The 121,799-nt window shown below is 38.0% G+C and overlaps 9 protein-coding genes, 1 long non-coding RNA gene and 1 other non-coding gene across 21 annotated transcripts; 4 read left to right on the top strand and 7 right to left on the bottom strand.

The window, feature by feature from the left end:
* The first annotated feature begins 39,593 nt into the window (after positions 1–39,593).
* Positions 39,594–42,812, top strand: LOC116147010. Its single transcript, XR_004130612.1, has 2 exons — positions 39,594–39,853; positions 42,525–42,812. It is a non-coding gene; the product is annotated as an uncharacterized LOC116147010 (long non-coding RNA).
* A 1,758-nt stretch (positions 42,813–44,570) lies between these two features.
* On the bottom strand, positions 44,571–46,706 carry LOC116147002 (trihelix transcription factor GT-3b-like). 2 transcript variants are annotated; one of them, XR_004130601.1, is made up of 3 exons: positions 46,435–46,706; positions 45,546–46,162; positions 44,571–44,830 (listed from the first exon to the last, which is right to left on the bottom strand). XR_004130601.1 is itself a non-coding variant. In XM_031432427.1 (2 exons), the coding sequence occupies exons 1-2, from the start codon at positions 46,627–46,629 to the stop codon at positions 45,599–45,601; spliced, it is 759 nt and encodes a 252-aa protein (XP_031288287.1). In that variant the 5' UTR covers positions 46,630–46,706; the 3' UTR covers positions 45,058–45,598. The 2 variants fall into 2 exon arrangements, 1 of the variants encoding a protein (XP_031288287.1); XM_031432427.1 differs by lacking the exon at positions 44,571–44,830 and having other exon boundaries at positions 45,058–46,162.
* Positions 46,707–66,989: 20,283 nt separating this feature from the next.
* Positions 66,990–68,258, top strand: LOC116104888 (F-box/kelch-repeat protein SKIP25-like). Its single transcript, XM_031391329.1, has one exon. The coding sequence runs from the start codon at positions 67,054–67,056 to the stop codon at positions 68,197–68,199; it is 1,146 nt and encodes a 381-aa protein (XP_031247189.1). The 5' UTR covers positions 66,990–67,053; the 3' UTR covers positions 68,200–68,258.
* Positions 68,259–69,656: 1,398 nt separating this feature from the next.
* LOC116104836 (zinc finger protein CONSTANS-LIKE 10-like) lies at positions 69,657–70,777 on the bottom strand. Its single transcript, XM_031391263.1, has 3 exons — positions 70,703–70,777; positions 69,827–70,131; positions 69,657–69,720 (listed from the first exon to the last, which is right to left on the bottom strand). The coding sequence occupies exons 1-3, from the start codon at positions 70,745–70,747 to the stop codon at positions 69,657–69,659; spliced, it is 414 nt and encodes a 137-aa protein (XP_031247123.1). The 5' UTR covers positions 70,748–70,777.
* A 932-nt stretch (positions 70,778–71,709) lies between these two features.
* On the bottom strand, positions 71,710–73,478 carry LOC116104880 (phytochrome-interacting ankyrin-repeat protein 2-like). The gene is made up of 3 exons (XM_031391316.1): positions 73,098–73,478; positions 72,063–72,234; positions 71,710–71,939 (listed from the first exon to the last, which is right to left on the bottom strand). Exons 1-3 carry the CDS (start codon positions 73,245–73,247, stop codon positions 71,725–71,727), a joined length of 537 nt encoding a protein of 178 aa, XP_031247176.1. The 5' UTR covers positions 73,248–73,478; the 3' UTR covers positions 71,710–71,724.
* A 1,609-nt stretch (positions 73,479–75,087) lies between these two features.
* LOC116104837 (mediator of RNA polymerase II transcription subunit 34-like) lies at positions 75,088–77,800 on the top strand. The gene is made up of 7 exons (XM_031391264.1): positions 75,088–75,151; positions 75,229–75,449; positions 75,782–75,928; positions 76,017–76,232; positions 76,968–77,049; positions 77,499–77,619; positions 77,725–77,800. The coding sequence occupies exons 1-7, from the start codon at positions 75,088–75,090 to the stop codon at positions 77,798–77,800; spliced, it is 927 nt and encodes a 308-aa protein (XP_031247124.1).
* A 4,152-nt stretch (positions 77,801–81,952) lies between these two features.
* Positions 81,953–88,874, bottom strand: LOC116147005 (callose synthase 11-like). 3 transcript variants are annotated; one of them, XM_031432433.1, is made up of 3 exons: positions 88,143–88,874; positions 83,325–87,665; positions 81,953–82,295 (listed from the first exon to the last, which is right to left on the bottom strand). In XM_031432433.1, exons 1-2 carry the CDS (start codon positions 88,690–88,692, stop codon positions 83,332–83,334), a joined length of 4,884 nt encoding a protein of 1,627 aa, XP_031288293.1. In that variant the 5' UTR covers positions 88,693–88,874; the 3' UTR covers positions 81,953–82,295; positions 83,325–83,331. The 3 variants fall into 3 exon arrangements, with proteins under 3 accessions (XP_031288293.1, XP_031288292.1, XP_031288291.1); XM_031432432.1 differs by having other exon boundaries at positions 83,342–88,874; XM_031432431.1 differs by having other exon boundaries at positions 83,325–88,874.
* Positions 85,598–85,676, bottom strand: LOC116104903. Its single transcript, XR_004123975.1, has one exon. It is a non-coding gene; the product is annotated as a small nucleolar RNA J33 (small nucleolar RNA).
* A 1,663-nt stretch (positions 88,875–90,537) lies between the features above and the next one.
* On the top strand, positions 90,538–92,952 carry LOC116104838 (zinc finger BED domain-containing protein RICESLEEPER 1-like). Its single transcript, XM_031391265.1, has 2 exons — positions 90,538–90,840; positions 92,050–92,952. Exons 1-2 carry the CDS (start codon positions 90,538–90,540, stop codon positions 92,950–92,952), a joined length of 1,206 nt encoding a protein of 401 aa, XP_031247125.1.
* Positions 92,953–96,967: 4,015 nt separating this feature from the next.
* On the bottom strand, positions 96,968–98,778 carry LOC116104890 (pentatricopeptide repeat-containing protein At2g33760-like). The gene has a single exon (XM_031391331.1). It carries the CDS (start codon positions 98,722–98,724, stop codon positions 96,982–96,984), a length of 1,743 nt encoding a protein of 580 aa, XP_031247191.1. The 5' UTR covers positions 98,725–98,778; the 3' UTR covers positions 96,968–96,981.
* Positions 98,779–106,892: 8,114 nt separating this feature from the next.
* Positions 106,893–110,730, bottom strand: LOC116147008 (probable 2-carboxy-D-arabinitol-1-phosphatase). Of its 8 annotated transcripts, none has more exons than XR_004130608.1 (7): positions 110,480–110,730; positions 108,740–109,498; positions 108,563–108,662; positions 108,208–108,347; positions 108,053–108,132; positions 107,281–107,847; positions 106,893–107,074 (listed from the first exon to the last, which is right to left on the bottom strand). XR_004130608.1 is itself a non-coding variant. In XM_031432434.1 (6 exons), the coding sequence occupies exons 2-6, from the start codon at positions 108,890–108,892 to the stop codon at positions 106,999–107,001; spliced, it is 549 nt and encodes a 182-aa protein (XP_031288294.1). In that variant the 5' UTR covers positions 108,893–109,498; positions 110,480–110,730; the 3' UTR covers positions 106,893–106,998. The 8 variants fall into 8 exon arrangements, 4 of the variants coding, with proteins under 4 accessions (XP_031288294.1, XP_031288295.1, XP_031288297.1 ...); XR_004130609.1 differs by lacking the exon at positions 106,893–107,074 and having other exon boundaries at positions 107,669–107,684; positions 107,768–107,847; XM_031432434.1 differs by lacking the exon at positions 107,281–107,847.
* Between the last annotated feature and the right edge of the window lie 11,069 nt (positions 110,731–121,799).

Consider the following 121,799-nt stretch of genomic DNA (forward strand, 5'->3'; position numbering starts at 1 on the left):
CCACAACTGTTGGAGTTGGTGCCACCTTTTGAGTGGGTGGAGACGTATAGCTTGGACTCGCATCAACTGTTGTCGAGGAAGTTCCACCCAGCTCCATTCTTTTTCACTTCCTAGCCTACTCAGCTCGGCGCCTCTCTTTGATCTCCTTGACAGTCAAAACTTTGAACTCGCTCGTCATCCTCTCCTCTGCAAGGTACTGAAAGATTGATGAATAACACATGGTGGAAACAAGAAAAACATAAAAAGGAACATGCATGTTGGTTATGGAACATTCAAACATAAAAGAACTTAAAAATGAATTAAGTTTGGTGTATTATACCTTCTCCAAGTGCCTTATTTGATGAAGCCAAAACCCAAAGGAATGAGTTCTCTACACTTTAACACCGCCTTGAGAGAAAGAAAGGGTGGCTGAACCTAAGAGAGAGCTTCTATTTTTATTTTTTGAGTGAACAATGAACCACTTGACCTAAAATGCAACTATTTGTATTTATATATACATGGGTCATTTCGTAATTCCTTCTTTTCACTTGTATGCCCTAATAAAATCTTATTCTAAAAAGAGCCCAATCATTTATTAATTTGGCCTTTGAATAATCAATATTATGCAAGGGCCCATGTAAACTACACTAGTTTACATTAACAACCCATAAGTTTACCCTTTTGCCCTTTAACTATTAAAAATTTATTTTAGTTCATCTCATTTATCTTAACACTTTAAGATATAAAAATTAAATACAATTAATTATTGCTTAACAATTTTAACCTTTAAAATGTCACGAATAATTTTATATGTAACAATTATCATTGAAATTCCGTCATTACCCTCAAAAGGTGCTAGCCCTCTTCGGATATTCATTTCTCTCTCTTATCCTTCTCTAACTTCTCAAGGCTATTGGTGTGACCATGTAGGTTCACCGTGGATTAGCCGTGAGCCGATTTCTGTTAGAGTAGATACCCTAGAGCCAATCAATTATTGTAGAATTGACTCTTTGTAATAATGTTCATTAATCAATAAAAGACATTTTATTCTATATCGTGTAAATCATTATTATTGCAATATGTATTGATATATGTCCTTAGAATGGTAGAACCGTGATGAGGGTATCAAGTGTTACAAATCTTGATAGTGAGAACCCTATGAGCAAATATGGTGGCCATTGTAGAAACGTCTGTAGCCCCAGTATTATTATGAAGTAAGGGCACAGATAATACGATAAGGCTATCATAGTGTTGAACGACCCTGTCGAAAGGCAGTGACTGATCTCACTTGTCAAGGTTGTTTGGTGACAACCTGGTGCAACACATGGGTGCTTACTATAGGCGAATACACCGCAGCAAGTTCACTAGACTGACCTACCAGAGGATTCCATATGTATGGTAACCCCAGTGTCTATGGAATAAATCCTCTAACGAATGGTGGTGCATGTGATCCTTAGACTTGAGATCATCGGAGTGCCTTGTGCACCGATTGGTGTAGTTTGACACTAGCCTAACGCAGTTCTTTTCAGAGCTGTCAATACGGTGGTGATTGGCTACATCGAGGAGTGTATCAAGACTATGGTGGATTGACGGAGGATTCATCACTCCCAGGTACGGGAGAAGTTATCTCACGGTGCAATTCAGTATATGGCAATAACACTAAAACTGTGGCCACAGTGGGATTGAGTTGTTGCTCTATCCGGATTACAATACAGGTCATTGGTCCAGAAATTGAATACATAATATCGAGAGTAACCGAAGGTTGACACTATTGCTATGCCTTCGTCTCGTCGAGATAACGTATGATGAAATGATCGAATTGTACGGTAACCATATCGTTGACAGGTAGCTGTTTTGCTTAATCCGAATCTATTGGGTGGCCATGATGTCTTGCTAGGGGCCAATCTTGGTCTATGTCCAGTGAGACGATTAATTGGTATTAATCGCGATACTATACACTGCCGGTATGATGAGGAGCTTATGAGTCACACACATAGAAGATAATTTAAGATCCAAGAAGAAGGAAGGGCGTTTTCGTCTTTTTAAGGCGAAAGGGTATTTTGGTAATTTCACAGTGCAATTAAATTTGCTGAAAGTCGTACCCTTTATTTAATTAGAAAAATTAAATAAGTGAAATTACGTTTAAATATGTGTTCACATATATTTAATTAAATCATCATTATTGTTAAATGTTAATATATAGATTAAATATATATTAATTGAGTTTAATTGAGATAATGATGAAATAAATAAAATATCTAATTAGGGAGTGTTTGGTAACATGGGGTGTTTGGGTTGGAGCCCAAGCCTATTCCATATGGGAATAGGGCATTAAAGGTTTACTATAAAAAGAAAATGTTTATTTGTAAAATGAACAATTAATTGATTAGCTCATTTTTCATTGTAAAACCAAATACACAGCAGCCCCATTTCTCTCCCACGGTAGAAACCCATTTTGCCTAAAATCAATTCATTTTGATTTCATTCTTCTTTAATCTTAAAGCCAAAGAGGATCTAGCAAATCCTTATTTGGTTCTTTGTGATTGTCTTCGTGTGGACTACGTCGGTTTGATCCTATGCTTGGGTCGGTAGCAAAAACGTTCAAAGACAAACGTGGTGGAGCCTCCAAATGTGCGTATGATTCTCTTAACTCATGATTAAACTTTTGTGCAGATTTTACTTTAATATAAATTGTAAAATTATACCCTTAATCTTGGCTCATGTAAACAATCCTTGTATTATATTTTTTTTGTTTCCGTTGCGTGTATGGATCACTTATTAACAGTTTCTGATGAATCCAAAAACCTGTTCGGAGGCCCAACGACTATGGTAAACATCTAGCAATGCGTCATAGTCCCTAAACCACGATGAAGAGATACTTCATCGAACCTTTTTCAGATCATATGTACCATGCAGGTAATGTCCCTCCATTGATATATCCTGATCGTGTACGAATTCATGGAACGTCAAAATCCTGAACTCAATCTTCTACCAAATCGTCGATCAAAATGTCCAGAACTTGTTATCACGAACTTACTTTCATATGATTAATAATAGACTCTGCCCAGAGATTTTGATTTTCAACATTTATCGACGTTCATCCAGGAACCCGAACCTGGATGGAGTTAGTGGTCCTCCTGATCTTATATTTCCGAGTCAATGAATCCTGTCTTGATCATCGTTCATTTTCACATATGAACAATGCATGACCAAATAGGCTTTATCATACGAAACATGACTAGTCTCGTACTTATATACTGTATGAACCATACGTATCTATATCGGATCTGACCACAATATCTCAAGTCAAAGGACTACATCGTGCATTAATATAACCAAATGATAAATCAATGACTACATGTTTTTCCAAGTGATTTGTTGTTATTCGGTCACGTTCAAAAAAATAGTTCACCAATCGCTAATCCATACCAATGCCCCAATGACATGACTATCATCGTCAACTGTACTTATATCAACTCATGATATCTTTCAGAAGCATCTAGTACGCCTACTATGCAATATAGTTGCCCAAATTATATTGCTTCCGTAAGGAACCTTTTGATAAATTCATTTACCGATTAAATGAATCATCTGGACAATTCATATACATGTTTTATTTTAAATGCATGACTAAATAAAGGAAGCAATTTATATATATGAATTGAAGAACTTTTTCTTCTATTATTTATGATATATTGATACAAAACAAAATACTTTGAAACCGACAACACGAATGGTTGCTGTACCAGACCAATAAGACATACAACAATAGGTTTCCAAGCGGAAGCAAGGTATCTTGCTGCACCTCGGAGATGTGCCCCACAAATGGCCCTTTCTCAAATTCGCCTCGTCTAACACTTATTGGTAATTTCTCTCTTCTTATGGTAGTGTAAGAATGACTCGGCTCTTCTCCTCAACACAAAGTCTCGGCAATGCCCTGTTGTAGTTCATGTCTGCAAAAGAAAAAACAATGAGATTCAGTACACCAATGCTTTAGCGAAAATAAAGTTATCTCACCTGTCATCTGCCAAAAGAACGAAATGTCATCGGCTCCACCTTCCCCGAAAACCAAGTCACCCTCACAAAGAAGTAGATGTCCTTCCACTTGTTGTCATACGTCTTCAACCCTGTCCCCAAATGCTTCCAGTCGTGTCATAGCATAAAGAGGTATATACCTCTGTCCTTGTATGCTCCTTTAAATAATATGAGTAGAGCAGATCCATAGCTTTGAATTCCATGTGGAGCCGCATGCATAGACACTCAATAGACATGAGTAGTCACCACATGTTCGACATCAATTGGCTCGGGGCAACGCCATAATGGCTCAATACCTCACATACCAATCGTGGGATGGGAAAACGCATCCTCTCTACCAGGGTCTGCTCGTATATACTAATCCAACCGGACATGGACCAATCCACTCTCTCGTGTCTGGTCGGCACCCTCATCTCTATAGAATTGGGTATCTTTTGAGCTTCGTCATCTCCACCAGCTCAAGCCTAGACGACGAATTGTCAGCTAACATCTTGACTCCGGGACGACTCTGTGCCATGGTTGTTAGTATCCTACGATACCCGATACGTATCATACGATACGATTCGATACAGGTCGCCAACGATATGTATCAGAGTGTATCCTAAACCATTCGATACGTTAATATATATCCTACGATACGATACGTATCCGTTCGTATCCTTAAAAATATCGATTGTTAAATGTAAATATAGATAAATATTATATTAATTTATTTTTAATTGAGATAAATAGACATAATAGTAGATGCCCTAGAGCCAATCAATTATTGTAGAATTGATTCTTTGTAATAATGTTCATTAATCAATAAAAAGACATTTTATTCTATATCGCGTAAATCATTATTATTGCAATATGTATTGATATATGTCCTTAGAATGGTAGAATCGTGATGAGGGTATCAAGTGTTTCAAATCTTGATAGTGAGAACCCTATAAGCACATATGGTGGCCATTCTAGAAACGTCTGTAGCCGCAGTATTATTCTGAAGTAAGGGCACAGATAATACGGTAAGACTATCATAATGTCGAACGACCCTGTCGAAAGGCAATGGTTGATCTCACTTGTCAAGGTTGTTTGGTGACAACCCGGTGCAACACATGGGTGCTTGCTGTAGGCGATTATACCGTAGCAAGTTCACTAGACTCACCCATCAGAGGATTCCATATGGATGGTAACCCCAGTGTCTATGGAACAAATCCTCTAACGAATGGTGGTGCATGTGATCCTTAGACTTGAGATCACTGGAGCGCCTTGTGCACCGATTGGTGTAGTTTGACACTAACCTAACGCAGTTCTTTTCAAAGCTGTTAATACGGTGGTGATTGGCTGCATCAAGGAGTGTATCAAGACTATGGTGGATTGACAGAGGATTCATCACTCCCGGGTATGGGAGAAAGTTATCTCACAACGTAATTCAGTATATGGCAATGACACTGAAACTGTGGCCACAGTGGGATTGATTGTTGCTCTATCCAGTTTATAATACGGGTCATTGGTCCAGAAACTGAATAAATAATATCAGGAGTAACCGAAGGTTGATACTATTTCTATGCCTTCGTCTCGTCGAGATAACGTATGATGAAAAGATCGAATTGTACGGTAACCATATTGTTGACATGTAGCTACTTTGTTGAATCCGAATCTATCGGGTCGCCATGATGCCTTGCTAGGGGCCAATCTTGGTCTGTGTATTAGTAAGATGATTAATTGGTGTTAATCGCGATACTATACACTGCCGATATGATGAGGAGCCTATAGGTCACACACATAGATGACAATTTAAGATCCAAGAAGAAAGAAGGGCGTTTTCGTCTTTTAAGGCGAAAGGGTATTTTGGTAATTTCACAGTGTAATTAAATTTGCTGAGGTCGTAGCTAATATTATCAAACTAATTGAAACAAAATTATTCATACATTTTTATCAAGTAAAAAGCAAAAAAAGAATTACTTTCTTAGTTAACTTAAGTGGCGTTTGATAATTTATTTGATGACTAAATAGTTTAACTACTGGATAGGTCTAAGACTTAAGTGCAAAACATTAAATAATATATTTGGTTATATTTACTTGATGCTTGATATAAGTATTTAATTGTGTTAGAGTAGATGCCATAGAGTCAATCAATTATTGTAGAATTGACTTTTGTAATAATGTTCATTAATCAATAAAAAAGTATTTATTATATCGCGTAAATCATTATTATTGCAATATGTATTGATATATGTCCTTAGAATGGTAGAACCGTGACTGAGGGTATCAAGTGTTTCAAATCTTGATAGTGAGAACCTATGAGCACATATGGGGTCATTCATGAAACGTCGTAGCCCCAGTATTATTCTGAAATAAGGACACAGAATACGGTAAGACTATCATAGTGTTGAACGACCCTGTCAAAGGAAGTGACTGATCTCACTTGTCAAGGTTGTTTGGTGACAACCTGGTGCAACACATGGGTGCTTGTTGTAGCGATTATACCACAGCAAGTTCACTAGACTGACCTACCAGAGGATTCCATATGGATGGTAACCCAGTGTCTATAGAACAAATCCTCTAACGAATGGTGGTGCATGTGATCCTTAGACTTGAGATCATCGGAGCGCTGTGCAACGATTGGTTAGTTTGACACTACCTAACGCAGTTCTTTTTAGAGCTGTCAATACGGTGGGTGATGTCTGCATCAAGGAGTGTATCAAGACTATGGTGGATTGACAGAGGATTCATCATCCGGGTATGGGAGAAAGTTATCTTACGCATAATTCAGTTATGGCAATGACACTAAACTGTGGCCACAGTGGGATGAGTTGTTGCTCTATCCAGTTTATTAATACGGGTCATTGGTCTAGAAACTGAATAAATAATATCGAGAGTAACTGAAGGTTGACACTATTTCTATGCCTTCGTTCGTCGAGATAACGTATGATGAAAGATCGAATTTGCACGGTAACAATATCATTGACATGTAGCTACTTGTTGATCTAAATCTATCGGGTGGCCATGATGCCTTGCTAGGGGCCAATCTGGTCTGTGTATTAGTAAGAGATTAATTGGTGTTAATCGCGTACTATACACTGCCGATATGATGAGGAGCCTATGGGTCACACACATAGATGACAATTTAAGATCCAAGAAGAAAGAAGGGCGTTTTTCATCTTTTAAGGTGAAAGGGTATTTTGGTAATTTCACAGTGCAATTAAATTTGCGAGGTTGTAGCCTTTATTTAATTTGTTAGAAAAATTAAATAAGTGGAATTACGTTTAAATGTGTGTTCGCACATATTTAAAATATTATCATATTGTTAAAGTTAATATATATTTAAATAATATATAATTGATTTTAATTGAGATAATGAGGAAAAAAATAAATCAAATTGGGAGTGTTTGCAACATGGGGGTTTGTGTTGGAGCCCAAGCCTATTCCGTATGGGATTGGGAAATGGATTACCTATAAAAGAAAAGGTGGTGTGTTAATTAATTAATGAATTGATTTCTTTTTAAAAAAAAAAAACCACACCCAGCAGCCCTTTTGAATACACCTACAGCAGAAAAAATTTGTTTGCCTAAAATCAATTCAATGATTTTACTTTCTTTTAATCTTGAAGCCAAAGAGGATCTAGCAAATCTATTTGGTTTTTTGAGATTGTTTTGTGTACTATGCAGGTTCGATCCTACGCTTGGATCGGTAGCAAAACGTCAATGACAATCATGGTGGAGCCTTCAAACGTGCGTATGGTTTCTAAACACAGATTATTAATTTCTGCAGATTCTTGCTTTAATATGAATTGTAAAATTATAACCTTGATCTTGGCTCATAATATGTAAACGATCCTTGTATTTTATTTTATTTGTTTCCGCTGCATATATAGGACCGTTTACTAACAGTGGTATCAGAGCCTCGCGTACTGAATTTTACAATTTTTATGTGTGTTTGATACATGTATTTGATGATAATAGTTGCCATATGAATCTGCTCAATGTAAATCTGTCTTAAAAATTGTTTAAGAAATTGATTAATCAATTAATTTTTTAATTTGTTGATGATCTACTGGTTTGGTATAATGGTTGATGGATTTTGTTGAGATCAATGTGTTTGATTGATTGCAAAATCGTTTAGAGTTTTTTTGGTTGCTGTATGAAAGGTCTGGAGTACAGATCTATGTACGCTCGCGCGGCGATATAACTCATTGCTGCAGCGAGCGTGTGTCATGCTGGTGCTGGTGATGAAACGAGTGCTCGCCGCGGTGATATAACACATAGCCACGGCGATCGTCCTCTGGACGAGCGCTGTATGAAAAACAGCGCTCGCCCACGGCGATATAACACATCGCCGCGGCGATAGTCCTTAGGACTGGCGCTGTACCAAATCGTTGAGCATGTACGTAAAGCGTGGACGTCAAGTAACCAACACACGCTGCGACGATCTAACTCATCGCGGCAACGAGCGCACTTCTAAGAGCATAGAGGCTAAAATGTAAAGTTTAAAACTTTTGGACCAAAGTAGATCTGCAAATTGGCAGGGGGAAATTATAATTAACCCACTAATTTCAAAAATTGATTGTTTTTGAAATGTATGCTTTGTACTTGTTTGTATATTGCATGGTGCCTGGCACTGAGCCTTAGACCTAAGGGTGAATGTTTTAAAATATTTTTGGGTAGTATTGTATGTATAATTTATTAAATGGTTTGTGTGTCTTGCCTTTCTCCTATTCTCGATGTACATTCTCTCTATCTAATTCCCCGAATGTAAATCGAGGTTTCTAAATTTATTTATGTAAGAATTTTTGTAATTATTTATTGTAAATTTGTAGAACGATATTTTTGTAATGTATTGAAGATGGAGCAAGAACGAGGCAACCATACTTGAAGACTCGAGATGTTTATTACAGGACCCCTAGGTGACCCAACGATTCCTCTAGGCTGCGAGAAAGCGTTTTAGTTGGGCCATGTACCCGGCACGTTTATTTTTGTTTAGATGCATGCTAAGGTTGAATGTTTGATAACATGCCAAACAATGTCATTTTAACAAAAAGATAATAATCTGATGAGACATTAATAACAAACCCCTCAACTGGATTATATAAGTCACGTAAGCCTTCCATCAACTATGGTTTTATTCAAACCACTATTCGTCGAAACCTTGTTCGCCAAAGCGAAGGTACACTTCTACCAGGGGGAGGTTAAATACATGGAGTTTTCAAATGGTGATGGGTCGACTTAAAATGACGGTTTTGCTGTTCGTCAAAGCAAAGGTTGATAAACCGCGTCATAGGCATAGTAGAGCAGTACACATATTATGTGTACGTGGTGACATGTAGTGTCTACTCTACTGATACTGAGAATCAAACTGAGGACAATGGTTGGAGCCATTGGATTGTGTGTTAGGCTTGTTGGCTTTCTCACATTTGAGGTGATAGTGGGGCGATCAATGGTGTGGATTAAGTTGTTGGCCTACCTAATCAACTCATTTTGGCTTGTTCGCCACAGCGAAGGTTTTGAAATGGGAAGGATGGGATCTCGGTCCAGGAAAGTCAACGGGCTTTCCCAAGTTAATAGTGAGGGCTATTGGCTTTAGTAAAATAGTGGGAGCATCGTTTAATAAAGAAATATTAATAATAAATGACTTTATAATAACTTTATATCTTTTCTGCAATTATAGATTCACCAAGATGAGCATTATGAACCGCGACCGATAATCGAGAAAGAAAACAGGTTGGATGGATCCAATTTCTCAGACTGATATCGTAATCTTGGATTATACTCAAGTCAGAAAAGAAATTGTATATCCTTGAAAAAGCCATACATGGTTGAGCCTGATCCTGATGCCACTCGAAGAAGTTAAGGATACTTATCAAAAGTTCCTTGATGATGCCGATAGCGTTCAATGCTTGATGTTAGCATTGATGACACCTATGCCTGCAAAAACAAGCATGAGAATATGGATGCTTCTTCCATCATTCTACACCTCAAGGAGCTTTACGAAACAAATGCTCGACAAAGAGGTACAAGGTGTCGAAAGCACTATTTGGGAGGTAGTCTGACTGAGGAGCCGAAGTTGTCCTAAGTGCTCAAGATGATCGAGCACATAGAGAGGCTTGAGATTTGGGATGTGGCTTGGATGCAGAATTACAAATGGATTTAATTCTGCAATCCTTGCCTAACTTTATGCTCCGTTCATAATGAATTTCAATATGAACACGATGGAGAAACCCTGTCAGAACTTTTGAACAATGCTTAGGACTGCAGGCAGGACTTGAAAAAGTCCAAGCCGTTTTACTGGTGTGTGCTGGTAAACCAAAGGGTTACGACAAGGGTAAGGCCAAGGCCAAACCAAGCCCAAGCCCAAAGGACAGGTTGTGCTGGGCCTGAGTGGGCATAGGGAAGGGCAAGGTAGTCTGCTTCTTTTGTGGCAAGCCTGGCCACTGGAGGAAACACTGCAAGGCTTTTCCTCGCAAGCAAGAAGAAGTCGAAGCTATGACTTCAGGTATCTTTATGATGAGATTAATTTTTCTCCTCAAAAATTGGGTCATGACACAGGATGTGGTACTCTATTTGTATTGATGTGCAGGGACTAAGGCAGAGTAGAGTGCTCGCCAAGGGAGAGGTGGACTACGAGTTGGAAATGGAGCACATGTGGCTGCATTGGCTGTAGGGATATTTGTATCTTTGCTACAAGCTTATATTGGAAATACATAACTATATCACGTACCTTCTATTTTAGAAATATTATTTCAGTATCGCTTTGGATAATATGGGTATTATTTTGACATATCTAATGGTGTTGTCCTTTAGTTTGAAAGTATTTATTTGGAATTGCAAGGTTATATAATGGATTATATGTTCTTGATTTAAATAATAAAGATATTCTTAATTTGAAACCAAGAGAGCTAAACATAGCGTTTAAAACCAGACATATCTCTGGCACTTAGATTGTGTCCTGTTAATAAGACCCGCATTGCAAAACTTCAAAGGGACGGAGTTTGGACCCTTTTGACTTTCAGTCATTTGAGGTATGCGAGTCATGCCTGTTAGGCAGATGACCAAGTCTCCTTTCACAGGACAAGGTGAAAGGGCTACTAGCTGTTAAGCATCATCCATAGTGATGTATGTGGTCCACTAACAGTTGAAGCCAGAGGTGGATATTCATACTTCATCATATTTATTGATGATTCAGTAGATATGGTTATGTCTACCTTATGAGAAATAATCTGAAGCCTTTGATAAATTCAAGGAATTTAGAAATGAAGTACGGAATAGTTGGGACAAAAGTATTAAAGCTCTTCGGTCGGATCGAGGGAGGTGAATACTAAGCTCAGGGTTTTCAGGAGTACTGAAGGATGTGGGTAGTATCACAACTCACCCTTCCTTATAACTCCAACACAATGGAGTTCAGAAAGGAGGAATAGGACCTTACTTGACATGGTTAGGTCTATGATGAGTTTAGTGATTTACTGCATCGTTTTGGGTTATGCCCTAAAGACTGCGACTCACGTTTGAACCATATGGTCAAAGTTAGTAGATAAGACTCCATATGAGCTATGAAGTGGGCGAAAGCCCAACTGTCTTATCTAAGGATTTGGGGTTGCGAAGCTTATGTTAAGAAATTGACTTCGAATAAGCTGGGCCCAAAATCTGTAAATGTATATTTGGGGGTATCCAAAGAAGACCAAGGATACTATTTCTACACCTAGAAGAGTGCAAGATTTTTGTTGCTCCGATCTGGTGTCTTCCTAGAAAATGAATATTTTCTAAGAAGTACTAGTGGGAGAAAAGTAGAACTCGATGAAGTTCAGAACCACAAGATATACTAGACGAAGGACGGGATGATGTACCAAGGAAGTGGTTGAGCATCATGAGGAGGGTACTTCATTTGTGGATCAAATGGAACCACCTCAAGTGGCACAAGAGCTATGTAGATCTGGGAGAGTACACCATGAGCGCAAGAGATACGGTTATCTCGTGACTCAACATGGGGAAGTACTGGTCTACCAAGACGATGAACCCAAAACCTATGAAGACGCTATACGGATCCACATTCCGTCAAATGCTTGAAGCCATGAAATCTGAGATGGACTCCATGTACAGAACCAAGTGTGGTTCTTGGTGGAACCACCCGAAGGGGTAAAACCCATAGGGTGTAAATGGGTCTTCAAGAAGAAGACGACATGGATGGCAATGTGCATAATAAAGCACAGCTGGGCCAAAGGTTTCAAACAAATTCATGGCATTGACTATGAAGAAACCTTTACGCGGTTGCCATGATTAAATCCATTCGGATGATGCTTGCAATTGTTGCATATCATGACTATGAGATTGGCAAATGGATGTCAAAACTGGTTCTGAGCGGAAACCTTGAGGAGGATGTGTACATGACACAACCAGATGGTTTCATTCTTGATAGTCAAGCCAATAAGGTATGCAAGTTGAAGAGATCCATTTATGGACTCAAGTAAGCTTCAAGGAGCTGGAACATCGTTTTGATGAAGCCATAAAAGAATTCGGTTTTATCCAGAACGAAGATGAGCCCTGTGTTTACAAGAAAGTGAGTGGGAGCACAGTAGCAATCTAGTGTTGTATGTTGATGACATACTTTGATAGGGAATGATATACTGAACTTGCAGTCAGTAAAGACTTGGTTATCCAGTGCTTCTCCATGAAGGACTTAGTGGAAGTAGCTACATCTGGTATAAAGATCTATCGTGATAGATCGCGTAGGTTGCTTGGCCTAAGTCAAAGTACATATATTGACAAAGTACTGAAAAGATTCAGTATGGAAGAATCTAAGAAGGGATTTCTTCCGATGTCACATGGTGTTTATCTCTCTAAGGAATTGGTCCTAAAACACAAGATGAGAGAGATAGGATGAAGAGGATCCCATATGCGTCGCAATTGGATCCATCATTTATGTCATGTTAGTACTCGGATTGATGTCTCATGTGCTTTGAGCAATTATAGTAGATATCAATCGAATCCAGGTGAGCTTCACTGGATAGCTGTCAAGAACATTCTTAAGTACCTGAAGAGGACTAAGGATAGTTCTTGGTTTACGGAGGGGAAGATGAGCTCACAGTAAAAGGATACAGTGATGCTAGTTTCCAAAGGACAAAGATGATTATCGATCGCAATCAGGGTTTATATTTGTCTCAATGGGGGTGCAGTGAGTTGGAAAAGCTCTAAGCAAAGCACTATATCGGATTCTACAATGGAGGCTGAGTATATGCAATGTCGAATGCGGCCAAGGAGGCAGTCTGGATTAAGAAGTTCATTCCTGAACTTGGTGTGGTTCCACAATTGTGACTTTAGAGACATCTATTGTGACAACAATGGAGCAATTGCTCAAGCCAGGAACCACGGTCTCATCAGAAATCAGACACATACTCAGACGATTCCATCTCATCAGAGAGATAGTGTGAGAGGAAAGACGTGCAGATTAGTAAAGGCATAACTGACAACAATCGCAGATCCACTAACAAAGCCTCTGTCATAGCAGAAGCATGACAGGCAATTGAGATCATTTGGTATTAAATACATGAATGATTGGCTATAGTGCAAGTGGGTGAGAGGAGGGGTCTTCTTCGTTTTATATCAAATTGAAGCGTGTAATCATCATTAAATCCATGGGTTGGTGTGATTGTCAGGATGTAATCCGGCTTTACGTCCCATTTTCCTTTTTCCAAGCTGATTTCGCACAACTTGCTACAGAGGAATGGACGCGTGTGAGCTCCATATTACTTTGCAGGTCTGACGTGTGCATGTTGCCCTGACGGGAGCAGGTCACCCGTAACGTGACTTTTCCCACGTCAGCCCTTTATTTTCCTGGGTATAACAGGATGTTTAAGGTATGCAACAAAAAAGAGTTGTAATTCCTACTTGTATGGTGCCAAAAATCATGTTGGGTCTGACGAGGCCCAACATACAAGATATACAGATGACGGCCCAAGGCCTTTGCCTAATTCCAGTTAGGCCTATGCTTAAATTCATCTTGTGAACTGTTCTCTTTATGAGTTGGGCTATCATGCAAGCTAAATTAAGCTACGTCAAGCCCACTAGCCTACGGTAGTCCAAAATAGGAAGCAAAATCCTATTTTGTTTTCACTTTTATTAGAATCCTAGATTATAATCATTAATGTTAAGCTTAATCCAGTAAGGCAAATGAGATCCTATCTCTAACCCAATAAGAAAAGGGGATCTGCTCCCTTTCCTAAGAACGGCTCATTTACTAAGTCTTACTAGAATTCGAACGTCGAACCTCTTGGGTTCACTATATAAACATGAGAAAAGCTCCTAAGTTCTTGCTCCCATGAACAGCCATAGTACCCTGGTATTCTCCCTTTAAACCCTCACTAAATAGTCTCTTTCAGTCTCGTTGACTTGAACGTCAAAATGTCTACAGCTAAGGGTGGACAGGTCCAGGTACCCACCCAAAATCAAAGGAACTAAAACCGGAACCGTCGGTTTCGGTTCCTAAAAACACAGAATTAGAACCTATGTTATAGGTTTCGGTTCCGATTCCGATTCCAGTACTCGTGAAAATATCAATTACCCCCTAATTTTTTTTTTAAAAAATGACAAATAAACCCTTATAAAATTACATGACACCCCCTAATAGTTTTCTAAAATGACAAATACACCTTACAAACTTTACAAAAATTACAACTACTCCAATATCCATTTCAACCTCCCAAAATTAAAATTACAAAACGCATTAAATTACACAATAATATAACATAATAAGTTAATAACATATCAAGTTTCATCCTCCCAAAATTATATTTTGATATATATGCTCACATGATGTTAACTATATTATTCTAAATAATTTTTATGTAATACAATTTAAACGATGTTTTAAGTTTTAAACTTAAATATAAATACCAAGTTGAATTAAAATGTTCAATCGAAGAATATAATATGCTAAAATTAGAGATTTTAAGTGAAAAGTATTGGCACAAGATATAAGTATAAAAAGAGTTATTTAATTGGACATATGTGTAATTGTTGCTACCAAATAATGTATAATTATTATCAAACTAATTTAAACAAATTTTCATACATTTTTTATCAGTAAAAAGCAAAAAAGAATTACTTTCTTAGTTAACTTAAGTGGCGTTTGATAATTTATTTGATACTAATATGTTTAACTACTGATAGGTCTAAGACTTAAGTGCAAAACATAAATAATATTTTGTTATATTTACTATGCTTATTATAAGTATTTAATTGTGTTAGAGGAGATGCCATAGAGCAATCAATTATTGTAGAATTGACTCTTTGTAATAATGTTCATTAATCAATAAAAAAGTATTTTATTCTATATCGCGTAAATCATTATTATTCAATATGTATTGATATATGTCCTATAATGGTAGAACGCGTGACGAGTTATCAAGTGTTTCAAATCTGATAGTGAGAACCCTATGAGCACATATGGCGTCATTCTAGAACGTCCTAGCCCCAGTATTATTCTGAAATAAGGACACAGATAATACGGTAAGACTATCATAGTGTTGAACGACCCTGTCGAAAGGCGTGACTGATCTCACTGTCAGGTTGTTTGGTGACAACCTGGTGCAACACAGGGTGCTTGTTGTAGCGATTATACCACAGCAAGTTCACTAACGACCTACCAGAGGATTCCATATGGATGGTAACCACCGTGTCTATAGAACAAATCCTCTAACGAATGGTGGTCATGTGATCCTAGACTTGAGATCATCGGAGCGCCTTGTGCACCGATTGGTATAGTTTGACACTAGACCTAACGCAGTTCTTTTTAGAGCTGTCATACGGTGGTGATTGTCGCATCAAGGAGTGTATCAACTATGGTGGATTGACAGGATTCATCACTCCCGGGTATGGGAGAAAGTTATCTTACGGCATAATTCAGTATATGGCAATGACACTAAAACTGTGGCCACAGTGGGATTGAGTTGTTGCTCTATCCAGTTTATAATACGGGTCATTGGTCTAGAAACTGAATAAATAATATCGAGAGTAACTGAAGGTTGACACTATTTCTATGCCTTCGTCTCGTCGAGATAACGATGATGAAAGGTCGAATTGCACGGTAACCATATCATTGACATGTAGCTACTTTGTTGAATCTAAATCTATCGGGTGGCCATGATGCCTTGCTAGGGGCCAATCTTGGTCTGTGTTAGTAAGAACGATTAATTGGGTGTAATCGCGATACTATACACTGCCGATATGATGAGGACCTATGGGTCACACACATAGATGACAATTTAAGATCCAAGAAGAAAGAAGGGCGTTTTCATCTTTTAAGGTGAAAGGGTATTTTGTAATTTCACAGTGCAATTAAATTTGCTGAGGTTGTAGCCTTTATTTAATTTGTTAGAAAATTAAATAATGAAATTACGTTTAAATGTGTGTTCGCACATATTTAAATATATTATCATTATTGTTAAATGTTAATATATATTTAAATATATATTAATTGATTTTAATTGAGATAATGATGGAAAATAAATAAATCAAATTGGGAGTGTTTGCAACATGGGGCGTTTGTGTTGGAGCCCAAGCCTATTCCGTATGGGATTAGGGAAAATGATTACCTATAAAAAGAAAAATTGTGTGTGTTAATTAATTAATGAATGATTTCTTTTTTAAAAAAAAACCACACACAGCAGCCCTTTTGAATACACCCCACAGCAGAAAAATTTTTTGGCCTAAAATCAATTCAATTGATTTTACTTTCTTCTAATCTTGAAGCCAAGAGGATCTAGCAAATCTCTATTGGTTCTTTTTGAGATTGTCTTCTGTGTACTATGCAGGTTCGATCCTACGCTTGGATCGGTAGCAAAACGTTCAATGACAATCATGGTGGAGCCTTCAAACGTGCGTATGGTTTCTAAACACAGATTATTAATTCTGCAGATTCTTGCTTTAATATGAATTGTAAAATTAAACCTTGATCTTGGCTCATGTAATTATGTAAACGATCCTTGTATTTTATTTTATTGTTTCCGCTGCATATATAGGACCGTTTACTAACAGTGGTATCAGAGCCTCGCGTACTGAATTTTACAATTTTTATGTGTATGTTTGATAACATGTATTTGATGATAATATGTTGCCATATTGAATCTCGCGTAAATCTGTCTTAAAACAGTTTTTAAGAAATTGATTAATCAATTAATTTTTTAATTTGTTGATGATCTACTGGTTTGGTATAATGGTTGATGGATTTTTGTGAGATCAATGTTTTGATTGATTGCAAAATCCGTTTAGAGTTTTTTTGGTTGCTGTATGAACAGGTCTGGAGCTACAGATCTATGTACGCTCGCCGCGGCGATATAACTCATTGCTGCAGCGAGCGTTGTTCATGCTGGTGCTGGTGATGAAACGAGTGCTCCGCCGCGGTGATATAACACATAGCCACGGCGATCGTCCTCTGGACGAGCGCTGTATGAAAAACACGCTCGCCACGGCGATATACACATCGCCGCGATAGTCCTTAGGACTGGCGCTGTACCAAATCGTTGCGATGTACGTAAAGCGTGGACGTCAAGTAACCAACACACGCTGCGACGATCTAACTCATCGCGCAACGAGCGCACTTCTAAGAGCATAGAGGCTAAAATGTAAAGTTTTAAACTTTTGGACCAAAGTAGATCTGCAAATTGTCAGGGGGTAAATTATAATTAACCCACTAATTTCAAAAATTGATTGTTTTTGAAATGTATGCTTTGTACTTGTTTGTATATTGGCATGGTGCCTGGCACATGAGCCTTAGACCTAAGGGTATGTTTTAAAATATTTTTGGTATGTATGTAGTATAATTTATTAAATAGGGTTTGGTGTGTCTTGCCTTTCTCCTATTCTCGATGTACATTCTCTTCTCATCTAATTCCCCTCGAATGTAAATCGAGGTTTCTAAATTTATTTATGTAAAGAATTTTTGTAATTATTATTGTAAATTTAGAACGATTTTTTGTAATGTACTTGAAGATGGAGCAAAGAACGAGGCAACCATACTTGAAGACTCGAGATGTTTATTACAGGACCCCTAGGTGACCCACCGATTCCTCTAGGCTCGAGAGAAACGGTTTTAGTTGGGCCATGTACCGGCACGTTTATTTTTGTTTAGAATGCATGCTAAGGTTGAATGTTTGATAACATGCCAAACAATGTCATTTTACAAAGATAATAATCGATGAGACATTAAATAACAAACCCCTCAACTGGATTATATAAGTCACCGTAAGCCTTCCACTCACTATGGTTTTATTCAAACCACTATTCGTCGAAACCTTGTTCGCCAAAGCGAAGGTACACTTCTACCAGTGGGAGGTTAAAATCATTGGAGTTTTCCTTAATGGTGATGGGTCGACTTAAAATGACGGTTTGTGCTTGTTCGTCAAAGCAAAGGTTGATAAACGCGTCATAGGCATAGTAGAGCAGTACACATATTATGTGTACGTGGTGACATGTAGTGTCTACTCTACTGATACTGAGAATCAAACTTGAGGACAATGGTTGAGCCATGGGATTGTGTGATTGGCTTGTTGGCTTTCTCACATTTGAGGTTGATAGTGGGAGCGATCAATGGTGTGGATTAAGTTTTTGGCCTACCTAATCAACTCATTTTGGCTTGTTCGCCACAGCGAAGGTTTGAAATGGAAGGAGGGATCTCGGTCCACTAGGAAAGTCAACGGGCTTTCCCAGTTAATAGTGAGGGCTATTGGCTTTAGTAAAATAGTGGGAGCATCGTTTAATAAAAGACCATATTAAATATAATGAACTTATAATAACTTTATCTTTTCTGCAATTATAGATTCACCAAGATGAGCATTATGAACCCGCGACCGATAATCGAGAAAGAAAACAGGTTGGATGGATCCAATTTCTCAGACTGATATCGTAATCTTCGGATTATCTCAAGTCAGAAAGAAATTGTATATCCTTGAAAAGCCATACATGGTTAGCCTGATCCGATGCCACTCAAGAAGTTAAGGATACTTATCAAAAGTTCCTTGATGATGCCGATAGCGTTCAATGCTTGATGTTAGCATTGATGACACCTATGCCTGCAAAAACAGCATGAGAATATGGATGCTTCTTCCATCATTCTACACCTCAAGGAGCTTTACGAAACAAATGCTCGACATAAGAGGGACAAGGTGTCGAAAGCACTATTTGGGAGTCGTCTGACTGAGGGAGCCGAAGTTGGTCCTCATGTGCTCAAGATGATCGAGCACATAGAGAGGCTTGAGACTTTGGGATGTGGCTTGGATGCAGAATTACAAAATGGATTTAATTCTGCAATCCTTGCCTAACTCTTATGCTCCGTTCATAATGAATTTCAATATGAACACGAGTGGAAAACCCTGTCAGAACTTTTAACATGCTAGGACTGCAGAGCAGGACTGAAAAATCCAAGCCTTTTACTGGTTGCTGCTGGTAAACAAAGGGTTACGACAAGGGTAAGGCCAAGGCCAAACCAAGCCCAAGCCCAAGGACAGGTTTGCTCTTGGCCTGAGTGTGGCATAGGGAAGGGCAAGTAGTCTGCTTCTTTTGTGGCAAGCCTGGCCACTGGAGGAAACACTGCAAGGCTTTCCTCGCAAGCAAGAAGAAGTCAGAAGCTATACTTCAGGTACTTTATGATGAGATTAATTTTTCTCCCTCAAAATCTTGGGTCATTGACACAGGATGTGGTACTCATATTTGTATTGATGTGCAGGGACTAAGCAGAGTAGAGTGTCTCGCCAAGGGAGAGGTGGACCTACGAGTTGGAAATGGGACACATGTGGCGCATGGCTGTAGGGACTTATTGTTTATCTTTGCCTACAAGCTTATTATGGAACTACATAACTATTATCACGTACCTTCTATTCTAGAAATATTATTCAGTATCCGCTTTGGATAATATGGGGTATTATTTTGACATATCTAATGGATGTTGTCCTTTAGTTTGAATGATATTCTATTTGGAATTGCAAGGTTATATAATGGATTATATGTTTCTTGATTTAAATAATAAAGATATTCTTAATATTGAACCAAGAGAGCTAAACATGCGATTAAAACCAGACATATCTCTGGCACTAAGATTGTGTCATGTTAATAAGACCCGCATTGCAAAACTTCAAAGGGACGGAGTTTTGGACCCTTTTGACTTTCAGTCATTTGAGGTATGCGAGTCATGCCTGTTAGCAAGTGACCAAGTCTCCTTTCAGGACAAGGTGAAAGGCTCTGAGCTGTTAAGCATCATCCATAGTGATGTATGTGGTCCACTAACAGTTGAAGCCAGAGGTGGATATTCATACTTCATCATATTTTTGATGATTTCAGTAGATATGTTATGTCTACCTTATGAACTAAATCTGAAGCCTTTGATAAATTCAAGTTTAGAAATGAAGTACGAATATGTGGACAAAAGTATTAAAGCTCTTCGGTCGGATCGAGGAGGTGAATACTTAAGCTCAGGGTTTTCAGAGTACTGAAGAGATGTTGGATAGTATCACCATCACCCTTCCTATACACTCCAACACAATGGAGTGTCAGAAAGGAGGAATAGGACCTTACTGACATGGTTAGGTCTATGATGAGTTTTAGTGATTTCCTGCATCGTTTGGGTTATGCCCTAAAGACTGCGACTCACGTTTGAACCATATGCCGTCAAAGTTAGTAATAAGACTCCATATGAGCTATGAGGGAAAGCCCAACTTGTCTTATCTAAGGATTTGGGGTTGCGAAGCTTATGTTAAGAAATTGACTTCGAATAAGCTGGGCCCAAAATCCTGTAAATGTATATTTGTGGGGTATCCAAAGAAGACCAAAGGATACTATTTCTACCACCTAGAAGAGTGCAAGATTTTTGTTGCTCGATCGGGTTCTTCCTAGAAAATGAATATTTTCTAAGAAGTACTAGTGGAGAAAGTAGAACTCGATGAAGTTCTAGAACCACAAGATATACTAGACGAAGGACGGGATGATGTACCATAGGAAGTGGTTGAGCATCATGAGGAGGTTACTTCATATTTGTGGATCAATTGAACCACCCTCAAGTGGCACAAGAGCTATGTAGTCTGGGAGAGTACACCATGAGCGCAAAGATACGGTTATCTCGTGACTCAACATGGTGACGTACTGGTCTACCAAGACTGAACCCAAAACCTATGAAGACGCTATATCGGATCCACCATTCCGTCAAATGGCTTGAACCATGAAATCTGAGATGGACTCCATGTACCAGAACCAAGTGTGGTCTCTGGTGGAACCACCCGAAGGGGTAAACCCTAGGGTGTAAATGGGCTTCAAGAAGAAGACTGACATGGATGCAATGTGCATACTTATAAGCACTGGGCCAAAGGTTTCAAACAAATTCATGGCATTGACTATGAAGAAACCTTTACGCCGGTTGCCATGATTAATCCATTCGGATGATGCTTGCAATTGTTGCATATCATGACTATGAGATTTGGCAAATGGATGTCAAAACTGGTTTCCTGAGCGGAAACCTTGAGGAGGTGTGTACATGACACAACCATGGTTTCATTCTTGATAGTCAAGCCAATAAGGTATGCAAGTTGAAGAGATCCATTTATGGACTCAAGTAAGCTTCAAGGAGCTGGAACATTCGTTTTGATGAAGCCATAAAAGATTCGGTTTTATCCAGAACGAAGATGAGCCCTGTGTTTACAAGAAATGAGTGGGAGCACAAGTAGCATTCCTAGTGTTGTATGTTGATGACATACTTCTGATAGGGATGATATACTGAACTTGCAGTCAGTAAAGACTTGGTTATCCAAGTGCTTCTCCATGAAGGACTTAGTGGAAGTAGCCTACATCCTTGTTATAAAGATCTATCGTGATAGATCGCGTAGGTTGCTTGGCCTAATCAAAGTACATATATGACAAAGTACTGAAAAGATTCAGTATGGAAGAATCTAAGAAGGGATTTCTTCCGATGTCACATGGTGTTTATCTCTCAAGGAATTGTCCTAAAACACAAGATGAGAGAGATAGATGAAAGGATCCCATCGTCAGCAATTGGATCCATCATTTATTCATGTTATGTACTCGGATTGATGTCTCATGTGCTTTGAGCACTTATGTAGATATCATCGAATCCAGTGAGCTTCACTGGATAGCTTCAAAACATTCTTAAGTACCTGAAGAGGACTAAGATATGTTCTTGGTTTACGGAGGGGAAGATGAGCTCACCAGTAAAGGATACAGTGATGCTAGTTTCCAAACGGACAAAGATGATTATCGATCGCAATCAGGGTTTATATTTTTGTCTCAATGGGGGTGCAGTGAGTTGGAAAAGCTCTAAGCAAAGCACTATATCGGATTCTACAATGGAGGCTGAGTATATTGCAATGTCGAATGCGGCCAAGGAGCAGTCTGGATTAAGAAGTTCATTCCTGAACTTGGTGTGGTTCCTACAATTGTTGACTTTATAGACATCTATTGTGACAACAATGGAGCAATTGCTCAAGCCAGGGAACCACGGTCTCATCAGAAATCCAGACACATACTCAGACGATTCCATCTCATCAGAGAGATAGTTGGAGGAAAGACGTGCAGATTAGTAAAGTGCATACTGACAACATCTCGCAATCCACTAACAAAGCCTCTGTCATAGCAGAAGCATGACAGGCACTTGAGATCATTTGGTATTAAATACATGAATGATTGGCTATAGTTGCAAGTGGAGATTGTTAAAGTAGATGCCCTAAGCCAATCAATTATTGTAGAATTGATTCTTTGTAATAATGTTCATTAATCAATAAAAAGACTTTTATTCTATATCGCGTAAATCATTATTATTGCAATATGTATTGATATATGTCCTTAGAATGGTAGAATCGTGATGAGGGTATCAAGTGTTTCAAATCTTGATAGTGAGAACCCTATAAGCACATATGGTGGCCATTCTAGAAACGTCTGTAGCCGCAGTATTATTCTGAAGTAAGGGCACAGATAATACGGTAAGACTATCATAATGTCGAACGCCCTGTCGAAAGGCAATGGTTGATCTCACTTGTCAAGGTGTTTGTTGACAACCCGGTGCAACACATGGGTGCTTGCTGTAGGCGATTATACCGTAGCAAGTTCACTAGACTCACCCATCAGAGGATTCCATATGGATGGTAACCCCAGTGTCTATGGAACAAATCCTCTAACGAATGGTGTGCATGTGATCCTTAGACTTGAGATCACTGGAGCGCCTTGTGCACCGATTGGTGTAGTTGACACTAACCTAACGCAGTTCTTTTCAAAGCTGTTAATACGGTGGTGATTGGCTGCATCAAGGAGTGTATCAAGACTATGGTGGATTGACAGAGGATTCATCACTCCCGGGTATGGGAGAAAGTTATCTCACAACGTAATTCAGTATATGGCAATGACACTAAACTGTGGCCACAGTGGGATTGATTGTTGCTCTATCCTCAGTTTATATACGGTTCATTGGTCCAGAAACTGAATAAATAATATCAGGAGTACCGAAGGTTGATCCTATTTCTATGCCTTCGTCTCGTCGAGATAACGTATGATGAAAAGACGAATTGTACGGTAACCATATTGTTGACTGTAGCTACTTTGTTGAATCCGAATCTATCGGGTCGCCATGATCCTTGCTAGGGGCCATCTTGGTCTGGTATTAGTAAGATTAATTGGTGTTAATCGCGATACTATACACTGCCGATATGATGAGGAGCCTATAGGTCACACACATGATGACAATTTAAGATCCAAGAAGAAAGAAGCGTTTTCCGTCTTTTAAGGCGAAAGGGTATTTTGGTAATTTCACAGTGTAATTAAATTTGCTGAGGTCGTAGCCTTATTTTATTATTAGAAAAATTAAATAAGTGAAATTACGTTTAAATGTGTGTTCGCACATATTTAATATATTCTCATTATTGTTAAATGTTATATTATTTAATATATATTAATTGATTTTAATGAGATAATGATGGAAATAATAATCAAATTGGGAGTGTTTGGCAACATGGCGTTTGGGTTGGAGCCCAAGCCTATTCCGTATGGGATAGGGCAAATTGATTACCTATAAAAGAAAAGTGTGTGTGTTAATTAATTAATGAATTGATTTCTTTTTAAAAAAAAAAAACCACACACAGCACCCTTTTGAATACACTCCCACGCAGAAATTTTTTTTTTGGCCTAAAATCAATTCAATTGATTTTACTTTCTTCTTAATCTTGAAGCCAAAGAGGATCTAGCGATCCCTCTTTGGTTCTTTTTGAGATTGTCTTTGTGTGGACTACGCAGGTTCGATCCTATGCTTGGATCAGTAGTAAAACATTCAAAGACAATCGGTGGTGGAGCCTCCAAACGTGCGTATGGTTTCTAAATATAGATTATTAATTTCTGCAGATTCTTGCTTTAATATGAATTGTAAAATTATACCCTTGATCTTGGCTCATGTAAACGATCCTTGTATTTTATTTTATTTGTTTCCGCTACGTATACGAGACCGCTTACTAACAAATTATTTGTTTTCACCAATAATAAACATTTAAAAGTTATTATTTAACGTAAATGTCTTAATGTATATTAGTTTTTTAATTAAGTAATAAGTGAAATTTAAATATTAATAAGAATATTTTGAAGAACCGATCTTTTAATGAAAATTAATAAGACTTTTGATACTAAGATAAAAAACCAAAATTTTGTTATATATTAATATGATATGCAAAATATCAAATAACCCCTCACATGCAAACTATCAAAAAAACCCTATTCTTTAATATTATCTCAATTTAGTCCCGATTCTCGGTTCCGGTTCCTTTGATTTGGAATCGGAATCGGAACCGCATAGTATCGATTCAAATTTTTTGGAACTAGAATCGACACCCAGGTACCCATCGGTTCCAGTTCTACCCTAAAATTTTGCCCACCCCTATCTACAGCAGACACCACACCAGTGTCTATCTAGCCTTCACATTCCCCTTTTTATATTCTTTGCACATGTCCACCAGATTGTCAGTGGCTCATCTCGTACAGGATTAATCCCCCCTCGATTTTACTGTAGATTTTACCGTCTACAGTTTGGCACCCACCGTGGGGCCCTAACAATCAACCAATTCAAAACGACCTGTTATCTTTGTTCCTTCCTCTATTTAGCCACGATGACAGATAACACAGAGGCCCCTACACCCGACGTTGCGACTCAGATTGCGACTCTCAGCACACTACTGCAAGAAAGCAACGAAAAGTATTAGACCCTGGAAGCTTAGAACGCTGCCATCCACGCGGAGAATCAGGCTCTCCAAGAAAAGGTAACCCAATTCTATTATTTAGATTGGTCTCTGAATCATCAGCATCCATCCTCTTCTCGACTACCCATCCATCCTCGACAGCTATTCTTCACCCCAGATCATGGCACCCTTCTAGAACTCGCTTGTCACAGTATGGCTCCAACCACCACAGCATCCATAACTGATTCGAGCCATGTTGGTAGCATCCAACCCACCAGCCTCTCAACCATTGAAACACACACACAAGCTACCTAATTCCAACAACTAAACAACCATTTTACCCTCCCACAAACATACCCAATACAATCAATGACCGATATCAAACCGCCCTGCTCGGCTCTATTATACATGTCAACGCTAATGTCTTCCCTCAATTCCTCAGTAACCTCTATAACCATATGCCAACCCCCCTCGAACAAACACTAACCATGAGGCTTATCGATATGGAAGCCATGATCTAATGCATTCTTGGCATACCTACACCCCTTAAGAAAAGCCAACCCCAAAGTTATGTTGATTCCCCATTAGAGGTGGAACAAATGGGCCGGGTTAGGCAGGTCAACCCTAACCCAGCCCGAAATGTAGAGGGTTGAACCCGAACCGCCAATAACGCGGGCTGGGTTCAACCCAACCCAGCAGCAACCCCGGGCGGGCCAGGTTGCAAAATGGCAACCCGTTGACCCGCGGGTTGCTATTTTGTCCTTTCTAAAGAAAGGACCGCCAACCTGCGAGTTGGCTGTTGTCAACCCGGCAGGTTGGCCGAAAAAAATAAAATAAAAAATTTAATTTGTTTTTTCAAATTACCCATTTACCCTTGAAATATAGTCGTTTGAGGGGTCTTTTTCATCATTTTTCTTTCCCATTTTTTTCTAAAATTGGCCCTAAACTCTCACATTTTTCTCACAACTCAAATTCTCTCATTCTCTCATATTCTCTAATCTCTAATCTCTCAATTATTCATTTATTCTCTTAATCTCTTTGTTATCAATTTGCTCGTATTTTAATTTTTATTAGTTTTTGGAATTTTTAATTCATATTTCCAATTTTCTAAATTCCAATTCTCTTTCTTTAATTTTTATTTCTTCTACATCATTTTTTTTTTTCAACTACAATGGATAGATATTTCTCTGCCATCAATTACAATGATCAAGGAAACTACTATCCTAGTCCTAGTCCTGCTGATTTTACTAACATAAATGCAGGAGGAGATTCAAATAGTCTCGCTTTCCCATTCTCAGAATCCGATACACCTCACAATATGTCCCCGATTCCAATAGCTCCCGGTGGTTCTAGAATTCATCCTCGTAATTGTCGTGCTCGTCCAACTTCATCTCAAGCTGAGGCGGGATCATCAACTACCGTCGAAACCGAAGACAGACACACATTAGACATTTGGGCTCATTTCGACAAGTTTTACGAGACAGAAAATGGCGTTCAAGTCAAGAAAGTGAATTGCAAATACTGTGGAAATATTTATAAAGCTGATTCAGATAATGGTACTAGTACTTTGAAAAGGCATGCTAATAAACATATTAATCAACAAGGAAATAGAGAAAGCAATCAAACTCAAATAACTAATATGGGTACTACTTGGCGTTAATAATTCTGATGTACATAGGGAACAGTTAGCTTTATATATTGATACAACTGATCAACATATTAATATGGCTGAAGATAAATATTTTGAAAGATTTATTCAAAATTCATTTTTTCCAGGATTTAAAAGTTATTCTAAAACTGCAACTAGAAATGATTTAATAAAATTGTTTAGAAAAATGAAATTAGAATTAAAAAATAAAATACATACTTGTCATGTTAGTGTGGTTCTAACTGCTGATATTTGGAGTGGTAGAGCTAAACAAGATTATATTTGTGTGACTAGTCATTATTTTGATAATGAATGTAAATTAAATAAATCTTTATTAGGATTTAGATTAATGGATGTTGATCATCATAGTCAACAAATTTATAATAAAATTGGTTGAAGTTTTAGAAGATTTGATATTGTTAGTAAAGTGATAAGTTTAACTTTAGATAATGCAAGTTCTAATAGTAAAGCTATAGATTATTTTTAAAGTAATTATCCTTTATAACAGTTTGAAGTTTTTTCACCAACGTTGTGATGCCATGTTATTATTTAATTGTGAAAAGTGGTATGAAAACAATTAAAGAAAATATTAATAGAATTAGAGATTGTTTAGCTTGGATTACTAGTAGTAATAAGAAATGTTGAATTTCAAGACGCTTGTATAAAATCAAATATGTCTCTTAGAACTTTTGCATTAGACATGCCTGTTAGATGAAATAATATTTATTATGCTTGATTCATGTTTACCTTATGCTAATAAATTAGTTATTTTGTAGCAAATAATAGAGGTCCTCATTATTTGGTAGAAAATGATTGGCAAATAGCTAAAGTATTTCATTCTTTTCTTAAAATTTTTTACCATCCTTTACAACTTTCGGTGTGTATTATCCTACTAATTCATTGGTAATACATACAATTATAAAAATTTCTGAGTTCTTTATAAAAAAACAAAGACAATGAAATTTTAAATGCACCAATAAAGGCAATGGAAATTTTTTTTTTAAATATTGGAACCCATTCCTTTTCTTTTTTTGTTTAGGTGCTATATTTGATCCTAGAATTAAATTAGTAGGTTTAGAAAATGGTTTTGAACATTTATGTGAAAATTTACAAACCGAAGTATATGCCAATCAATAGTAGAGGTAAAAATACCCTTTTCAAAGTATCTTTCCCAAAAATAAAATGAAAATAGGTATGGGAACCCGCAAAGACACGAAATACACAGGGAAGTTGCATCAGAAGAAACAAATGAAGACTTCTACACCTGGAGTGCATTTAATAGGTCGAAGAGGACCCGAAACCGAAGCATAGGCACAACCTCCTCTTCAGAAGCATTAACGGCAACAACGAATATACTGTCCGCCATGCAATCACAGAGTAATGAGCTTCAACAATATTTGGGAACTCCCGAAATATTACCAACATATCCACAAAAAAGAGCCAACTTTGATGTCTTAGAATATTGGAAAACCAGAAAATGTATTTTTCCAGTATTATCAAGACTTGTCTTGGATGTTTTTGCTGTTCCTATCTTAACCGTCTCATCCGAACAAACATTTAGTACAAGTGGAAGAATTTTAAATGAAAGGAGGACTAAACTTTCACAAAAAATGATTGAAGTCCTCACATGTCTTCGAGATTGGGAACGGTCACGTCATCAAGATCAAGACGAGGTTTTCGACGATACTTTAATAAAATTATTTCAATTTTGTAATATAGATGATACGGATGAGGGAGGTCCTAATCAACCCCAAAATTGGTTGTCTTGTAAATTGTAACTTGTAAATTAATTGTCAATTATTACACTCTTTTTTCCTTACCAAGTTTTTGTCCCATTGGGTTTTTCTTGGTGAGGTTTTTAACGAGGCAATAATTATTGTAATTTCTTATTTTATTTTTTAATAAATGAATAAATTTAATTTTTTTATATTACAATTTTAATGTATTAAAATTGAATTAATATTTGGAATGTTAACAAAAAAAAAAAAATTAATTTAATTTAATTATTGATATTTGAAAAGAAGTTAACACTTAACTAAAAACAATTACATTTATAAATTGTTAATTATTCATTTGAAAAGTTAATTAAACATTTAAGCTTAAACAAAATAAAACAAAAAAAAATCAAAAAAAGGTTTAGCCCGGCCCAACCCACGGCCTAACCCGGCAGGTTAGGGTTGGCGGTCTGGGTTGGGGCAGCCAATTCCCCAAAATTGGCGAGCCTAACCCGGCCTACCAATGTTGGCAGGCGGGTCAGGACCGAGCCGCCACTCTGCGCAACCCGCCACGAGTCGGGTCAGGTCGGGCTGTTTTTCCACCTCTATTCCCCATTCATAGACACCATAGTTGCTACAGAGATGCCACAAAAATTCACCTTCCCCAACATAAGGCTCTACGACAGAACCACCGACCCGGATGACCATATAGCATCCTATAAGCAACGCATGTTTGCCGCAGCCATACCCCGATATCTCCACGAAGCATGCATATGCAAGAGCTTCGACTCTAGCCTCGTGGGACTAGCACTTTAGTGATACACCAACCTCCCTAACAGCTTCATCGCATCCTTCACCAAACTCACGGACACCTACATGGAATAGTTCACCAACAGTAAAAAGTTGGAAAAGCTATCCGTTGACCTCTATCAAATTTGCAAACATCGCAAATAACCCATTCGATAATATGTGGCACTTCAACCGCGAGGACTTTCATCCCTTACTGCAATCAAAAGATCACAATGGATGCATTCAAGAAGGGACTCCTCCCTAACGGTGAGTTATACAAGGAACTCACCAAGTTTAATTACAACACTATAGAGGATATGTTTGCCCGCACCTGGGTAGAAATAAGATAGGAGGAAGATGAGGCCCATTGTGTAAAGGCAAGCAACACAAACAGCCATCTTCCCCGACAATCTAAAATGCTCCATGACTCCAGACAAGTCGAGTTGTATCAAGTCAAAAGGGGACCGGCCCGCGCCAATAGACACCATCATTAGCATCAATCGGCTTGGCACACCGAAAAAGCACTCGTCCAACCTAACATGTATAAAATATCGGACTTCAATTTGAATATAAAGCCCGCCAAAGTAGTGGTGTTGATGAAGGAAATGGGGAAGGTAGTCAGGTAGCCAACAAAGTTGCCACACTCTGGAGCCAAGCGAGATACCACCAAGTAGTGTGAATTCCATGAAGATCACAGGCATGTCACCTCTGATTGCATCGCCGTCCGCTAGGAAGTTGTGGAACTATTGAAGAGAGGTCACTTCTAGGATTTTCTAACAGAGAAAGGGAAGACCATCTATGCAAGTAAAAGCTGTCAAGTAATACTGCCACCGAAAACACCACCTATTGACGAGATGTGCAGCATGATATCCGAAGGATCAGAGATAAGCGGTGTAAGTTACTCTTCGACCAAGCGCCATGCAAGAGTTGCAGCAAAGCCTGAACACCACCCTCCACAATCATGCGTTCAAAGGCCAACAAATCTGACTATTGAATTTGTTGATGACAAAACGGCACTGCTCCTGAACCCTCTTCATGACGCACTCGTCATCACATTACAAATTGCCAACATCTTAGTGAAAAGAATCCTCGTGGACCTCGGCTCCTCAGTAAACATTCTGTTCCTCGATGCCTTCAAAGTCATGGAACTAGAGGAATCCAGCATAAACAAACGATCCTCTCTACTCATTGGTTTCAGTTCAAAGCAAAAGTATACTATAAGGGAGATAGCTTTGTCAATCTATGCCGAGGGGATTAATCTCTAGACCACCTTCATGACAATGGATGCACCTTCTCTGTATAATGTGATATTGGGCTAACCTTGGATCCACGACATGCAGTCCATTCCATCCACTTTCTACCAGACCATCTAGTTCCCCACCAAGTGGGGCATTAAGGAGACAAAAGGAGATCAAAAAGCCTCAAGAGATTGTTATCAAAACGCCTTCAAAACTAGGTAGGGGAATATGTAGCAATTACAAACCCACATGATTGGAAGAGGCAAGCGGGATTGGCCAATAGTTGAAGAGTTGGACGAAGTGTAGTTACACCCAGATCACCCAAACCGCAAGACTCAAATAGGGGCACAACTTCGACCTGATATCCAAGAGAAGTTGGTGGACTTCCTCAAATAGAACTAGGATTGTTTCACCTGGTCCTACGCCGACATGACAGGAATCAATCCCAAGGCTATCGTCCATCAGCTAAACGCCGACCCAGATCATCCCTTTGTGAAGCAAAAGAGATGTTGTGGTCCCAAGATGTGTGGTCGAATCCGATACGGATGTGTATGGTTCATACAGTGTATAAGTACGAGACTAGTCATGTTTCGTATGATAAAGCCTATTTGGTCATGCGTTGTTCATATGCGGAAATGAACGATGGTCAAGAAAGGATCCATTGACTCGGAAATATAGGATCAGGAGTACCACTGACTCCATCCAGATTTGAGTTCTTGGACGAACATCGATAAATGTCAGAAATCAGAATCTCTTGCTAGAGTCTATTATTAGTCATATGAAAGCAAGTTCATGATGACAAGTTCCGGACATATTGATTGATGATTCAGTAGAAGATCGAGTTTAGGATTCTGACATTCCATGAATCCATACTCGATCAAGATATATCAATGGAGGGACTTTACCTGCATGGTACATATGATCTGAAAAGGGTTTGATGAAATATTTCTTCATCGTGGTTTAGGGACTATGGCACGTTGCTAAATGTTTACCATAGTCGTTGGGCCTTCGGATAAGTTTCTGGATTCATCCAGAACTAGCTTACGGCTAATCCACGGTGGACTTACATGGTCACACCAATATTCTTGAGAAGTTAGAGAAGGATAAGAGAGAGAAATGATTATCCAAAGAGTGCTAGCACCTTTCGAGGGTAATGACAGGATTTATATGGTAATATTTACATAGAAAATTATTTGTGACATTTTAAAGGTTAAAATGGTCAATCAATAATTAATTGTATTTAATTATTATATCTTAAAGTGTTAAGAGAAATGAGATGAACTAAAATAATCTTTTAATAGTTAAAGGGCAAAAGGGTAAACTTATGGGTTGTTAATGTTAGTTTAGTTTACATGGGCCCTTGAATAATATTGATTATTCAAAGGCCAAATTAATAATGCTTGGGCTCTTTTTAGAATAAGATTTTATTGAGACAAGCAAGTGAAAAAAAAAAGTAATTACAAAATGACCCATGTATATATAAATGCAAATGGTTGCATTTTAGGTTAAGTGTTCATTGTTCACTCAAAAGAAAAACACACAAACTCTCTCTTAGGTTGAGCCACTCTCTCTTTCTCTCAAGGTGGTGTTAAAGTGTGGAGGGTTCATAGCTTTGAATCTTGGCTTCATCAAACCTAAGCTTTAAGGAGAAGGTATAACTTCAATTTCTATTTTATTTAAAGTTATTTTTGCCTCCTGTAATCCATATCTTAGCTTGCATGTCTTGTTTGCATGCTTTCCATCAATTTTTCCGCCACCTCTTCATGGTTTTTCTTTTAGATAGGCACCCCCAAAAAGAGTCTGCAACCAAAGAAAGAGCAACAAATTAAATCAAGTACAAAAGCAAGAAACGAAGGAGTAGAGCAAACTCTCGGATACCTGGAAAAGGTGAGTCATGGTCCATTCAGCTGCCTGCACTACATCTATCCTCTCAAGCTTATGCTTATCTTCAGGCAGTAGAAAGGATTCCAACACAACTCCGATAAAAGAGGTGTCGGAATAGGCCGAAGCATCAGACGAGATGACGATCTTCACACTATTGTCATCTGACACCACAACTGTTGGAATTGGTGCCACCTTTTGAGTGGGTGGAGATGTATAGCTTGGACTCGCATCAACTGTTGTCGAGGAAGTTCCACCCGGCTCCATTCTTTTTCTCTTCCTAGCCCACTAGGCTCAGCGCCTCTCTTTGATCTCCTTGACAGTCAAAACTTTGAACTCGCTCGTCATTCTCTCCTCTGCAAGGTACTGAAAGATTGATGAATAACACATGGTGGAAATAAGAAAAACATAAAAGGAACATGCATGTTGGTTATGGAACATTCAAACATCAAAGAACTTAAAAATGAATTAAGTTTGGTGTATTTTACCTTCTCCAAGTGCCTTATTTGATGAAGCCAAAACCCAAAGGAATGAGTTCTCTACACTTTAACACCACCTTGAGAGAAAGAGAGGGTGGCCGAACCTAAGAGAGAGATTGTGTTTTTCTTTTTTGAGTGAACAATGAACCACTTGACCTAAAATGCAACTATTTGTATTTATATATACATGGGTCATTTTGTAATTCCTTCTTTTCACGTGTATGCCCTAATAAAATCTTATTCTAAAAAGAGCCCAAGCATTTATTAATTTGGCCTTTGAATAATCAATATTATTCAAGGGCCCATGTAAACTACACTAGTTTACATTAACAACCCATAAGTTTACCCTTTTGCCCTTTAACTATTAAAATGTTATTTTAGTTCATCTCATTTATCTTAACAGTTTAAGATATAAAAATTAAATACAATTAATTATTGCTTGACCATTTTAACCTTTAAAATGTCACGAATAATTTTCTATGTAACAATTATCATTGAAATTTTGTCATTACCCTCAAAAGGTGCTAGCCCTCTTCAGATAATCATTTCTCTCTCTTATCCTTTTCTAACTTCTCAAGGCTATTGGTGTGACCATGTAGGTTCACCGTGGATTAGCCGTGAGCCGGTTTCTGATGAATCCAAAAACCTGTTCGAAGGCCAACGACTATGGTAAACATCTAACAATGTGTCATAGTCCCTAAACCACGATGAAAAAATACTTCATCGAACCTTTTTCAGAAGATATGTACTATGCAGGTAATGTCCCTCCATTGGTATATCCTGATCGTATACGAATTCATGGAACGTCAAAATCCTAAACTCAATCTTCTACCAAATCGTCAATCAATATGTCCAGAACTTGTTATCACAAACTTACTTTCATATGATTAATAATAGAGTCTGCCCAAAGATTTTGATTTTCAAAATTTATCAACGTTCATCCAGGAACCCAAACCTGGATAGAGTTAGTGGTACTCATGATCTTATATTTCTGAGTCAATGGATCCCGTCTTGACCATCGTTCATTTTCACATATGAACAACGCATGACCAAATAGGCTTTATCATACGAAACATGACTAGCCTCATACTTATACACTTTATGAACCATACGTATCCGTATCGGATCTGACCACAATGTCTCAGGTCAAAGGACTACATCGTGCATTGATATAACCAAACGATAAATCAATGACTACATGCTTTTCCAAGTGATTTGTTGTTATTCGGTCACGTTCAAAAAAATAGTTCACCAACTGCTAATCCATACCAATGCCCTAGTGACATGACTATCATCATCAACTGTACTTATATCAACTCATGATATCTTTCAAAAGCATCTAGTACGCCTACTATGCAATATAGTTGCCCAAATTATATTGCTTCCATAAGGAACCTTTTGATAAATTCATATACCGATTAAATGAATCATCTAGACAATTCATATACATGTTTTATTTTAAATGCATGACTAAATAAATGAAGCAATTTATATATATGAATTGAAGAACTTTTTCTTCTATTATTTATGATATATTGATACAAAACAAAATGTTTTGAAACCGACAACACGAATGGTTTCTAGGGCATACACTAACATTCACTAAGAGGTACAATTCTTCGATGGTTAATGGGTGACGAATAGACCTACCAAAAACGATGAGGTTGTTGTACCAGACCAATAAGACATACAACAATAGGTTTTCAAGCGAAAGTAAGCTACATTGCTGCACCTCGGAGATGTGCCCCCACAAATGGCCCTTTCTCAAATTCGCCTCGTCTAACATTTAGTGGTAATTTCTCTCTTCTTCTGGTAGTGTAAGAATGGCTCGGCTCTTCTCCTCAACACGAAGTCTCGGCAATGCCCTGTTGTAGTTCATGTCTACAAAAGAAAAAACAATGAGATTCAGTACACCAATACTTTAGCAAAAATAAAGTTATCTCACCTGTCATCTGCCAAAAGAACGAAATGTCCTCGGCTCCACCTTCCCCGAAAACCAAGTCACCCCTCACAAAGAAGTAGCTGTCCTTCCACTTGTTGTCATACGTCTTCAACCCCGTCACCAAATGCTCCCAATCGTGTCGTAGCATAAAGAGGTATATATCTCTCTCCTTGTCATGCTCCTTTAAATAATATGAGTAGAGTAGAGCAGATCCATAGCTCTGAATTCCATGTGGAGCCGCATGCATAGACACTCAATGGACATGAGCAGTCGTCACACGTTCGACATCAATTGGCTCGGGCCAACGCCATAGTGGCTCAATACCTCACGCACCAATCGTGGGATGGGAAAACACATCCTCTCTACCAGGGTCTACTCGTATATACTAATCCAACCGGACATGGACCAATCCACTCTCTTGTGTCTGGTCGGCACCCTCATCTCTATAGAATCAGGTATCTTTTGAGCTTCGTCATCTCCACCAACTCAAGCCTAGACGACAGATTTTCAACTAACATCTTGACTCCGAGACGACTCTGCTCATCCCTGTGACCACCACTGGTCAAAGGAGCTTCACTCCCATCTGCACGATCCAAGTCGGCAACACTCCCCGATTCGGATTCAGTACTGTCTGAACTATTGCTGCTGAAGTCGTCTTTGCTTGACTCTACAATGCAACCGCTTGGCACGTGCCCGATATGGAAAGCAACATTAACTCCACCAGTTGGAGTCGCCTCACCATCGTCCAAAAGCACCACCATGGTATGCACGTTTTCATATTCGTGACCTCCAAACATCTTCACTTGGCTTGGACACTATACCCCTTTCAATGCTATCAAGAAAAAAATCGACTCCTTGCTCAGCTCGGTGTTGTTGCAACGATAAACCCAAACTCCAAATATCAATACACCCCTCTTTTTCTTACCTTAGATCAAAACCAGAAACCACCCTTCTTCTCAAAAACCATTGAAAATTTCCAAAAAACCACCTTTTTTGTAAAACCTCAACCAACGCAAACCAAAACACCTCTGAGACAATGTATTAACACCCAAAACTCGTCGAAAAGCACAAATGAAACAAGGAATAAACAAAAATAGAAGAAGAAAAGCATTTACAGTGAAAATTGACTGGAAAAAACTCAAAACGTCTCAAAGACTAAGAGTTTCTCGGCTTTCTCTCTCTTGAACGTGACATAAATTGGAATAGGGTGCGAAATGAAAAGACACCACCTTAAATGCTAGTCATTCCATAGGGATATAGGTGGCAAGTCCTGATTGGAAGGCAAAAGGCAGAAACTTTTCATTTCCCACCTCTTGCACCTGCACGTATAACTCCTAAGATGAAACACGTGACACATTTTTTGCCCCACCTTGTGAAACTCATGGTCTTTCACCACACGACACGACTCGGCCAATTGTCACTTTTGGTACCATCTAAGATCTGAAACCCCTACTGTCATTTCTTTGGGACACAAACAATGTATATGCATGGTCCGTAGGGCACTATCGATCATCTAACTTGCAACTCCCATAGCTTTCTGACTTCTCCATTCGACTCTGCCATGATCAAGCAGAGAGTTGCACCGTACTATTCTAGCCTTCTAGGAGATGCTAGCAATAATCTAGTAAGATTGATGTGTTGGAAAACGAAGTCGTCCATTTTGTTTTAGCCAAATTGTTACCATGCCGGTTAGCTCTCTCCTTTTTCTCCTTCCGCGCAGCCAATTCTCTTGACCCGGTGGATGTTGCAGCATCGTACGTCTTTACCTTCAGGCATCCGAGTCAGTCGTCTCACGCTTCAAACAATCCAACAGACAAAATTCCTCCGGGAAAAGTTGTTGAGTCGAATGACCACCTGAATAAGTCGTATCTGGTCCAACATCGGAATATACGTATGATCTTCGTTCGACTCCACTTGGCCGCCATGGCCGAACTGAACCGCCTATGTCCTAGGGTCATTAGCAAACATTTCGAGTCTAATCCTTCACACAAGAATATCGGCTCATTCGTATCCTGTATGAGACTAATTGAATCTACTCTCCAAAGTTAAGTACCCCTTAACTTGGAGAGTGGGGAACAAACTGTATGGGCAAAAAATCGTGTAGGGTCTGACGAGGCCCAACATACAAGATATACAGATGACGACCCAAGGCCTTAGCCCAATTCCTATTGGGATTCATGCATTTTGGACATAGAAATGGTATAACGTGGATGAACAAGATGATGGATGTAAGGTAGAACACAAACATAACACATAAGCCCAAAAAATTTAAAGGTAAGGATGAAATATTACTACTCCTTTGCTATTCAACACTTGAATCTTCTTTCTTGGAATCTTAGTTCTTCAAGTGAAGTTAAAGAACCTCAAAATGTGATCCACACAAGTCAAGGAAGAGAGAGTCGTGAGAGTGAGAGAGAAAATGAGAGGGTGATTTTGCTTTAATTGATTCAATTCAATTAAAATGGCATAAAACTTAATTTATATACCATAAGCACAAAGTATAATTTTAAATTGTTTTGGGAAGGCCTCAAACAATTCCCAAACAATTTAAAATTAACTTGAGAATAAACATTTATGTCAAGTCCTACTTTTTTATGTTTTAATTCATAATTAGACCAAATTTTAGTTCTATTAAATATTCTAACCCTTTAGAATAAAACCAATGCACTTTTGCCCCCATCATTAAATCCAATTCAATAATAATATTTAATAAATCCTTATTACCCTTGGTTAGTGCTAGCTATTCATGGATAATCATTTCTCACCAATACATTAATTCAGATGTAACCGTTTACGTCCGAACATCATTAATCTGATTAATGATATGTATTACTCTCTCTCCTTGAGCTTAGTTTTATGTGTGACCATTTTGGTTCACTGTGATTTAGCCGTGGGCCCAATATCAGATTTTGATAAGTTTTGTTATAACTCTTTATAATCGAAACTCCCACTGATTATGGTAGACGTCTAGCAATGTTCCATAACTCCTAAACTACAATGAAGTGTAAACTCCAATGAACCTATTCTGATCATACGTACCGTGTAGTCAAATCCGTCCGTTACCTAATCCCGATTAAGAATGGTTCATGGTATGTCAAAACCTTTAACTTAATCTTTAATCGAATTGTCAATCGATACAATGAAACTCGTCAACATGAAACTACTTTTCATCTGACATTTATTATACTCTGGCCAGAGATTTTCCTTTTCCAATGTTTATTGACATTCGTTTGGGAACTCGAGATTGAACTATTCTGAGTTAACGGATCCCATCTTGACCATCACTTGTCCTCGCACATGAATAACATATGACCAAACTGGCTTATTACACACGACATGACTAGTCTCATGCTTATACACCATATGAACCATATGCATCCTATGTTGAATCCAACCGTGATGTCTCAGGTCTAAGGATCAATGGTACATTAGCATGATCCTACGATGCATCATTGACCATATCCATGTGATTCATCGTAATCGGTCGTATTCAATAAACAGTTCACTAACCGTTTATCCATGCTAATGCCTTAGTGACATACCTCTTATAATCACCCACACTAATACAATCACATGATATTCAATAGAGACATTCAGCATGCCTACTATGCAATGTTATTACCCAATTGACATTACTTGAGTAGGGAATTCTTTGATGATTTGATCTTCTGAAGATCTGTGTCATCCGGACATTTCACATGCAATGTTAAATATAATATAATATAAATGAAGCAGAAAATCAACATGTGAAATAAGAACACTTTCTTTTATTCATAATACATTTACAAGATATAATGTCCTGAAACTGACAACACGATTGGTTCCTAGGGCATACACTAACAATTCCGATTGGGCCTACGCTTAAATCCATCTTGTGAACTGCTCTTTCTATGAGTTAGGCTATCCTACAAGCTAAGCTAAGTTGGGTTAAGCCCACTAGCCCACAACAATCTAAAATATGAAGCAAAATCCTATTATGTTTGCACTTATATCGGGATCCTGGATTACAATCATTAATGTTAAGCTTAACCCAATAAGGTAAGGGAGATCCTATCTCTAACCCAATAAGGAAAGAAGATCATATCCCTTTCCTAAGAACGACTCCTTTACCTAGTAGGACTCAAAGTCCTACTAGGATTCACATCTCTTGGGTTTACTATATAAACAAAGGCAAATTCCCTCATTATTCATTCAGAAATCACCTGCAACACGTACTAGCTCCTAAGTTCTTGCTCCCAAGAATTGTCATATTACTCTGGTATTCTCCCTTTAAACCCTCACTAAATAGCCTCTCTCAGCCTTGCTGATTTGAGTGTCGGAGTATCTACAACAAGCACCACACATCGGTGTGTATCTAGCCTTCACGTTCCCCTTTTTGTATTCTTTGTGCAGGTCCACCAGGTTGTCAGTGGCTCATCTCTTACAGGATTAGTCCCCCCGATTTGACTGTAGATTTTACTGTTTACACTACTCTTCGTCATAATAGGATTAACAACCATAATTCGTTAAGGTTTAACTTTTAAGCCATCAACACCTAGACTAGGGTGGTTTTTGAATATAGTCTAAAACATTAGGATTAACAAGAAGTTTGACCTTTTGAAAACTATCAACCACACCCCTGTTGCCAAGGAATATTCATGTCGTAAAAATAAAAAACAAAACATAAACGTTGGCACAACGAGACCCGCAGGCCACGTGTGAACGGGAGAAAGGGATATTGATGCGGGTTGTGAGAGCGACCCATCTCAAACGCGCACCAACGCAAAATAATAGTACAAATTTCTAGCGGCTCACATTTGCCGTTGGTACGCAATTTGAGAGAGAGAGAGAGGAAGAAAGAGAGATGACGAGAGGAAAGCAGAAGATTGAGGCGCAAAGGCGGAATGCAGAGAGGAATCAGAAGCCAAAAGGATCTCAGCTTGATGCTCGAGCCGTTGCCCTCAAAGTTAGTTGCCCTATCTGTAAGGTACATCGATCAAAATCTTTTATTATCATCTTCTTTTTCTAACCATAAATCGATAGATCGGATTCTGATGTTAATCGTATTTCTTTTATGCGATATTTACAGTTAGTCCTCTTTAGTTGATTAGTAGATGAATCTTTTTGAGTATTATGATCGATTTACTCGATCACCAGTCCTATGATGTTAATAGCTCTGCATTCTTTTATCTTTTGAAATGTCCGAAAATATCCAAAATAGATGTAAAGTATGCAGAAACAAAAACAAAAACAAAAACAAACTGAGAGAAGACATCACCATGAGTCACTAGTTTTTTAATAGGAATTTTAATGAATGAAGAATGTGTTGATGTTCTTGAACTAATATGTGAATAACACTTCTGTCATTGTTAAATGAGAGGGTGTTGTATTGGATGAGTGCTAGTGCGTTTGGGAGGTCAGAAGTTTGTTGGTAATAGTAAAGTAAGAGTATTTTAGACATTTCAACACAATTTTGTGTTGGAATTCAAAGTTCCTCGAGGGATCATTTAATCAAATAACCTTTTCTTTTTGGACTCTTGGGTGAGGATAATTCTCGTCCAGTGATCCATACCTTCTTGTACTGATATTGCCCATATTGTCAATGGATGTTGGATCTAAAAGGTCTCCACACTGAGATTGTAGTAGGAAGAAGCGTACAACATATCCAATATAGCAATTAATCAGATTATTGTGAAGACGATTAGTTCACCGTAGTGAATATTTGCTATAAGATGTTGGGAATTCGGGTTCTCCATTTGATGTTTGTTTACTTGAAATACTAAATTTCCATCAAAGTCGATATATAAAGTTTCTTTTCCAACCTTTGAGGTTTTCTCTCCACCTTAGCACAAAAAAAGCCTCCGCTAAAAAACTTAGCTATAGGTCTTTCACTTCTAGCTTCCCTAACTCCAATCTTAAATCTTGATCAACATATAAAAAATCTCTATTCAACAAAATCTTTGGGTCAATAATATCAAATTCTATCAATTTGCAAATTTTAACATGGTGTCAAAGTCAATGTGGATTCAATCATAAGATTTTAGATTTCTCCAATATCCTGAGAAACACAAGCAAGGAAGATACACAACAAAAGAAATCTAGAAGCCAAATCAAAAGTTACCTAGGTAACTAAATGTCAATTCCAGGTATGTTTATGATATTATGACAATGAGCTGGGACCAATGCTGAATGAAATTGGAAAGTGAAAAAAGGTAGGACAGCTAAAAGAAGATTGTCAAAATACTTTTGAACTTTGGGGATAGAATTCTCCCTTTTTCATTTTTTCTTAAATGCATAAGTTTGCTAGATGTGAAAATTATTTATTAAGATTGTATTCAAAATTATTCTAAGAGTCTCTTGAAAACATTTTATCATAGGGTTAAAAAAAATTTCAAAGGTCCCTGGAAAACTAGCAAAAGATATTTCTTAAATGCATATGATGACTTGTTCTAGAGTATATACAAACGATTCAAATGTAAGTGATTGGTGTAAGGAAATAATTCAACCATGTCAAGATAATTGAATTCTTTAATAAATTCGGAGTTTTGAAGATCAAATGAAGAATGAGAACTAAAAAAGGAATGCACTGGAGGTAGATGCTGATTCAGGTTTTATCTGAATTATTTGTATATAGTCCAAATCAAGTATTGCTATTGCATTTAAAATATCCTTTTGACTAGTTTGTTGAAAACCTTTTAGATTCTTTTCAAGCCTATTATTCATCTTTTCAGAAACTCAACGTAATCTTGACTGGAATCTCAATGGTTGATTTTTTTTTTTTTTTTTTTTTTTTTTTTAAATCTAGCTTTTGCTGGAATAACTTATGAGTATCCTTTTTAACTCTACTGATTAAAAAGAAAAAATTGGGAGATTTTAATACATAAAAGTGAAGAGTATTTTGACAACTCTTTTTCTGGTTCTCTTTTTCCTTTTTTCAGTTTGAAGGACTGACGCTTTGTTGTCTCTATATCAAGAATCACACCTGGCTTTGAATTTTACTTCTTGTTGATTTAGCTTTTAAATTGTTTTATCTCTCAATCTTCCTTGTGTGCTTTGGGTTTTGGAGAAATCTTGAATCCGCAATGACTCTGATACCATGTTGAATTTTAAGATAGATTTGAAATTGTTGGTACAAGGATCTTTGGTGGATAGTGATATTTGTTTATGCTGATCAGGACTTAGATTATGGAACAATAATATACTTTATTAGGGAAAGCTAGTTATGAGGAGTGAGAGGGATTTTTAAATAACACTTAAGCTAGCATTGAATTTTTCATTCCTTAATGATCCAGGAGATCTTTAATTGTATGAAACCCAAAAAAAAAAAAAAAAAAAAAGATCCTTCCCCCCTCCTCTTTTAACCATGGCTACCGGAATCTTGGTTGAAAAGCCTGAAATTGTTGTTTCCCTTATGTGCCAACCCTGCCTACTGCAGACCTGTTTCATCAGCCTATGTTTGCAGGTATGCAAAGAACTGCACCAGTTTTTGTTAACAAGTATGTATATTTCATTTATATGTTTACTTTGTTTGCAGTGGTATATTTTGATCCCAATCCCTCTTCTTTTATTGCATCTCCATTTTTACTTCGTATGTAACATGTCTGATACATTTTGGTGGTTTCAATGGATTCTGAACCTGGGGCAACTTTCTATTTCAGACACAACTAGCGAATCAGAATCAGCTTGGCGATCATTATTCTTCCAAACATCCAAAGGAAAAACCTCCTGCTGAATCAAGTTGATTGATTTCCTCTTAATGTAAAATATGCAAAATAAAATTAGAAAAAATGAAAAAGAAAAGAAAAATTCATGTCTGTTTGCGGAAGTTCTAATGTGTGCAAACTTTTGTTATCTGAACAGAGGAATTTATTTTTCACTATCTAGTTCTCTGTGGAGTGGGGACTTTGTATGACTGAATGATGATGAAAGCTTGCTGTTTTCTCCTATTTTCGCTTGACTACTAGTGCTGCTTTTTTTTTTTTTGGGGGGGGGGGGGGGGGGGAGCTTGTCATGCTGTTGTGGCTAAGTCACGGGTTCTTGCAGGTTGTTCCAGGAAAAAAAAACATAGAATTGATTGATTCTTTTATTATAGCACATTGAAGTTGAACATCGAATTTTTGACCGGCAAGGCGGCTGGCTTCAAGTTTATATTTTATCTTCAACTGGCCTACTGTTTCAGTTCACTGCTTGAAGTGGAACTTTTTTGTTTAATGTCGCAGTGAAAACATTTGAACCTAAAGTAAATACTAAGGCTTCATTTGTTACACTCTTTCAAATGTTATTCTGGTTTTTTCAATAAAGTTAAAACCAAAAAATACATTTGTTTTAATATTTTCAAAATCTTATTCTACTTTATTATCTCCTAAAACATTAATAATTATTTTTCTTGTAAACATAATCTAATTTTTTTTTTTAAAATATTATTCTAAAAAGTATCAGAATAATGAACCAAGTGGACCCTAAATATTTTTCAGCTTTAGGCAAATTTTCCTCTTATACTGATTCATATGGTTATATCTGGATTCAGCCAGAAAATAATGTTTTTATTCAGACATCATATTGTTATTTATCACTATTTTACATATATTTAGAGATTTTTCACTTTTCAAGTGTAATATGTTTTAAAAATCCATTTTGAATTTTTTATTTCGTTTTCGGAAAACAATTTAAACTTTTCTTAATCAGCCTTTCGGTGTGTCGAGCCAACCTACATTAAATCCTCACTCTTGAGTTCTTCATCAAAGAAACAAAATAAAAAGATATTTAAATCCATCTTCATTCTTAGTATTTCTCAGATTTTACAATTCTTGAATCCGCACGTTGTGAGAGAACATCCGGGCAGAGTCTCAGCTCCGAAAAACCAGCAAGTCAATCGTTGAACACTTCTGAAAAACAGAAAAATCAGTTTACAGAAAGATCACAAAATTTTAAACTTTCCACAGAAAATCTCTACTTTTGAACCATATCTCAAAGGCTTGTGTGATACGCATAATTTGGCTAAAATGGACATCCACATCAAGTTTCTTCAATGACTTTGAATGCTAAGAACAGCAAATTGTATATCCAGCATATTTTTTACAGATAAATTCAATATCACAGGCTATAAACACCATATCAATCAACACACCATTAAAAAATAATATAAAATCTAATAGTTTAAACCCAAATTTCTTACACCAGGCAAGCATAGCCACTAGAATGAGTACAATACACACAAACACACCAGAAGCTGCTTTTAATGAGTTACATAAAAAAAATAAGAACAACATTCAAACCGAAACAGAAACTACACAAGATCATGTTTACTTGTATGAATAGAATATATTTACATGAAAAAAGAAACGAAAGGTGTCAATGGAAACACTTTCTTCATAACAGCGGCAGTATCCCAACATTTTGAACTATCTGTACTGTAAATTAAGACCAAGAAATGAATATTTCTCCTCTTGAACACAAAAGAATTTCTTCAAACTCTATGTGACTAAATTAGCAAATAGTGGATCTTATTGCATAATATAGTTACTTTCCATATGTTTCTTGCACATAATTTTTNCTTTAGGCAAATTTTCCTCTTATACTGATTCATATGGTTATATCTGGATTCAGCCAGAAAATAATGTTTTTATTCAGACATCATATTGTTATTTATCACTATTTTACATATATTTAGAGATTTTACACTTTTCAAGTGTAATATGTTTTAAAAATCCATTTTGAATTTTTTATTTCGTTTTTGGAAAACAATTTAAACTTTTCTTAATCAGCCTTTCGGTGTGTCGAGCCAACCTACATTAAATCCTCACTCTTGAGTTCTTCACCAAAGAAACAAAATAAAAAGATATTTAAATCCATCTTCATTCGTAGTATTTCTCAGATTTTACAATTCTTGAATCCGCACGTTGTGAGAGAACATCCGGGCAGAGTCTCAGCTCCGAAAAACCAGCAAGTCAATCGTTGAACACTTCTGAAAAACAGAAAAATCAGTTTACAGAAAGATCACAAAATTTTAAACTTTCCACAGAAAATCTCTACTTTTGAACCATATCTCAAAGGCTTGTGTGATACGCATAATTTGGCTAAAATGGACATCCACATCAAGTTTCTTCAATGACTTTGAATGCTAAGAATAGCAAATTGTATATCCAGCATATTTTTTACAGATAAATTCAATATCACAGGCTATAAACACCATATCAATCAACACACCATTAAAAAATAATATAAAATCTAATAGTTTAAACCCAAATTTCTTACACCAGGCAAGCATAGCCACTAGAATGAGTACAATACACACAAACACACCAGAAGCTGCTTTTAATGAGTTACATAAAAAAAATAAGAACAACATTCAAACCGAAACAGAAACTACACAAGATCATGTTTACTTGTATGAATAGAATATATTTACATGAAAAAAGAAACGAAAGGTGTCAATGGAAACACTTTCTTCATAACAGCGGCAGTATCCCAACATTTTGAACTATCTGTACTGTAAATTAAGACCAAGAAATGAATATTTCTCCTCTTGAACACAAAAGAATTTCTTCAAACTCTATGTGACTAAATTAGCAAATAGTGGATCTTATTGCATAATATAGTTACTTTCCATATGTTTCTTGCACATAATTTTTCCCCTTTGCAAAGATTTTTTTTTCTTTAGAAACAAAGTATTTTCTCACCTGTTAAGCATTCACTTCCTTTACAAGCAACAACCAAACCAAAATCCTCCACTTTAGAGATTATTTTCTTTGATAAGTTTGGTCAACAGGGTAGTCAATAGGGCATCCCTCCTCTCGGCTCGTCTTTCTTCTTTCATCCTCCTTTGTTCCTCTTTCTCCCTCCAAGCCTGTTCAACCATTAACATCTCCCTCTCATGTTTCTCCATTCTCTGCCTCCATTCCTGCTCAAGCAATTGCCGCTCTCGCGCACGCCTCTCCATCATCTCCCTCCACTCCATCTCCATCCTTTGTTGCTTCTCAAAAAATTCTTTAAGCAATTCCTCGATTCTTCCACCACTACTGCCAGCTCTCGAAGACTTATCCGAAACATTTCTTTCAATCTTCCTCTTCCGAGAATTACCTCTAGCAGGCACCTCCTCCTCATTTTCATAGTCCTCATCAACATCTTCCTCATCAGACAATTCATCTGAATACCTATTACCACTCAATTTCTTCCCCCTTTTCTCCGATTGAGAAAGTAACCTCTGCATGTTTTTTGCTCTTTCAGTAAATACTGCATGCATTTCATCAAAGAATGGACATTGCCGCCCACTCTCCGGATCAGATGTCTCCTTGCCCTGCATAAATTAAACCTCATTGACTCATTGTCCAATATCAATTTCACATTAACATAAATGTGAAGAATTTCAATTAGTCTGCCCTAAACACTAATTCTGATTCCATCCACACACATTATTTACATAATATTACATATGACGATGCATTTACACAACCAAAATTTTTATGTTTCTTTTAAAACACTTTTAGAATGGAACTTATATGAAAATGTTAAAACTAATTAAAACTCATAAAATCCTTAAAACTTAAAAGGGGTGCTGAATTTCATTACCTTGTAGCGATTGAGAAGGTTTTTCCATTTGCATTTACATTGATCGGGAGTCCTGGAATAGCCTTTCTCTTTCATTTTAAAACTAACAATTTCCCATACTGTTTTGTTCCGTTTGATTCCAGTGAATTCTCTTTCAATTTCTCCACGAATTAGTATCAAATCCCGAGTCTCCTCGTCACCCCACTGGGCTTGCATTCTGATGCCCTCTTCCCCAATCCCCGAAAATCGACGCTAGGGTTTTTTCATTGGAAGAATTGAACTCAGTCTTACGCCGTCGTTTTAAACCAAAGTTTTAACCTCCGTGTCACTGTTCAGTATTTAATTAATTTAATCTCGCAATTCCCGGGAATTGCAAGGAAATTTACTAGCGAAATTCCGTAATTACCCCTTATAAGACAAACTCACAGGCCATGTTTTGCTGAAGAAGATAAATCGACATGGAAAAATTCATTAATTTAGCTTAGATCGTGCAAGATGGGCTATTGGTTCATAATAAAATCATGAATTGCAAACTGTAAAGCTTGACCCTTTGTTTGACTATATCGAATCTAATTGTAAAACTTTATGCTACTTTTATGTTTCTATTTGCTTGTTATTTTACACTAAATTTTGAATCTCAATCATCCAAAACGACTAAAATTTGTGTTATAATTTGTATAAAAAATTATGGTGCTCCCAAAATATATTGCTTGATGAGGGTGAGCAGAATTAAATATCCCTTGGACAATGTATGGCAACTTTATCAAGCTCATCGCCGAAGAATTAAAGGTTTCATTCATATCATCATTCATCTACACCCTATTTTATCTACGTCATAATTTATCTAAGATCATAAATCTTACATAGATTATAACTCTTACCCCTAGAAAGTCAAGTAAATTAGGATTTTCCTATTTACTAAAACTTTGTCATTAGGCTCACTATATATAACATAGGTCATGTCTACTTGCTAACCACTATCATTTTTGCCGTAGTTTTAGTCTTCAATGAAACTCCGGTAACCTTTCCTCTTCATCAAAGTATCTACAATAGACATCACACTGGTGATCCTTGTGAGTTTCGCGTTTACTTTATTGTGTGTCCAAGTCCAATAGATCCATAGTTCCTCAACATTACAGAATCCGCCCATTCCGTGCCCTAGATATTTACCATGTACAAACAATAAAGAAGTGAAGTGGGTAGGGAAGGGTTTAGGGTTGCGTTTAATTAAAGCTGTCTTCTTCACTGAAAAACAAGTAACAATGAGTCCAGCATATGCAGTCCATTTATGGGGGCGGGGGCTCATAAATGGAAAGCATTAAATTTGGTTTGAAAGAAGAGAAGGGTTTTGGCTCTTGAGTGATTGGGAAGTCGAAGTTGGCCTTTTCACTTCTAATTCCAACAAGCTTGATAGCTGTCATCTTTAGAATTTAGATTTCTTTCTTCAAAATCACAGTTTGCTCATCTAAACATCCTTCGTATAAAAATACTATAAGAACCCAAAAGAATTTATTCTACATCCCCACCAACCTTTTGCTCAAGATAAGTCAACTTTATCATACCTGAAATATACATACTCGTTTGAAGACATTCACGAGATGAACATATTAATATCAACGTAGTGGTTTGGTTGTGACAATTATTTTCATAAGATGGTAATGTTCTATCTTTTAGCTTTGGTGTTGTCAGTCCATATCTCATAATGAACCAAAATATACGTCTCCATTGGTGAACTATTCATTATCACAAAGTCTTTATTGGTGGACTTTCAAGTGGCGGAGTAGTTAGGTTCAATCAATATATGGGTAGTTGAAAATTTATTTAACTTTTTAAAATTATGAATAAACAAAGACATTTCATAGTTTCTAAAACAAGTGGGAGTACATTGATTAAAACTAAAACCTAGTGGGCGTAAAATGTAATTTACTATAATGAATAAATAATTGACGTCAGTGCAAGCGCAAGTGAATGCCATGGACCACACGTGAGAAGAGACCCAGATTTCAGCATCTCATCTCAATTCTCATCTTAGCCTTTTTCACTCACGACAAAGGCTACTTTACGTGGGAAAAGGGCATATCGTGCATGAGATGCCCTTTTCCCAATCACACGCTACTTTACGTGTCTTTGCATGTGTGGTGAGGTTCACTGAACATGAAGTCATGATTCATGAACCCTAACCCGCTGTCTCCTTCTCATATCATCTCATCTCATGCACGATATGATATTTTATATTTTAGATTTTCACTATACCTTCCCCAAGTCACCGAAAACATATACGAGAATCTATTTACCTCAAGAGGCCGTTTAATCGGAAGTTATATGAGATTACTAAAATTAAAATTAAGTCATCATATATTACTTAATTATCATGTTTGGTTTGTTAAATAGTATAAGATTTTAATAATTTTAAAATACTAAATTATCTCTATTTTCTTAGGTATTGTAAGGCTATTTGGGTAATTTTTTTTTTGTTACAATTATATCCCTTATTAATAAAATTTTAGGACAATAATACCTTTATTTTTAAATTTATTTACATGAATCTTACTTTTATCATTTCACCCCAATTAATTAACTTTTTGGATAAAATTACCCTTGAAATAAAAACAAATTTCAGCTAACCCAAGCCACCATCCCCACCCACCTGCTGCCGCCAACCAAACCATCGCTGGCCATCGCAGGAAGTCGTCGGAAGTCACCTGGAGTCGCTTTGAGCACCCCACTATGACCGGAAGGCCCCGATATGGCCATTTTTGGCCATATTGATGGCTGAAAAAGCCATATTGGGAGCAGATCTGGCCGGATATGGCCATTTTTTGCCATCAATATGGCTAGAAACGGCCATATCGGAGCCTCATGGTCACTATGAGCTACTTACAGTGACTTTTGGAGACTTCTGACTGTGATTTGCAGTAGTGGCAGGGGGTGGGGGTGGGGGTGGGGGTGGGGGCAGGGGTGATTTTGTCATAAATTAAAGTTTTATATAAGTGGGGGTGTTTTAGCTAAATCTAAAATATTGGGGGTTAAAAAAATTATTCAAAAATTAATAATAAAAATAATATTATATTAATATTTAAAAAGAGGGCAATTTAGTAATTTAGATAACATACCTACCAATTTATTCCCCATAACCAAACATATTAATATAACATACGCACCAACTAACCAAACACATTTTCCTAAATATTTTCAATAATCTTTTTGGTAATATAAAATTCTAGTAATTCAATATTCTCTGAACCAAACACACCCTGAAGATTATTGAGAATCTTTATGAAAATGTGTTTTGTTAGTTGGAATAAATGGGTAGGTATGTTATATTAATATGTTTGGTTAGGAGGAATAAATTGGTGAGTATGTTATTTAAATTACTAAATTGCATTCTTTTTAAATATTAATATAATATTATTTTTATTATTAATTTTTAAATAATTTTTTTAACCCCCAATATTTAAAATTTAGCTAAAACACCCCGCTTATATAAAAATTTAATTTATAACAAAATCATCCCCACCACCCTGCCACCATCACAAACCATAGTTGGAAGTCGTCGAAAGTCGCTTGGAGTCACCGTGAGCAGCCCACCATGACCGGGAGGCCCCAATATGGCCGTTTCTAGCCATATTGATGGTTGAAAACGGCCATATCAAACTAGATCTGGTTGTTAATGGCTAGATCCCTAGCCATTATCGGCCAGATCTGGGCAAGATATGGCCGTTAACGACCATATCTCATTCAGATATGGCCGCTAAAGGCCAAGGGTCTGGCTGTTAACATCCAAACCCATCAATCTGGCCGGAAATGGCCAAAATAGTTCTGGCCAGATTTGCTCCCGATATGGCCTTTTCGGCCATCAATATGGCTAGAAACAGCCATATCGGAGCCTCCCGGTAATGGTGGGCTACTCCCGGTGACTCCCAGCGACTTCCCACGGCAACTGGTAGTGGTTTGGCTGGCAGCAGGTGGGTAGGGGTGGTGGCTTGGGTAAGTTGAAATTTGTTTTGATTTCAAGGGTAATTCTGTCCAAAAAGTTAATTAATTGGGGTGAAATAGTAAAAGCAAAATTCATGTAAATAAAATTAAAAATAAAGGCATTATTATCCTAAAGTTTTATTAATAAGGGATAGAATTGTAACAAAAAAAATTACTTTGATAATCTTATAATACCTAAGAAAATAGAGGTAATCAAATTACCTCCATATTACCAACAATAACTATTATTGGTATTTGAAGATTACCGAAATCTTATATTACTTGACAATCAAATGTGGTAATCAAGTAATATAAGATGACATAACCCAAGTAATCTCACATAACCCCCAACCAAACGCCCCGTTATAGTCATAGGAATAACCCTATTTATTAGTTCCAACTTGGGTCAGCTATAAATAAGAATAAATTTTATTTTGTAATAAGTTATAATTTTTCTAGGTCTCATCTTAAGGAACTTACCTCTCCATTGTAATAATTATATATATATTGTAAAAATTATACGCTATGTTACATTAAAGGTTTAAGATGAAATAAAATATTTATCTAAAGTCATTCAGGTCAATGATTTATACTTTAGAGATGTTACCACACCTTTCATCTCCTGAGTACATAATAAATCGCCAACATAGACATCTTCTTGTTGAAGCCAAAATATTTCTAGCTCTCAAACATGTTTAAAGCTTATCGGCACGAAGCTTTTGGTATTTTCATACTATCATCCTCAGGATTATCTCCTTCCTCTTTTTATCTAATTCCAATAATGATTTTTTCTTCAGTTAAAGCATACACGACTTATTGCTCATTTGGATAATTGAAGAAGACATTAATATCAATTTGACTAGAGTAATGAAGTCATCAAATCTGATCACTCAATTTTGCAATGACTCTTTGATACTGATTTCTATACTATCCTAATGCTATTGAAACAATAAATTCTAATTCTAATTCTACTAAAACATGAATTATAAAATAAGAAATGAATACAATAATTTTTAAATCAAAACAATAATTCTTATAACTACACTTCTATTAAGTCATAACCTCTAACATTATGACTATATAGAGGTTCTACTGTATTATACAAATTAAAAATATATATACAGTAAAACCTCTCTATAGTGATACTCTATATAGGAATAAACTCTACATAGTCATAAAAAATTCTAGTCTCAATTTGGGATAATTATAAATAAGAATAAACTCTACATTGTAATAAGTTATAATTTTTCTAATTTCTGTCTTAAGAAACGTTGCCTCCACCTAGTCATAATTATCTGTATATTACCAAAAAATATATGTTATGTTATGTTACATTAAATATTCAATATAAAATAAAATATTTATCTAAAGTTGTTTGGGACAATGATTTATATTTTAGAGTTGTTACCACATCTTTTACCTTGCTAGAATGTAATAACTTGCTAGCATAGACACCTTCTTATTGAAGCCAAAATATTGTTAGCTTCTTAAGCATGTTTAGAGCTTCATGGCACGAAACTTTTTGTATTTCCGTACTATCATCTTTAGAATTATTTTCTTTATCTTCTTGTTTAGTTGTAGCAATGATTTCTTCTTTGGTTAAAGCATACACGATTTGTTGCTCATTTGGATGATCGAGAGAGACATTAATATCCATTAGATTAGTGTAGTGAAATTGTTGAATCTGATCACTCAATTTTGCAATGACTCTTTTATTTTCCTCATCCACTTCATTTGTAACTTGCAATTCATCGAAATTGGGGGTCCTAATTTTACAATGCTTAAAACCATTGACAATTGTTTGTGGCTTTACATCAATTGACCATACATCAACTGCATTTATAGTTTTATCAATGACATATCTTTGCTGGTTCCAAAACACGGTCTTTTATCCATTCCAAAAGTAGGCAATTGAAACGCTGAATTGAAATCTGAATACTACTAAAATATGAATTGAAATCCTAATACTGTACTACTAAAACATGAGTTAAAAAATAAGAAATCAAAACTATAATTTTTGTAACTACACCTCCATTAAGTTATAACCTCCTTATAGTAATAAAATTAGTTAATCCCACCATTATGATTATAGAGAGGTTTTACTGTATATATATAATTTGATCTTACTCTTTTTTTCTTTTTGCGTGCATCTCAACTAATCTCTAGGACCCATTGAATACCCTACAAGTCTTTAGTAACCTTGATGTCTGAGTCAACTTGCATATACCTAAACTAATCTTTGGAGTTTATTGAACGTTATCATGGTAAGTGGTCCTAAAGTTTGAACCAAATAATTCAAGGAAGGGAACAAACCTCCTTAATAGTGGGGTTTGAGCTCGAAGGTTTGTTAAAAAATTTATTAATCATTTATTTTATCCTTCTACAAATTAAAAGTATAAAGACGTGATCACATGCCTCTGATGAAAGCCAATTTGTTTTTATTGAAAAAGATCTATTTCAACATAATCGAAAATTCAAGATGGATGTGATTTAAACTCAACAATTATGGTAATATTTAAAAAAAATAAAAAATAAATGCGGTAATGATTTATCGAATGAAATGATATGATGCCTTTTTCATTATTTTCTAATTTAAATGAAAAAAAATCAAAGAAGGTCAACATTATATATAGAAATAGAAAAAACTATATAGCAAAAAAAGGTATTAGAAAAGTCTCATTCAGACAAAGTCTTTTATACTTTTTAATAATGTCACGTAATCAAATAAAATAAACCCAATTTTAACTCCTATTAGGAAAATAAAATTCTTCCATTCAAAGCAAATCTTTTCTCCTTCTCACGCCCACACCACACATCCATTCCTAAAGTCTAAATCAACCTTTCTCTTTGGTTTTGTGATCCTATGCATGCCACGTGTTCCTACACACTTTTAATTTTTTGTTCTCAATTTTTAGCCCAGACAGTTCAGTTTATCATCCGTATTTTTTCATGTTTCTTCTACTAGTAAGCTTATCGCCTTATCCACACCAAAACTATGCCGTATTGACAATGACAAACAATTCTAGTTGGCCAATGAACATTTTTTCTCCATTATTATTTCCTAATAATTTAAAAATTCATCTTCAAAATTGGTCATTTTAATCGTCTAAGGTAATTATATAATCATTGATATGATGATAATTTATAATATTACATACCCTATAACAATAAACGATCACGACACGATATCAATATATATGATCGTTGTTAAATATCGTGGGTTGGATAATTAAGCATTTGTGTCAATTCATTTAACATATTTTTAAATATTATAAGAAATAAGCGCAATTTTATAATTATGAAAAAAAAAAAAAAAATTTGATGTCAAATTGTCAATCTCTAATTTTTATTATTTATTTGTTAAAATGGGTAGAATTTTGTTAAATGGATTTAAGTTTAGTTGAATTCTTTGAATGACTTAAATCTTTTACATTGTAGATGGTAAAATCTACGGTCACAAATACAGGGTCGAATCTAGTCGTACGGGCCATTGGCAACCTAATGGACCTACGAGGGAAGTAGCAAAGGGCGTGGAGCTTGAGACGGAATGATGCTATGGTTTTAGGGCAGAATGCTAGGGCTTCGGGCGATCCCCCATGGGAGAGTTTGCCTCTGTTTATATAGTGAACCTTGAGTGTTCCCATCCCAAAAGGATCCTGAGTCCTATCTTTGGAGGAGTTCTTTTCCTGGAAGAGATATGATTCCTCGCCTTTATCGGATTAGACTCACCAATTTCGGGGAGAATCTAGGTCTTACCCGAAGAAGAAGCAGAATTGGATTATGATTCTCTGTTTATTGGACTGCTGTGGGCTGATGGGTCGAAACCTAGTCAAGCTTAATTTGCAGGGTAGCCCAACTCGAGGAGAGGGCAGTTCGCAAAGTAGATTTAAGCGTGGGCCCAACCAGAATTGGGCTAAGGCCTTGGGCTGTAGCATGTTTATTTTGTTGTTGGGCCTCGTTAGGCCCAATACGGTTTTTGGCCCATACAGTTTGTCGCCCACTTTCTAAGTTAATGGGTATTTAGCTTAGAGAGTAGGTTCATTCGCTTGCAGGCGTGAATCGAGCAAGTCGATGTCCTTTCGGAGAGGGTTTGATCCAAAGTATTTGTCATTGTCATAGAGACGCAGACTGTTCGGCTTGATTCGCGTGAACCATATGAGATCGCTCGGCTCACGATGCTTGATGGGGATGGATAGCCAAACAAGGTTGCTAAGGCATTTGAACGGTTCAGTCGGGTTGTTTGAGGCATATTCATCCTGAGTCGAACAGTGCGCGAAGTGTGAAGAAGCAACATCGTAGCCTATGGTTCGGTGATGGCGGGATCAGTCAGTCATGCTCGGTGGAGCAGAGCCGAGCCATTTGTTGTGGCTTTGGGGTAATATCAGATGGTCTATGCAAGGTTAAGCAGACTTGAATATCGGCTCGGCTACGCTTATTTTGGGAAGGAACGAAAGTCGAGCGGAGGGTGGCTTTGTTGTCTTTATTAATCGTCAGGCAGAGCTGGGAGGACAATCAAAGTAGGTAATTTGTTCCAAGACGCCTTAGGGAGCCGTGTCGAATGGCGAGTGAACCTGTAGGTCACCACGCATCATTGCTTCGACTAGAGCTGCATTTATTAGGTGTCATGTATTCTCTCTCCTTGTCTTTTTAGTTCCTTTTCTTTTAAATCCGTCTTCTCCTTCTACACGCACAGTCGGCTTTTGGCGAGAGGTATTCGTTTTCTTCGTTTCTTCATACGGGATTTCTAGCCGCCATTTCTAAGGTAATTTCCAATCTTTTCTTCGTCTGGTTCCTGCCTATTCGTCTTTGGTCGCCGCTTCAAGGAATTTGGATTGTTTTCGATCGGTTTTGAGAGTAGTTTGGTGAAAATTTGTGATGAATGGTGTAAGAGTTTGGTGATTTCTGGAGACTGTAAACGTGTTTGCTGAAATCGATTTTGGGAAGAGTGAGGGGTTTTTGCGAAAAGTTCTGGTGAGGAGGACGAGTTTGGGGATATTCGGAGACTCCGTTCGGCTCCTCTTTGTGTGATCTGCTATACCGAGCCTAGGCATGTTGGTTTGGTTGATTATCAGCATAGATTACGGTTGGGGCCTAACAATATAAAGGGTAGCCGAGCTGAGCAGTTTGCATCTATTCGGCGGAGATAACGATAATTTTGCAACACTGTTAGTGATAAAGGGCCGACCAAAGCAGAGCCGACCTGATTTGTTATTGGTCGCATTTGGTGATAGAACTGAATACCGATGTCTGGGGATGATAAGTATGAGAGGGCTCTCACCATGGTTGTGCTCCCCGAAGGTGACGCGTAGGCTCCAACAGAGGGTGTGAGTGTAGCCTTCCATGTGTGGTGTATGCTTAGGGATCAAGGTGCCAAGCCGAGCAACGATGACTCAAGTAGTGTGGATTTGGACGATGACTCTGAATTTGGTATTGAGCCTGAGGTTGATCGTCCTTTTACGAGTTATATGCCATCAACAAGTGGTGGCAATGGCGATGAGCCAAGCTATCCCAGGGCGGTATGCTGACTTATAAACTGCCATCCAGGCTTGTCCAAGAAGAGATGTCGAGGCTCAGGTATCTCTACAAGATACCAGAGTCTGTAGAGGATTAGGGCCCCCACCAGATATGAGAGGGTTGACTGGTCCATGTCGGGTTGGATTAGTATGTATGAGTAGACTATGATTGAGGAAATGCGGTTCCCCATACCAAGGCTGGTGCGGGAGGTGTTGAACCATTATTTGATTGCTCTCAGCCAGTTGACGCCGAATGCGTGAAGGTTGCTACTATCACTAGAGTGCTTATGCATGGGATTACAAATAGAGTTCGGGGTGATGGATTTGCTCTATACCTACTACATTAAGGAGCATGACAAAGAGAGGGGCCGATATCTTTTTATGCTGTAGCATAGTCGCAAACACTTGGTTACGGGGCTTAAGACTTATGATAAAAAATGGAAGGATGCATACTTTTTGTTAGGGGGTTGGTCTTTGGTGAGAGTGGCGCCAAGTAGGAGTGGAAAAAACCGGTTAATTGAACCAGTTTTCAGTTTCAAAAAAAAATTGAACTGAAACCGATCCAGTTTCGATTATAAACAAGTTTAAAACCGAACCAAAAATTCGGTTCGGTTAACCAGTTAACCGGTTAATTATGATGGACTGCATTTGTTCGACCCAATTCGGTCAAACCCTCCACTTTGGCCCTTTTTTTTTTCCAGGTTTTTTTTTTTTTAACTTGAATTAAAGTTATATTTATTGTAATTGAATAATTTGAATTAATATAATTTTAATGTACATCAAGTATTAATAATTTAAAATTACATTAGTGAAGACCTAGGGATAATTTTTTTAAAAATGCGCAAAATATAAAATTATTTTTTAAAAAATTGAATTTTGGAAAATGCGCATTAGTGAAGACCTAGGGATAAATTTTTTAGAAATTGAAAAATATAATTTTTTTTTTTATTCATTAAACCGGTTTAAAAATCTGGTTCGGTTAACTGTTTTTGTTATTTCAAAAAACCAAAACCAAACCGAGTATTTGGTTTACAAAACATGGCAAATCAAAATCGAACCAAAATCGAAAAAAAATCGAATTTTCGGTCCGATTTTCGGTTTTTTTTTTTTCCACCCCTAGCACCAAGGAAATTCCTTTCTATTGGCAAGCAACATGTGAGTATCCTTTGCGTTTTTTGTTATTCTCTGGCGTACTGAGTCTTATTGTTCCTTCTTTTGCAGACTTATCCTATAACCGAGCGTTGCCGGGGCTGCTCGTTGAGGAGAAAAGCAGAGTCATTCTTGAGCTTCCTGATTGGGAGAGGGATTATCGCCACGTGCTATTAGAATTGAGTTTGAGGCAGAGCCACTTGTGGAGATACATTCCAAAAATACAGCAAGGTATCCTATTTCCGTCTTGGGAGCTGTTGTTGTATACCTTGTTGGTTCGGTACTGCAACATCCTTATCTTTGGTAAGTCATCTCTCCACCCTCTAACTCCCGAGGAATTCTCCCTTGCAGAGGAGAGAATGAAGAGGACCTTCCAAGTGTCAAGCGCTAAAGAACTGCAGGAGAGGCATCGGGCCGAGAAGGGGAAGAACAGGAAGAGGTTGGAGTTGGTTGCAGGTTTGTCTAGTGCCACTGATGTTGTCCCATCCAGCTCTGTGAAGCTATCTGCACAGAGGGTGGAACCGTCCCAAAAAGCTACGATTCCTAATGATGAGGAGTCATTGTCTCGTTGAAGATAGTTATATTGTCGACTGCCTTAGCTTATTCTGACACATCCTTTGTCAGTGGAGTGATGGATTCGCTGCTATTGTCGGAGGATGAGCACCGGCTGAGCGAGATTGGCGTCCATCAGGCGGCCGACTAGTTTTCCACCCATTTGTTCTAGGTATTTGGCCCAAGCCGAGCCGACTGGTTTTTTTTTTTTACTTACTCGAGCTGACTATCTTGGTTATAGGAGGTTGCCGATGGGATGCATTTGAAGAAATTGGTGTCCGCTCAGGAGAAGCGGAACCAAGACTTGGCTAACATGAACTCTTAGCTTAGGAAATAGTTGGTCAAGGTAGGAGAAAAAGCAAACGAGTTACGTGAGAGCTGAGCCAACATCACATCCCAATTGCAACAAGCCCGAGCCGAGCTGGAGCCTAGCCAGACGGAGTGAGAAGTTGAGAGAGCTGCCTTATTGAAAAGGCTAGAATTTGTGGCCACCAAGGCTGTTTTGAAGACCAGAGCCGAGCTAATGGAGGATTTCAAGGCCGGCAAGCAAAATGAATGGGATCCAGACAAAGAGATCGATATGTACAAGTCTTTCCTAGTGGATCTGGAAGAAAACGCTAAACAGGATATGGGTGGTATCGAGCCAGTGACACGACGAGAAGATTCAGTCGGCTTAGAGACTCCGTTGGAGGAGCCGAGTGATGATTGGCGTGACTCTGGGGGCCAACTGCCACAACTTGAGGATGAGCCTGGTATCGGAGAGACTCAGCCATCGGCGGACAGGGCAGGGCTGAGTGACAAGGGTGATACGGACGTATTGCACTAGGTTCACTTTGTATTTATGTCTTGGCTTGATGCCTTTGTATTCGGGGTGCTAAGTGCACTGGACGATGTAATTTACCTTTGACTTATCTATTATCATTTTGCATGTTAGCGCGTTTTTTTTTTTTTTTTTTTGCAAACGTTTTCGTACATTTTGTTTACATGCTTTGGTCGAGTGCGACACTGAACGTGTGTGAAAGGTGTGACCCTTATTGTCCTTGAGGCGCTTGTCTTTGCAGATGGTATCTCGTATCTTCATTTATTAATGAGTAAATAAAACAAAGTAACAAAGGTATATGAGAAAACGAAAGAGAAATAAAGGAAAAGGAAACATAGGCCACCCTTGGGGCAGAGTTTATTTGGACGGAACCAAGGGAGTGGACAAGCCTACTCTGTCTCCCGTTCGATAGGATTTCTTCGGGTTGCAAAGTAGGACCGAGTGATTTCAGAAATGATAGGCTTTCAAGTGAGTCATATTCCAACTGTTAGTGATGCTCTTTCCCTCTGGTGTTTGCAATCGGTAGGCTCCTTTCCCAACAACTTTGGTGATCTTGTAGAGCCCTTCCCATGTTGGGCTGAGTTTTCCAGCTCCCAACTCCCTTGTGTTTTGGAACACTTGACGTAGGACCCAATCGCCATCTTTGAAAATCTTTGCTCGGACATTCTTGTTGTAGTGCTGAGCCGCCTTTTTCTGATATGCTACATTGCGGATGAGTGCTTGGTCTCTTAGTTTGTCGACGGTGTCGAGGTTGTGGCGCAACTGCCTATTATTTATGTCTACGTCTATCCACTGTAGCCCAGCCGAGGGAACAGACACCTCTGCCAGAATCACAGCTTTTGAGTCGTAGGCTAGAGAGAATGGTGTTTCGCCTACGGAGGACAGGGCTATGGTGCGATATGACCATATCACCCCCGAAAGTTCATCTGCCCACGCTCCCTTAGCCTTTTGGAGTCTTTTCTTCAGAGTTTGTAAGATGGTCTTGTTGGATGATTCGGCTTGACCGTTTGCCTGGGGATATCGTGGTGTGGAGAAGCTTAACTTGATTCCCTATATTTTACAAAAGTCTTGGAAGTTGGAGTTGATGAATTGGGAGCCATTGTCAGTTACTCTCTCTTTTGGCAGGCCGAATCGAAAAATGATGTTCTTCCATATAAAGCTTTTTACTTTCTGGTCTTTGACTTGGGTGAAGGCTTCTACTTCTATCCATTTGGTGAAGTAGTTAGTAATCGCGAGCATATAGACTCTTTGGTCGGACACGGTGGGGAGTTTACCTACGATGTCCATCCCCCATTTCATGAATGGCCAGGGGGCAATGATGGAACTGAGATGTTCCGGAGGGAGGTGTGATACCTTTGCGAAGCGTTGACAGCTATCACATTTCTTAGAGTATTCGACCGAGTCGAAGCATATGGTTGGCTAGTAGTAGCCTACGGTCAACGCTCTGTTGGCGAGGCTACGTCCCCCAGCGTGGTTGCCGCATTCGCCTTTGTGGAATTCGACGAGTACGTACTTTGCTTCCTCGGGGGTAATGCATTTGAGATATAGTCCTGAGAAAGATCTCATGAGCAAGCGACCCTCATGGGTGGTGAACCGAGCCACCTTAGCCTTCAGCTGCTGAGCTTCGTTCTTGTCTAGGGGTAGCTCATCATTCTCCAAGTAGTGGAGGATGAGTGTCATCCATGATTATCTGAATCAACTGTTGAGACCTTAGCTATCCCTATGGCTGGTGCCTGGAGGTGAACCAATGGGATACTCGCTGGTAGAGATGTTTTCAATGTCGAGCTGAGGCTTGCTAAAGCATCCGCGTGTGTGTTCTTAGTTCTTGGGATTTGAGTGACAGTGACTTATTCGAAAGATGATTGGAGCTCTTTGGCTAGCTTGAGATACGAGGTCATCTTGGCGTCTCGTGCTTGGTAGGAGTCGTGTAGCTTCCAGTTGCAAATCGGATCTGATTTCAAGCTTTTTAATTCCCATTTCTTTGGTGAGGGAGAGGTTGGCTATCAATGCTTCATATTCGGCCTCGTTGTTTGTTGCTTTGAAGCCACACCGTATGACTTATTGAAAAGTATCCCCTTCTGGGGAAGTGAGAATTAGCCCTAAGCCGCTGACATTGACGTTGCTTGATCCATCCACTAAAATGGTTCATTTCGACGGTGGGTGGTTTGTCAAGCACAGGAGCTCCTTCTCCGCCTGAATAGAAGTGCTAAGTGTGAAATCAACGATAAAGTCGGCTAGCACTTGGGACTTGATTGCAGTGCAGGGTTGGTAAAAGACATCGAATTCGCTTAGCTCTACTGCCCACTGAATGAGTCAACCTGACAGATCAGGTTTGTGGAGTATCTTCTTGAGGGGATAAGATGTCAGGACCATGATCGGGTGGCATTAGAAGTACGACCTCAGTTTTCGCGCGGCAGTGATGAGGGTGAGCGCCAGCTTTTCAAGTTGGATGTACCGTAGCTCAGCGTTCAATAGAGACTTATTGGTGTAATAGACCGACAACTGTTTTCCCTCCTCCTCTCAGATCAATATGACAGATATTGCAAATTCTGATACGACTAAGTAGGTGGAGAGTTGTTCCCCTGTTTTTGGTTTAGACAATAAAGGGGGCGACGTTAAGTACTTCTTCAGGTGGGCTAGTGCCTCTTCACAAGCTGGGGTCCATTCGAACTTTTTCTATTTCCTGAGGGCGACGAAGAAGATATGGCATGCTTTCGCAAATTTGGATATGAATCGACTCAGCGCGGCAACCCTCCCAGTGAGTCGCTGGATGTCTTTGATACAGGTCAGAGACAGAATGTTTATGACTTCCTTGATCTGGCCGGGGTTGGCTTCGATACCTCGCTGTGTCAGCATGTAACCAAGGAATTTGCCTGATGAGATGCCGAATGAGCATTTGGCTGGGTTTAGTTTCATGTTGTATTTCCGTAGCACCTCGAATGCTTGCCTGAGGTGATCGAGGTGTTGTTCAGCGACTAGGGATTTAACCAACATATCGTCGATATATACTTCCATTGAGTCTCCAAGGTATTCGATAAACATTTTGTTCACGAGGCGTTGATAAGTTGCGCCAACATTTTTTAGACCGAACAACATTACTTTGTAGCAGTAGGTGCCTCTTTTAGTTATGAAGACGGTTTTTTCTTGATTGTCTGGGTGCATCAATATCTGGTTGTAACCAGAGAAGGCGTCCATGAAGCTTAGCAGTTCATGTCCGACAGTGGCGTCCACCATCATGTCTATGTAAGGGAGTGGGAAGGGTTCCTTGGGGCAAGCTTTATTAAAGTCAGTGAAGTCGATGCAGACTCTCCACTTCCCTTTCTTCTTTTTGACCACAACTACATTGGCCAACCAATCGGGATACTAAACCTCTCAAACCGAGTCGTTGCTTAGTAGCTTCTCTACCTTCTCGTTGATCACCTCTACCTTCTCGTTGATCACCTTATTCCTCTCGAGAGCAAACTTTCTCCTCTTCTGTTTCACAAGGGGGTAGCTTGGGTTGGCATTTAACTTATGGACAATAGCGTCGGGGTTGATCCCGGTCATATCCATATAGTACCAAGCGAAATAGTCTTGGTTCTGTTTGAGGAAGTCCACCAACTTCTGTCAGATATCGGCTTTGAGTTGCACCCCAATCTTGGTTTTACGGTTCAGGTGATCGGGATGTATTTGGATGTCGTCCAGCTCTTCCATGGCTGGTTGGTCCTGCTCAGCTCCGGCCCCCGAACGGCTCTATAATTGCTACATGGTCCCTCGTTTTGCCTTGAAAGCGTTTTGGTAACAATCCCTAGAAGCATTCTGGTCACCCCTGATTTCTTTTATGTCCCATTTGGTAGGGAACCTAATGGTCTGGTAGAAGGTATAAGGGATGGATTGCATGTTGTGGATCCATGGGCGCCCCATTGTGATGTTGTACGGAGATGGTGCGTCCACTATCATGAAGGTAGTTTGGAGGTTGATCCCCTCAGCATAGACCGACAGAGCTGTCTCCTCGAGAGTGTATTTCTATTCCAAACTGAATCCAACAAGGAGTGTTGGGCGGCGGTTGATGTTGGACTCATCAAGGCCCATGACTTTGAATGCATCCAGGAACAGTATGTTGGCGGGTGAACCGGGGTCCACCAGGATTCTCTTGACGATAATGTTGGCTACCTGGAGGGTGATAACGAGAGCGTCATGATGGGGATTAAAGAGTGTTATCGCCTCATCGTCGGTGAACTTTATGGTCAAGTTTGTTGGTTTCTGCCATGGTTATTGTGATAGGTGATACACTTGGTTGGCTACGGATCTGGCGTGGCGTTTCGCCGCGGAGTAGGTGACTCCACTTACTTCTGACCTACCAGAGATCACGTTCACATCCTGTTAGTGGGTGGCGCCTTTGGTAGGGGCGTTATTTGGCGATCCTTGTTTGCTATTGTGCTTTTGCCTTTCTCGATTAGAAAGTCTCGAAGATGGCCCCTTTTTAGTAACTTCATGACTTCTAGACGGAGGGCTATGCTTTCAGTAGTGACATGACCATGATCTCCGTGGAACTCACACCACTTGGTTGTGTCGCGCTTACTCCCGGTATGTTTTAGCTTTGTTAGCCATCTGACTACTTTCCCCATTTCTTTCATCACCGCGAGTACCTACGTCAGCTCGATGTTCAGGTTGTAATCGGCATCTTGTATCTTTGGGGTTGGTCAAGTGTCTTCTCACTATGTCGAGCTGTGTGACGATCATTGGGTAGTCTGTTGCCCCATAATCCCTCTTTTTACCTGGTACGGCTCGGATTGAGGCCATTCTTTGGGTCTCTCTGCTCGGCTATGGTGTCGGTCGGTGGCGGAGTTTAGCTTTGCTCTGTGGACTTCATCTTCTTCCCACCTTATTTCTATCCAAGCACGGGCTAGCGCATCTTCCATTGTATTGCAGTTGAATTTGGTGAGTTCCTTGTATAGTTCACCGTTTGGGAGGAGTCCTTTCCTGAAGGCGTCTATCGCAGTCTCTTGGTTGCAGTAGGGGATTGAGACTTTCTCACGGTTGAAGCGCCCTACATATCCCCGTAGCGGCTCATTGCGATGTTGTCGGATCCTATAAAGGTTGCCAGACAGTTTTTCGAGCTTTTTGCTACTGGCGAATTGCTCCATGAAGGTGTCTGTGAGCTGGGCGAATGACATGATAGAGTTGTTAGGGAGATTTGTGTACCATTGAAGTGCCGGTCCTACGAGGTTGGAACCAAAACTCTTGCACATGCATGCTTCACGGAGATCTCGAGGTATAGCATCGACGACCATTCTTTGTTTGTAGGAAGCTATGTGGTCGTTTGGGTTGATAGTTCCGTCGTAGAGCTTCATGTTGGGGAAGGTGAATTTGCGCAGCATCTCTACGAGCGTTATTGCATCCACGAAGGGCGAATCATCATAGCTTTTGGGTTGACTCTTCTTGAGTGATGTAGGTACGCCTAGGATACGTTGGATCATGGCTTCTATCTCAACTAGTCGCTTGGCCAATGTTTGTTCCAAAGGAGTCAACATGGGGTTACATAAGTTGTTTAGGAGTTGGGGGAATACGTTTGGATTTATGTGGATGGTGGAGCCGAGCCAGGCTGATTGGTTGGTACTGTCGGTGTTTGGATGGATTGGATATATTTGTGGGAGGGTGAGACGGGTGTCTACCTATTGAAATGGGGTAGTTTAGGGGAGCGCTTTGGTGGCTGAATGGTTGATGGGTGGGGTATTGTCATCTTGGGTTAGCTCGGCCAGGGGAATTATGGTTGGGGCCGACCTAACAGTGGGACCTGTGAGACTGACATGGTCTAGTGTGGAAAATAGCTATCTTAAGTGAATGGGAAACCGAGAAAAAGATGCATTATACTTATTCATAGACCAATCTAAAGAGTAAAATTGTGTTACCTTATATTGAAGGGCTTGGTTCTCGGTGCGGATGGTGGCGTTTTATGCTTCCAAGGCTTGGTATTTGTCATTGCTGTCCTGTACTAGTGCGGTGAGGGCTGCAATCTGAGCCACGACATCAGGCATTGGGGTTTCAGTGTTGTTGGTCATGATGACTGGACGAAAGTTATGGAATGGATTGGGCAGGTTGTTCTGAATCATATGGTTGTCAGGGCCCCACGGTGGGCACCAAACTATAGATAGTAAAATCTACAATCACGAATACAGGGTCGAATCTAGTAGTATGGGCCACTGGCAGCCTAATGGACTTGCGAGGGAAGTAGCAAAGGGCATGGAGCTTGAGACGGAATGATGCTATGGTTTTAGGGCAGAATGCTAGGGCTTCGAGCGATCCCGCATTAAAGGGTTTGCCTCTGTTTATATAGTGAACCTTGAGTGTTCCCATCCCGAAAGGATCATGAGTCCTGTCATTGGAGGAGTTCTCTTTCTGGAAGAGATATGATTCCTCGCCTTTATCGGATTAGACTCACCAATTTCGGCGAGAATCTAGGTCTTACCCGAAGAAGAAGCAGAATTGGATTCCGATTCTCTGTTTATTGGACTGTTGTGGGCTGATGGGTCGAAACCCAGTCAAGCTTAATTTGTAGGGTAGCCCAACTCGTGGAGAGGGCAGTTTGCAAAGTAGATTTAAGCGTGGGCCCAACCAAAATTGGGCTAAGGCCTTGGGCCATAGCATGTTTATTTTGTTATTGGGCCTCGTCAGGCCCAATACAATTTTTGGCCCATACATACATGAAGTAAAATTTACATAAGTTGATTGTGTTAATTAAAGAGAAATGAACAATCAAAATTCATATGTGAAGAAATAAACACTCACTCCAAGGGGTGACACCAAGTTTTTATTTAACCCCAAGGGGTTGACTTGACGGTCAATGAATTTTGCTCTTTTTTTTAAGTTTTTGGGTTCAAACCTTGGTAACATCTACCACAAAAACATTATGGTTTACTTGATCCCAAGGGCGGACCCAGCCCCAACCCTCACATTTTTTTAAAAAAAATTGCTTATATAGGCCCACAAAAAAAAAAAAAAAAAAATGCTATTAATACATATAAATTGCTTATATAAGCCCACCCAAAAAAAGGCTATTGATATATATATTTATACCTACCTCAAAATTTTAAAAAATGAGAAATATTATACATATATCTAGGCCCACAAAAAACTTGTTATTAATATATATATTCCAGGTCTACATCATATTAAAAGTTTAAAACTTTTTCCACTCTTCTCTATATCTCTACTTGCTTTTTATGATTTTATTCCCAAAATTCTTTACTCTCTCATTCTCTTTCTCATGCTATTTACTCTCAAAACTTTTGAAGACTGGAATTATTGAAGCTTTCACTACTCAAGGTGCAATAATTAGCTCCGGTTTTTGTTTTATTAATTTTATATTTGTGTATTGCTCATTTTATTTTAGTTTATTTTATAGTTGAATCATGCTTGTTTTTTGAAGGTTTTTTATTCTAATTTGATGGGAAAAGACGTGGATCTTGTGAGTTTGTTTTATGTTTTGTGTCTAAGAATATTCCTGCTTTCCCAAATTTAACCTTAACTATATTTTACTAGACATTATTCTTCACCCTTTACCCACTACTTTTCTACATTTCAAACGTCACCATTTAGCTGTTCAAAATTATTAAAGAAGTTTGAGTTACTGTTTATGTTTATACCAAGAAAATTTTCCCTTTTTTTATTAATTCTATTAAAAGTCAACGTAGTGTTGACTTGATTTAAGTTTTGGTTGACTTTAGCTTAAGCTAAGTTTAATCAAAGTCATAAAAATTTATATTATAATCTTTGGAAGCAAAATAATAATAATAATAATAATAAAAAAGAAATAAGAAATTTATGTGGAATATTTTTGGTGGATTGTGGTTGTTGTAAACTCTTTTAATTATATTGGATTTAAGTGGATAGTTAGATTCCATGGTTTTTTTATCTTTTTACATTAAAGATGTTTTTTCATGTAAAAAATTTATTGTATTTCCTTGTGAATTAGATGTTATTTTCAACATATGTGCTCAATGTTTTGCTTCTCATAGATTTATTCAAGTAGTAAATTATTGTGTTATTGTATTATTTTCTTTCAAGTTCTTGATATTATATTATTTCATTTGCTTAAGGTATGATAATTTTTTAAAAATTTTCAATAGTTGTTTGATAAACAATGACGAAGCCCTAGAGGCTCCCCCAAGACAAAATTCTTGGATCTACCCCTATCTAATCCTTTAGGTTATAGACCTAACATTACTCTAAAATAAATGACATGTGATAATAGAACTTTAACTTTTTGTATTTAATTTGTGTATATTAATTTAGTTTTATGGCATACTTTGTGATTTCAAAAGGTTCACGAGATTGAATAAAATTTTGTAAACGCCCGGGCCCCCTGTCCCTAGCTACTTGGATTTGGCGGTTTGAATCATAAAAGAGATAAAAACTTTCATGCAAACTCCTTCAAATGAAAAAGAAATTTCTGATCGACAATGAAGGGCAATCAATGAGCAGCAATTAATAGCATTACCAACTTAAATCAATTTAAAAGACAAAAATAAAATAAAATAAAAAAATCCATCACTATTCCTTTACTTTCAATCGAAGGAAAAAAAAAATCATCTTCACCACCATAACCCTTCCTCAGGACACAACTCTGCTCCTCCTCCTCCGCAATTCTCTATGTCTCAAACTGACTTCCCCGCCAAGCGCCAAAATCGAACTCAACTCATATCCGATAAGCCGCCGCCTTTGCTTCCCGGTCTTCCCGATCACATCGCTCAGCTCTGCCTCTCCAGAGTCCACCCTTCTATTCTCTTCAGCGTCTCCCGTTCTTGGAGACGTTTGATTTACTCCCCTTCTTTTGCTCCTTTTCTTTCTTTGTACACTCTTTTTTCATCCAAATCTGATAAAATTCTTCATTTTTATTCTTTCGATCCCATTTCTTCAACGTGGGAGGCTCTTCCTCCTTCGCCCTCAGATCCTCCGATCCACCTCATCCTCCATCACCCTTCTTTTCTATCCCGGAAGCTCCCGATTCAGTCCGTTTCCGTTTCCGGGAAACTTGTACTTCTGGCTGCAACTACTCATAATTTTTACCCCGCCCTCAAGCGTCCTCTCTTGTTCAATCCCATTCACCGGAACTGGGAATTTGGGCCCCCGCTCCTCACCCCCCGCCGGTGGTGTGTCGCCGGCTCGCTCCGCAACGTTGTGTACGTGGCGAGCGGTATCGGATCTCATTTCTCGACGGACGTGGCAAGGTCGGTTGAGAAGTGGGACCTGCACAAAACCAAGAATAATAATAATTATTATCACAATGGTGGCGGGGGGAGGTGGGAGAAGATGAAAGGGCTTAAAGATGGGAGATTTTGCAGAGAAGCCGTGGATGCCGTCGGGTGGAGAGGGAAGCTGTGCATGGTTAATGTGAAAGGGTATGGCGCCAAGGAAGGAGTTGTTTACGACGTTGATAGCGACACGTGGCGAGAGATGCCGGATGGGATGATTAGAGGGTGGAGGGGCCCGGTGGCGGCCGTGGATGAGGAGGTGATGTTCATGGTGGATGAGACTAACGGTGCATTGAGAAAGTACGATGAAGAAAAGGATGATTGGGTTCAGATAATTCAGTCAAATATGCTCGTGGGAGCTCAGCAGATTGCGGGTGGTGGTGGGAGAGTTTGTGTCATTGGTGGTGATGAAGGTGGAATCGTGGTAGTGGATGTCGTGGCGGAGCCACCGCGGCTGTGGGTGGTGGAAACACCGAATGGGTACCAAGCTTTAACGGTTCATATCCTCCCACGGATGAGCCAGCCGGCTACAACCAATTCTTGATTCATTTGATTTTATACAAATTTAGCAATTTGAAAAACAATTTTTGTTCATGTTAACAGATGATATGATAATGATGCACAGAAATATTAAATATTATTATTTTTTGGGTGGTTCGAGTAAAAGTGAAAATTTGTCCATTGCTTACACAGAATGCTGACGTAGACTCATAAGTTAACTGATACCATAATAAATGCAAATATTTCGTCAATATCTCGTGACAAGATATAATGTGTATTTAAATTAAGCGGAGAGAAAAAGTTTGGCAAATATCCAAATAGTACCAATCTTTTCGGAAAATACAAACTAATACATGTTATTTATTTTTTTTTTAAGTTACCTATAGCTCACACTACTTAAGTTCAGAAGACTTAAATGCCCCTATCATAAATTGGGCCTCCCAATTTTATTATTTGTTCCTCTTCCTAATTTGGGCTAGGGCTTATATGAATGTTGGATCAGTCCCCAAATGCTTTGCTCTCTTAACCTGATTACAGGTATTATAACATTGCCCATCTCAAATGATTTGGGCCGAACTGCTTAGCCCAACCACTTGACCAACTATATAATTTACTGCACTGCAGGATGAAAAATGAAACAATAAAGCTATAGGCACCGGGGTTTTTGCACCGAAAATGTGTACCGACCTACGTGTCCCTCTAACTTACACCAGCAATTCAGACGCGTGATTAAACAATAAATATTTTTCTAGTGAACGGTCGTCCATCAAATATGGACGGTCATTCACTTACATGGACTTCCGTTCATATTATATGGACGAGGGTCCATTTGCTACGGACGGACGTCCCCATTTAAAGGACGCCCGTCCATGAGTAAGATAGAATAAAAAATTCTTATAAAATTAAGGACGGCCATTCATAGGTTGTAGACGGCCGTCCCTTTATTTTGGACGGGCGTCCGCAAATACGAGATGCCCATCCATTAAGTTTGGACGGGCATCCGTAAGGAATGGATGCCGGTCCAAACTTAATTTGGTTTAAAAAATAAAATAAAAAATTTAGACGTTTGTCCATAAATTGTGGACAGGCGTCCCTTAAGTTTGGACGAGCGTCCGTAACCAAATAGACGTCCATCCCTTATTGTAGTTTTAAAAAAACAAAATAAAAGAACTTGGAAGTGTGGACGGGCGTCCGTAACTAATGGACGCCCGTCCATTATGTATGGATGGCAGTCCACACTTAAGGGACGGCCGTCCTTATGTAAACAGCAGATTTGTCATCCAAATTAAGAAATATTATCAAATAACATATCCCTATGAATGAACAGGAAATCAGCCATAAACACATTCATCTATATTATTGATTATGCATTCATCGCTTTATACATTGAAATTTACAACCATAGTTGACGGACTGAAAATTCATTCTCGGAAAATTGTAATACTATTGGAAAAAAGAAGAATTGAGGGCACAAAATCGTTAAGCCAGTAAAGGGAAATGCTATAGTATACAACTAAGAAGGAAATGCAGAAAGAAAAAGCTGGAAAAATCTGCATCCCAAAGCCTGCAACACAATAATTCTATAAATAAATAAAGCAGCTAAAACCACAATTGTTTTGTTATTATGTTTAACACTGAGCTCACCACAGTAGTTATGTGCATATACTTACTCGCGGGTCTTCTTCTTTTCCTTGTAACGCATGACTGCTTCACTACGGCTTGCTGATGTAAAGGAAGTATCAGGACAGGGAGGACACCATGGAGGCTCCCCCATGAGAAGCATTGAAGAAGCATCACAATCTTGATAATCACCAGCATTACTCTTACCAGTAAGACCAGAAAAAGAGAGGCTTGAGGGTGCTTGCTTTCCCGTGAAACAAATTATGGGTTTAGTTTTTGTACTAACCATGGAATCAGCAGATGCTGCATTGCTGCATGCTGGCTGCATTGTGTTTACAAGTCCAATTGATGAGCCCTGAAAAAGAACATTGGATTATAAGATCATTTCGGAAGTAAAATGCAAAAACCCTGCTAAAATGGAATGGTATGGCTAATATGAGAGAGAGTGAGCATGTTAGCACAACAAGCACATCAATTGGCTGACAGTATTACACATGTTGAAACATGCCAAAGAAAATCACAACTAATAAATTTGAAGGAGGGTAGCGATTAAAAAATAAATTTGCTATATTCTGCAAATGGTTACAGTTGAAATAAAATGCTAAAATTCTGAAGGGCACTCCAACTACAACTACAGGAGTATTTAAGTAGGAGTTCGTATTGATAAACATGGCTAATATATCTATGAATATTAATTGAATGATCATTTGAAAATAAAGGATGCACACTAATAGACAGGAAATATATATGTACGTAAAAGGATTGGGTTATTAGTCACATTGACAACTGTTAAGAGTTTAGTTTATCTTCCTTCGTTTGGGGTATTGTTGAAATTGTGCTGTTGTTCTCAAACTATAAACACAATATATGGTGTAACGTGACAGTGATAGTGATAGTGTTGAAAGAGCAAAGCAAGATGAGAAAACCTCAGCAGCAACAGCACCCTGACAGTTGGAATCTGCAGCAGACATTTCCTTTGTCCCAAATAAGCTGTCAATCCCCCAAATAAACAGCAAATTAAGGGACCGTCCCTTAAATGTGAACTGCTGACGTCCATTAGTTACGGACGCCTGTCCATACTTCCAAGTTTTTTTATTTTGTTTTTTTAAAACCATAATAAGGGACGACATCCATTTGATTACAGACGTCCGTCCAAACTTAAGGAACACTTGTCCATAATTTATGGACAGACGTCCAAATTTTTTATTTTATTTAAAAAAAAAAAATTAAGTTTGGACAAACATCCATTCCTTACGGACGTCCGTCCAAACTTAATGGATGGACGTCCCGTATTTGCGAACATCCGTTCAAAATGAAGGGACGACCGTTCTTAATTTTTATAAGAATTTTTTATTCTATTTTATTGATGGACGGACGTCCTTTAAATGAGGACGTCCGTCCATAGTAAATGGACCCCCGTCCATATAATATGGACGAGAGTCCATGTAAGTGAACGTTTGATGGACGACCGTTCACTAAAAAAATATTTATTATTTAATCACGCGTCTAAATTGTTGGTGTGAGTCAGGGGGACACGTAGGCCGATACACATTTTCGATGCAAAAACCCTGGTGTCCGTAGCTTTATTGAAAATGAAAAGCATCAAATTCTTTCAACTGACAAAAAAAAAACACCGCTCTTACTAGCACATTTCAATAGCTAGACATAAACAAAAGCACCGAACTTCATAAAGTTCTTATTCACTCTAGGACACAAATTTAAGACCAAAGCCTGAAAGGCTACTAACATTTGTTTATAATGTGAACAAGTATCTGAATTATTCAAGAATTATTATAACATCACCCATATCAGAAGTGAAACTAAACATTGACACAGATACAACAGAATTTCCTAGACACAGGACAAGACTGTAAAGCATGAAGTTGCAGATACCAAACCAAACCAAGATGCAACAAGCTCATGTGAATGCATGAGTGAGCAAGAGCATTCAGCTCTCGAAGCTATAAGAGGTCTCGCCTGCAGATAGATTTTCTTTTTGAAACCGCTCCCTCTCTTCATATGCCCATTCAAGACCAGGGCAGTAATGAAGTGGCGGATTGAATCTGCTATCATCAATGTTATCCGGCAAAAATGCTCCGTTCTCAATCAGGAATTTAACAGCTTCCCTCTTTCTTTCTTTGGCAGCAGTGTGAAGTGGGGTCCCTGGTTTTACATGTTCATAAAGCAATGGTTACCATTAGCAGTTGGGTAAGTAGCACATAATGAATAATTCTTTTTAAAGTGAGTTGCCAAAAAATTGTACTTATCAGTGACAAAAATACTTACAGCCACAAGCACCCTTGGTTCTAGCATCAATGTCAGCACCTCGCTCAAGCAATTCATCCATGACTTCAAGGTGGCCACCCTGGGCGGCAAGGTGAAGCGGAGTCACCCCTTTTGATTTGGGACCCCATGCTGACACATTCACATCCATTCCTTCATTGAGAAGTTGCTTCACCTGTTCCAGAGAATTTTTAAATCAACAACTGTTACCCAAGGTAAATTCCTGGCACAGAATGGATCAGCAGGAATAATATAATAGAAATCAAATAATATATTTCCTGAACCATATACCAACCTTATTTCAGTATAATAATAATATAAAAGTAAAAATAAAACACTAAAATACAAATGTTAAAGGAGACGACCAAAGACATATTTCAAAACAAAAGTAAAGAATTAAATTTTCAGAAGCATCTCAGGAGAAACTATACAATTAAAGAGCACCCAACTATGAGAGTTTGCAAAACCTGCATAATCCATAGTTTTGCGGCTATAATCAAACATCATATTGAAGGAAAGAAAGGCGAAACGAAAAAACATGGTAAAGATATTTAAATATTCGTAAGTTAGGTCCTTCAGGTTTTGTTGACAAGTCAAATTAATTCAAGCCGGGTCATCAGTTCATAATCTAGCAGTTCAACCCCATAAAGTTAGAAGGCAGCACAAACTTAAACTCTGTTTCATTTTACAGAGTACGTTCTCTCAATTGAGTTTCAAAAAAATCAATTAGTGTCTCTTCATGTAAGAATATAAAGGCAGCAAAAGAAAAGGCTTAAAAAGAGAGAGTAATAAATACGACCTAATTACGATTAAAAAAAAACATTCATCTATAATTAAAAGATTTTGCATTCAATACAAAGAAAATATTCCGAAGTTCTCTTAATCATTCTTCTTGTTTCCCTTCTCGTCTAACAGTTAATTCCAAGAAAATATGAAAGCCCAAAAAAGAAAAAGTTTGTCATTCAAACAAAATTTAAGGCTATAAAGAAAGAGAAGCAATAATAAAGCGTATATAAATCCTAAAAGAAAGAAACCTACCGCTTTGAGATCACCTTTACGAGCACTGATATGAAGGGGAGTCCAACCCCTATCATCCCTGTCCACCACAGACCTAAAGAAGCGCTTTTTAGACAACTTACGCTGAAAACAAAAAGGACCCAGTTGCTCTTGGGGCATGCTTTCAATCATCCTTTCCAAATTTCTTAATTAAACCAGAAACCAAACCCTGATAATCAATTATCGTTTTTGTTCGCAACAGCAAATTGATTGAAAAACAATAAACAAAGAAGCTGATTTACATGATAGGAAAAAACAAAAATTAGCGAGAAGAAGAGGAGTGATTGGCAATGCAATAAGGAGAGAACGGATTGAGACCAGGGCCCAAAACGCGAAGATTTTGACGCACGACGACGGAGTTAATAACAGGTGAAGATGAAATAAACATAGTAATCGATTAAAAACCCTAAAAACACAGAGATTTATAAGAATATTTGGAGATTAAATAAAAGAGCAATTAGACGAATCCGGGCTTGATTAGGAGAGATTTGGGAGGAAACATTAAAAGTTGAAAGCTTTTGCCCTAATCGCAACGAGAAAAAGGAATTTTAGTAGGAATGAATTGAGAGAGAGAGAGAGAGGTCACGGAATGTTTTCAGTTTTCACACAGGATATTTTTGTTTGGGTGATGCCTGCTTTTAGGGGATTTGCTCTAACTATACTCCATAATATTGGGCTTTGTTGGGCCGGTCTAATTTTTTTGAGTTAATCATATTAATTTCCATGATAAAATAACAAAAATTCTTTTAAGGTTTCAGAAATAACGAAAATTCCCCGAACATTAAGTTCAACTGTTGGAGCCTTGGAGGTATTATAAAATAAACGATAGCAAGACAATTTGGTAAATTTGATAATATTTACAAGTTTGTATATTCGCACTCGGGGTTAGGCAAAACTCCAAGTTGGTATCTCTAATTGCATTTATTCTAAATTCTCAACCTTCAAGTGATAAAAAATTGTTTAATATAACAGTAAAGGGGTAAATTGGTCATTTTGCAGGAGGTCGTGCACGTTAGCAGATCGCTACCTCTAACATTGCTTCGACACACGTTAGCATACGTCACCCCTAGCGTTTTTCGCCCTTTTTTGGTCATTCTTTCACCCAAAATCTCCATTGTCACCACCATTTGAACTCTCATCTTCCCCTTTACAAAACCTTACCCTTCACAACCCCTCATTACTTGCTGATTGTCGGCCACGATAGCTGCATCATGCGATTGTTTTTTGCCTATTTTTGACCGTTTTGAGTGGCGACAACCCCACCTACCACCACCGTTAGACTCCTCAAATCCCCCCTACAAAACCCCTAACCTTCTCGGCCATGACAAATCACTATTTTCCGGTCACGATAGCTCCAAAAAAAAATGTGCTGAACACAAACCTCTCGCCCGATGAACGACGACTAAACGGTTGTTGGGGACATAAGGGTTGTGTAGAGTTGCAACTGTGGTGTCCAATTGGATTATTGTTGCCATAATCGACGAGAATCCAGCGAAGAACAACCAAACCCTAAACCTAACAGCACCGGCAATCGGAAGGGCCAGTGAATCAAGAACCATAGGGGTTTTGGACGACCGGCTATAGGGAAGGTGATGGAGGTGACTAGAGGGTTTAACGCCATCGGAAACAGCCCATATCAAGCAAAAATTGAGAGAGTGCGCTTTTTTTTTTAACAGTGTTATTTTAAGAATGAGAATTTAGAATAAATACAATCAAATATATCAACTTGAGATTTCGCCAAACTTTAAGTAAGAATATGTCATTTACTCAATAAGCTTTAACGGTTTATTAACGGTTTTTCAAAGGGGAATTTTTGCTATTTTGGAAACCTTAGGAAGAGATTTGTTACTTTATCTTTCCTCAGGGTCTACAATTAGTTTTTCTTCAAAAAATTGAGAAATAAAGCCAAAATCAAATGAATGTCTGTGTTCTTCCGCTCGTCTCCGGACTCCCGCTATTGCCGACGACAACAATGGACAATGAAGAAATATTACAGGAGTTAGACAGCGTTAATGTTGAGCTTCAACTTGTGCAAGGTGAGGTGTAAACGTATTTGAATTATGAAATTCAACATTTAATTTGAATTTTCTACTGGTACTAATTAACCTTACAGACCAGATAAAGCACTTGCTTGATCGGCAAGAGAAGTTGCAAGACAGGCAATCGGAACTGAAGGCTGTATTGGAAGCATGCGAAGCGTCAGTGAGCCCTACGCAGTGTGGTGGTTCGGTTAGTGTGGAAGACTGGTCGGGGCCGTTTGAGTGGGACTCTCGAGCCGATGATGTTAGGCTCAATGTGTTTGGCATTTCCTCGTATCGTGCTAATCAGCGAGAGGTTATTTAGCTTTGGTTTGTTAATTACTTCATTTATTGTTATTGTTGTTTTATGCTTTCTTAATTGTCAGTAGAATGGAGTTCAACATTTTGATGGCTCTAAGTATGGATTGAGTATGCAAAAATAGATTCTTACTGGACTAGTTTTTCTGGCTCATCCGGAAATTAGTTTAACTAACATAGGCTGAAATAGGATCTAAATTGCTTCTGGATGTTGGTTTTTTCTGATTTGGAAAATTGCCAATAATTCATTTTTACTTTTGGTAACAGTTTTAATACTCTGTTCCTTACTAATGAGAATAAATTTAGTAATTAATTTTCAATCTTTACCAGATTGTAAATGCTGTCATGAGTGGGAGAGATGTTCTGGTGATTATGGCTGCGGGTGGTGGCAAGAGCCTTTGCTACCAACTTCCAGCTATCCTTCGTGACGGAATTGCACTTGTTGTCAGTCCATTGCTTTCTTTGATTCAGGATCAGGTGCTATTTGCTTATTTATTAACAAACAGTGTGTTCTGTGCAGACATTTCGCTTTATATGGCTTTTCTTACAATCATCAATGCTTTAGGTGATGTGCTTGGCTGCTTTAGGCATTCCAGCATACATGTTGACATCAACAACTACTAAAGAAAATGAGAAATTCATATACAAGGCCCTTGAAAAAGGTGAAGGAGAGCTAAAAATATTGTATGTCACTCCAGAAAAGATATCAAAAAGCAAGAGATTTATGTCGAAACTCGAAAAGTGCCATCGTGTTGGTTGTTTTTCTTTAATTGCTATCGATGTGAGTATATGATTCAATGTTTTAGACTTGATTTTGAATGCGTGCATATATATATACTTTTTTTCAATTTTTTTTTTTTTTTTTTTTTTTTTATATTTTGACCATAGGATTCTTGACAGACAATTATTAATAGTTTATTCTAGAAATTCTATAGAATCATTTCGATGCTTGCATACAGTATATATCATTGTGCTTGTTGTATGATAAATTTATTATGTGACACATATTGGTGCCAGATGTCAGCAATTTATAATATAATTCACTAGGCATGATACGATGCCAACAAACCTGATTTTGATTATTAGCCACACNTTGGGAAGGTGGAACCTCAAGTCAACGCAATCTAAATTTTAACTAGATCAATAATCAAATGTACATCATACATATGGATTGGTTTGGCAAGCATTTATAATAATTCTATTTCTATCATGTTAAACTACTCTAAGTGATGCCTGAACTATGACTACGAAATGTTTTACGTGAAGTGACATACAATTACAAGAGCAATTTTATAAAATACAATAATTTACCAATTCAATTTCTGAGAACCCACAAGAGAAGAAATTTGACCAAATCACTGAAAATGAAATCCACAGAATGCTTAATTTCATTAAGAAAAGACCTAGGAAAGAATTCAGAGTTTGAATATTCACTCATACGTAACACAAATAAAAAAAAGAGTTATTATGTAGCTATAAGCACACTTCAATGATTTCTGGATTTGTGCCAATTTAGTCAATCATTTCATCAAGTAATGGCTTCAGGACTCAGTGTTTTCCTGCTAACTCTATACATTCAGATTCTGGTTATGAGGGCGGTAACAAATCCTCAGGAATGTAAGTTGCTTATACATTTATGTACAGTGCATCTCACTAGTCCGATAATTTGGTTACATACACCATAGGAAATATGGTTTCTCATGAAAACATGTTCCATGGACTTCCTATGATGCATGTGTTTTGGAATCTTGTATTCATCTATTGAGTCCAACATAAATCAACTTATATAGGAGTCAGGTATCGAAAATTTATAATACAACCTAAGGAAGAGCTGATAAATTTGTATCAGATTAAGCCATGAACTGAATATAGCAGCCCTTGTCATTTTTCTCTCTCTGCCACACCAATTGAGCAATGAGCATACACTTTCAACTGCCCCTCATGTGCTGGCATATAGCTTAGCTTGCATCTGTTGTTTTCCTGATTAATAAATTTATTTTTGCTTTTTAATCCAAGATTGCTATTTTGTAAAACCTACTGCATGCAGTTGCTGCTCTAAAGTCTCTCAAGCATCACTGGCGGAACACACCACCCGACTGGGTTGGTGATGATCCTTGTGGCAGTTCCTGGGAAGGAATTAGGTGTGACAATTCAAGTGTGACCTCTATGTAAGTCATTTTTTTACTTGAACTTTTGATGTGGGCTTGTGTTGTGTGGCTGCTAACCATCTGTTTTCAATGCTTGAGGGTGACCTGATGATTTTCCAATTTCAGTGTACTATCAGGCATAGGCTTGAGAGGGAAGCTGCATGCAGATATTCAGAATCTACCTGAATTAGGGACTTTGTAAATTCTCTCTCCATCCTTTTTGTCTCTTTCCTGATACAAAGTAATAATAACAAAGTTATATTGACATACAAGTTTTAATCAATAGATCTGGCAGTATATTTTGACAGCTTAAAATTGCTAGATGTGTTCAACCTTCATCAGTATTGATAAGAACATATATTTGGGAAGAAAAAAAGTAATAACAAATGATCTTGTTTTGATTAATACATCTGCACCACAGAGATTTATCTCAAAACAAGGGTTTGTCAGGAACTCTTCCGCCGTCAATTGGGAATTTGACAAAGCTTGTGAACCTGTAAGATTAATATTGCAAGAGCTTCACTATCTTACATATACTATATGTATAACTTTTTGTTATCACATATGATTAACCATTGATCTCCCTTGCCTGCCAGATCGCTAACCGAATGCAGCTTCCATGGCCTAATTCCAGACACATTAGGATCTCTAACACAGCTTGTCAATTTGTAAGGATTTCAACTTCAGTATTCTTTTCTGTATTTTCATCAGGTTCTTTTGGTCTCTTATTATTGGAAGGTTCACCTCGCAAGGATTTCTAACATTAAGATCATTGCTTGTCCTGTTTGTGAAACTCTTCAATTACATTTTCTGCAGATATCTGAATTCTAATAACTTCAGTGGACCTATACCAGCTTCCATTGGCAATCTTACTGATGAACAACCAGAGAGTGTGGTCTACCGTAGGAAGAAGAGAGGGAAGAAGCAGGGGAATATTGGTTAGGCAGGTGGTTAGAGTTTGTTATAAGTGGGACAGCTGGCTTGTGAGGAGTGGAGAGAAGAGAATTCTGTTAGGTGTCAGGAGAAGAATAAAAAGGGGCTGGAGGCAAGAGAAAAGGGGAACCATTTTATAAGTCATTTTGAAAGAGGAGGCTACTGACCCTCGAAGTCAGTCATTGGGGAGGTTGCTGACCCTCGAAGTCAGTCCTGCAATTTCCATTTTTGTCTGTACTTGTTATTTGATTTCTGTCTTACTTGATTTAGTACTGTTAGGATACTTCTATGGAATGAATATTCTGGTACTGTTTGGTTAGTAATACAGGACCCTTGTCATTTGAGTGTGTGAGTTGATTGTGTGTGGATAGTTTGTTNGAAGAAGAGAGGGAAGAAGCAGGGGAATATTGGTTAGGCAGGTGGTTAGAGTTTGTTATAAGTGGGACAGCTGGCTTGTGAGGAGTGGAGAGAAGAGAGTTCTGTTAGGTGTCAGGAGAGAATAAAAAGGGGCTGGAGGCAAGAGGAAAAGGGGGGAACATATTTCTAAGTCATTTTGAAAGGGTGGCTACTGACCCTCGAAGTCAGTCCTGCAATTTCCATTTTCTTCTATACTTGTTTTTTGATTTCTGTCTTAGGTGATTGAGTACTGTTAGGACATTTCTATTGAATGAATATTTTGGTATGTATGGTACTGTTTGGTTAGTAATATAACAGGACCCTTGTCATTTGAGTGTGTGTTGGTTATGTGTGGATAGATTGTTGGACTGTTTGTGGATTTGCAGGTCGGGTGTTCATCAATTGGTATCAGAGCCGTGTCTTCTAGGTTATGGTTGTGACAAGAATGGATTCTAGACTGGACAATGTGGAAAAAGAAGTTACAAAGTTGGGAGTTGAGATGGGTACTATCCGAGAATGTCTGGTAGAATTACAGTCCTGGGTACGAAGGAAGGATGAAGAAGAAACTGGCAGAACTGAGATACGATCGTTTGAAAATGACCGATCTCACCAGGATGAAAATCCAAATGGGGCTAACACCAGCAACCAAAGTCACAGTGGAATGAGTGGGAGAAAGTTGGAGATGCCAAAATTTTCCGGGGAAGACCCTTATGGATGGATCTTTAGAGTTGAACGTTACTTTCACCTCAACGGAGTAACTGAAGAAGGGAGGTTAACAGCGGTAGCTATTTGTATGGAGGGTGAAGCCATTAATTGGTTTCAGTGGATGAAATCCAGAACCCCGGCGACGTCGTGGGCCACGTTTAAGTTAGCACTTCTTCAAAGGTTTAGTGGATCCCAGGAACTCAACCCATATGAGTCGTTAATGGCCATGAAGCAAACTGGGACAGTAATGGAGTTTAGACGTCAGTTTGAAGCCGTCGCTGCCCTTTTGGTAGGGGAGAAGGAGGAAATCTTACAAGCAGCCTTTATCAATGGGCTGAAACTGGAAGTGAGAGCTGAAATCCGTTTAGCTCAGCCCACATCTCTAACTCAAATAATTGAGCTAGCCCAACGNTTGTAATATGATGCGAACCTACTCAGATTCCAGATTGACTAAATCCCAACACAAGAATAACAAGAAATTAACCAAACAATAACAATGGAAAACTAATATGCTGGACTTCGAGGGCCAGCTACCTCCATGCTGGTCTTCGAGGGCCAGCTACCTCCCCTTCACTATATTCACTTTTCAGATACCCCTCTCTCAATCTTCTGCTGCTCCTTTTATTCACTCCCTTCTCCTAACAGAATTCAACCATCCACCCTTCTCCTTTCGCCACCTGTGCAGTCCACTTTTTCTTCTCTTCACACGTTAGTTGCCTTTTTATCATAGATAATCCACTACTGCCCCTTCCTACTTTTCTTATTGTAGACTAGTCACTAAGGGTTTCATCATTACCTTTCCCAAGCAGTACCACCTTGTCCTCAAGGTGGGAAGAGGGAAATTGTTTACCCGATACCATCTCGCTCCTCCACTCCTTCAGCGCCCTCTTTTTCCTTACTAAATCCTTCCTCCACTTCTATCATTCGCCAGAAAGGTGTTGTTCGTAGTTGAAGGATGTTGGAATCGATCGTTCGAAGTGCTTCCAAGCTTGTGCTCCGGTAACCAGTAGTTGGCATGTAATAATGCAGCTTCTTCCAAGATCGGCGTGTCAGCTTTGGGTTGGCTGGATATTTTGGACTTTCAGGGAGAAGGGAAAATCTGGATTCGTGTGATTTGTTTTAGTTATAAGGGAAATGGACCCTTGACCCGAATTCCTTTGACCCAGTTCCTTGCCCCAGCCCCAAGTTTGCTGCCCCATGCCCTCTCCCAAGCCTAATTTCAGTTTGTCCAAACCCATGCCCCATTATAATTGTTTTCCCATGTTTATCCAACCCAAATTTTAAGTCCTCCCAGGCCCAATTTTTCTTCTCTATTTGTTGGGCCAAATCTAACAAGTGAACTACATTATTAGGTTAAGCTAACCTAATTTCGGCCCAAATTTCTGATTCCAGCCCATTAAGAAAGGCAACCATTTTGGGCTGGGCCATGGGTCTTTCGTGGGTTTGGGTAGAACTTTCCTTGGAAAACCGGCTTGCCAAGGGAGGGTGCCCAAGCCTTTATAACCCACATGCCCACCCATTTCCATTTCAATGTGGGATCCTAACATTCCACCACGCTTCTGCAACCGACGTCCACGTCGGCCTCTTTACCCCCGTCGACCTCTTTACCCCTTGGGTGACTACGCGGATCCCCTTTCCCTCGGGCCTCCATGCCCTTTCTCGGGGTAGCAGCTCGGGCCCAAGGTCAGCCTGCCACGGGTCAGCCTGCCACGCGTGCGCTACCACATAGGCGCAGGATCATGCTCTGATACCATTTTGATGCGAACCTACTCAGATTCCAGATTGACTAAATCCCANACTGAAATTTCTTGTTTTAAAATATTTTTGGAAGAGCTATGATAAAGGTTTGTAAAACAACTATCATGGATTTGATGGATTAAGGAAAATTCAAGATCCTTATTATGTGAGGAGAATCACAGGCTTTCTGTGAACATATGATTGAACTGATGGGATTTTTTTGCATCTTCATTTTTCTCGTCTCCAGTGGTTGCAGACGAGGGAACTTTTGAAAGCATGCCAGAAAGGGCAGCCAAAATGCCAAATAGCAGAATCAAATTAGCAAAACGTAAAGATTTCAATTATGTAAATAAACAAATCCAAATTGTTACCAAATAACTATTTCAGACTTTCATTATATTTCAAGTTCAAATACGCGCCATTAAATCAGTTTCTCTACAACAAGTCTATAAGAGGAATAAAGCTTCTGAAGAATTTAAGGCAGTCCTGTACATGCAGGGGAACACTGAGGATTTTCTCAAGTGCTTCAGAAACTTTATGCCGTTGAAAGTTGCACAATGGAATATTGATTTTATCAGTTATATATACAAAATAAAGCTGATGAAAAATTTGATAATTAGTGGAAACGCCATTGCCTAATATTCGGAAACTACAATGGAAGCTACACTGTACAGGGCAACGTATGTACAGAAGAAAAAACAAGATAACTGACCCAGAAGTTTTTACTCTACCAACCACTAAGTGCGCTGTGCAAGACAAGACCTAAAGCATAATATAAATTTCGCCGAATAAAAAGCCAAAACATGAAGTTGAAGCAGGCAAAATCGAATTCCTCAAAAGTCATGCAATAAACGGATGACAGTCAGTGTAAACATAGGCAGTCGATATATCAGTATTAGCTAAACATAGTGGTCCCACTGGATTACCTGAAACATGAAGTAAAGAATTACCATCACCCACAACAGTATGATAAAATTGCCAGAAAGGTAACACACATGAATTGAAAATATAAAACACGTTTTGAAGTTGGTTTAGAGAAAGCGTGTTATGAGTAATGAGTTGGTGATAATCTGCAGAAATCAACAGAATAATGAATTTTATGAACTAAAAGCAGATAGGATTAAATTAGATATGCAATTTTAAACAAGCCTAAGGGCTAAAGAAAAGTTACTTAAGTATAGAACATAATTTAAAATGGAACCCTATCCAGGTCCTCAACAATAAAAATAATGTAGCAGCCAATTAGATCCATCAATGGATTTCTTGAGGACTGAGATGTTAATATTTGGCTTCAACAGTAGAAACCCTAGTAAAATTCAACATCCTGAGACCAAAGAATGAACCTACATGAAAAGTTTATCAAAGAACAGTCCAACCATTGAACCAAAATATATACCCCATCACATAACCACACATTCCAAAACTAAAACCCACTAAGACCAACTAGGCATGGAATAATCCGTATTTTACCTTTTCACTTGAACCACAGAATGACAGAACAAATTTGCGGTTAAATCTCAACACAGATACTGAGTTTTTCACCAATAAATTAAGAATAAGATGCATTTGATTTAAATCACATGGGTGGGAATCATGATCATGAAAGATCAACTTTCTCACATGAATGCAAGTGCCAGAGAGACACACATTATTATTAGGTTTTTGCATTGTTGTATCTTTATTTTAAAACAGGAAGGATCCTGCTATAAAAATAATTCCACTTATGTGGCATAGTAAACAATTTTATCTAGTGACATTAAGTTCTAAGAAGTTGTATATGACAAATCTTCAACACAGAATAAGCTTAAATAAACACAGTATTTGCAGTTGATTTACTTAGAGGTAAAACTTTGATTAATGCAAAAACTTCAACCTCATGTTAATTATAACGGTGGTGGACAAGAACTAAGGTTAATATCTAGAAGTTTAAGAAAAAGAATGAGATAGAAAATTACCGAAAAATCATACAGACTTTTTGCCAGAAAGAAGACGAGAAATCTGTAGACCCCTGCTGAATGCTTCATTGAACAGGATCCTTGTCTGCATAGCCTGCATTCCAGGCAACCATGACAGAAATGCCACAGGAGCCATGACAATCACTCCAAACAGCAAATCATACAACCGAGCCAAGGAAACCACTGTATCCCATACCACAGTGGACTGCAGAAAAGGTCTAAGAACCTGGGCAATCAATATTAGGCCCCATCCTGTGGGGATGAATGCCAAGAGGCTGGTCACAAGATCAATAAATTGAAGTTTAGTGAACTCCAGCAATAGGACAATCACTAGTATTACGAGCACAATGACTAGCAACTGAACTAAACGATAGTAGATGTGATCCTTTGCAGCATATTTATTTTGAGCATATGCTATGATCACATAGATCCCAACTGCCACAACCATGTATATCCAAGATAGCAAGTAAACAGCTATACTAGTGCTTCCACCGGTAATGCCCAGCTGATACACAACGCCATACTGAAAGAAGAAAAAACGAAGATCTAAAATAATCTCCAACAGCTTTCCCCAAAGACCAGTTGTCCTTAGATGGTCCTGTTCTTCATACCACCATGTTTCCCAACTCTGGTCTGCTTTTGTAAACACCCCACTATACCATATCCAATTTATAAAATCTTCAAAGTCATAGACAGTCTTCAGCCAGTCAAATCCAGAGGGGTTGAACACAAAGGGAGACATTATCCACGACACCACAAGGAACCAGCTTGAGATGGTCATGAGAATGTAAACAAAAGTTTCCTTAGCCAGGGGACTGTGGAAAGCATACACTATCAAAATAACACCCAGCTCAATTGCTTTCACAAAATGGCTTCGAGCATACAGTCTATAGTTCTCAGAAAAGCTCTTATGCTGAACCACGAAACCACGCCCAGTGGCTCGGTACTTAGCACCACCATGAAGAATAGTCCGACCGAAGAAATGGCAACGGGTTCCCAAAGAGAATGTGAAAAAGAATGATGCAAGTTGCAACTGCATAGTCAAGAAGTCCCAAACTGCTGGAAGAAACCCATGCTCTAGAGAGTTCTCCACAATCATTGGGAGAGCAGTGAACAGACCAAGTTGTATGACAAACTGCTGATTCAGAATCGCACCCATGGCAGCATTGTTGGTACTATTCATGGCAGCTTTCTCAACTCCACTGAGAGCAAAATAAAGACGGCCCCATAAAAATGTAAAAACAGTCAAGACCAAGATCAATGAGTTGAAATAGAACCCAACGGTTGTGTAGAAAAAAGAAAGCATCCGAAAGAAATCCAATCTATGACCCAAGCGGTATACATCTCTACTCAATACTTGCTCACCATTGCCACTAGCAACCTTGGCCTCAAACATGGAGATCTGATTCAACCCAACATCCCTTCCCTTTGCCACCTGTATATATTCATGGTGCGTCACATTACCACCTCGCAGTGTGCAATTGAAGCCAGCAAATATATCCTCGCTTATATTGATCACTCTAGAAGCTTTGCTAATCCCACCACGAGGCAGGAACCAGATTCTATCGAACACATCTGGGTGACCATAGTGCATCCGTACCTTCAAAGGGTTTGCCAGAACACGCTGCCCCAGGGTCACAAAACTTGTTTCCTGGGCAGACATGAACCAAGCAAGAGAGGACACAGAACCAGAGAAGATATTCTCACGGACACCCAGTATGGTTGGCTTCCTAATACCATAATAATTATTGAATTCCTCCAACAAATTACGCATCTTCAGTGCCTCCTCAAAATAATTATCTTGGTTCATGTCAATGGTTTGAACAGCATCACCCCGAGTAAAGATTATAGCATGGTTTTGATTTTCTGGTTTGCCTTCCCCAAGCTTCAAAGGACCAGGCAACTTGATTCGATAGATTTCCACCTCCCTCTGCAGCTGCTGATCATACTTCACAAGAACTGAGTAATACTCAACCAGATCCCACCCCAAGCGAACCTCGTCAACATAGGCAACTCGAAGGGCTTCATTGTTTTTCAAAAGATATAAAATATCCTCAGCACGAGGGTCTTTCTTTACCTTGTGCTGCCCATACAACTGGCAAGTGATCACATATGTGAATTTCATCAGGGCGCTCCCATACTCGTGCCCTTTAAACAAAAGACTGACACCACTTCCTGCCGTAAGGAGTTCATTTGAAGATTGTAGCCTAGTACCACCCGAACCCTTGTTATGGCTCCATGAACCATGAGAAGCTAGACGTTGTGAACCCATCCTGATGTCCATCTCTGATGCAGAATCAAGAAAAGCAAGCATCTTGAGAGCCCTGTAGTAATACATCATTCCCCTCACAGTACGGGATAAAGTCTGCCCCCTGTACGATGCCCAAAGACGGAGATCCCTTGCCTTTTTTGACCAGATTTCACTGTCATCCTCCATGCCCTCTCTACGCATCCGCTCCATGAAATTCTTCCACTCATCTTCATAGATCTTCTGCAGATAAAACAGGGTGGAAATTCCATCTTCATTCTCACTTCGAAGCCCTTCTTTTGCATACAACACTTCTTCATCATAATAAGGGGTCAGAACACAGAAGGCCAGCATTTTCTCAACATAAGGTGCACGAGGCATGTTCATAAACAGTGAATTGCTAAAGAAAGCAAGACGCCGTCTTGCCTCAATATTCACAGGCACATTGTGCATTGAATCTCTTGAAGAAAGAATTGTATGCAAACGTCGTAGCTGCCTATAGAAGAAAGCATCTTCAGCATCAGGAAACCTTACAGCATTTTCAAAGAGCAATCCACCGTCAGTGGTCGAGGCTGACCTAAGAGAGGCCAGACCTTCCTGCCGAAGTTGATCAACAGTCCGCTTCACCTTAGGGAATTCTCGTACAGAAAGTTCATATAAGGCCTGCAACACATTCACAGCCTTACTAAGATCCTTTTTTGGTTTCATCAAAAGCTCAACAAGCGATATCAATTTAGCATGAATTTGTGGTAGGACTGCCATCTTGTATGTATCAGTGAACTTCTCAACCTGCATGTAGTTTTCCATCTCTGTGAAATTTTTTTTAATAATTTTATGCTCTTCTGTACCATAATCCACAACTGTGAGAAGCAAATGCTTGATGCTATCATAAGCTTCAATGACAGCGCACCGCCTGTACTCACTCTTGCATATCTTCAACCAAAGCCACCGATCAGGTGCATCAGCCAGCTCAGTTGCCTGACTGAGAGCTAGCAGCAGCTCATTGCAGAGGAGGGTACATGGCCATCGAAGAACCCTAATATCCCAACAATTAGTAGACAGTTCCAAGAGCTCAAGCTCTTTATCACTGATAAGATCTTCCTCCCTGAATGTCAATATTATCTCATTCCAAATTAGGGCAAACCGGGTAGCTTCCACTTGGCTTGATTCAATCTTGCTGTAGGCCAGACCAAGTCCATATCGCAGCTTCAATCGGTGAATTGCATCACGAAGCTTCTTCACCAATGTTGCCTTTGGACCTAAGAGCTCCTCTTCAGGCATTAGGTTAAACTGCATGGCACTAGCAAAGAACTGAAACCTAAGCCTTAGCTGCTCAATATTCCTAATCTCACCCAAATGTGAGAACAACCCAATTGTTGCACCAACAACGGATGAAAATACTGAATACCAAATTTGTAGATCCATTAAATAAATCAAAATAACCGGAAGCCACAACAAAACTACTCCTAGTCTGTTTGTGCTACCAAAAAACTCGTGCCAATGGTACTCCACATTCTTTACCTTCAAAAGTGACTGGGTTGGGCCAACAAGGGGCTTGATCTGAAGAAAATAACTAAATGAAAACTTTGAGAGCAATACTATAATCCAAAACAGTGAATACTTAATATTGTTAATCAGGCCTTCCCTCAGTCCACGACCCACAAAAATTCTAGTATGAAACCACCATGTCAACAAGTACACAAGTGGCCAATCCAACTCCTCTATCCAATTCCTTATCCAAGGCAAAACAAAAAGCACAAGTGACATTAACTCTGGTATAACAAATACAAACACAGCCTCAAGAAAATCCACAACCTTCCTATTCGCCTCATATGACCACCTCCTATCAGCATTCTTTTGACTCCAAATCCTCCCATATAGAACTCCGAAAACAATAGTCCATGTCAAAGCAACAAGAGTTTTCAACACCATCCTCACACAAAGCCATGCTGTCTCCCTTGAAACCAAACTGTACTGAGTCCCGGCATCAAGTATTGACTGCAAAAATCTAAGTCCACTCCAAGTGATAAAAAGAGTCAATAACTCCACCTGAACATCGCGCGATTCCAATGCTTGCCATGGATAATCGGTACCTGACCAAGCAACAATAATAGAAGCCTGAAAAAACAATATCAACAAAACCCAAAGCTTGTCAAAACTCCTAAACACATTCCAAAACGATCTTTGCTCCACAAACCCTGTCTTCCCCACTCTACTAGCCTTACTAACCGTATGGTCCATATAAAGAAAATTACTCCCAGTATTAATAGGCCATTTCAGCCCCTTAAAGCATCTCCTACTCCAAAAATACTCATTTATATCATCATAATTCCTCCAAGCTGAGTGTGGCGCCGTCCCATTCCTACTAATCTCCACCTCAGTCTTAATAGTTTGATAAATTGGCGTAACCACATACTTCAAAAACGCATAGTCCCCAGAATAAGTAGGTAAAAATGGCTGACCAGTATTCTCATCAGGTTTTTCATCAAGAAAATAGTTCAATTCCATAGCCATATGATGATAAATGTAACAAATACATTCGGGCACGAAACGTAAATTTGCTGACTCACCCCAAATTAACAAGAAAAGCGAAATATAAAGCAGCTCTCTCCGGAGATTCTTTTCATCTCGGCGACTCGAAAGATGGATTTGTGACTTACGTCCCAAGAACGAGCACCACGAACTGTAGTTGTGGAGCAATTTCCGGCGGAACCTCCTGAGGACATTCGGGTCCAGCAGGCCCGGAGACGCAGAAGCTGACTGGAGACGCATTTGAGCGTTGGCCAAGTGAAGCACAAGGTGCTCCCTCTGGTTCCTTACGTTGTCGTTCTGGAAACCGAACAAGGAACCTAGCCAGTCCATAAGGTCCATGTTCGGGGGAAGAACCATGAATCGCGGTTTCCGAAGGTCAACCACGTCACGTAACGCCGCCGCCACGACACGCACCTCCGGGTATCTTAGAGATGGATGTTCAACTAAGAAGTCGTGGATTGGGATTATGTTGTAGACGGATGGCATTGGTGGAGGAACTGGCGGCGGCGGCGGCGGCGGCGGTGGCGGAGGCATGGCGTGCAGACCATCCCAGCCGCGCGTGGGGTATCCACGTTGTCTTAAGTCCATGGCCAGAGCTTCGTGAGTGACAATATGTTTGCAACCAGAGTGGGTTTGTTTACATTTTCAGGATTGTAGCTTGTAATGAGGAAGAAAGAAAGATGACTTTTGTGACGGGTTTTAAAGAATTGAAGTAAAAAGCACTTCGGTATCTGGATATTACACGTTTGCAAAGCACTTCGTTTTTCGGATACTACACGAAAGAGTAACTGATTAGTCTCAATATTGATGAGTTTGGGTTCAAAATCTGAAAATGTTGTCCTTTTCGTCACGCGCGTTTTAGGGATGTGGAATTCACGCCCTCCTCAATCAGTAAGATAGAAAGTAATAGCGCCCCACCCAACCGCATCCGGATCCCACCAAAAGCAAAAAACAGCAACCATGTTGACAGCATGATTCTAGTATCTCGTGAAACGACGTCGTATAAATGTTGTAAGGCAACGGGCAACCAATAGGGTTTATTGTTGTAAGTAAGGATGAAACACGAATCGGGTAGTTCGAGAGCTACTTGAGCTCGCCTCATCAAAAGCTCAAACTCGACTCGGAGCCAGTCGAGTCGAGCTCAAGCTCAAGTGGCTCGTGAAGGGGATCGAGTCGAGTTAGATCCAGGCAAAGCTCGGCTCGTCAGGTTCGCGAGCTTCAACGAGCTCGAAGGGCCAATTCGCAAGAGTTTAAACTTTATTTTATTTTCAAGTTGTAAAAATGACAAACAACACCCATTCACACTCTAGACATAAACTCAAATCAATTTTGGATTTTTCATTGTGAAGTGAACCTTAAGTCCCTAACATCGGAAATCAAATCTCTCCCCCATGCCGTTGCCGATGACGACTCCACCATTGCCATACACCGTCACGGTCGTCTCCACTCTCCAATCGCTTCCTTAGCTTTAAAATACCCAAACATCTCATGCACAACTCAAAACCATTTTCGTAAATCAGTCACGCCGCTGTAGCCAACGACTTCTCCACTACCATTCACTGTCACCGTCATCTCCATCATGCTAAAGCTCCTGATCTTGACCCACGTCCGGTTGTTAAGTGAGTTTAAATGCATTTGTTAATTTTTTTTTAAAGTTGCAGTTTTGGTTTTGCATTATGTTTGTGTTGGAGTTGAAAGTTTGGATTTTGGATGCTTTTTCATTGTTATGTCATTTTGGATGATTTTGGTTGCAGACTTGCAATTTTAGTTTGTTTGGTTTTGCGTCATCTTTGTGTTGGAGTTGAAAGTTTGGGCTTAGGGGGAAATTATAAGTCTATTTATTTAGTGTAATATACTTGGCTGGTTTAGATTTGGAAAAATCAATTTTGCATTAGTCATTGAATTTTTTAATTGGAAACAATCGAGGTTCCTATCAGTCACGTTACACTCACATTATTCTTGTACTTTAATAGGTTGAAATGCATTCAATTAAATATATAGTTGCTTGATTTTTATATTTCATACAAATTCTAATAGTTGCTTTATTCTTCCATTATAGGTATGGAAGGCTCATCTAGTAGTTGACCCATGTTGATTGACTCAAGTTCACCAGTTCAAACCCCAACAAGTACTCCGGATCCAACTGTAAGTGCAACTTGTGGTACTAGTCCGACTATTCAACAAGAAAATGATGATGTTGATAACCCATTCCAAAGGAAGAAAAGAGCTAAGACATCTCTTGTATGGGCAGAATTTAAAGAGGTTTTTCAACCCGACAATACAAAGAAAGCAGAATGCATCCATTGTAAGGCCAAATTGTCCATTAATGCAACTGGAAGCACTACACAATTTGCTAGACGTTTGAAGGGGTGTTTAAGGTGAAGGGTTTTTAATAATCAACAACAACAGTTGAACTTTCCAACTTCAAATGCAATGGCGACAAGTAGTTCGCTGCCTCCTCTTATAGGTGGGAAGTTTGAGATGGCTTGGATAGTAGCACAATGGGTGCTTATGTATAAGCACCCATTCAAAGTTGTCGAGCAAGAGGGTTTTAATAATTTGCTAAAATATGGGAAGCCTAGTTGGGAAAAAATATCACTTTTCACAAGAAAAAATGATTGTCATAAGGTGTATGAAATGGAAAAGAAGAGGTTGAAGGCTGTTTTAAAGAATATTGATAGAATTAGTTTGACTACTGATCTTTGGAATTCTAGTAATCAGAAACTTGAGTACATGGTGTGACAGGGCATTGGATACATAGGCTTCGTTTGGCTGGTTTTTGGGAATACTACTTTTAGTATTCCCAAAAAAGTTAAAAAGTAAACTACCCAAAAACTCACAATATTATTCAACTTTCTTTAAACCCCTTAAATTTGTTAATTTAATTAAATACCCCTAAATATTTTTTTTTTTAAATTGCAAAAACACCCCAACAATCCACATTTACCAGATTCCAGCCACCATTGCCGGAAAATGGCCGGAATCTGGTAGGATGGCGCACTACCGGCTGAATTTGGCCGGTAGTGAGCTGATCTAGCCTTTTTCGGTCAGATCCATGGTGGATCTAGCTGGAAAAGGCCAAAGATCTGGCCGTTGACGGCCAGATCTTTGGCCGTAACCAGTCAATAACAACGGCCAACAAACGGTCGTCGTTGACCATCAACGACGACCGTTTGTTGGCCGTCATTGGCGAGCAAATACGGCCAGATCTAGCCGTCAATGGCCAGATCTAGCCGTAGATATGGCCTTTGTCGGTGGATCTGGCCAAAAAAGGCCATATCGACGCACGACCGGCAAGATCCAGTCGGTGATACACCGATACGACGACTCCGGCCACCCTCTGGCAGTGGTGGCCGGCTGTCTGTATTTGAGGGTGGGTTGAGAGTGTTTTTGTTAACTTTTAATGTTTTATTATAGGGGTGTTTCGTAAAAAAACAAACATAGGGGGTATTTTATTAATTTATAAATCCTACATCGTAATACTCACCCAATTCAACTTCTTTTTAACTTTTTCAAAAAACTTTTCCCAAAAACACAAAATTGTGAACCAAACAGAGCCATACTAGTTGGAGGTTGAACAAAGGTGTAATCAATTTTGTTCGTTTATCACCTTCTTGCGGTGGTGTCTAGATTGCTGATAGCATGTTTAATTGCTTGCGAGAATGGGGAATTGAGAACAAAATCTTCATGATATCAGTTGATAATGCATCCACTAATGACATGGCAATCAAGGTTTTGAAGGAAAACTTTTCTGTAACCAAGAAGCTTCTTTGTGGGGGGAAAGTTGTTTCATGTTAGGTGTTAGCCCACATATTAAATATAATGGTGCAAAATGGTCTTAATTAGATTAGGCACATTATCAAAGACGTTCATGATAGTGTCTACTACATCAATCAATTGGAGAGTAGACTAAAAATCTTTTCAGAAATTGTGTAGCAATTGCAGTTGCCTCATAGAAAATTGATATTGGATTTTAAAACGAGGTGGAACTCAACTTATAAGATGTTGGCAACTGCATTAAAATTCCAAAGGGTGTTTCCAAGATACATTCAAAGAGACCAGCATTTCACTTCTTGTCCCCTTGATGAAGATTGGGATAAAATAGAGAGAGTTTGTGAAATTTTGAAGGTTTCCAATGTTGCAACTAACATCATTTCAGGGTCTGAATATCCAACATCAAATAGATTTCTTGCCGAGCTTTGTAAGGTGAAAGTTTTGTTGGATAAACATGCTAAGGATGAAAATGAATTTGTGAGGACCATGGTGAGGAAGATGAAAGGGAAATTTGATAAATATTGGGGGGAGTGCAATTTGTTGATATCTATAGCTGCTGTTCTGGACCCTAGGTGCAAAATGAGAGTGTTGGACTATGTTTTCCCCAAGATTTATGGTAATCTTGAAGCATGGGCTCATTCTACAACAGTTCGGGATGTCTTGTACAAGTTGTACAGGGAATATGTGGTCGAAAGTCAATCATCTATCGTTCGACATATGCCTACACCTGGGCAGGTAAGGGGGAGTGGGAGTGGGAGTGGGAGTGGGAGTAGGAGTGGGAAGAATGCGAATGCTGACTCTTCTGGTTGGTCAAATTTAATGAATTATGTGGGCATAATTGAAACTATTGCCCCAGAAAAATCGGAGTTAGATTCCTATTTGGAAGACCCATGTTATAAGTGTGAGGTGGATCATGAGGCGTTCGATGCTTTAAAGTGGTGGCAAACAAACAGTTTGAAATATTCAGTGTTATGTAAGGTGGCTCATGATATAGTTGTCGTTCCTATTACCACGGTGGCTTCAGAGGCTACATTTAGTGTCGGAAGTAGAGTTATTGACAATTACCGATCTTGATTATCTCCGAATACAATGCAAGCACTGCTATTTGGAGGTGATTAGTGACGCAATCTCCTCGGACTAAAGAAGATTGACGAAGTAAGTTCAATTAATCCTTAATTATTAATGTTTTATGTCTCGTTTATTTAGAATATAGTTTTCTTTTACTCTAACCTTAAACTTTCTAATTTTTTTCCTATATGTGTTTTAGACAAATGAGGAACCATTAGAGATTATCCTTCCTATCTCTTCATCTGAAGGGATTGAGTTTCATTTGACCCTCCAACATAGCTTCGCGGGTTTGTAAATAAATAGCTTTTTTTAGTGCTTCACCTGTCATTAAAGGTTTTATTAGTTTATTGATTTGTTTGATTTAATGGTGAATTACAAACATTTGACTTGCAAACTATTTGCTTCCTTTGTATTTATACTTTGCATTTACAATATTTGCAGGTGAGAGGCCTGGCTTTTGGGTGGCTTTTGTGCCTTTCTTCTACTTTGGGTGGCTTTGAGATTTTCTCTCCTAGTGTTCTCGGATTTTGTTGTCCCAAAGTCTATATTTCTTGCTTTAGTTTTCTGCTCTTTTGTCTTTGTATATAGCCTCTATGGAGTATACTTTTGTGTCTGTACATAGCTTCATAGAGTGTACTTTTGTGTTTGTATATACCTTCATAGAGTGTATTGTCTAGTGTCTACCCTTTTGTAGTTGTACACTTGTGTTTGTGCAAGAAATGCATATTACATATGTACATCCAACAAATATATCAAACAATTATAATGCTTATTTCATCCAAGAACTTTCAACTTGTCATTTCATTGTTGTTTTGGAAGATTGTTGGTGTTGGAAATGGAAGATTGTGTTGAATTATGGGAGAGTTTTGCCTTTAAATTTGTAGCTTCTTTCTGGTTCATGAGTAGCCATCGAGCTCGAGCTCGAGCTCTAGTGCACCTTATGACTCGCGAGCTCGAGCTCGAATACTAATATTGAAGCTCGACCAAGCTCAACTTGAACTCGAGCTCGTCACTGTTCATCATGAACCAAGCTCGAGTATCGGGATAATCGGCTCGGCTCAGCTCGGCTCGCATACATCCTTAGTTGTAAGAAAGGTAAACATAAGTGCGAGGGGTAGGTACTAACTTTTTAATATTTGAAAATTCTAAAAATTATTTTTTAAAAACAATAAAATATTTCTACGAATGAGTCGTGAAGGGTAAAAACTAGTCGATAATAATATGGCAATAATACTAGATGTACAAAGAAATTTTACAAAGATTTATGTACAAAGTGATGTAGCAAGAAATAAATGGAAGAGTAAATATGATGAGTTTGACTTTTTGTGTTCACTCTTCCATTTATTTCTTGCCACCTCACTTTGTACATAAATCTCACTTTGTATATAAATCTTTGTAAAATTTATTTGTACATGTAGCATTACTCAATTATATGATGGAGAGGTAGGGTTTTGTCAATTGAGTTGAGTTGTAACGGTAACGGAACAAGAAAGCGGCAAGGAAGGGTTGAGAAGAGTTACTTAAAACGGTCGTTTTGGGTATGGGCTGATTTAAACGAAAGAATCTGTGTGGAGAATATTTTGTCAAATTTGTGGTAAGGGAATTTGATTATTAAATTGGTGTTTAAATAGAAGCATGCATGTGTTAATGTGGTGAGCTGTCTTCTAAATTAACGTTTTGGAGGGCGAAGCATATGGTCATGTCGGGGATATCCATCCATGGGTTTATTCAGGATATACTCTTTTACTTCATCATCCAAGTGATGATTGATGATTTTACGACCAATTAGTGGCGACATAATTATGAACTTCGGGCTTTCCATGGGCTGGGCCCTGGTCAGAAGCTTTAATGTTGCTGTGTATTTAATGCTACCTTCAATTGTCATTCTCATTCTCATTAATGGTACTTATATTGAGATGAAAGCATGATTTTATTACCAATGATTTGACAAGTATATGCGGTAATATATCCCAACACTTGCCCTAAATGGACTTCCATTGAATCATTGATCTAGTGAATAACTCCATAAAATAAATAGATGGAAGATACAAGTAAAAAGAGAAAGAAACTAATTCTAAGCATCTATCATGAGTTTACTAATCAATTGATCGATCTCTTTGTATGTGTTGTCAATAAAGAAGAGAACTCAATTATCATTCGTTTATCCATAAAGGAGAGGACACAATAGATGTGTCATCTTTTTTCACTATTCTAATATTAATGGAAGTATTAAATTATGCGGTGCATATTTTGTGTTAATATTGTATTGTTATAAAAAAGAAAAACTTAATTATTTGATATATGTTATAGTATTTGACGGATAAAATCAATTATATATTATGTTTGACTGTCATATCTAGAACTTTTTTTTTGGAGGGGGGGTTGTTCTCTTAGAAAGCAATTAGTCCATTTCCATTTCAATCAAATGTGAACTAACACAAAGAGTAAAACAAGAATACCAAATATTTCAATTTCGATCAAAGGTCAACTAATATGAAAATTAAAATGGGAAAACAAGAGATTTACTAATATCCTTGAGCAGAGATTTCTAGTGGCTCAAGATTAGACATTTCTTTTGTGCGCAAAGATTTCTTTCATACTGAGATCAAAAGTTTCTTTCGTGCAAAGATTTTCTTGACTTAAGGTTTTGATTTATCTTACGGAGATTGGAGATTTCTTTGACTTAGGAGAGTGTAAGTTTTCTATTGATGTTTTGAACTTTGTTTTAAAACCTGGATCGGAGAGCAATCTGTTTTGCTGCCCGGGTCACGGGTCAACTGGTCCAACCGATTGGACCGATGACGTCAGCGACAATTTTATTTTTAAAAAATTACATGTTAATCCCTTAAATTTTAATATATAACAAAAATTTCCCTAAAAAGTTCAAATTAGTCCCTAAAATTTTTATTTATTTCAAAAAATACCCCAAAAAATTACTAACTAATCCCTACACTTTTGACATATCTCCAAAACACCCTTATAAAATTTATTAACCCTTATAATTTTGAAATATTATAAAAACCCCCCTAAGACCTGAACCGGACCGGAGAAGCTGCTGAGTCCCGGTCGAACCGGTCCGATTTTTAAAACAGAGGTTTTGAATCGAGGGAGTGTGCGTTTTCTATCGATTTTATATCCTCTTTTGGGTGGGTGTTGTTTTATGATTGACCACTTTTGACTTAAGATTATGGTGAATGGCCATTTGATTTAAGTTTTATACATAGACTTCATAACACTTTTCCCCCTAAGGTATTTAATCCTCTTAAGGTTTTAAAATAATAAAAATTTCTCTGCCTTTAAATCTTAAGTGTTAAAAAAGGTAAGTGGGAAATTGGTAATATGTTATTAAATCCAATAATGTAAGTTTTAATAGCTCACCAACGTAGGAGGATATTGGAGATTGTGTTATTTTAGAAACCCCATGGGATTCTTACTATTTATACTTTTATATTACTTCATAATATTTTTTCCCTGAGGCATGATTAAATAAGTAATAACAAACTCCCCTGTAGTTTCTAGAATAATATAAATTCCCTTGCTGTTAAATTTTAAATGTGTTTGTAAAAAAAAAAAAAAAAAAAAAAAAGATAAAAGGACAATCTAATAATATTCATTACATACTAACAATGTATGTTCTAATAGCTCATTGGCAGGGGGATTATGGGGGATTCTGGTTATTTTAGAAACCTCAAGGAGATTTTCATTATTACGCCTCACTAATAATAAGATATTTGTTGGGGATTGTTTTTATTTTATAAAGCCCAAAGAGATTTTGTTATTACGTCAAACCTCAAGGATCTATGTTTAACTCTTGTTGGGCTTGAGCTTGACTTCACTCTTTAAGACTTTAACCTTAATTTAGTTTCAGATTCAACACCCAACATGTGTGTTTTCTACTTGGCTATTTTTTAATTGACCAATTTTAACTTTATGATTATTTTTTATGTTAATTTTTATTCAAGGCAACAGGTTAATTTTAACTATAATATAAAGAAACATTTAATACAGTGTGTTACCTGCAACTAACGGTATTTATCACCAGTAATCCAAACATGAACATGAGCCACCTTTAAAATGGTGGAAACGAAGCTTATCCCGAACAATAATTTCTCTGTTAGTAATAACTGAAATGAACTTAATGGCTGAATGACAGTCCTCGCACATTCTAAGGTTCTTCACAATCCTAATAGTCATACCATGGCTGCTTCTCAGTAATCCAAATGCAATTGCTAGCTTCTCACTGTGATATCTAAGTGCATACTCCCTCTCCTCTTCCTCCACTTCATGCATCACCCATTCAGATTCTGGAACATAACCAGCTTCCCTACATCTACTCATCAACTCATCTAAGTACTGAAAAATTTCATGTGTGTCTGGGTGGGATTTGTCTCCCATGCTAAATAAGTAGGTCCTTTGATCAACCTCTATTGTGCTATATCCAACCTGCTTTTTTAAGCTTTTCCGAATCATTATGTTTCTAACCATTTCTACATGATCCATCCTACCAGCCAATGCATATATATTTGATAACATTACATAGTGGCCTGGATTTTCTGGTTCCACCGATAAGAGATGCTCTGCAACTTCCACTCCCATATCAAAATTCTTATGCATCTTGCAAGCTCCAAGCATGGCAGTCCAAACTGCCGGAGCTGGCCTCTCACGAATCACTTCTTTGATGAATACATATGCTTCATTGAGCAATCCGGCACGCCCAAACATATCAACCATACAAACATGATGTTCCACTACTGGCATCAATCCATACTCTTGCCTCATACTTTTGAATATCTGACGCCCTTCATGAACCAGTCCAGCATGAGCACAGGCTGATAATACAGCAACAAATGTGACACTGTTAGGCCTTCTACCATGAACTCTCATTTGATGAAAGAGCTCAACTGCTTGAGTACCATAACCATGCATTCCATACCCAGAAATAATTGCAGTCCAAGCAACAACATTTATTTCTGTCATCGAATCAAAAACCTCTCGCGCTTTACCAACTTGGCCACACCTAGCATACATATTAATCAACGAAGTACCAAGCACCACATTCACATCAAGCGCCTGAGCAACAATATACTCGTGCACCCAACGGCCCAGTCCAATAGCCCCTAACTGAGCACAAGCTGATAACACAATAACACACGTTGTTGAATCCGGTTTTACGCTCAAATCTCTCATCAAATAGAACAACCCAGTTGCTTCCTTAGCAAACCCATTTTGCTCGTACCCTGAAATCATGGAATTCCACGAGACAACAGTTTTTTCAGGCATTTTATCAAACAATTTCCTTGCAACACTCAAATTACAAGATTTCGCGTAGAAGCTAACCAGCGCGGCCTGAACATGTAAATCTAAACCATAACCACGTACAAAAACATGAGTATGAATGACTCTACCGAGTTTCAAAGCTGATAAATCAGCGCAAGATTTAATCACAGCTGTAAAAGTATAGTTGGAGGGAGAAAATTTTGATAAAATCATACGGCGATAAAATAGGAGAGAATCAATAGAGAAACTGAATTTGGAGGTTTGCTTTATGAGGGTGTCGAAGAGGAAGGCATCTGGATTGGGAATGAAAAAGAAGAGACGACGCACGTAGGCAATGGAACCTGCGGCGCAAGCCAGAGAGAGGAGCTTAGTGAGGAGGGATCGACTGCGACCAAAACCGGAGACGACGAGTCGAGCCTGGACTTGTTGCAGGGGCTTCAGGCGTGGACCTGCTTTGATCAGAGCTTGGTAGGATGGGGAATGGTGTCCTTTCTGCTCCATCAAACTGAATGTTTGCCATGAAGGACAGAGTGCGACTGCAAAAGAGCGGGAGAGGAAGCTACAAAATTGAATTTGAAAAATAAAAAAATAAAAATAGAAATCGAATTTCGGTATTTGGTACCCTATCAAAAGGGATAATTACAGAAAACCCCGTGTAGATCGCCTAAGACCATCTCCTACCAATTATTAAGTTGGTGCAAATTTTGGTGTAAAACACTATTCTATCTCTAACCCATTATACTAAATATTATACCTTTTTTTATTTTATTGTAATAATCAACAATTAATCTATTTTAATCATTATTTTTGTATATATTAATTAACTATTAGGAATGATATTTTTATTAAATAATAATTATTTTAAAAATTATACTAATTTAATAAAATTAAGCATTTATTTAATCAAATAAATATTACACTTAATATAGAAAAAGATTACATCTAATATAAAATAATACAAAAAAAAAGATATATTATTCATTCAAGCTCAAAAAGATGTGTTGTCCATTCAAGCTTTTTAGATTTAATGTTTTTAAATTAGTGTTAATTTTTATTTTGATTATTGTTGTTTAATATTTACATTGAATAAAGTTTTATTTTTAATTTTTCATCATTTTTTGAATTATATCATTAATATGAACTTATTATTATAAATAATAATCAAATTAAATTAAATACAAATAATCAAATTTGATGTGATTTTTGGTGTAAAATTTAATACTCAAATTAACTTAACAAAACTAAAAATAATAAAAATAATAATAATAATAAATAATGGTGCTACAGTGCCACACCATTTTGGTGTGGCGCTACAGTGCTGTACCAAATTTGGCGCAGCATTGTAGCGCCACACCAAAATGGCGTGGCGCTTTGGCGTGGGTTGGAGATGCCTTAATATAAAAAGCCCTGCACATACGGGAAATGGAAACTTAACCCCCATTCCGTTATATTGCCTGTTAGAGTTAACTGAAGCATAGGTAAACTTGATATTTTCGGGTGCGTTTGGCTTATTATTTCTACCTATATTCTCAATTCTATTATCCAAATAATGTTTGGCACATTATTCTAGAAATATTACCCTATTTTTTAATTACTTTTAGACCCCATAAGGTTATTAATTTCATTAAATATCCCTTGAAAAAAGTTTAAAAATTAACAAAAATACTCCCGTGACCCATACTTACTAGATTCCGGCAACCACAGTCGATGGTAGCCGAAATCTACCACAACGGTGAATTACCATCGGAACTGGCCGGTAATTCACCAACTAGCCTTTTCCAACTGGCCGGTAATTCACCAACTAGCCTTTTCCAACCAGATCCACAGTGGATCTGGCTGGAAAAGGTCAGATTTGGCCGTCACTATGGCCATCGTTGACCGAAAACGACGGCCATATCTTTGGCTGTCGTTTTGGCCTTTTTCGACCGTCGACGACCACAGCAGGCCGTAGATCTAGCCTTTTCCGGCCAGATCCGTGGTGCATCTAGCCGGAAAATGCCATAACGACGCGTTACGACACGGATCCGACCGGTCTATTTCGTAACGCGATTTTTCGGCCATATTTCGGTGGTAGTGGCTGGAATCTGGTACTGCGGGTGGTGGGGGTATTTTTGTCATTTTATATGTTGGGGTGTTTAATTAAATTAGTAAACCTATGGGCTTTTTTATAATTTTTTAAATTTTACCTCATAATACTCTCCTATTCAACTACCCAATATTATTCCCAAAATCCTATCCAAAATAATAAACCAAACGCACCCTTCATTTTTCTAGAAGGGTAATTTTGATATTTAACTGAACCCTAGATTAATTTTCTCCCTTTTCTGTCTAACTTTTTTTTTTCTTTCACTCTTTCCCCACTCCTTCCTCTCTACTCACCATTGTTAACAACTTCAAAGGTGAGGCCCTATAATGTCTCACTAGGCAAGTATTCATTGAGTATCCTATAGAGAGAATCTAGAGAATTGCTAGTTTAAAAAGGTTGTTCATCTAAATTTTTTATCCATAATCTAGTTATAACATACTATTACACAAAGACTATTTCTCACATATATAAATCCATATTAAAATTTCTTCACTGAGATAGTGTGTACAACCATCTTGCCAGCTTGACGTCTCCCGACCACTACAATCTAATACCTGCAAAAATAAGAAAGCAACAGGGTGAGCTATAAATGCTCAGTAAGTAAACCAATCTAAATATGCTTTTACTCCGTTGTCCCCGTTGTCCCCGTTTTCACTGTACTACTTCTAAATTTATGTTTGCTTTCTCTCTTTATTCTCAGGCGTACTACTTAGCAGTCTTCTATTTTTCTCAAATCTTTTCAAATCCTTCAAGGGTTGTGCTATTCTTTATCATTTTATTTCTCTTCTCTGCTAGATTATAACTTTCTATTTCTTTCTCTACTCAACAAATCACTAAGTTTTCTTGCTATTTTTCATGCTTCTAATTTTTTTTTTTTTTTTTCTAGCATGTATCTAATTTCTGTTCTTTTCTTGTATATCTTTAATTTCTTTTCTATTCTCGTAGGCTTCTATTTTCTTTTCTTTTCTATTCTCATGGGCTTCTATTTTCTTTTCTTGGCTAGTCAGACGCGCAATAATAAAATAAACTGTTTAATCTATGCATAAATGCATGAGATGCAATGCGCATAAAATGTCTGATGCATATACAAATGATCATGTTTATATTCTTTCTAAAAATTATTTTCTAATTATTTTCTTTTCTTTCTGAAATTCTTTATGTTTTCTATTTCTTATTCTATTTTTCTTTCTTTTTGAAATTCTTTATGTTTTCTGTTTCTTATTCTATTTTTCTTTCTTTCTAAAACTCTTTCTGTTTTCTATTCTGGTTTGCTGATCGGACTAGGCTGAGGCATAGATTTGGAACCCTAGCCGTGTGAGCGTATTCTGAAATTCTTTATGGGTATAGTCCTTATCCACATGTACTTCTGGCTGACTGTACAATTCTGTTTTCTATTCTGAGGCCGCTCACTGATGGCGGCGTGCATGTGGGAAACTTCTGCATCTCTGTCGCCACTAGCTAACGCAGTGAATGCTCACAGGTTCCCCATCAGAACAACCCTTTGAAAACATGTTCTGTAAATCTGCAAAATAACTAGTTAGACATTTCCAATAATTATAAAATTTCTGAAATATATGTTATGCTATGTCATGCATTTATATGCTGTCTATGCATGATCCCAAAATACATGTCTGACTCTAGCATGTACTCTATTAATTCTAAGGCTTGTATTTCTATACTTTTCTGGAAAGCCCAAAGTTCTATTCTAATAACACACTTAACTTAAACGTTTTCTATTTTATTCTTTATTTCTGAATTCTATGCATCGTGTGTACGTACGCGATTCTATAATTTCTACATAATTCTTCAATTCTATCATGCTATGTAAAATGTACACGTATACAAGTACATTGACTCTCACAAATTCTATTATTCTATAATTTTATTAGTGAGATATTAAAACAACACAATTCAACTAGGGAATGAATTCTACATTTTGGGTAATCTAATTTCTTCTATAAAAAGCTATGCTACAACATAGGTATTAAGTCTACTAACTTGCCCAATTATGCTACTAGATTTTCTCAAACTTATATGTCACATAACCACGTCATTAAACAATTCTCTAATATTTTTCTAATGTATCAAACATGTCTTGTACAACTTTCTAAATACAAATCTTAATGCCATAAATTTTCATTCTCTTACATGACCGTCAACTTCAAGTGTTATACGTGCCCTTCTTTCTTCTTTTCTTTTGGCTACATTCTATACATTAATCTATATTGCCATATTAATCATTGTAAATTCAATCTAACATATGACACAACATATATACTTTGGTTAAATTCTAATTTTTTTCTAACATTCTTAACTAAACTTTTGGCCAATACAACCTACTCTCAAGATCTTCTAGCACAATTCTATAGCTTGTAATATATAATAAGGCATGAAAATTATACTCATACCAATCAATTTCTAAAATGGTCATGTATTTAATATATAAGCTAAACTTCTATTTCTTTTATGTTTCTTTTGATAACTATACTTGAGAAAAAATTTCTATTCTTTATACAATAAAATCACTTATTACATACTGTTTGTAATTAATCTCAAAACAAGAAACAACAATATACTTATTTGGGCGAGCCATTATTTGGATGATCTTTCTAAATTCAAGTACTCAAACTTGAGAATTTATTATGACATATTGATATGTCATGACATAATCTACAATTCTCTACTATCAACAATGTCATAACAAAGTAACAATTTAACATGTAAATCCCTTTTAACACTTTCCCAAAGTCATAAGTTTCACAATTTCTAATTCAATAACTAAATAAAATGTGTTATTGAAGAAATACTAAAGGTACAAGTAACTTGAACCATGCACTAAAAGCTATTTATCTCATTGAACTAACATGACCAAGTGATATTCTAAATTTTGGCATAACAAAATGCACTCTTGAATACTAAAATTTACACTTGGTTAAGCCTAACATAACCTTTCGACTCCAATTCTTTCCTTTCTCTAACAATTTCTTCAATAAGATTTAACAAACTCATGCATGCATTTCTCTTTGAATTTTCATCAAACAATTCACATGCACATGCAAATACTTAGTTGGCCTCACTTCCTCATCTCTCCAAGTCCACCAAAATTGGAGCAAAAACTCACTAAATTTAACTTCTAATTGGCTGGATTCAACGCTTCAAAATTTCATCAACAATTCTTCCACATTACATCCATAATTCCACCAAATCTCCACATACACATGAACTATTTCTCATGGCTGGAATTTTATACATCATTCAACATTGAAATAGCCAATAATTCTCACCATACAATCACATACAACATACAAGAATCAATCTACATAATTATTGCTTAAATCAGAACTAAAATTGGATTTACTTACCTTGAATTTGTGCAACACTAATGATATAACCTCCCTTTGCTAAAATTCTCTTCCTCTTGGACTAAATCATATAAAACCATAAGAATTTAAAACTTTAATCACAACCTTTGTGCTAGAATCTTACCTTTGGATGCTTTAGGATTGAAATCTACAAAAATTTTAGCAAACTCTTATGAATTCTCTTTGAAATTTGGTGAAGAAGTTTGAGAGAAATTGGATGAGGGGTGGCATATACAAGGGATGGAATGGCTAGGGTTTAGTTTATTGAAACCTTATAACTAAATAAATAAATATATTCCCATTTTGCCCTTGCACTTTTATAATAATTCCAACAAATGTCATACGTGCATTTACCGATATACCCTCACTTTCAATGGATTTAACACATGTTCTTAGTCATTTTCACTCCCCACTTTTTCATTTAGTTGTGAGTGAAAAAACTATTTTACCCTTATTCTTTAGTTTCTTTCTATTACTTTACAAACACGTATTTATCTCGGCATCATATCACGTGTATTGTCCATAACCTTTCTACCACTCCATTCTCATGGCTAGCACACTTAATACTATATATTTATCATACTCACTTTTCACTTGAACACGTGATTCTGTGTGAAATGACCTTTTTGCCCGTATTGAAACTTTTATGGAATTCCTTTATAAAACTAGTTAATATATTCACTATGACTATAAAATAATCCTTATCATATTTCTGAATGTGGGTATTACAGACCCAAGGCCAAATTCGATCTCTATCAACTAGCTAAAAGTTAGATATGGCCTCTTTGGGCATCGAGAAGCCAAATTCGACCTTTATTGACGTTGAAAAGCATCTAGCCTTTACGATGCCATGAGGCTAAATCTCACCTCTCGACATCGATAAAGGTCAAATCTAGCCTTAGCTAGTAGTCGAGAGGTCTTATTAGCCTCAATAGTTGTCGTCGTAAAGCCTTTATAGCTTTGGTGATTGCCACAAGGCCTTGGTGGTTTCTAGCTTCATCAAATTGCTCTTCGAGGTGTTGGCGACCACTTTTGAGAGGTAGAGGTGTTTTGGAAATTTGTTGTTGGGGGTTTTTTTTGTAATTTTTAATAAGTTTGACAAGGGTAAAAAAGTCATCTTGCAATCCAACTGATTTACAGTAACAGAGTTTGACAAAATAGAGGTTAAGGTCTCATTTCTTATATGTGCGAGAGTTTGCTTTCATTAGGCAATGTACATGGGGGTTTTCTGTAATTATTTCTTTATCAAAGATTTGAAAATATCTTTTATAATCACTCTTTTGTAAATAAATAAAAAAAAAATTATTTATACTATTTTTTTATTAATTTTAAACCTTATAATAAAGTACATAATGACTATACAGAACATTTTCTTATGTTTTTTTTTGTGTTTTTGTTATACAAAATTTTTCTTAGTTTTTTGTTTTACAAACAACCCAAATGGTAAATAAACACGTATATAAAGTAGAAAATGAAACATAAAAAATATATAGAAAAATGAGAAAAATCAATTACTCATCCTATAGTTTCCGAAAGTCGGGTTTTTGGGTAATTATGGACTTTGTAGGCTTAGTTTGGGATTGTTGTAGCTTGTCTCATAATCATTTATAGGCCAACTTTTGAAATAATCAACTACAAAAATAATTTATGAAGTGTTTGTTTTGTTAAATTTTAAAATTACTTTTAATTTTGAGATGACATATAACTCATGCAAAGAGAACAGAATAGGAGTTTTTTAAATATTTTTTTCTATTATTAATAATATTAAAATGTAATTATTTTCATTAAAAAGTTGAAAATTTTAAAAAATTGAAAACTAGTCTGCAAATAAGTTGTCACTGATGGCTGGCTGCCGCAGAAAATTCTTCAAAAGCAAGTGGGTCGACATGGCCAACAAGGTTGCATAAATCGCTTGTCACCGAGTGCTACTACGTTGGTGGAGTTGTCAAATACTGTGTCATTGATCCGTAGTGTTCGATCAAACTTTGCCAGACCATTGCAGCTAAGCGCTGCCATCTTTTGTGACACCGTCGACACGATTGCACTACCAACGAGCGCAACCGTGCTGATGGTGTCGGTCCACTCATCGCCGAAGAATTTTACCACTAGTCGACCGATCAGTTATGAACTTTTCTGTTTTTAATATTTTATTTAAATATTTTTATTGAAATATATTTATAATTTAAGTTAATCTTGGGTGATTTTGTAATTAGCCCTTTTAAAAGTAGCTTTTGAATTTTGAAGGCTATAAGTGCTTTTAAAATCCTTTTATAAAATAGATTTTTTCATAATCAAATTGTTGAATAATCACTTTTCAAATTAGTTTACCAAATTTTTTTGAATTGTAAATAATGAAGTGATTATCGGAGAAGCTAATGCAACTTCAAACTCACTCTTAAATCTTAATAAACTGATCTCTACAATTTTCAAAAAATATCAGTCACCGTTTAAAACCATAATGCCCTCCAAGTTCTGAAAAAATGTCAAGGGCAAGATGGTCATTTCATTTCATCCTTCTGTCTTGTTTCCTTTATTATTTTGCCCCCTCATTCTTCTCATTTTTTTCCTTTCCTTCCCACCGTGACCCCCTTTGTTCATCTTCAAACAAAAGAATTTTCTTTTATTCTCTCTCTTTCACTGAAGTTCCCTTTTCTTCTCCCTCTTTGATTTTTCGTTTTGAAACAAAATTCCACAACCACCACTTTGAAATTAATTTTTTTTTCTTCACCAAATAAACCGATTTCAAATAAATAAATATTTGGTAAATTATTTCCAGCCGAGACAGACAAAGCTCAAGCAGAGCCATACAGTCTCGAAGCCTGTCTTCTCCAACTTCTCCACGATCACCACCACTCCATTCTCAAACTCAGCCAACAAACGTTGTTTGAGCAATGTTAAAATTAGTACTTCGGTCAATAGTAAGTGCTACCATGTATCTCTTTTCATACGTATACCTAGCCGAAATGACTTATCCAGAAAAAAGTAGGTCATATCATTAAATCAGCAAGTCATGTTATCATCAACATAAGGGACAACAGTGGAACCAATTCATGGCTGCAGCCATGCACGAGAGTGTCAAGTTTGATTTTTACAATTAAATTTGGATCAGAGTAACTTAGCAAAGTTAAAACCGTTATGAGAAAGAAAACAGGCTGAACTGGCAATCTACTCATTCCGACCATATTACCCCACGAGTACTGCTGTATCCTGCATCTAGTATTTGTATGCATAGGGCAGCTAAAATGGTTGCCATTCAGCAAAATGCATTACGAAACTTCAATAAAAGTACTTGTAATCACTGTACATGTGCGCTGTCATGTTCAAAGACTAAAGCATCGCTTCTCCTTGTTTGTTTAAAACAAATACAGATATGCCACCGTTATTCACATCTATTGCGCGAAACCTGAAACATCAAGAGGCTTATGAGAGCTGATTGCCAAAAGATCATGTCAGGAATATGTTTTATTATGAATATATAATTCTAAGATAAATGATCTTAGCAAGCACATTTCCTTCAATAAGATGACTAAGACCATTTAGAGATGATCTGTGACTTATATGGAAAAAGGAAAAAGATGTGTTGCCAAGAGCAGTGATTAGAAACCGAACCTGTGTAGTGACCCAACCAAGCCACCGGGTCCGGGTTGAGCGGTTTAACCAGTTTGACCGGCAGGTAAAACTAGTATCCAAAGGTTTGAAATCCAACAAAAATAACCCTAAAAATTACTATAAGTCTCTATAGGTTTAAAATTTTGCAAAAACACCCCAAACACCACCGTCGGTGTCGGCAAATAGGGCGTGTGTCCAGCGACAACACTCCCCATCACCATGAAAACACTCCCCTCAGCCTCTTGACCAAAACCTATCTCACCCCTCCCTCGTTAGCCGCCTCAATTGCCAGCAATAGCGGGCTTTTTTCCGTGACTTATTTTTGCGATTTCCGATCGATTCATTCATCGGAAATCACCTTCGTCGCCACCATTCCACTCGTTGGCCATTCCTCTTCAAAAGCCCTAACATTTCAACCTTCAATTGTTTATGGATTAATGTCCTAATTTCTAGGGTTTTGAATGAATAGGAAAAATTTTAACCCGACCTGGTTAAGGCCCCAAGTCCCGCTTAAACCGGCCGGGCTGGGCTGGGTTCCTAATCACTGGCCAAGAGCACTCATGTCATCTGAAAATCAGGAAATATAACTCAAAACACATTCGAACTAAAGGCAAAACTCCACCTAGAAGGTGATTTCATGGCAAAGCTTCAAAGAGAAAAGAGGGCTATATCATATAATATTCATGGAATTCTCAAGTTAAGATCAAATGTGATTGAGAATAATCACAGAGATCACTGGCATAACTGCAATTATGATAAGACCATCACATACCTCTCTGGGCCTAGCCCTAAAGCTGTGCAGATAAGCACCCTCAAAATTGATTTGTGAGTGACAACCAATAAGTTCTTTCCCTGAAAGAAACCTGTCAAAAAAATCTATTTGAAACATAAGAAACACAAACAACTACAGGCATGAAAAGGACATACAGGTGTGGATAGAATTTCCCTCCAAGCCTCCCTAGCTGTTCCCCATAGTTTTCTTACAAGATAGACACCATTCACTTCAAAGTTAGCAGGATTTTCTCTCCAAGTTGTATACTCCTTTGGATACTTCTGCCTAGCTTCCACTGCCTCCAAATACTGAGCATGATTTAGTCTCATAGATTTGGAAATAAATGAAATATTTGAACAAGTTCTGTTCTAACGTGGAAATGTGATGAGTAGACGCACTATTTTCGAAAGAAACTACAGTATAAAAATTATAGTATACATGAAGCAAATTCTGTTTCAAGTAAATGTAATATTTTTAGAACTTTCGGAATGAATACAAGGGGAGACTGACCATTTTTCAATGAATCAAGGAAAAATAGATGGGCCTTCTTCAATGAATCAAGGAAAACAAGTGGCTCATCCCTCCCTAGCCATAAAACTTCAGCAGTGGTCTGCATGAAACATCTATAGTTAAAAAAATAAACAAGCTAACACTGAATATTAGAAGGGTTTATGATGGTATCTATACTTTGGCACGAGATATTGGACTTGAAAAGCATCGATCAAAGGATATATTTCTTAAAGCTTCCCGACACCTCTCTGCTTGCCTTACTCCAATTTCTGTTAGCACAGACAAATTTGAGCTTCCCTGCATACATGCTTGAAGTAATGAAGTTATCATCTGATTTGATTTCCTTAATAAAATTCTCTCTGTTTCTCATTGGAAAAATGGAAAAAAAGATTCAAAATAGCATCCAGAATGGCATTTCGAGGCACAGAAGAAGGATTAGACTTGAATTTTATGTCCACAGAAAGTAAACAACTTCATGAAAGCCTAAAAGAAAAGGTTAAGATGGCGAAAAATGCGAGAGGAATAAGAATTAAGGCCAGGAATTCAGGTGATTTTTCTTCTTGTCATGGATGAAATTTCAGTGATATTAACAAGTCTATACTATACTTCACCATCAGATTCCACCAAAGCCTTTCTCCGATGTATTAGCAAGTAACGAAGGGCAGAAACACAACCAAACTATACAAAGAAAACAGATGTAAAAAAGAAACAAAGAAGCAAGAACTGCTCAAGGAACATTCAATTCACACATCCCTTGTTAGTAAAATAAGAAAGGCAACAAACCTGAACTATGCCCTCATCATTCCAAGAACTAAGACCATGCCTTACAAGAGTGACCTTTTTTGGTCGATGAGATCAACTTTTGAGTGAGAGATGTTGTTGCTCTATCAAAACCATAAGCGCCACCAGTCACAGAAGCATCACTATGAAGTTTCCCTGTCATAATCAAATTATTAATATTCAAAACCAACTTGAAGTTAGAATTAGATGAGACAACAACTTTAGAAAAATATTTCGGCTGTCATTCACATTCTTAATGGGCGTATCACCTGCAGACATAAACACAACTGTTGAGGGGGGTGAGATAGGGCTTCAATTAGATTTTCAATTAGCAGGTACTTCAGTTTAGCTCAGTTCTTCTCTTGGAAGGCATACTATGTTGACTAGGTTCATTAAATTGTCATATCACAGGAACTCCGCAAAGTTTTTACCTCTCTCAACACAAAATCCCTCTCCCCTCCTTCTGCAGTTATCATATAATAGGTACAAAGAAGAAGAATTTTAGGCTATACACATCAAACAAAGTATGCTTGGCCAATGGATATAAATAGGAATGCACCGCTACTAAACATTGATTTACTGCCTCTGAAACTACAACTATTCGACCTTCAACTAGGCAATATGAAGGTTTCAGTGCCACAACCCTATATAAAGAGAGCATGTAATACACATAAGGAGAGAAGCAAATGTTAGACATTAAAAAATGACCACTTGGCATAAAATAACACTACCTTTAATAGTAAAAAACCTATAAAATAGCTATAAATTGTTCAAGGAAGATTGCCTCTCTCAGTTTTAGGTCCCATACACAAACAAATGGGGCTTATGCAAACTTCCCTGTTTTGTTTATCATTGACCATTCAATATAACACAATCACGTCCAACGATGTCTCAAAGCCAAAACGTGCAACCTAAATTTCACATACAGACTCCAATTTCTTTTCATTTTTTCTGCAACTTGCATACAAATCCCAAGACAAATCCCCCCAAAAGAAGAACTTCACATAAAGCTCTTACAATTCTTCTAGGACTGATACCACAGGACAAAATTCTCTCAACCCATTGTATGTCGACTATCACTTAGAATTGTAAAGAAACTTTTTAAGATCAATTTTTGAGCTAAGAGAGGGTGCTCACCAGTATTTGCAGGCAAGTCTAGACCGGAATCTGAACATACAATTCTAACTGTTGAACCGTAAGTGGTCGGACGATGATTAAAGGCTCTTTTGGCATCAAATTTGGAGGCTAAATCCTAGCACCAAGGGCTGGTCAAGGACAAAACTCCACAAACCATCGTCCTCTGAATCGGGGTACTCAGGATTTTGTTTTTGTGTTCATGGTTCTAAATTTGTTTTAACTATAAGCTTTGAGGCTGTTTTAACTTTTAACGCTTTTATGGGAATATTCCAATATGCACTATTGTGTGCAGCATCTTATTTGAGCTATCTGTAATGTCCAAATCTGAGACCGCCTAATCTTATTGGTGGATGTTGATTGTGTTAGACAATTTAATTGAATACTAACAAATCCTAAATCCTGGGAAGCGAAAAATAGTGCTAACAAAGAACATAAAATAGCCACATACACAAACACAAGATTTATATTGGTTCACTCTTCGTATGAGAGCTACGTTCATTTTACCGCTGTGAAATTTCACTATGAAGAAGAATAAAAGAAATTACAAGAATCTCTTATAAGCCTCACAAATTGGCTCACTCACTAAATCCTATTTGATGGCTCTTACTCTCTAATTGTGGCTTTGCCTTCTATTCAATTTGTGTTCTCTAACTCTAACACTTAACCACTTTGTATAGGTAATACATGAGACACTATTCCTAATAGGACTCAAATCACATACCCTAATAAGAATTATATTTTAATTCCTAATATAATTATAATCATATTCCCAATTATATTCCTAAAAGAAAACAATTCTACTTCAATACAAATTAGGAAAACCCATGTCCTAATCCAACTCTAATTTGGATTGAATTTGGCTCCACAATCTCAACAATCTCCACTTAGAGACTAATTCAACATGTTTTCAATTCTTCACTTCCATTAGCAGTGGCATCAATTTTTCTTTCTTCAAGCGAGAAGTCCAACTGAAGTTGTACACAACTTCAGTTTCTCAATGGTAACCACCTTCGTGAACATATCAGTTGGATTTTTACTCCCTTCAATCTTCTCGAGCGCTATAACTCCTTCCAAAACTAAGCATATGAAATGGTAACGAACTTCTATGTGTTTTGTCCTAGCATGGTAAACTAGTTCTTTGCCAGGTGAATTGCACTTTGGCTATCACGATACAAAGCGCTCTTCTCATAATTCTGCTCAATTCTTCTAGGAACTGTTGTACCATATTAACTCCTTACTAGCTTCTGTCATAGCAACATACTCTGCCTCTATAGTAGAAAGAGTAACAATTTTCTGTAACTTTGAAACCCAACTAACTGTTGTATGACATAACCTGTAGTACTCTTGCGGTTATCAATATCACCAGTCATATCATCATCCACATAACCTTGTAGCTTTGAGTCTGTCTTCCTAAAGCATAATGTTGAATCTTTAGTACCTTTCAAATATCTGAGAATCCATTTTACTACTTCCCAATGTTGCTTTCCTAGATTGCTCATGTACCTACTCACAACTCCCACTGCATGTGTTATGTTTGGACTTGTACACACCATGACATACATAAGACTGCCAATTGTTGATGCATAGGGTACCTTGGCCATGTACTCTCGCTCATGCTCTATTGTAGACTGATATTTGGATAGTTTAAAGTGATTAGCCAAATGAGTACTTACTGGCTTTGCTCCATCAATGTTGAACCTATTGAGTACTTTCTTCACATAATCTTCTTGTGATAGCTTCAAGAAACCTTTGGTTCTATCTCTGGTAATCCTCATACCAAGGATTTGTTTTGCAGTTCCTAAATCCTTCATAGCAAACTCCTTTGACAATTGCCTTTTCAGCTTGTCTATTTCCTGTTTACAAGCCCCTGCAATCAACATGTCATTTACATATAGTAATAAGATGATATAGGAGTTACCAAGTTTTTTGAAATAACAGCAATGATCTGCTTGGCATCTGAGGAAACCGTTACTATACATAAACCCATCAAACTTCTTGTACCACTGTCTAGGCACTTGTTTTAGCCCATATAGGCTCTTTTGAAGTTTGCACACCATTCTCTCCTTTCTTTGTACTTTAAAACCCTGTGGCTGCTGCATATAAATTTCTTCATCCAGTTCTCCATGAAGAAACGTCGTCTTTACATCTAACTACTCAAGATGAATGTCTTCTTTTGCCACTAACCCAAGTACTGTTCTTATTGTAGTCAACTTGACAACTGGAGAGAAAATTTCAGTGTAGTCAATGCCTTCTTTTTGCTGAAATCCTTTCATGACCAATATTGCTTTATATCATTTGGTGCCATCATATTCATCTTTCACCCGATAAACCCATTTGTTTTGCAACGCCTTCTTCCCTTATGGTAACTATGTTAACTATCAGGTTTGATTTGTTAATAATGAGTCCATCTCATCCTTCATAGCTAGCTCCTACTTGATTGAGTCATCAACTTGCATTGCTTCCTTGTAACACTCTAGTTCACCACCATCAGTTAGTAAAATATAGTGTATAGAATGAGAGTATCTCTATGGTGGTCTTATAGTCCTAGAAGATCTTCTAGGTTCAAACACGGGCGTTTGTGGTTCAACTTCTTGAGATATATTATCTTGATCTTCCTGGTCATTGTCTTGCATGCCATTCATTGGGAAGTCTTTCAAAGGAACTACCTCTTGCTTCTTCAATTTAGTGCTTGGATTTTCTAACTTCATGTTGAGCCTATCCTTGTACATCACTTATTCACTAAATATGATGTCTCTGCTCCTTATAATCTTGTAGTTTTGTTCATCCTCGAAATGATAACCAAACTTAGTCGCACCATAACCAATGAAAAAACATTTGTTAGATTTAGCATCAAACTTTCTTTTAAGAGTAGAGTCAATGTGAATATATGCTAAACAACCAAACACTCTTAAGAAAGAATAATTTACCTCTTTGTCACTCCAAACTTCTTCTGGGATCTTACAATTTAGCGATACAGAGGGTCCTCTATTGAGCAAGTAGGCTACAGTAGTAATTACCTCAGCCCAAAATGTATGTGGTAGTCCAACATGCAATCTCATGTTTCTTGCACGCTCATTTAGAGTTATGTTCATCCTTTCAGCGACACCATTCTATTGAGGATTGCAGGAATGGTCTTCTCCATCTTGATCCCATTACTGGCACAATATTTTTTGAACCCTTGATCAATGTACTCTCCCCCATTATCGGATCACAAGCACTTCACCCTTAAGTTTGTCTCATTTTCAACCATGGCTCTCCACTTTTAAAAGTATCAAAAACATCATATTTATTTTTGAAAAAATAAACCCATACCTTTCTGCTTGCATCATCAATGAACATTACATAGTACTTTGAGCCTCCAAGGGATGACACAGGAGTGGGTCTCCGCACATTCGTATGAACCAACTCCAACTTCTTTGCCTTTGGTTCCCTCACCACTTTGGAAAAACTTACTCTTCTCTGTTTGCCAAAGATGCAACCTTCACGCAAATTGTGATCAATCGACTTCAACTCTGGTAGTTTTCCTTTTGATTGAAGCTCCTTCATTCTTTTCACGCTCATATGCCCAAGTCTACAATGCCACAAACTCGAGGTAGCACTAACACTGCGACTGCAACTGCAACTGAATCTCTACAACTAGAAGTCATGTAAAGAGTTCCAGTTTCATTTCCACGAGCAACCACCATGGCTCCTTTAGTAACTTTCCATACACCACCTAGAAAGGACACACTATGTCTTTCATCCTCAAGTTGCTCAACTGATATTAGATTGCGCATCAAATTTGGTACATGCCTTACTTTCTGGATTTTCCACACATATCCGTTTGTCATCTTCAACCTAACATCACCCATACCTACAATATCCAAAGGTTCTCCATCTGCTAGGTATACATTTCCATGATTTCCAGCCACATAATTTTCTAGAATTTCATGGTGTGCAGTGGAATGAAACGAAGCTTCTGAATCTAAAACCCAAGAAGTATCTTGTATCTCCTTAGTTATGGCATTGGCGGCATCATTATCGTTGTTCTCCTCTTTCTTTGATGCTTTGCAATTCCTTTGTATGTGGCCTTTGTTGCCAAAATTCCAGCAATCGACCTTTTTCCCAAACCTGGACTTGCTTCTTCTGTTCCTTGATTTTGATCTTCCTCTGCCTCGGTTTGATTTTCTATTGTAGCCCCTGCCTCTTGTTTCAACATTCAAAGCATTTAATGTTATCTCACCTGAATCTTTCCTGCAAACCTCCTCAGCGGGAATTTTGTCTCTAACGTCTGTGAGTTTTAATTCCGCACTACCTGTTGAATTACTAATTGCTGCTCTCATAGGCTCCCAACTATTTGGTAGGAAGGCCATAAGAATGAGGGCACGAACTTCTTCATCAAAATCAATTTTTACAGATGACAGTTGATTAATAATTATATTAAAATAATTCATATGCTCTGTCACTGAAGCACCTTCTTTCATCTTAATATTAAATAATTTTTTCATAAGAAGTACCTTGTTATTCGTAGAAGGCTTCTCATACATATCAGACAAGATCTTCATCAACCCTGTTGTGGTTGTCTCCTTCGCCACATTGCTTACCATATTGTTAGTCAATGTCAACCGAATGACTCCTAATACAGTAATACTTGTCTATCAAGGAGTGCCCAATCTTCATTTAACACTGTTGTAGATTGTTGTAGATAATCATGCAAAATCTTACAGATATTGCATGATTAAGTGAATAAATCTATAATAGGATATTAGGATTGTAATCAATACATAATAGGAACAAATCTGTAAAATAGGAAGTTAGATTTTTTATTTCCTAGATTAGATTATTTATTTCCTAGATTAGTTCTTTATTTTCCTATATATTGATGTATAATTTGTCAATGCAATACATAAGAAAATTACAATCAGTTCTCTGTTTGTAACATGGTATCAGAGCAATACAAGCAATTCTAGGTTGTTTTTATTTTTTTCAGTTTGTTTTTTTTTTCTATTCTGCAAGTGAGCATTTTTGTGAGTCACCCTGGAGAGGGGCTATTTTTTCTCAGCGACTGCCTAGGAAGTTCCTCAGTTTCTCAGCCAGGTCAGAACAGTTTGTTGTTGTTTTGTTGATATCAGTTTGTTTCTGTTGATATAGAGTTCGTTCGTTGAAGAGTTTTGTTGGCTCTTTTCGTCTTCTTACCATGACTGATAAGTCTATAATTGATATGGTTCCTGTAATGTCAAAATTATGGAACATAAGCTTAATGGGTCTGATAACTATTTTGATTGGAGTAAGACAATTCGTCTTTATCTGCGAAGCATTGGTAAAAATGATCATTCACCAAAGATTCATCTGAAGACGATTCAAAACAAACATGGTTGAGAGGGATGCCGGTTGTTCTTGCAAATACGGAACTCCATCAACAGTGAGGTACTTGGTTTAATTAATCATTGTGAATATGTGAAGGAATTGATGGACTATCTAGATTTTTGTATTCTGGGAAGGGAATGTTCTCGTATTTTTTGATGTAAAGCTTTTAATCGAGCTGAGAAACAAGATAGGTCTCTTACGGCCTATTTTATGGATTTTAAAAGACATATGAAGAACTTAACTTCTTCTACCGGTGAGTGCTGATGTGAAAGTTTAACAAGCTCAACGAGAGAAAATGGCGATTATGAGTTCCTATCTGGACTCCCTTCTGAGTTTGAATCTGCTAAATCTCAGGTTCTTGCTAGTTCTGAGATCACCTCCCTCCAAGAAATATTTACTAGGGTTCTTCGTACAGAAAGCACTCCATTTGTTCAATCGAGTAGTGCTCTTATAAGTCAGAATCATGACACTGGGCGTTCATATAACAGGAGCAATAATAGAGGAAGGGGTTCGAATTATCATGAGAATCGGAGTCAGGAGTCAGGAGTCAGGAGGGATTGTGTGCTACTATTGTCATGAACCCGGTCATACAAAGCGCACATGTAGAAAGTTGCAAAATAAGACCCAGAAACCTCAGTCAGCTCATGTGCCGCTACTGATACTTCTGAGAAGAAGGTTATGATTTCAGCTGATGAGTTTGCCAAGTTTTCTCAGTATTAAGAATCATTGAAGTCCTATCTACTTCCATCACTGCTCTCGCCGAGTCAGGTAAACCAAACACATGTTTATTTCCTCATCCTCCAAATGGGTCATTGATTCTGGTGCCACAGATCATATGACAGGTAATCCTAGTCTCTTTTCATCATATCAGTCACATAATTCCTCGTCTAATGTTACTTTAGCTGATGGGTCAACTTCTTGTGTTCTTGGGTCTGGGTCTGTTACCCCTACTCCGTTAATTTCCCTATCCTCTGTATGAGTCTACCACAGTTCACTTTTAATTTATTTCGTGGAGTAAACTCACTCGCGCTCTTAAATGTTGCATCTCATTTTTCCCGATCATTGCCTGTTTCAGGATCTTACGAGAGGCAGATTATTGGTAAATGACATGAATTTGGAGGGCTTTACATCCTTGCACACAGGTGCCCAGAACCATTGCATGTTCCAGTATTTCGACCCCTTTTGAGGAGCATTGTCGGTTAGGACATCCTTTTTACCATTGTTAAAGAAACTATGTCCTCAGTTAATAAATTATCTTCGTTAGATTGTGAGTCATGTCAATTTGCCAAACACCACCGTCTTTCTTCAAGTCCAAGTACAATAAACGGGCTAGTGTCCCTTTTGAATTAGTTCATTCAGATGTTTGGGGTCCGTGTTCTATTGTGTCTAAACCTGGATTTAAATATTTTGTTACCTTGTTGATGACAACTCTCGTGTAACTTGGCTTTATTTAATGAAGAATCGTTCTGAGTTGTTTTCTCATTTTTGTGCCTTTTGTGCTGAAGTTAAAACTCAATTAATACTTCTATCAGACATTAAGAAGCGATAATGCCAAAGAGTATTTCTCGAGTTCTTTCAGTCTATATGCGCCAGCATGGCATTCTTCAATCCTCTTGTGTTGACACACCATCCAAAATGGAGTAGCAAGAGGAAAAATAGGCACCTTCTTGAAACCGCTCGAGCCCTATTATTTCAAATGCAAGTTCCTAAACAGTTTTGGGCCGATGCAGTTTCCACGGCCGTTTTCTAATTAAGCCATGCCTTCCTCTATTTTGAATGGTTTCACTCCTTACAGTGTTCTCTTCCCGTCTAAGTCTTTGTTTCCTATTGCCCCAAAGATTTGGTAGTACTTGTTTTGTTTGTGATATTCGACCCCAAGTAACCAAGTTAGATCCAAATCTCTAAATGTGTTTTTCTAGGTTACTCTCGTCTTCAGAAGGGATATCGATGTTATTGTCCTGGTCTTAATAGATATCTGGTGTCACCTGATGTTACTTTCTTAGAAAACACCCCTTTTTTTCCCACTTCGTCTACCTATACACGTCAGGGGAGGACGATGACTTACTAATCTATACTGTCACGTCCACACCTGAGTCTTCCCACATACTGTTCCTCCTCCGGCACCACCACTTGTCATCCACTACCTCCAATTCACATTGTCTTTCTCGTCGACAGGAACTCTTGTACCAGTCCCTTCGTCGTTAGACCCAGTCCCCAGTGATGGATACCTGTGTTCCTCGTCAAGAGACACTCAGACTTCATGTCCTACCCAAGACTCTTCGTCGTTGGATCCAACCTTGAGTGATCTTGATCTTCCTATTGTCTTTGGAAAGGTAAACGTCAGTGTACTTATCCTATATCTTCATTTGTTTCTTATGATACCTATCACTTTCTTCTTGTTCTTTTGTGGCATCACTAGACTCTGTCTCCCTTCCTGCAACTGTCCATGAAGCCTTATTCATCCTGGTTGGCGTGATGCTATGATAGAAGAGATGACTGCCTTAGATGTTAATGGTACTTGGAACTTGGTTGACTTACCTACTGGAAAGAAGCCTATTGGATGCAAATGGGATGTTGCTGTTAAAGTAAATCCTGATGGGTCAGTGGCTAGGCTTAAAGCTCGTCTTGTAGCTAAAGGCTATGCTCAAACTTATGGAGTGGATTATTCTGACACTTTTTCCCCTGTGGCTAAATTGACTTCTGTTCGCTTATTTATCTCTATGGCAGCTACTCATTCCTGGCCATTACATCAGTTGGACATAAAAAATGCCTTTTTACATGGTGACCTTCAAGAAGAAGTCTATATGGAGCAACCACCTGGATTTGTTGCTCAGGGGGAGTATGGGAAAGTTTGTCATCTTCGCAAATCGTTGTATGGTTTGAAACAGAGTCCACGTGCTTGGTTTGGAAAGTTTAGTGAGGTAGTTGCAAAGTTCGGAATGACAAAGAGCAAGTCTGATCACTCAGTCTTTTACAAACAATCGGCAGTTGGCATTATTCTTCTTGTTGTATATGTTGATGACATTATCATCACTGGGAGTGACACTACAGGGATTTCATTACTTAAGTCATTTCTTCACACTCAGTTTCATACAAAAGATTTAGGAGTGTTGAAGTATTTCTTAGGGGTTGAGGTAACAAGGAGCAAGAAAGGCATCTTCCTCTCTCAAAGAAAATATGTACTTGACTTATTAACTGAGACAGGAAAATTGAGTGCTAAGCCATGTAGTACGCCAATGTTTCCTAATTTGCAACTTACCAAAGATGGTGAACTATTTGAAGATCCTGAGAGGTACAGAAGATTGGTTGGAAAGTTGAACTATCTAACAGTCACTCGTCCTGATATTGCGTACTCTGTCAGTGTAGTAAGTCAATTCATGTCTTCTCCTACTGTTGATCATTGGGCAGCGTTAGAACAGATTCTGTGTTATCTGAAAGGAGCTCCAGGACGTGGTATTTTGTACGGAAATCATGGACATAATAATATTGAGTGCTTCTCTGATGCAGATTGGGCGGGTTCCAAGATAGATAGGAGATCCACTACAGGCTACTGTGTTTTTATTGGTGGAAATTTGGTCTCATGGAGAAGTAAGAAGCAAACTGTTGTGTCCCGATCTAGTGCAGAATCGGAATATAGGGCTATGGCCCAGTCTGTGTGTGAAGTAATATGGATATATCAGTTTTTGACTGAAGTTGGTCTTATGGCCTCTTTGCCAGCAAAATTGTGGTGTGATAACCAAGCCGCTCTGCATATTGCTTCTAATCCCGTATTTCATGAACGAACTAAGCACATTGAAATTGACTGTCATTTCATTCGTGAGAAAATACAGCAAGGTTTAATTTCTACAGGATATGTGAAGACTGGAGAGCAACTAGGAGATGTTTTCACTAAAGCTTTGAATGGGGTTCGGATTGATTATATTTGTAACAAGCTGGACATGATTAACATCTATGCTCCATCTTGAGGGGGAGTGTTGTAGATTGTTGTAGATAATCATGCAAAATCTTACAGATATTGCATGATTAAGTGAATAAATCTATAATAGGATATTAGGATTGTAATCAATACATAATAGGAACAAATCTGTAAAATAGGAAGTTAGATTTTTTATTTCCTAGATTAGATTATTTATTTCCTATATTAGTTCTTTATTTTCCTATATATTGATGTATAATTTGTCAATGCAATACATAAGAAAATTACAATCAGTTCTCTGTTTGTAACAAACACATTTCGGGTTTTGCTCCTAGGAGAGGTAGATGTAATTTTCTGCTATACAGATGATCTTCAATCTGCATCTTCCAAAACGCGTAATCTGTTCCATCGAACTTGTTGATCCCAGGCGTAGATCCTCCTTCTTCTCCAACCATCACTTTCTTCCTTGAACCTTGCTCTGATACTAATTGTAGGGGGGATTTAATTGAATACTAGCAAATCCTAAATCCCTAAAAGCGAAAAATAATGCGAACAATGGACACAAAATAACCACATACACAAACACAAAATTTATAGTGGTTCAATCTCCGTATGAGAGCTACGTCCACTTTGCCACCACATAATTTCACTATGAAGAAGAAGAAAAGAAATTACAAGAATCTCTCACAAGCCTCACAAATTGGCTCACTCACTAAACCCTATTTGGTGGCTCTCACTCTCTAATTGTAGTTTTGCCTTTTATTCAATTTGTGTTCTCTAACTCTAACACTTAACCCCTTTATATAGGTAATATTAGACTGGCAAAATGGGCGGGTGTGCCGGGTATAGTCCGAGTCTAAACAGGTACGAGTCTTACGGGTACGGGTCTTAAACTGGTCGATTTAAACGAGTTCAATACTTTAGACCCGTACCCTATCCTACACGGGTACGGGTAGACCCGTGGGTGCCCATTTCTGGTGAAGTTCCTCTTGACCCTTCTTCTCAAAGTACTTTATGACCCTTGAATCTCAACAGCAAATCTTTGTTTTTTTTCTTCCTTCTTCTCAAAGTACTTTAGGACCCTTCCAATGAATCTCAACAGCAAATCTTTGTTCTTTTTTCTTCCTTCTTCTCTACAATCTCATGCGCCAGATCCCACCCCTCGATCCTCTATACCACCATTCTCACCTCGTACTTCTTCGTCACAACTCACAAGAGGCGGCCATGGCTGCCACCTCATCATCTTTATCACCATTCTTCAAACCAAACCCAAACCCAAAAGCAAATACCCGAAAAAGAACAACCTTAAAATCTTCAAATCCTTGAAAAAAAAAGAAAAGAAAAGAAAACTTGTTTCCAAAATTACACAATGTTTTTCATTCTTTCCCATAATTCAACCACACAAAACAAACCCAAAAAAGAAAAATTCTTAAAAGCTCCAAAATCTTGAGAAACACGAAGAGAAAACAATTTGAAGAAATGGAAATGTGTTGCTCTATAACCTATCTTGATGAACCAGAAGTAAGAAGGGCTAGGTGAATAGAGATTGTGAATGATTTTGATAGGAAAGAGGCAGACTACGAATGAACAAGAGAAGAGAAGTTTGTGAATAGATTTAGCCAACGCTACCTGCCAAAAAGTTTGATGGGATAGAAGAGAAGTTAAGTTTGGAGAGAGAGAGAGAGAAGGCAAACAAAAGGTGTTGTAGCTTGTAGACGTCTGCTCACATGCTACGAAAGAGAAAAACTTTTTTTCTTTAAATTAAAAACGGGTACCCACGGGTGTACCTGGCCTACCCGTTTATAAAATGGGTAGGGCCGGGTACGGGTCTTAAAAAACGGGTTTAATAATACAGACCCATACCCTATATAATTTATCCGGGTATAGGGTCGACCCGTGGGTCCCAACCTGTTTTGCCAAGTCTAGGTAATATATAAGACACTATTCCTAATAGGACTCAAATCACATATCCTAATAGGAATTATATTTTAATTTCTAATACAATTATAATTCTATTCCCAATTGTATTCCTAAAAGAAACAATTCTACTTAAATACA

The sequence above is a fragment of the Pistacia vera genome, unplaced genomic scaffold (genome assembly GCF_008641045.1).
Source record: "Pistacia vera cultivar Batoury unplaced genomic scaffold, PisVer_v2 Contig487, whole genome shotgun sequence".
NCBI lineage: Eukaryota > Viridiplantae > Streptophyta > Magnoliopsida > Sapindales > Anacardiaceae > Pistacia > Pistacia vera.

Excerpts from the sequence above, each read along its gene's own strand:
- LOC116147008 (XM_031432434.1), bottom strand. The coding sequence starts at position 108,892 with ATGATAACTTCATTACTTCAAGCATGTATGCAGGGAAGCTCAAATTTG. Across the intron at positions 108,663-108,739 it reads GTCCAATATCTCGTGCCAAA|ACCACTGCTGAAGTTTTATG; the intron begins GTATAGATACCA and ends TGTTTCATGCAG. Across the intron at positions 107,075-108,052 it reads TTAGGGCTAGGCCCAGAGAG|GTTTCGCGCAATAGATGTGA; the intron begins GTATGTGATGGT and ends TTGATGTTTCAG.
- LOC116147005 (XM_031432431.1), bottom strand. The coding sequence starts at position 88,692 with ATGGACTTAAGACAACGTGGATACCCCACGCGCGGCTGGGATGGTCTG.
- LOC116104890 (XM_031391331.1), bottom strand. The coding sequence starts at position 98,724 with ATGGAGCAGAAAGGACACCATTCCCCATCCTACCAAGCTCTGATCAAA.
- LOC116104838 (XM_031391265.1), top strand. The coding sequence starts at position 90,538 with ATGGCGACAAGTAGTTCGCTGCCTCCTCTTATAGGTGGGAAGTTTGAG. Across the intron at positions 90,841-92,049 it reads ATCAGAAACTTGAGTACATG|TTGCCTCATAGAAAATTGAT; the intron begins GTGTGACAGGGC and ends TAGCAATTGCAG.
- LOC116104880 (XM_031391316.1), bottom strand. The coding sequence starts at position 73,247 with ATGATTGAAAGCATGCCCCAAGAGCAACTGGGTCCTTTTTGTTTTCAG. Across the intron at positions 72,235-73,097 it reads GTAAAGGTGATCTCAAAGCG|GTGAAGCAACTTCTCAATGA; the intron begins GTAGGTTTCTTT and ends TCTCTGGAACAG. Across the intron at positions 71,940-72,062 it reads AACCAAGGGTGCTTGTGGCT|GGACCCCACTTCACACTGCT; the intron begins GTAAGTATTTTT and ends ATGTAAAACCAG.
- LOC116104888 (XM_031391329.1), top strand. The coding sequence starts at position 67,054 with ATGTCTCAAACTGACTTCCCCGCCAAGCGCCAAAATCGAACTCAACTC.
- LOC116147002 (XM_031432427.1), bottom strand. The coding sequence starts at position 46,629 with ATGCAAGCCCAGTGGGGTGACGAGGAGACTCGGGATTTGATACTAATT. Across the intron at positions 46,163-46,434 it reads ACCTTCTCAATCGCTACAAG|GGCAAGGAGACATCTGATCC; the intron begins GTAATGAAATTC and ends TAATTTATGCAG.
- LOC116104836 (XM_031391263.1), bottom strand. The coding sequence starts at position 70,747 with ATGTCTGCTGCAGATTCCAACTGTCAGGGTGCTGTTGCTGCTGAG. Across the intron at positions 70,132-70,702 it reads AGGGTGCTGTTGCTGCTGAG|GGCTCATCAATTGGACTTGT; the intron begins GTTTTCTCATCT and ends GTTCTTTTTCAG. Across the intron at positions 69,721-69,826 it reads GAAAAGAAGAAGACCCGCGA|GCTTTGGGATGCAGATTTTT; the intron begins GTAAGTATATGC and ends ATTGTGTTGCAG.
- LOC116104837 (XM_031391264.1), top strand. The coding sequence starts at position 75,088 with ATGGACAATGAAGAAATATTACAGGAGTTAGACAGCGTTAATGTTGAG. Across the intron at positions 75,929-76,016 it reads TTTCTTTGATTCAGGATCAG|GTGATGTGCTTGGCTGCTTT; the intron begins GTGCTATTTGCT and ends TCAATGCTTTAG. Across the intron at positions 77,050-77,498 it reads AGATTCTGGTTATGAGGGCG|TTGCTGCTCTAAAGTCTCTC; the intron begins GTAACAAATCCT and ends TACTGCATGCAG.